Below are 144,179 nucleotides of genomic sequence, written 5' to 3'. Positions count from 1 at the left end.
GGTAAGAGGCACAGGATGATGGTGACAGTATCGGGCAGTTATGGTGACAATGTGGTGGAAGCTAGTGAGTGTATCACACAGGGCATCCACTTTGCTACAGAGACGCTTTGCCTCCTCTCGAATGGACGTCTTTAGAGATACCATGTTTGTTTCCTCGTGGAGGGTAACAACCTTCGTGAGGAGAGGGGCATGCAGGCTCCACTGAAGCAACCTATTCTACTGGCGCTGGAGGGTCTTCATCTGGTAGGCACTAACCGTGGCACACACACAGAGGAACCGTAGGTGAGGGAACCAACCAATACAATCGGTTTCTGAGTTCAGTTCCTTGCTGTTGAAGAGTGGGTACAACGCTTTTATCAACTTCAGTCTTTTTTGGGTGACGTATTCTGCATTTCAATTGAAGAGCAGTTTTTTATCCGTCCAGACATCTAGATATTTGGTATCCAGGGAGCATGGGACCTGGACGTCTGCAATAATGATATTGTGGCGGAGGATTGAACACCATTTAACGAAGTAGATTGCTGTCGTTTTGGTGGCGCTGACGGTAATCTTGTTTGAACGATACCAGGTGACTGTCGCTTCCACCTGCCTCTGGAGGCGAGCAGTGTGCTGGTCTGTGTTGTGGCCGGTCGTATAGAGCGCCGTATCATGGGCGTATTGCGCCAGGTGACAGTGTGGGATGACTGGTATATCATTAACATAAATGTTAAACAGGATGGGAAACAACACAGAGCCTTGAGGGGTACCCAGAGACATGTGAAGTAAGATCGAGCGTTTTCCCTGCTGAGTAACCAAGAAGGTTATGTTGTGGAGGAAATTATCCGTGATTTTGACATAGATATCTGGTATGGTCTGTGTCAGCATTCTGTACACAATATTGTCCTAAAAAATCTTTTAATACGCGTTTTGGAGGTCCAGAAAAACCGCTGGCGTTGACACACAGAGTTTAAGTTCTTGCTGATGTTCTAAAATTCTAAGTGGAGTTCGGCCGACAGGTGGGAGGTGAATCCGAACTGTTATGGACGGATTATCCCAGCTGCAGCCAAGGTGTGCGAAACGTGGTGGAGGATCAAAGATTCTATGACCTTTGCCAGGGTATTCTGAAGGCTAATGGGCCGATTGTTAGTAGGGACCACAGAATTCTTTGAGGCCAAGGGGACGGCAATCAGTTTGGCCTGTTGCCTCTGTACAGTGAAAGGCCAGTTACGAGACAGTAGATCTGGATGCTGATAAGTCCAGTGGCTTGTGCAGAAGCTGACAGATGCCATCCAAACCTGGAGCCGACTACCCACGCTTCCGCTGGAGGACACGCTGGACTTCTGCCAGTGACTAATGGTGAGTGGCAGTAAGAGTCGGTCTTCGTCTGATAGTGGTAACGGCCGCCAGAGTATCACGTTCATCCTGGAGTTCATTAAGTGTAAAGTCTTGGACAAACAATTGGTTCTGGGCCTCAAATTCATCAGCCAGTCTATCTGTTGTATGGATGGCTATCCATTGTGTAGGTGTGATGGTTGGTCCTCACTATGGAGTGCTGTAGTACTCAACAACACCTGGTTCTGATTTATGTTGGAGGAGAAAGGGGAACATCTTGTCATTCTATTCTTCTGTTTTCAAATGGCGAGGAAGTGACAGAATTTACTTTGGAGACGTCTCATGCGCTGCTTATCCCAAGGGTCATGAAACTGCTACCACCACGTGCAGTAGCAGTTATTCTGGATTTTTATTTTGCACAATAGGGGAGGGGGTTAATGTCCAAGGGACAATGGAAGCACAGGTCTTCACCGCCTTTAGGATTTCCATTGTTAGGTAATCATCAGTACTAACAAGATTGGCAGGCATTGTCAGGTCGGGGTTTTGCCTGGTCTTGTTGCTCAGGATCCTGTAAAATTTGACCCTATCCATGATGCTCAAGGTAAAACAGACGTTCAAGGACAGAGCGACATCAGTAAGGAGATGTGGCCATGGTCAAACGCCAGATCATGGAGTGTTTCCAATGAAAACTGTAACGCAATGTTCTTAAAAATGGCCACATCCAGAACCTCCAGTGAACTGGTATGTGGGAGGGAGGTGGAGGATAGCCCAACAATGCCAGAGGATACAAAATTGTTAAGGCTTTCGTGGCCACTTGTTGACAAAGTGCCTATTGGCTTCTGTCTCGGGTTCTTCGGCCGACGTTCATCTAATGATTTTTCTGACGTTTCGCCAGCACGAGTGGCTGGCATTGTCAAAGCTTCACCCTCCATTGCCGGTGGTGAACTGGAGGCGCGGCCGCAGACTATATGTACCTGGCGCGCCAACGTCCGAGGGCTTCTCCACGGTCATTTCCGGTGCGGTTCTCCTCTTGCTACCTGCGACGGTCCTTTGCTGCAGTACGGGAAGCCAGGATCCATTTACCTTAAGGCTTTCCTCTTTCTTGTTGAAACTGTTCGCGTGTTTTTGGATTTCTACCGCTTCTCTGAACAAGCGCGTGTGATAGTGCTTCTCTACAGCCAGAACTTTCGTGTCGGCGAATTTTATTACGTGGTCGGTCTCATTCAGTGCGTGCTCTGCCACGGCTGATCTCTCCACCTGCCCCAACCTGCAATGTCGCTTATGCTCTTTGATCCTGGTGTTAATTGATCGTCCAGTCATTCCGACATAAACTTTTCCGCATGTGCATGGTATACGGTATATTCCTGACATTGCAAGTGGGTCTCTTTTCTCCTTCGCCGATCTAAGACACTCTTTGATCTTCCTGGTCGCTTTGAAAATCGTCTTTACGCCGTGTTTGCGCAATATACGGCCGATTCTGTCCGTTACCCTGGGAATGTATGGCAGAAAGGCCGTACCCGACATTTCTTTTTCTGGTTCCTTACTTCGCCGAGTGTTTGGCTCTGTTACACTTCTAATGTAATTTGTGGAGTACCCATTGCTCCTCAGAACAGTTTCCAGGTGCTGCATTTCTCGTTTGAGGTGTTGAGGCTCACATATTCGTCCTGCTCTCGTTACGAGCGTACTAATCATGCCTCTTTTCTGGCTCGGGTGGTGGTTTGACAGTTTGTGCTGGTGTTCAGTTCAACACCATTAGCATTAAACATACAGACAACTATATTCCAAGAGGGCTGATGGTTGTGTGCTGTCCAATTCGCCATTGTAACAAAATCTGGCTAAGCCTGTCAACAAGGGCGATGACTTTTGTGAGCACATCCTCCGACTGACGGATCTCCCGAGTTGTTTGACGAATGGCAGACGTGATATGCAGCTACATGAACAGGGAGATGACTTGGAGGGTTTCTCTCTGTCATCCCAGAAAGAAGCATCTGTCTCCACCAGTGGCGTAGCGTGAGGGGAGACTTTGAGGCTTAGTCTCCCCTGTATTTGTAATTCTTAACAAAAGTGTAAACAACTTTCTACTAAAGACTCTAAATGTGCGAAAGACATCAGTTTTGTAGCCCACGCCGCACCCTGAGTGTTCGTATATTTGCCTGCTAGAGGCTGGACTGCTCCCAGTCTCTGCCTCCCTTCCCTTACCTGGCTGTGTGCGCCTGCGCGGTTTAGTGGCTTTCTCGGCTCCCCTCCACTTTCCACAAAGGCTGGTGCGCTGCACTTGCTAGCAGGTATCGAGACTAGTCTCTGCCGCTTCTATGCTGGCTTTTAAGAAGGATGTGAATAGTCGCGCGGTTGTGTTCATAGTCATTTTTGTGTGATTTTAGTGCATATTTTCGCTCTGTCGCCAACATGAGTGAGCCAGCAACTGAACACCTTATAGAATTTTTGTTAAAAACGCCTTTTTCTACATTAACGTAAGAAAGAAAGTGCGAATTGAAGGACAAACTTTTCAGACTACCTGGTGCGAAAATTGTACTTGGCTGACTGCGAATGCAGTTAATAACAGATTATATTGTTATATATATCTTCTGTTTGGTGGTGAAAATGAATGGTACAATGGGGGCATTTGTACAATAAAGAACTTTGACAGGAAAGCACAAAAGCATCAAATATCAAAACGTCACCTGCAGAAAAAGATTCATTTCAGTTATTGGGCAGAAGTGGAACTGAGCACGCCCTTTCTGAAGCCGCTCGTCTGACAGCAATAAAACACAACGAACAAGTTGTATCCACCAGGAGAGTATTCGCTCGTCTTATTCAGGCAATTGTATTTCTTTGTAAACAAGAACTAGCATTTCGCAGCCATCGAGAAGACGAATCCCACAGCAACAAAGGTAACTATCTGGACTTGTTGGATTTACTAGCTCAAGGAGAGCAGTTAATTCGAGACTATCTGTCATGCTCTTCAACCATTAAAGGAACTTCTCCAGGTATACAGAATGATGTAACAGAAATGATAACTCTGGCAGTTAATGAGAAAACAAAACCTGAAATTCAGAACTGTAATTTAATTTCGATTCCGGCTGATGAAACATTAGAAGTGTCATGCAAGACTCAAATGAGTATAACATTCAGCTAATGTATTGCAGACAAAATTTAAGAAAGATTCGTTGGATTTTACGATGTTTCTGAAGATAAAACCGCTGAAGGTTTGTCAAGCATTATTCATGCAGTATTGAAAGAATGGAATGTGGAAGGAAAAGTTGTTAGTCTAACATATGGTGGCCCTTCAGTAATGGTGGGCAGAGAAAGAGGATTACAACAATTGGTGAGGTAGTTCTGTCCCTATGAGTTGTTTATTCATTGTTACACACACCAACTGAATTTCGCACTGTTACATGCCTCCAAAATCATATGACAAGTACGCATGTTTGTAAGTGATCTTACTGCATTCCATTCGTTTTTCAGCAAATCATCAAAACGAACTGTATTACTAACTGAGAAAGGTTTAAAATGTCACATGGAAGCAACACTCGCTGGAACTTCCGTTCCAGAGCAGTTTCAACAATACTTAGTCATTTCTCAGAGCTATATCTCGTTTTTAATTATATAATTGATGATACAGACTCAGTGGGACCCAGAATCTTTGAGCTGTACTGTGGAAAAGAAACGACAGACGGACGATTCTACGTTTGTCTACATGCTTTGCTTCTACCGAGGGTGCTTTGTTTATGTTGATCATCTCTTTAATGTTCTTTAATCAAAATCTGTCAGTATAACTGCTTCCCACATCGAAATAAGAACTGTTTTGAGAAACTTACGACAATTAAGAACAGAAACATTCGTTGATGAATGCATTAAATGCAGCTTGTGTTTGAATGGAAACTTATTGTTCTGTGACAGTCAAAAGACATCTCTCAGGGCACTAACTTACGAGATACTGGATTTGCAAATTGTTCAGATGGAAGAAAGATTTTAAGACTTTTCCCAAATTCAGTTTGTTGAACTTTTGAACGAAAAGTGTTTCCCAAACTGTCAAAAAGAATTCCCAAAGTTGACACTGCTTCAGTTATTAGAACAGAACCCTTTTTTCAAACAAGAACAACTTGAAAATGAACTGTGTAACATATAAGCTGACGAAAAAGAACACTTATCTCAAAGAATCCTCTTAATGTACATTGTCAACAATGATTTAGACTCTGTTTATGAAGATACAGCGAATTTTCTGTGTTTGGTTTTGACCCTGCCCGCAACTACAGCAAACAGTGAATAAAACATGAGTGAAGAATTATTTAAGCAATTCAATGTCCAACACCTGGCTGTCGTGTTTGAGCACGTTAGTAGTAGAAACGACACTACTTGGAGAGCTATCCAGTGATCAGATCTTTGTATACCGAGCTATAGACTTATTCGTGGAAACAAAAGACATTGCACTTGTGTACAAGAATATATAAGTGCTTCTTCTCTTGGTGCTGGAGTACTACAAATTTGTCATCGTTTCTTGAGCAAGTTAGTTATTATTATTATTGTTGTTATTATTATTATTATTGGAGGTGGTAGTGGTAGTGGTCGTAGTAGTAGTAGTTGTTATTGTTTTATTTGATGTATTTTGTATTATTGTTTATTGTACTATTTTGTCTCCCTATAATTACTGTAGGGTCTCCCCAACCTTTACAACCACGCTACGCTACTGGTATCCACTATCACAGGTGGTCTGCTTGATCCTGAGGAGGGCAGGGATAGGTGTAGGGACTGGAGGAGAAGGTGCTGCAATGGAGGGTGTGGCACTTCAACAGGTGAGGCGTGAGGAGGCTGCAGACACTTTGTTTGGTGGGTATTGGTATTCATCACACCATACTGATGAGCAGGATAGTTGCACTGTCGAATGTAGTCATAGAGGACGGAGGTGAGGGGGCTCCTGTGTCACAGATGAATCAGCTGCCTGAACATCAGTGGTTTAATGGTCGTCGGATTTACACCTTAAGATGGGGAAATGGGTGCGGACCCACAATGACAGGGGTGGCTGATTCGTCCTTGGTTTCCTTCTTGGAGGGTGGGAAGACTTCATAGCCTTCTCATATATAGGGCAATACTTTCAAAAATCATGATGGTGAAGGTCATAAGTGTTGCCCTAACAGTGGGCACATGTGTGTTTCTCTGAAGTCGGGAGTTTCCAGTCCTGCGATTGATGTGAGCAAGCACAGTTCACATACTGAAAAGTCAGTGAGCAGTAGTTGCTGGTGTGTGACAAACGTTGACACTTATGAAAGATGGAGGGACCATTGCGGCCTTCATACAATTTGTGCATAGGGGCTACCTGATTTAGTAAACGCGTTCGACATCCTCTTTCCCAATGAGGGAGAATACGTTGGTGGACATAGGGATTATCTTTCAGGTTTCAGGGTCCCTCTTATCTTATAGGAATCCAATAATCTGAGATGGAGTATTTCATCCCTGACGTCTGTTTCTGTAACTTCGCAGGGAAGGTCTTTGATGACGAGTTTTGTCCTTCTGTCACCAGAAGCCTGATGAATGCAGTAGTCCATAGCCCTCGACTACACAAATTTGAGAACTTTGAGATAATCGTTCTTTGTACAAAGCAGATACTTGACGTAGTCTTTCTTATAAACTGCCTGCAGTTGATCTGCAATAAGGCATTGCAGTTCAGTGTTCAATTTAATATAGTTAATGAGATTGTAAGCCATGATAGGAGGCAGCTTCTTCTTCTTTGGTTTTCATGGCAGTGAATTATGTGAAGTGGGGTCTGGAGGGGGATCCATGTCCTGGTCTCTGGCACCAACAAATGCAGCTGCTCCAGGTGTGGAGGTATCTGAATCCGAATCACAGCCACTGCGATTGACGTGAGCAGAACACCATTTTGACTTTTGTCCAGTGGGGGGGGGGGGAGGGGGGGGGGGGGGGATCGTCAGGGTCTCAGTCCCGAGAAGGCCTGTTGCGCTGACGAGATAGTGTAGACGAAACAGAAGCTGAAGGGACATCCAGGTGGTGGTTAGTTGTATCAGTGTTGGGGGTCGGCATGGCTTGACCATCACTGGGGATGAGACCTATCACCAGGCGGCCATGGGAGTCGTCTGATGACGAAGGGGAAGATCGCTCCATCACATGAGGCTGTGGACAGGATTCACGTGAATCGGTATCACTGTCAGTGATTACCAGTGCTTGTGGCGGGAGGCACAGTGCACTAGGTCCTTAGCCCGTTCAGTGGTGTCAATATCGGCGCCTCCAACAGTTTGCTGGGATAGCCGTTGATCGGCTGGTGTCACATTGCCGTGCGAAGGCGGCAGAAGAGTCGCCTAGCCACGGATTCCTGTCCTCGGTCCTATTCATGCTTTGTATCGGCCCAACTAACATACCCAGGGCCCTGGCAGACATAATATAATAACTCCTGCTGCCTATAAATCCACTGTAGAACGTGACATAGACAGCAAACGACGATAAATGTCGCCTGACACTACTACTAAACGACGCCGAGCAGAACTCGTGACCATAACAGACGACGCACATGCACTTGCAACTAAATAATGTCAGGGATCCAACCTGACTTGCTTGAGGAGACTCTTAGTTCACGGCATCTGGATTATAGCAAAACTTGATTCGGAAACACATGCACATTGGCGGTCGTCACAGAAACATCCTCTTTCGAAGTCTGCGCCTTATGCAAATACTGTTCCATCTGTGGCATGCAGGCGAATGCGTAAAGGTGAAACTACACTTACGTCCTCCATCGGAATGCAGGCACGTATAGCTAAAAACAAATGTCACATGTCGCCAGACGCATCATCATGAATAATATGTTTTCTATCAAAAGAAATTAGAGAGATCGCTGGATCCCAATCCACGTCCAGTAGAAAGCCACCGTCACGATTTATAAGATTTTGTGCTAGGCGTATTTCGACAGGTTCTTTAATTACTGAATCCCAAAAAGATCTTGCTGGGGACAAGATTTATGTGGCAGAATAATCCATACAGTGTCCTGTGCTAATAAAATGCTTGCCATTCGAGGGCTGGATCCCCTCACTTCCAAGACGAGGAATAACGCTGCCTGGGCTACACTCAGGGTGTAATCGTCGCTTAGGAAGAGCCCCTGCCATTGCCGTCTGTCTGCCTACCTGCCGGCCGCTGTCGTCCTCTCGTCCGCATGCATGCCGTCGCTGCTGCCCGCCACCTGGTGTTCGCCACCGCCACCGCCGCCGCCACCGCTGGCTGGCCACCACCTGGCGCTCGCCACAGCCGCCCAGTGCTCTCCACCGCCGCCGCCGGCCTCTGTTTTAATTCCTTTCGCACTTCGGCGACTCCTGTCGCCAGTGGACACCTCCTCAAATCATGGACACCCCCCTTACCACCATCATTCACACCTATCCTTCCTCTGCCTCCACTGTAACCTCTTGGAGTGATTCCTCTGGGCTTAACCCATCTCATCCACCTCCCCTACTCACAGTCTCTTCCCTTTCTATCTTCTCCTCATCCCTGTATCCCTATCTTTATCTTTCCCCCTTCCCCCACATGCTCCACTAAAATTACTCCTGCTCCCCCACTCAGGTAACCACCCAATCTGCCACAGTCGCCACCACAGAAACCCCAGCTCCATACCCAGTGCTGCCGCCTCACAAGAGGGGCTTGCCTCCCACCACCTCCCCATCCACCCAGTCCCTCATCCATCCTCCCAGGCCACACCCACAAAAAAACCTCTCAAGCGCCCACGTGGTGATGTCACCTCCATGCCCTTCTCCAAAAAAACACGCCTACTCAACTTGCCTCTGATCTCGCCATGGATACCACCCCTCCTCCCACCTGTCAGGAAGGTCGCAGTTCGTAGTAATAGACGGCAAATCATCGAGTAAAACTGAAGTAATATCAGGTGTTCCCCAGGGAAGCGTCCTGGGACCTCTGTTGTTCCTCATCTATCTAAATGTGTAAGTAGGCTCTTTAGGTTTTTTTATTGGTAACGCCATGTAGCGCTCTGTATGAAAATCACTGGCTGTGCTGTGTGCAGTCTGTGGCTGGTTGGCATTGTTGTTGGAATATTCGCCATTGTAGTGTTGGGCAGTTGGCTGTTAACAGCGCGTAGCGTCTCGCAGTGGGAGGTGAGCCACCAGCAATGGTGGATGTGGGGAGAGAGATGGCGGAGTTTTGAGAGCGGATGATCTGGACGTTTGTCCATCAGAGACAGTAAATTTGTAAGACTGGATGCCATGAACTGCTATATATACATTACGACATTTGAACACTATTAAGGCAAATACACTGTTTGTTCTCTATCAAAATCTTTCATTTGCTAACTATGCCTATCAGTAGTTAGTACCGTCAGTAGTTTGAATCTTTTATTTAGCTGGCAGTAGTGGCGCTCTCTGTATTGCAGTAGTTCGAGTAACGAAGATTTTTGTGAGGTAAATGATACATGAAAGGTATAGGTTAATGTTAGTCAGGGCCATTCTTTTGTAGGGATTATTGAAAGTCAGATTGCGTTGCGCTAAAAAAATATTGTGTGTCAGTTTAGTGTTGATCAGAATAGGTAAAGAGCGAAATGTCTGAGTACGTTCAGTTCTGCTCAGCTGTTTGAAAATCAAATAATGTACGAGATTTACCAGCACAGTAATTCACTAATTTTTCTAAGGGGACGTTGCAAATGGCCTGGGTGACCATCTGAGCAGTTATCTTAGGTTGTTCGCATATGATGCTGTTATTTACCATCTAGAAAGGTCATCCGAAGACCAGTATCAGTTGCAAAGCGATTTAGAAAAGATTGCTGTATGGTGAGGCAGGTGGCTGTTGACGCTAAATAACGAAAAGTGTGAGGTGATCCACATGATTTCCAACAGAAATCCGTTGGAATTCGATTACTCGATACAAAGTACAATTCTCAAGGCTTTCAATTCAACTAAGTACCTGGGTGTTAAAATTACGAACACTACATACATAATATTGTGGGGAAGGCGAGCCAAAGGTTGCGTTTCATTGACAGAACACTTAGAAGATGCAACAAGTCCACTAAAAAGACAGCTTACACTACACTCTTTCGTCCTCTGTTAGAATATTGCTGCGCGGTGTGGGATCCTTACCAGATGGGATTGACGGAGGACATCGAAAGGGTGCAAAAAAGGGCAGTTTGATTTGTATTATCACGTAATAGGGGAGAGAGTGTGGCAGATATGATACACAAGATGGGGTGGAAGTCATTAAAGCAAAGACGTTTTTCGTCGCGGCGAGATCTATTTACAAAATTTCAGTCACCAACTCTCTCTTCCGAATGCGAAAATATTTTGTTGAGCCCAACCTACATAGGTAGGAATGATCGTCAAAATAAAATACGAGAAATCAGAGCTCGAACAGAAAGGTTTAGGTGTTCGTTTTTCCCGCGTGCTGTTCGGGAGTGGAATGGTAGAGAGATAGTATGATTGTGGTTCGATGAACCCTCTGCCAAGCACTTAAATGTGAATTGCAGAGTAATCGTGTAGATGTAGATGTAGATGTAGATGTACCCAGCCAAGTCCTTCTCTCCCTCTTTCCATGCTGATCTCCTGCAGTGCCATCCCTGCATCACCTTTGGCTCCCAGGTGTCTCTCACCACTTTCCTTGCATCCTCCTCTTCTTGTCAGTCCCAACCCCCTCATCGTATGCCACCCCTCACTGCGTTGATCACAAAACTCAGACCTGTGATCACAGAGGCGGAGGTGTTGGCGGAACTGCAGACTCACCATCGACCAGCCCATCCACTCCAACAATTCCCTCTGCCCCTCCTGCTATGGCATCAGATTCCTAAGCATCGTCCTGCAGAACATACACCCTTTCCAGTGCCCCACATTCTCCAGCAGCTTCCCCTTACTGATCACTCTGTTTTCCATTGAAATATCTACACCACCTACTCCCATAACCAGGACCACTTTACCCACCGAGACACCGTTGTTTAAGCACATTCCATCTTGCCCCATTTCCTTCCCCCCTTCCACCTCCTGGTGCATCAACAACATCATATCCTCTACCTGATTTGCTCCCTCCCTGCCAACAAATACCTCTTCATGCATACCCTATCCCAACACAAGATCGACTCCTTCATCCTTAATGAAACCTTCCTCCAAACTTAACATGTTGTCTGCACCACTCCCAGTCTCCTTCACCGCACCAACAATACCCTTCTCCTCACCCAAGGTGGGGTCACTATTGGCCAACTCAACTGTATCCCTGTCTGGCCCTGGCCGCAACCCCCACTCAATGACCTGACTGAACACCTTCTCCTCAACATCGTTTTTCGCTCCCGTAGCTCCACTCCCCTACGACATCATTTCACATGCTGACCTGAAAGGGTACAGTACCGCCCGACATTGAAAATAGGTACAACATACTTCATTATTCTTGTCAGAACACATTTTTTGTAAAAATAACTCAATTTCAATTAATACAGCGAAGCCGGATACCAGTGTGGGAAATAATGACAATTTATTTATTTAATTGATCACATGTGCACTGTGAATGTGAATATATGATCATCTTTGAGACAATCTTTTGGTCACCTTTGGTGGAACCAAAGAGATGAAATTTACCGGAGCTTTAAGTGCCTGAAATGTGGCTGACCAATACGGTAGCAAGGTGCTCCCCCACTTCGGCAGAGGTGCGAGAGGATCTGAAGAACGGCCATGATTCAGCAGTCTGCCGCTGGATCTAGTGTTGGTAAGACCTGTCTTAGGTGTGCTCCGTAAAGGCAAAAGAGTGGAGACATGGTATGCATGTGAAATACTTAAGAGTCGTTTGGAATAATAATTTCTCTATTTCAGGAACTTTTGTGGGGAGAATTAAATGTCAGGCAAAGGGGATCGTAGTAATCTTCGGAAGTGAACAACGGTCACAATGAAACCACGTGTAGCAATAAGTTGAAATACTTCTGAGTGCTTAAATTAAGCAGAACTACTAGCGTGTGTACTATAAGTTGGAAATATTTAAGAAATGGCGTGTGCCGCACTTGAAATTAGAGACGAGTACTTCCATGTGGTGAGTACTGTGTGAGTCTCAATCTGTGTATGAGACAAAGGATAAAGAGAAGTACTTGTCCATGGTATCAGTTGAGGACTCGCGTGTGTGATGAATATGTTCTTAATATTACTTTGCGTGTTATGTTTCCGTGTGACACTTGATTCAAACCATAATACTCTGAGAGAGAAGCAAGGTGAGTCAGCCGTCTATCCAGCAACGCCACTTGGCTTGCATTGCACAGGATGACACGCATATATCCTCCAGAGTTCATAGTAGGAAGGAAAAATTACGAAGTGTCGTGTGAAACTGGGATAAATACTAATTGAAGTGGGAAAGCTGGAAGTGATGTGATTATAACGTTGTGACTATTCGTTGTACTGTATGTTGCCAGTGTGATGTATTTCACGAAATTTAAGCATGTGTGGTTGGCGTGGGAGAGTAACAAGATAGTTTCAGAGGCAGTGGGCTATGCATGTTCCATTTTGTACCACTCGGTCTGGAGGAAATTTTCGTAATGATGGGTGTGAGAGTCGAAGTGTGAGATATAGAGAAAGATCCAACATCCTACCCAGAAAGTGCACTGTAGCGTTAAATAATTACGAGACCATAAGATAGAGAATCACCAATGTAAAGCCATGCCCACTGGGCGGAATTTCTCATGTGTTATTGTTGGAGGTTATGGAATTTCTGTGTTTAGGTTATAGAATTTATCAGAATAAATAAGATAGTGAAAAGAAAAAGATTGGTGGCCTTTTCCTTCGAATTGTATGTTGTCACGATACCCAGAAATTATAATGTGTGCACCATTCATATTCAGTGCGATAGCCACATATTGATCAAAGCCGTTAAATAAGAAAGAAAATGTGGTATTGCCAGTGCGTAGTGAACAGTCAGAGTTGTGTAAATTACTAATAGTCAGAAGTGCGTTTCTGTACCCGTTGCGAAATATTCAAACAGGAGAATAACTTGCAACTTAATTATGAGTACTAGAGTTCATGCTACTCGATAAATAGGGATGAGTCCACTCGCTTGGCAGACCACTCATCTTGCAGGCTGACTGCTTGATGCCACAATATGAGCAAGGCATGTGGGTGCCACTCATAATTCGACCCTGCCAGGATTTTGCTGTTAAGATTTTTTTTGATGGCATTTATTGTGATAGCGCTAAGAAGTAAAATATTTTGTTTGCAATATCTTTCTGGATTGGTGGGGATCTTTTATTTTTTTATGTAATTAATTGCTATATCTTCCAAGGCTGGATGATCGTTGTATATATATATTTTTTTTCTTTGCATAATGTCCGTAGTAGCTAGGTCGCAGGCGTAAAGTGTAGTCACCATGGAGGAGAGTGATTCTGGGGTGAACATAGCAGTGTAACAGGAAGTCGACCTTGGGTTAATGAGCGAGAATGGCAAACACTTGGAAGGGGCTGAATTGGTCAGCGGACCGCGGTTAGGTGATCCTTTACATGGTGGGCTTTGTCCATAAACGGGGGCTTTTCCCGACGACGCAGACGAGCTGGGACTAGGTCAGGTATGCAGTGAAAGTGTAGCTACCCTTAGCGAAGCTACTGCTTCTCAGGCGAACGAGGTGAGCGCGTCGAAAGTAGCAAATGACAATGTGCTACTGCAGTTTTTACAGAGGATGGATAGAAATAATAAGGAGAGAAATAGGGAGACTAAGGAAAGATTGGAAGCGAATAAGGAAAGACTGGAAGCGATGGATAAAGATAGTAAGGAAAGACTGGAGGCAATGGTTAAGGGAAATAAAGAGGCAATGAGGAAGCTACACTCAGTTATCGATGAGGGTCTGTCCGCAGTTAATAATTGGTTAGACAAGGGGGAAAAGAATCTGGGTGCGTTGAAGCGAGTATGTGACACCGTGAAAGAAAAATCCAATAATTTGGAGGTACGAATAATTGCAATAGAGAGTGATATTACAGAACGTAGGGACGTGTTGCTAGATGAGCGAATCAAAGAGATAGTGGAGGACTTACTTGCAGATAAACAAGGGGCATTAGACAGCGTGGAAGCTCAAGTCACCTGGCAGGAAGTGGCGCTAAATAAACACAGGGATGAAGTTGCGGAGGTAGTGGTCAGAATGAATACGATTGGCACAGATGTAGAAAAGATCAGTATAAGAGGCGAAACAGGCTCTGACAGTACACAGCGAGAGATTTATGCTGACCAGGAGGAGATACAATCACTATTACAGTTTAAAGAGGCACAATTAGAAATAAATAGGAAACATAGGGAAGAACTAGCACATTTGCAATTAGCGTGCAGTAGCGAAGGTGAAACACCACCAGGTAGATTGCAGAGGGAGAGTGAGATAAATTCAAAAAACGAAAATAGGCAGAAAGAGGAAGACGAACTCAGAGAGTTAGAAGAACGGTTGTGTCGGATAAAACAGGTGGCAAACCCAACTAGGTATAGTCCAAGGTCGGAAAACATAAATGCGGAAGAAGAATGTAGGAGGCACTTCGTGTCGGTACAAACACACACTTGTTTTCTGGATCCTGATAAATACCAACATCCATGCCTGTGGCTGTCTCAATTTCAAGATTCATTACCTTCATCGTGGGGACCGCTCCTCAAAATGAAGTTTGTGTGTAACCATTTAAGGGACGTGGCTAGAGCAAAAATTCAGGAATTTATTAAAGACTGTAGTAGCTACAAAATATTTTGTGACAAGTTTTTAAATGAATTCTGGTCGAAAAGTAAGCAGGACCAGGTCAGGCAAAGCATATTGATGATGCCAAATTGTAACGAAGATGGTATAAGAGATCCAGTGGCGTGCTATCAGGAAATTCTGAGACGAAATAGGTACTTGGATGTGCCATACGAAACTGGGGAGCTCATTAGGTTCTGTATAACGAAGTTGCCAGTAAGATTTCGCAGAGATATAGTGATAGCAGGCAGAGGCTTAGACGGTTCTGCGTCATTTCAGCACTTGTTACAAGAATTGGCTAGTGAGAGCAACATCGTGAATGGAGACACGACTCATAGGTCACACAGTGTCGAGGATAGGAACGGCAGAAACTATCAGAATGACAGGAGAGCATGGAATCCTGGCATTTCATTCTTGTCATATTGGATTGATGGATAGGAGAAACTAATCCAACATATCAGCCCTTAGCATCTTGCCTTAAAACACTTGCCGCTGACACTGAAAATTGTCTATGTAGCAAACGTACTCTACTGATATGTAGGAATGCAAATACCTTACTTCTGATCATCGAATAAAACACCAGTAATGGAATCTCTTAGGCTGGTCTCTTAGAGCAAAATTTGCAAATTTTTATTTGGAACACTAAAGTGAAAGGACTGTTTCCTCAAAAAAACCAGTTGCTAAAAATTGTATGTAATAATGCCAACGAGTCCAGTTTAATTAGTGCGATTTGACTATTGCAGGTACTTAACACGTAATGTGAAAAGTCAACATCGTGATCGAAGTTTTTAAATTAGATGCCATCTGATCTATAGTATGTCATTGTCGTGGTGACAGTTATAATGAAGTACTGTGTATGGTTGTTTAGAATCTGGTGTTAAGGAAAGAGGCCACTAGCACCAAAGTTTCTAACACTTGTGCTGTACCTTTCTCCCAGCTTGTATATTCTCTGCACACATTTAATTTTCATGTAAGCACAGATTCCTAACTAGCAAATTCTTTGCTGTGTATAGTGGACCAATCAGAGTGAGGCGGATTGTCCATGAAAATGCTGTACTGATTGAGACGATCAAGGGAAAACAATCTCGTGGGCTTCATCACATTTCTAACATCAAATTATGGAAAAGTTAAGGATAGATCGAAAGTAGGCAATTTATGGTAGATAGTCAGTGTATTTATTTGTGGTGTGTAACGTTGTGCAGGGTCAAATAGAACATAAGAATTTTCAGGCGGGATGTCAGGAAGTATGACGGAATAGACCAGTCGAATGAGTCATGAACAGGATTAATGGACTGAATGAGAAGGAAAATGTGGTGTCCGTTGAGTGAGAGTCGTAGAGTAGTGTGATCAATGCGCACACTCCTGTAAAGGGGATGCTACCGATCTATAACTGAAACATTATTGTGCTTTATTGTTTGATTTGGATGAACCTCGATGGCAGGTCAGGATCTGACATCATGTGGATGGTACATACATGTCCGAGAAATGTTGTTATATATAATAAAAAGGTAAGCACAGAGGTGCATTGTATGTTGTAGATTTAGAGTCAGTTTCTAAAATGTTTATTGTGTGAGGATGTTAAAGCAGCTTACTATTTAACATCATGTGGTAGGTAATTGTGGGCTGTGTAGATTATTTCTTATTTTTTTTTTTAGAACACTTTCAAGGGGTCTTAATTTCAGTCTAAAGGTTCATTGTATATTGTAGTTTTAGAATCAACAGTTTCTGATATTTTCACTGTGATAGGATGTTAGAGTAGTCTACTATTTGATATTGTAATTATGAGCTGTATAGATTGTTTCTTGCCGGCCGAAGTGGCCGCACGGTTCTGGCGCTGCAGTCTGGAACCGCGAGACCGCTACGGTCGCAGGTTCGAATCCTGCCTCGGGCATGGATGTGTGTGATGTCCTTAGGTTAGTTAGGTTTAACTAGTTCTAAGTTCTAGGGGACTAATGACCTCAGCAGTTGAGTCCCATAGTGCTCAGAGCCATTTGAACCATTTGATTGTTTCTTATTCCTTTTTTTTTGACACTTTCATGTTTTGTATGAGGGACAACAGGTACAATCAATAGCACAAGTGTGGGCTGTATATAGAAAAGGGATAAACGTTGATGTTGTATGTGTATAAAACTAGGGTGTATGATTTTATGTTTTTTAGAACAAAGATTCTTTTATTACCAATGTATCTAATAGATCATACATGTAATCGATGAGTATTTAAATACTGTAAGAATATCCTTTTGTCTGTAATGTTGCGAGATTCATGGAAGGGTCTGACTGATTGGGTGTCGTTGCGCTGAAGTGCTACGCAGAACGCGCCCATACCGCTAGCAGGAGGCCAAGCTGACATCGCCATGGGAGAGGTGACAAAGCCGCTGCGCTCCCCACTCCACTGTCAGTCGGGGTACACTCCACGCGCCCGCTACAACAGGACAACGGGCTGGGGCGACCCGCACCTACCACTGGCTGCCATTCGTAAGTAGCACCACCCTTACGGCTGGATGCCACAGTATGAGCAAGGCATGTGGGTGCCTCTCAACCACACCTTCTCCACCTATGTGATTGCTGCTGACCTCTTCCACAGCTGTTTCATCTACATATGGAGACTTCATCTGGTCTGCCATCACTTTCTGTGCATGTGTCGACAGCGCGACCAGGTCAAAATCGGTCTGGTTCCATAAGAAGTCTACTTCAAGACAGTTTTCGATGTTCGCCCGGCTGTCAGCAACATTACAACAAGAAGGTGCTTTTCGAAGCGCAATCGTTAATTTATCGCATAAGGATTTGGACAGTGTAACAGCAATCGCTGTAGCAGAAATCTACAGTTAACAGTATTTGAATGCTGGCCCCTATTTTGACTGGAACCGAGGTTGGAATCTTCCTCCACGTCGGTCAGGGGCCTGAATATGGCGTAGTAGATCACCTAAAATGGTAGCCAAATAAAATAAATTTGGAAATTAAACGGATGGATGGTGTTTGATTTGAAATCCTTTAGCGAACAGCCATATCTCGCAACCATCTCTGAAAAGATGGACATACAGAGATTTTATTTGCCATCGTCGAGCTGCCATCATCCTCCAGAAAGCACAGGTGTTCTTATAATGTTGGTGCACCTGGTTCGCGTTGTTTCTGATGGAAACAGTCTTGCAAAAAATCTAGAACATCTACGGTCGGTGTTCTAAGATAATGATTACTCTCCACATCAGATTAGTACAGGGCTAAGGAGGAAGGAACGTGACCACCCACAACATTAAGAAGATAAGGAGCTATTCAAGTTCAGTGCGTTCCTCCACTGCCTCAGCAACCTTTGGTCAGAACTAGGCGGGATTCTGAAAAAAAAAAAGACCCTTCAAGTTAATGTAATCTTCGGACCACCAACGAAGAGTAGTGCCCTTTTCGATCTTGATCTGCAGAGGCTGGCATATACAAAATTCCTTGCCAGTGTGACAGAGCTTAGATAGGTCATACATACATAGATTCGTTGAACAATAGTGCCACACTCACCTTGCGCTGCCCAGTAAGTCGGCCGTAGCTGAGCTTTGTGTTTCTTCCCATTTATTGTTATTTCATACCCCTGCTCCCACTGCGCTGGCAGTGGTACAATTCTCCACTCTTCAGCCAAGACACTGTATAAAATATCACAGGAGTAACGTTACATGTATAGAATATGGTGATAAAAGATTAAGTTTACACATGAGAAGGGGAAACAACTGGAGTCAAAACATACAAAAAAAGGATAGTTTGACGAGGCACGTTCATACAAAATCCACATATAATTAAAATGACACTCAGCGATTACTGGTGACACAAAGAGCACAATTAAAAACGGCATTCACAGAACGAAAGCCACATGGGACGATGACACTGAACACACACTGCACTTATGTGACATACATGGCGAATACCCAAACATGACAAAGTAACTGGATTAAAATTGGAGTGACCTGCCGAGGGAGGGGAAGTCAGAGAGGAAAGAGAGAGAGAGAGAGAGAGAAGGGGAGCCAGCGGAAGAAGGGGAGTAGGAAGGGGGGAGCCAGTAGCACACCAAAGGGCATGTGACATGAGGGATGAGGAATGCAGCAACCCCAGGAAGGAAAGCAAGGACTGGGAAAGGAGAAGTGAGAAGGACAGGGGGAGGGGTTAGGAGGGAGGAAACAGCAGAGAGGAATGGAAAGGAGAGGGAGCCCTAGGGAGAAGGGGAGGGGAAGCGGAGGCTCAGAGTTGAAAGGAATGGTAAATATCATCCAGTACTGGGAGATGCTGGAAGTTTCTTTGGCAGAGGAGGTGGAAGGGTGTGGAGATGGAGAGACTGTGGGAAACATCGGTAGAGCCACGGCAGCAGGTGGAGAGTAGAGAATAAAGGAGACACCAGGGCAGCAGTTGTTATAGGAGATACGGAGGTGTCCAAGGAAAACGAGGAGATGTGGGAAAGGGATGAGGTCATACAGGATCCTCTGGAGGATGGGAGACCAATACAGAAAGTGAGGCAGAGTATACAGTCTTCAAGGATTTGGTGGTTTTTATAAAAGATCCAGGCAGCACTGGTGTAACAAAGGATGCGATGGATCAAGGATTTGTAGGTGTGAAGGATGATGGAAGGATACAATCCCCATGTCTGTCTGGACAGGAGTTTCCGAAGGTGGAGTCTATTTTGGGCTTTGCGTTGGATTGTAAGGAGATGGGGAGTCCTGGTCAAGGGTGAGCCCAAGATATTCCAAGGTGAGAGTGGGTTGGATGGGACAGTTATAGATGATCAGCTATAAATCACAGAGCCAGAAGGAGTGGATGGTAGATCCTATCATGATTGTCTGGGTTTGGAAGGATTGATCCAAAGGAGCCACCAGTTGCACCAATAAGTCAACTGTCTAGATGGGTTTGGAGGGAGCGCTGGGACCGTTGAAGGGTAGGATAGAGGGCAAGGAAGGCACTGTCATCAGCATTTTAAAGAAGATGGACGGGTGGGGGTGGTTTGGGCAATTCCGCAGTATACATAAGATACAGCAGAAGACAAAGGATGGAGCCCTGGGGCACACTTGTGGTAGGGTAGAAGGTATGGGAATTGATATGATGGATGGTGACATAGGAGACGGTGGGAAAGGAAGGAGGCAATGAGACGAATGAAGTTGGCAGGAAAGGCGTGGGTCTGGAGCTTGTAAAGGAACCTGGAATGTCATTCACTGTCATAGTCATTCTGGAGGTCGAGAAAACATCGAGTATTGCGTTACCACAGGACACTCTATGGCTTATTCTACCACAAAAATCTTGACCCCGGCGAAGTATTTGTGGGATTCAGTAATTAAAAAATATCTTGAAATACATCTAGCACTAAATCTTGTAAATCGTGACAGCGGCTTTCAACTGAGTACTCTCTAATTTCTTCTGCGAGAAAACATTTTATTTGTAATCACCAGTCTGGCGACATCCGTCATTTGTTTTTAGCTACGAGAGCGCGCATTGCGACAGAGAGCGGACATGTAGTTTCACCTTCATGCATATGGCTGCGGGCCACAGATGGAACAGTATTTGCAGAGAGCGCGGATTTCGACTGCGGACACTCCTCTGACGGCCGCCAATGCGCATTTATTTCCGCGTATATTAGCCGATGCTGTGAACTAGCAGTCTCCAGTGGTGGAGACTCACCTGAAAATGGCTGGACGGGTGAGAGCCGAAATATTGTGGCAAGAAGTCAATGTGATCCGGCTGCAATATAAAGCCCTCATAGAATAACGAAAGGGATGTTTACGAATATATGAGGCGTGTGATAAAGGTAATGAGAGTAACAACACTGCGAGCTCTATGGCAATGGTGGGTTGGTCTACTTGTGTAGACTGGTATGTTTATCCCTTCCAGATGGTCAGTCTGATTTTCAGCTACGTATTGTCATTCTGTGGTATCTGAGGGCGTCACCAGTGAGTTCTTTTGTTGTGTGTTACGAAAATGTAACAGTGAAATTTAGAGCAACGTTATGCCACGAAGTTTTGTGTGAACCTGGAAAATCCGCGAGGCTGCTCTTTGAAAAGTTGTAACTGGCCTATGGGAAACATTTATTATCAAGAGCATAAGTTTTTCACTGACATGTGTGTGTTGTGGAAGGCCAAGAATATGTTGAAGATGAATTTCGCTCAGGTAGTCTTTCAACTTCAAAAACTTATGAAAGCATCGAACGTGTGCATGTTCATGTGAGGTCTTTCCTCCAGGACAAACAGTCAACGAAGCGCTTTACAAAGATGTCTTTGCGAGACTCAGGAAAATGTTGAATCGAGTGTGACCGGGCATTGCAGAAAGGTGGATGCTGCATAATGAAAACACCCCTTGCCACATCCGTCACGGAACTTTTGACATTAAAAGGCGTTACTGTTGTGCCACAACCCTCCTACTCGCATCATTTGAGGTCTGTTTTCTTTCGCCAAAACTAAAAAAATATCCTAGACACGCGTTATACTGGAAGCCTAAAGAACGTCCAAAAAATGTGAGGGAAGTGTTTAAGATCCTACTAGCAGAAGCCTTTCAGAGCTGCTACCAAGAGTGGAAAAAACGACTCCGCCAAATGGAACTACTTTGAAGGAGACAATATTTTTGTTTGAAAAAATGAGACTTTGGCAGGTCTAATTACTTTTCTCACACACCTCGTATAAAGCTGCAAGTTAGAAAATACTGCTTGGTTCCAGGATTTTCAATAGCTTTTTTTTGAACAATTGTTGGAAAACGGACGCCATCTTGTGAAATCAGGAGCTTTCAAGCCAGTCTTGCTGACACTAGGCACAACGTGTTTAGGAAGATTGGGAAAGGGCCAACGCAGCCATTCCATACAGGACAGAAGCTTCCTTCCCTCGGATACCGAAAGCCTGTACTGGCACGCAGAGTAGCCACAGCACGAGCAAACAGGCGTGGTCACGAAGTGACGTGTTACAACTGCGCCAGTGGATCGCCCTGTCGTCTAAACGTAGCTTGGACACGGGCCTGGTTCGACCAGCTACTAGGCTTCTGCTAGGCGCTACTACGCTGACACGCATCGCTCGCCGCGAGCTTATGAATACCGACGTCCCACTGTCGGAGGTTTCGATTGCGACGTTTAACATTAGAGGGGCCGGAATCCCATTAGCGGCGACCACCCATTGGAAAGCGGTAGCAGTGTCGTAAAGTGACAGGTGGGCGGTGTGCGGCGAGGCCGCGGTCGGCGGTCGGCGGTGGTCGGTGGTCGGCTAATTCGCCAGCCGCCCGGAACCAGTTTGTCGTCGCTCGGTGTTCCTGTCCGTGCCGCCGCGTCGTGTCCTGTTGTGTCGTGTCGTGCGTGTCCCGCCGTGAGGCGTAAGGCGCCGGAAACACGGCCGCTCCTCCGCCCCATCTCAGATTCGGGGCTCCTGGGCACAGCCTCACAAGCCATCGCGAGCAGAGCGGATGAATGTAAACTTAATAATCTGTTCCCCTACGGCGTGCTGATCCTATTCACGCGTGATGCCACGAAGTCGGGTTTCCGCATGCAATCAAAGTGACCCCACTCGGGCGCTTCTCGAGTGGCGCCACCGCAGTTGCATGTGGAAATACACATATTCTTGAGGCATCACTGAAGTTACGCCACTTTTAGCCACGCCACTAACTGTATGAAATTTACTTATGGTATTATTAGACGGAAGATGCAGTCCAGGATGTTCAGCCGCCCGGTGCAAGTTTTTTATTTGATGGCACTTCGGTGAGAGCGGGGAAAAACCTTCGACTAAAGGAATCGAGCCCGGAGCCCTATTAACGACGCTAACCACAAGAGCACGACAATCCACGCAATTAAGCACTACATTGCTTTAGATTTTGACGTCACTTTCCTTCGCTCAATACTGTTTAGTGTCATTCGACTGTCATCTTCTGGCTGAATTCCGAAGCACCGCCGTTATATTGGGGTTTAGTGTTATTCAAACACCTGTCATATGACTTTAAGAAAGAAAGTAGCAACGTTGCTAGTGGTAATATAATTTCAACTTGACTGTAGTTTTTAATAGCTCCACGTGAGTATTTATTCACCAACTACATGGCATCTGATCAGTCACTCCCCTTTTTTTTAAACAGTTATAATTTCTTTATTTATGAATCAGTGTTCTTAGATCTACTTTTGTTAGAAACAGCACTCCTTGGCGTTGTGTTTAACATATATTTTTTTCTTATGATTCAGTTGAAAAATAACAGCTGCGTTGACTGTGTTAGAACGGGCCAAAGCATCAGATCGTTATGAGGTCTGGGGATCTGTGGCGCGAGTAGAAGGGTGGTGGGGTGTTGAACTATGGTTCCATCCAACACTGGATGCAAAAACAGAAATTGACATTCGATGTTACTAACAACAGAGAGTCCCGCCAATGTAAGAAGATTAGCAAGACCATCAACTTCGAGGACTCCAGAAATTGTTGACAGAGTTCACAAAATGTTCACAAGGAGCTCTAATAAATCGCTGTGTAAAGGGTCTCCTTAAAGTGGTCTTTAACGTTACGCAGTTGCAACGAAAAAAAAAATCATTTTACGCCGTGGAAGCCACATTATGCGTAGCAATTTCCCGATGACTGTGACAACAGAATGGAATTTGGAGAAATTTTCTTGGATCGGAATGACGATTAGCCTGAAATTTTTGAAAACATTATGTGTACTGATAAGGCATTTTTTCACATTGACGGATTTGTAAGCAGATGAAACTGCCATTATTGGGCAGCCAAAATCCCATGCGAATGTGTTGAAGAAGCACAGAGTCGGCCAACGGTGACAGTTTGGTGTGGTGTCACGTCATCTGAACTTTCTGAGCAAAGTACGTTCCCAAATCCTACACGTATGCTTCCTTTTCAGGCTATGCGATCCTTGCCTCAATTCTAGCGTCATAACCAGTTTGTCCATTCGTATAATCTTAGTTGATGCCATATTGAAAGCGAGTTTACTACAATTTTGACAGCAGCAAGTGCAAACAGCATAATTCGTCGCCAATTACATACCTGACGTCATGCCATTCTCTCTTGGATCACTTTGGTCGCATGTGATAGCGGAGCTTACACTGGTAGAAAAAAGATGTCATGGAGGTTTCACGTTCATTCATTTTACAATATGGGTCATTTAGGCAGTTGAGCAGTCATTGCTTGGACCAAAATAATGTCTCGCCTACGTGATGATCACGGAAAGAATACTCACGAATATATTAAAAATAGTTCAAAATGTTTATTTTTTATTCATCCTTGTCCAATTTCTCGCTGGTAGCTAAAAGCATGAGGTCAAATTTACATTTATGTAATTCGCTATGACAATCAATTTCAGGTGCTTTCTCTGTACGCTGATTCAAAAATGGTTCAAAAGGCTCTTAGCACTGTGGGACTTACATCTGAGGTCATCAGCACCCTAGAACTTAGATTTACTTAAAACTAACTAACCTAAGCACATCACATACATCCATGCCCGAGACAGGATTCGAACCTGCGTCCGTAGCGGTCGCGCGTTTCCAGACTGAAGCGCCTAGAACCGTTAGGCCATAGCGGGTGGCTCTGTATGCTGACTATTAATCTCAGTTTACATTATCTATCACGAGATGTTGTCCTTATTTCCATTTGTTTCTACTGCTACCTCTCTAACGTTTCTGTGGGTGTTTATACACTACTCCGCATGTACTTACCTTACGACTTTTTTGGTCATTCTCACTTTCTTGTCACAGTAAAAGAGACAACCGTTTCCGTTATGCTCCATGCTTTGACAACTGCTGCTATTAGCGCTACTGCAGCTATGACTACAACTATTACTAAAACAATAGTTACCAGATTGGGTGACTACCTCTCGTCGTCCTTATTACGAGGAGACAGTTTCAGCTATCCTACTTATCATACATCGTCATCTGTTAAGCAACAGCCCCACAGAATTTTTATTTCAATTTAAGGGACGACTGGCGGTGCGCAACGTTGTGACGCATTGTCGGCTATTTAACCAACTACGTTTTAATGTGTAGTTGTCATCTGAATTTTCCGAAATTTTAACAGATACTGCACTGGCCATAGAATACGTCCCTCTCTCTACTCTCGTTAGTAATGTGCGAAGGGGACAGTTAACACCAGTTGTCTTAAAAATGAGAATCGTTGTAACGGCTCATTTTATCTTTCCGTCTCGTTTGTTTCTTATTCAACTAGTTTTCCAGGTTCGTTAGCCGTATTCGTTATAGTTTTACGCACCTAACAATACCGTTAGAAATTGGGTAACGGAGCTCTGAGCCCATTTTTGATATCAAATTTATATCAAATCATTTTATACAGTCGCTGCTCATCTTCCTTGACGTTGATTATCTTTTGAATTTGATGATTTAACTTTAACTATTTAAATCTGTATTTGTATCCGTCTAGCTGGACTTGTCCTTCCAGAATTTTGCCACTGTGAGTTATGATGTTGATTACTATTACTGTGTTGATTTTGACTGTTTCGGTTGCTAATTGTTGCTGTGTCACGTATTTTGCAGATTTGATCTATGTCCATGAATATATGCATGATTACCGTCTGAGTTAGAGGACTGTCTTGGAATATTTTGACTGTTATGGTAATTCTGATTCCACCATCTTCCATTACTGTAATTCGTGAGATGCCTGTTATTGTGTACATAATTAGATCTCCGGAAATTACTTCCATCACAATAATTCAGCTGCGACAACTGTGCATCATGCGGACGATGTCGGTTGTTGATTCAGCTCTCCATGGTACTCTATCCCGTGCAAGCCTCTTCATCTCAGAGTAACTACTGCAACCTACCTCCCTCTGAATCTGCTTACTGTATTCATCTCTTGGTCTCCCTCTATAATTTTTATCCCAAAACTTCCCTCCAGTACTAAACTGGTGATATCTTGATGCCTCAGAATGTGTCCTACGAACCGTCCCTTCTTTTAGTCTGGTAGTCCCATAAATTTCTCTTCTCCAAAATTCTATTCTCCTCGTTTGTTACGTGATTTACCATCTAATCTTCAGCATTCTTCTGTAGCACCACAGTTCAAAACCTTCTATTCTCTCCTTGTACAAACTGTTTATCGTCCATATTTCAGTTACATTCACGGCTACACACCATACAAATACATTCAGGAAGGACTTCTTGACACTTAAATTTATACACGGTGTTAACAAGTTTCTCTTATTCAGAAATGCTTTTGTTGCCACTGCCAGGCTACAAATTATACCCTCCGCAGTTCGACCATCATCCGTTATTTCGCTTCACAAATAGAAAAACTCATTTACTATTTTAAGTGTCTCATTTCCTAATGTAACCAGCATGACCTGATTTAAATCGACAACATTCCATTATCCTCGTTTCGTCCTTGTTGATGCTCATCTTGTATCCTCCTTTCAAGATACTGTCCATACCGTTCAACTGCTCTTCCAAGTCCTTTTCTGTCTCTGACAAAGTTACAATGTCATCGGTAAACCTCAAAGTTTTTATTTCTGATCCCTGGACTTTAATTCCTACTCCAAATTTCAAATTTTTCTTTTGTTTCCTTTACTGCTTGCTCAATATACAGATTGAATAAAATCGGGGAAAGGCTACGATCCTGTCTCACTCCCTTCTCAACCACTGCTTCCTTTTCGTGCCCCTCGACTGTTATAACTGCCATCTGGTTTCTGTACAAATCGTAAATAGCTTTCCGCCCCCTGTATTTTACCCAACCACACTTAGAATTTAAAAGAGAGCATTCCAGTTAACATTGTCGAAAGCTTCCTCTAAGACTGCAAAAATGATCTTCCCCGAGGTCGGCTTCTACACGTTTCTTTCATTCTTCTGCAACGGATTCGTGTTAGTATTTTTCAGCTGCGACTTATTAAACTGTCAGCACCTACTTTCTCCGGAATTGGAATTATTATATTCTTCTTGAGGTCTGAGGGTATTTCGCCTGTCTGATACATCTTGCTCACCAGATGGAAGAGTTTTATCAAGGCTGGCTCTCCTAAGGCGATCAGTAGCTCTAACGGAATGTTGTCTACCCCCGGCGTCTCGTTTCGACTTAAGACTTTCACTGCTTTGTCAAATTCTTCACGCACTATGACATTTCCCTCCTCATCTTCCTCTACGCCTTCTTCCATTTCCATAATATTGCCCCCAAGCACAGCTCCCTTGTATAGAACCTCCTTATACTCCCTCCACCTTTCTGCTTTCCCTTCTTCGTTTTGGAGTTTCCCATCTGAGCTCTTGATATTCGTACAGGTGGATCTCTTTCCTCCAAAGGTCTCTTTAATTTTCTTGGAGGCAGTAACTATGTTATCCCTAGTAATATATGCATCTACATTCTTACATTTGTCCTCCAGCCATCTTTTCTCAGCCATTTTGCACGTCCTATCGATATCATTTTTGAAACGTTTGTATTTCCTTTCGCCTGCTTCATTTATTACCATTCTCATATTTTCTCTTTTCATCGATTAACGTCAATAGCTTTTGTGTTACCCAAGGATTTGTACTTGTGTCCGCAGCTCGTGGCCGTGCGGTAGCGTTCTCGCTTCCCACGCCCGGGTTCCCGGGTTCGATTCGCGGCGGGGTCGGGGATTTTCTCTGCCTCGTGATGACTGGGTGTTGTGTGCTGTCCTTAGGTTAGTTAGGTTCAAGTAGTTCTAAGTTCTAGGGGACTGATGACCATAGATGTTAAGTCCCATAGTGCTCAGAGCCATTTGAACCATTCATTTCTACTTGCCTTAGTCTTTTTGCCTACTTGATCCTCTATTACGTTCCCTATTTTATCTCTCAGAGCTACCCATTCCTGTACTACTGTTTTACTTTCCCTTGTTCTGGTCAATCGTTCCCTAACGCTCCCTATGAAACCTTATACAATCTCTGGTTCTTTCAGTTTATGCACGTCTGATCTCGTTAAATTCTTCCCTTTTTGTAGTTTCATCAGTTTTAATCTGCAGTTTGTAACCAATGAATTGTGGTCAGAGTCCATATCTGCCCCTAGAAATGTCTTACAATTTAAAATCTGGCTCGTATATCTCTGTCTAACCATTATATGATCTATCTGAAACCTTCCGGTGTCTGTAGGTCTCTTCCACGTATACAATATTCTCTCATGATTCCGGTGTTAGCTATAATTAAATTATGCTCTGTGCAAAATTCTAATAGGCGGCTTCATCGTTAATTCCTTTCCGCCAATCCATATTCACCTATTACTCTGCCTTCGCTTCCTTTTCCTACTATCGATTTACAGTCTCCCATGACTATTAAATTTTCCGACCCTTAACTATCTGAATAATTTCTTTTATCTCATCACCCATTTCCTCAATCTTCTCCACATCTACGGAGCTAGTTGGTATATAAACCTGTACTATTGTGATGGATGTGGTGTTCGTGTTTATTTTGGCTACAATAGCGCGTACACTATGCTGTTCATAGTAGCTTACCGGCATTCTTATTTTTTACTCGTTATTAAACCTACTTCTGCATTACCCCTATTCAAGTGGTTCAAAAGGCTCTGAGCACAATGGGACTTAACATCTGAGGTCATCAGTCCCCTAGAACTTAGAACTAATTAAACCTAACTAACCTAAGGACATCACACACATCCGTGCCCGAGGCAGGATTCGAACCTGCAACCGTAGCGGACGCGCGGTTCCAGGCTGAAGCGCCTAGAACCGCTTGGCCACACCGGCAGGCTACCCCTATTCGATTTTAAATTTATAGCCCTGTATTCAGCTGACAAGAAGTCCTGTCCCTCCTGCCACCGAACTTCACTAATTCCCACTGTAGCAATCTTTAACCTACCCATTTCGCTTTTTGAATTTTCGAACCTACCTGCCCGACTAAAGAATCTGACATTCCACGCTCCGATTCGTAGAGCGCCAGGTTTGTTTCTTCTCTTAACGACATCCTGAGTAGTGCTTGCCCGAGATCCGAGTGTAAGACTATTTTACCTCCGGAATATTTTACCCAGGAGGACGTCATCATCATTTAACTATACAGTAGAGCCGCATGCCCTCAGAAAAAATTACTGCTGTAGTTTCCCCTTGCTTTCAGCCGTTAGCATTACAAGGCTGCTCACACTCTTCTGGAACCACACGTTTGTCTGGCCTCTCAACAGATGCCCCTCCGTTGTGGTTGTATCCATGGTAAAAGGCCTTTAAAAAACTGACGTGGGGGATTTACAAAATTCTCAGTGGTGGGACTGAGCACTATAGAGAATACGGCGTATCGTTCCGCAATGTTGCTACTCACATTTACCAGGATTGCTTCACTATCAGACACATATTCAATCGATGGTGTCAGGATGGTCATAATCAAGCACTGCGTGGATAGGTTCACTTCCTATGAACAAGTGTTCAGATAACAGAAAACATGCATTTCCGTACCCACGTTTAATGAGCTTGTTTTTCTTGTGTTGATGAATAATTTTTCTTCTCAAAGTAATTAGACTTTTTTTGGAATTCCTGATTTATGGTACTATTGATTTTGTCATGTTATAGCAAATTTCCATCTTTGTCAAAACACGAATATTTATGTACTTTGTAACATCTAGCAAAATGATTACACGGCAGAATTAAAAGAGTTTTGTGAAACTTTTTGCTAACGCGTCGTGTTTGCCTAGTTGCACTATATATCTGTTAGTTTGTCTTTACTCGTATACAACGTTAAATATTTCGTTATGTGAACTGAGAGATAGACACATTACCTACGTTGGATTTTACATTGAAAATGTTTTACGATTTCTACTATGGAATGAGTTGAAAGCAGTAAATGAATTTACACAATACCTGTTGTTCATAAAGGTAAGTCTATTTATTATTTGAACATAATATTGAGACTCAGTGCTTATCAGTCCATGTTGTCCATGCTCTACTGTTGCCAGATTTCCAGTGAAATAACTAAAAATGTCACAAGGTCTTGGTGCCATATTTCACCTGTCTGACCTCACAGGTCAAACACTCTGTGCATAAAACAGCGGGAAATTGAAAAACTGTGGGAGTAATTCAGAAAACTAAGTACAAATATAAATTCCAAGGTGATGGACTTGAGGATAATAGCCCAACCTGAAAGCCTGGCAAATTTTCTGACCTTTCCCCAGCCCAGCGATGCAGAATCGAAGATGGTGGACCTGGGGATTCTGGGCCACCCTGTATGACATCACAAGCTGCATAGACTAAATATTAAACCCAAGAAAGTCACTTGTCCTCCGGGATTTCCCCAGCTCTGTCACATCAGAACCCAAGATGGTGGACCTGGTGGACACCATGTCTCTTACACGAAGTATAGAATCTAGTGTGGCCACTTGCAAAAATCTATGGTGGTCACAGGGCTTTTTCTTGCTGTCATAGGCCACTTGTCGGATGCAACAACTCAGTTTAAAATGGTGGTAACCCTACTGTCCTAAGTTTTAAACAATTTTACCCATCCCTCTAACGTCAGAGTTTACTGAAAAAGTTTGCATGTTTAACAATTTCCCCCTTCCAGATCACAGCCCACGTGTGTTGTTGCCACACCACTGGGACAAGATAGGAAACATTGCGTCTTTATTCAGTCAAATATACTGGTGGTCTCTTCTACACTGTACCTCTGCCTGAGGATGGGACCAAATTTGGGGCCACCTCACCAGAGACACACCTGCACAGTCGTGGACGCCTCAGCCATCACTGCATAACTACAGACTACAGGGACCAAGTCTCAAGTTTATAATCCAAGAGCCCAAATGCCCTAAGTTAAACATATTGGGCAATTCCAATTCAAGACAGTGGAAATAACAGAGTTGCTCTCCTTCTCCCCATGTCACCCTTCGCCTCATATCTACCTCCTTCACAAACTTTGTAAACTGAAGAGCCCACTCCTCAACAATAAAAAATAGCAGGCAGTTCAAAATTATACTAAGTTTAAAATAACGTCATATGTGCAGTGACTCACACATATGTCCCAAAGCACCAAGTTACTTCATTTATCATGGAGAGACATTCAAAATCACAGATGCTCAATCACCATTTGTTAGGAACTTGTGCTTAGGTTGAAGTATTAAATTTCTAAAATGCACTAGAAAAAACAATTATGTGGTATGTTTGGTAGCAACTCAACCAGCAGTAACCTGTCTTGCCCATAGCTAAGCAACAATTCTGTCGAAAATACGTCAGTCTTACGTGAACTCACGATGTATCCACCAGACAAGACAGCAAAACATGTTTATATTAACTGACAAGGCGAAAAGTAACCATCAAAAACTTGGCAAATGCATGCAGTGAAATTTTACAAGAGTAATGGTCTGTGCCTGTGACATAGTTGTGTGCCAGATTTCAAGACCGAAAAATATCACTGGTGGTAGAAACAAGACGCCCTTTCTTCCTGCTGTATCGAAGCTGAGCACGGTAGCAACAAGCAGGTCAAAAGAATGCGTAGGAGAGCATGCCAGTCACATAGCAGTGGTAGACATCATGGGTCCACTCAAGTCCCAGCAGTTCAGCATGGCAGACCTCTGACTCAGGCGTTGCACCTTGTGGCTGCGTGGTACTCACTAGCAGCAGCAGCAGCAGCAGCAGTTTAGCGAAACTTGCAAACTCTGTTGGAGTTACGGTTAACATTCATTGATATAACAGATTGTTAATGTTAATGTTAAGGTAGTTTTTCGAAATAATGACGGAAAATGGCAAAAGTTACGGGCGAGATGGCAGTTCTTTCCCTCAACTTCCATGTAGCCATAACGTGAAAGAATGGTTCAAATGGCTCTGAGCACTATGGGACTTAACTTCTGAGGTCATCAGTCCCCCAGAACTTAGAACTATTTAAACCTAACTAACCTAAGGACATCACACACATCCATGCCCGAGGCAGGATTCGAACCTGCGACTGTAGCGGTCGCGCGGTTCCAGACTGTAGCGCCTAGCACCGCTCGGCCACCCCTGCCGGCCCATAACGTGAAGGGAACTTTACTGCCTCATTAGACATAGCCAAAGAAAAGTAGCACAGTTTCTGGTTGTTGGCGAAATATTTCCAATGAATAGTGGGTACAAATTCTATGACACTTGCTGTCTTTACTAGTGAGGCAATGACATCCAAAACCCGCAGGGTCTTTAAGGGCGGACATTATACCACAGTCACTCGACTTCAGAATCAGTTGAGGAATCTAATGGCGTGGCTCGTTAACTGATCAAAGAGCGTACCTTAAGTTTGTTAATACAGACAGACAAAACGTTACGACCACATGCTTAATACTGTGCTGATCCATCTTTTAGCACCCAAGTGCGACGTGGATTGGACTAGACCTTCATAAGTTGAAAGGGATTGGAATGTGTTATTTTTGAACCAGTAGGTCAATAATCGCCTTGCTTGAATGAAATATTTTCGGGTGAAAACGTTTATTGTAGAATCTGATTGATCCATACAACACGAGAAAGTTGCAGTTAAGTCACTGCAGATGACATTGGACACGTCGCATTTGGCCCAGCACATGGAATCCATCCAGTAATGCGTAGTATTTTCCAATAAGAACTGTACTTTGTGCTGTCAAAGACTGACTCCTCGATGCTTCCAACGATGAAATGTTGATATACCTTTGAAATCTCCAAAAATCTCAAGAATGGTAATGTTTTCTGGGACTGAGCATCAGGCCGTGTAAGCAATGACGCTCGATGCCTCCATAAGGAAGATGCACATGCTTAACTTCGTCATTCTGTCGTCAGTGGAAGTTGGCTGCCTTCATGCCACACTAAAACGTTTACACTCGTTGCCAATCTGTGTAATCACACAGTGTGCCGCAACACTAAGTGGCCATTGTAAATGTAGTGTTGATTCGTATGTGGTGTTGTGTGAAGTGATTGTTTATATTATTTACGAAAAGGAGCTAAGGAGATGGTCCTCCTAGCTACTCACCATCAACTTTCGTGTTACTTCTGTGACTCATTCATTAAATATTCGTTTTTTTTTGTAAGCTATTTAAGCTGGAGTGCTCTGGGACAAATAAGTGGGTCCTAACTCTGCAACTAACGTACCACAAGCCACTCCCAGTATCCTCCATTCAGGGGACAATTAAAATTGTGCAAGCTGTAGATATTCATGGATAGAGCTCACAAGAGTAGATCTGTGGGACTATGTCATTTAGGATAGTGGAAGCACAGATATGAGGATGTAGTTTCGAGGTGTAACGTGTCATTCATAGAACGAGATGTTCCAGATCCTTGATCTTTATCATAAATATATATCGAAGTGATGCTAAATATTATCTTTACATAAAGAAAAGTATTACCTTCTCAACAATCTTCAAATCGTGAGTTACAACCTTAATTTTTTATATGTGAAATTAGTGAATTTATTCATGACAGTTTTGTTGCCTTTGTCTGCTGCCACTTTCAGAAGCCAAAGTAATCATCAAATTAAGTAATTTTGTATGACTGCATTCTGAATTGTTCGTGAATCCATGTATGATCACAATAAAATAAAAACAGGGAATGGCTGAGAGAGTGTGAATGAGAACAGTGGCGTTTTTAGGTTTACAAAAATAATGACAAGTTTCTACTTATTTTATAGTTACAAACGAACTGATAAATCTTACAAGAACTTACTAACATCAATCAGGAAAGGAATGTTGCTTGACTGGCAAACCATTCATTGGGGACGAAAGTATAAAGTTCTCCCCTGGATTAATCCGTTTTACAACGCGACCAGACTTCGTTTACATGAATCCACTGCGAGGCCAAATTATAATCAAATGGAATCAAGTACGAAGTGGTACACCACGAACTACGGTTCACGGAGAACAGGGAGATGTGAATATCATTCAACAACCCTATTGCGGTGCAGCAGTACTTCACCTTTTCGCCTTGATTCAGGTGGCAGCAGGAAACGGCACGCTGTGGTCGAGGGGCAGAGCGCATATGCAGTTGTAATGTTCTGACGCATCCACGAAAACCTGCAAACTATGCGGATCGGCGTTCTTGATTATTTGAACACTGGAAATTTCCCTATCAGAGCCCTGAAATCCTGGCAGATTTCAGTGTGAGGTGCACCCATTCGCTAGTCTGGACAACCAATTTCTCTTACACACACGACGGCTTGTGCTGGAATTGTCAAACCTCAGACGGTTCACCCTCATGACACACTATATGTCTGAGATGACATGCAGTTCCACTGTTGCTACAGTTGGAAGCTGCCACTGACCCTTAGTCCACCATTAGTTCCATAGCACAAGTCTCACCCAATAGGGAAAGACCTGAAGTTCTCCACCAGCACAGCACTAGAAGACGAAGAAGACAAGAAGGCAAAGAATCACACTTACATTCCACCAGGCGTCATACAGCAGCCGAATTAACAGAAAAAAAAGACGCATCCACGTTGTAAAAACCAATCGAACTATCGTCCACTCATTGAATCTACCATCTTGATTGTTCTGCTGGTAGCCGATCCAGACAGAGCACCAGGATTGCCACGCTGGGGGTGAAAGCTTTCGCTTTGCATATCCTGAGGGGAGACAATCAACGACTCAAACTCTCTATTGTCCGAAGAAAGAAGATTTTAGACTAGCGAGGAGTCGTTCCAAAGGCAAGAATTTCCATGTTTTAGCAAAAGACGTCTACCTAGATGGGACCACAACCCCTTATTTCCGAAGAGATAATCTTTCCAGGCCGACCATTTCCAGTTTCTGAAAGAAGACTGTTAAGCTTCCCAGACAGTCGTGCATGTCATATGTCTCTCTGCAGGTACAATTCACAGCTCGCTGTTTCCCCGAACGACTCATCCATTCAAGTCGCTGGACACAATATTTGCAGTGCGCAATCTATCTTCTTCCCTGTGCTCTGTCGCCTCCAGTACAGCCCCTAAGGTACTAGTTCTTTACAGGATACATATGCACCTATAAGAACATTCTGCTTACAATTTCCTCATGAAAAAAGTCATAAGCCACAGATATAAAATGAAGTATTGGGAAACAAGGAGATCATGACCTGAAATATGAATATTAATCTGACCGATAGAGTAGTTAAAATGAGAGAGTATCTTGCCCCCTTTCAGTATGTTGCAAGAAGTGCGCTGCATTCCAGTTCTCTGGATATGTTATTCCACTTGACAGAAGTAAAAGTCTCTTTCAGCATCCTTGACACTGCATATCCCAGTCCACATGGACAGAGTCTGGTTCACGGTTCGAGGGTACTATGTAGCAGGACCTTAGCAGCATTGATATTGTACAGCGTCTGACAGAAAACGCAAGAGGATTGCAATATACAGTGAAATATGAAAACTGCAGATCGTCTGCTGGACTATTTCAAATGCCCATTCGTGTCACACCCAGTAGAAAAATAACGTGAGAAACATTCCAGTGTTCATTTATTTTGCTCAGTCGATTTCAGACACAGACTTTTTAGCGGTTTCATTCATTTTGTATCCAATCTAAAGCAATCACTGAATTGCTCCACATAGTCAAAGTTTGTAGCTTGGCAAAAGAAGTATGAAATTATTGTATCTACAAATGCTGCAAATAGTTCTACACAAGCCAGAGTAGGCCCTTACATTAACGAACATCGCGCCTTGCTCTGAAGAGTGACAAGTATCCCAGGTTTGTGATAATCACAGATTCATGCAATTCCCATAAACTGTGGGTGGAAAGATGATGTCCAATAATGTACTAGATGCATTCAGAGCAGATGAACTTCACTCTGAAGGCATCAATGTGACTCCTCCTCAAACCACTATCGTACTAGTTGAGCTTTATACCAGAGACAATTATAAGGTCAATTGTGTGTCAAGGTTTTGCTGGTCATTGTTGGGGATGGTCACGGAAGAGAGTGTTGGGAGAGAGAGAATGAAATGGTCATTCTTGCACAGCTGGGAAATTTCTGCAAGTCTGTTAGATTGTGGGATATTAAAATGCACTTTACTGTAGCAACACCTATATGTGACTTGCATTTTGTGATTCTATTGAGGAACTAATAGATGCAGTGGATTGATAATGTCAACTTACGCTATAACATCGTGGTAACTATATCACTCTTCACCGCATACATCAACATGTTACAGCAAAATTGTAAATAATCGCCCAAGTTACATTGAAATTGTAACAAAACACATTAAGCACGTAGTAGACATCTGGAATTCTGACAAAAAGCCAGCTATAATTCACCCAATACACAAAAAGGGTGATAGATCGGATCCAAACAACTATCGGAGGATTTCGCTGCTTGATGTCACATATAAGATCTTGTCTAGAATTATCTTTGCAAGAACTGAGAAACATCTCTACCAAGGACTTGGAAAATATCAAGGAGGATTTCCTCCTGGAAGAAGTTGTCCAGATCAAATTATCAGCCTCAAGTGAATCATGAAACATCAAAGAGTGAGAAACTTTTGTTGAGTTCAAGAACGCATATGACAGTATCCATCGTGAGGATTAATTAAAATCCTCGTGGAATTTGGATTGCACCTGAAACTCGTTAATCTTATTGGACTCACCATTAAGAATACTAAATCAAAAGTTAAATTCAGAAAGGAACAATGTGAATCATTTGAAATCCGGACTTTGACAGGGGGATGATCTCTCACCACTACTATTTAACTGTGCACTGGAGAAAGTCATGCGAGAGTGGAATGAGAAATGCCAACCAAACATCAAGATTGGCAGAAATATTAAACTCAATTGCATGGCCTTTGTAGTGATCTAGCGCTGCTCGCAAATAGCGTTGTAGAGGCTGAAGAACTCGAAAAGCTATCAGCAAAAGTTGCACACGGATATCGTTTGAAAAGACAGAAATGATGCCATCCTTCAAGGTTGAAACACCAGCCATTTCACTGAATGATAACAAATAAATAAAAATTGTAAATAAATTCAAGTATCTTGGGGAGGCTATAAGTTGTAATTCATACGAGAATATGTCAGTAGAAAGCAGAACAACTAAACTGAAACAAGCGCTGCGCATCACCTGGCCAAAACGCAAGAAATGTCTCTCGATAAATGTAATTATATCTGAAATGCTATTAAATCTGAAGCAATCTATGCTAGTGAAACCGTATTCAAGATGAACACCAAGTCAACCACAGACAAACTACAGAAGGCAGACAGAAGAATCCTTAGAACAATTATAAACAAAATATAACAAGTAGAGGCACAGTGGCGACTATTACGTAACGAAGTTGTATACCAAGAAACTGAGTCAATAATTGACACAATGTGGAAAAGGAGGGTTGCTTTTTTCTGCCACATTTCCAGACTACCAGAAACCTGGCTATTGAAACAAGTGTTCACCTAGTTATGGAAAAGTAAGACCAAGAACAACCGATTCAAAGAAGTTCAAGATGATTTAGACGAACTGAGCTTGACAATGCAACAAAACGAAGGCAGAGAAGAGAAGAAGATCCTGAAACACAGTGACACGAGATTTAAACTAAAGACATTTACACGCAAAAAATACACCATAACTGATGAAGAAAGGGCAGCCGGGTCGGAGGTCGGAAAGGATAAAGAAGTTATGGGAGCAGAAGAGGAAAGCCAAATCTACAACTAGTATTATGTATATGGATTGAATAAAGTGCTCCAACGTGGGAGTAAAATATGTAAATAAATAAAACAAAACATGTTGCTGTTTGTGACAAAGTGCCCTATGGTATAGCAAAACTGTAAAAACAGACCTATGCTACAGTTTAACAGTAGCTAAACACCCCATGTTAAAGAAAACTGTAACAAATGCCCCATTTTATTACAAAATTATAACAAAATTCTCTATGTGAAAGAAAGTACAGCAAAAAATGATCCAAGTATCCAAGTTACGGCAAACTGAAGCAAAATTCCCCTGTTATAATGAAACTGTAACAAATTACCACCTGTTACAGTAACATTGTAACAAAATTTCATATGTGTCATGACAATAGTAACGAATTACACCAAATTAGAGTGAAATTGTAACCAGTTGCTTTCATTACTCTACATTGTCTGTCGAAATTCCAATTGTTGTACAGCATTACATAGACAATCCTAAAAACTGACTATTATCAACAGGTACATGCATATACATGAAACATATAAGAGATAGATTTTCTGGTGCAAATTCTCGTAAATTCATCCCACAGGTTGCAACTGTTGCACATATTCTTTCGCCATCGCTATCAGTTGCCAGATTTCTCACGTCCTAAAGAGTTTTTACCTGAAGTCACAGCGGAAGGTCTGTTGTGCTAAGTATAGAATCCAAGATGTACAGTTATAAAAATTCATGATGGTGGCTAAGTATGCATACCAAGATGGCAATCTAAGATGGCAGATACAGCAAAGCCCTCGGATGTTACAACTCCAGGGTGTGAGTAGAAGATGGTAGGCCTTAACACAGTTTTCTGATTTGTTCCAAGCTTATAGAATCCAAGAACTCCATTTCTCATATCCAGGATGGTGGCATGGATGTCATATTTCTGATGGTATCAGGAAAGATTTCAGAATTTAAGATGATGATTCATTATAGCTGACCTGGGGATATGGTTCAGCCTGCAACATTGCCAATCCAAAATTACTGTTCCATGGCACTGTAGTCCAAAATTTATAGGCTTACTACCCATCATTCTCTGTACACCGTAGTGAAAAGAGAATGTCAAAACACTTTTCAGTCGTCTAAACTTCGGAGTTGGCAGGTGATCTTTGAAGCGATTACTGACTCAAAAATCTACCGATACGAGTATTTGAATGCTGGCCCCTATTTCGTTTGGACCAAAGTTGCGAATATTCCTACACGTCGGTAAGAGTGCCTGAAGACTGCATAACATGTCGACAAAACTGGTAGACAAATAAACTAACAACTTGGAACTTCAGATTGCCGAAATGTGTTTCATTTGGCATCCTGTACTGAACAGCTGAGGTTCTGCAACCACCTGTGAAAAGATGGATATACAGAAACCATAGTGAAAGGTTGAACATCATAAAGTGTCATCAGAGATTTGCGACCTTTATAAAGAAAGCACTGACTCATGTCGTAGATTGTAGGCATTAATCCATTCCTCTCTCTGAATGATTACTATTATTCATTCCTTATAAGTTTTTATGAATATCATTTATTTCTCCCTCAGTACGTAGCTCCATGTATACACGATGTTGCGCATCGTACATGCGAACAGCACCAGAAATCAAATAAGAATGCAGACAAACACCCAGACGCAGCTTCTGACACATAGGAGTGGAAATTATGTCACCATAGAGAACTATTTCCCCTTGCTTTCAGCCGTTCGCAATACCATCACAGGAAGGCCTTTTTGGTTAGTGTTATATGGCCAGATCAGTCGATCATCCAGACTGTTGCCCCTGCAACTTCTGAAAACGCTGCTGCCCCTCTTCAGGAACCATACGTTTGTCTGGCCTCTCAACAAATACCACAACCTGCTATCTGTATCGCTGAGACACGCAAGCCTCCCCACCAACGGCAAGGTCCATTGTTCACGGGAGGGTGGGGGGGGGGAGCAAGGTAATCATTCTCGAGGGCATGCAGCTTTACTGTGTGGTTTTAATGATAATGGCGTCCTCTTGGGTAAAATATTCCGGAGGTAAAATAGTCCCCCATTCGGATCTCCGGGCGGGGACTACTCAGGAGTACATCGTTATCAGGAGAAAGAAAACTGGCGTTCTACGATTCGGAGCGTGGAATGTCAGATCACCTTATCAGGCAGATATGTTAGAAAACTTAGAAAGGTAAATGGAAATGTTACAGTTAGATATAGTGGGAATTAGTGAAGTTCGGTGGCAGGAGAAACAAGACTTTTGGTCAGGCGAATACAGGGTTATAAATACAAAATCAATTAGTGGTAATGCTGGAGTAGGTTTAATAATGAATAAAAAAATAGGAGTGCGGGTAAGCTACTACCAACAGCATAGTGAACGAATTATTGTGGCCAAGATAGACACGAAGCCCACGCCTACTACAGTAGTACAAGTTTATATGCCAACTAGCTCTGCAGATGACGAAGAAATTCAAGAAAAATATGATGAAATAAAAGAAATTATTCAGATAGTGAAGGGAGACGAAAATTTAATAGTCATGGGCGACTGGAATTCGGTAGTAGGAAAAGGGAGAGAAGGAAACGTAGTAGGTGAATATGGATTGGGGGGGAAGAAATGAAAGAGGAAGCCGCCTGGTAGAATTTTGCACAGAGCACAACTTAATCATAGTAAACACTTGGTTCAAGAATCATAAGAGAAGGTTGTATATATGGAAGAACCCTGCAGATACTGACAGGTTTCAGATAGGTTATATAATGGTAAGACAGAGATTTTGGAACCAGGTTTTAAATTGTAAGACATTTCCAGGGGCAGATGTGAACTCTGCCCACAATCTATTGGTTATGAACTGCAGATTAAAACTGAAGAAACTGCAAAAAGGTGGGAATTTAAGGAGATGGGACCTGGATAAACTGACTAAACCAGAGGTCGTACAGAGTTTCACGGAGAGCATAAGGGAACAATTGACAGGAATGGGGGAAAGAAATACAGTAGAAGAAGAATGGGTAGCTTTGAGGGATGAAGTAGTGAAGGCAGCAGAGGATCAAGTAGGTAAAAAGACGAGGGCTACTAGAAGTTCTTGGGTAACAGAAGAAATATTGAACTTAATGGATGAAAGGAGAAAATATAAAAATGCAGTATATGAAGCAGGCAAAAAGGAATACAGCCGTCTCAAGAATGAGATTGACAGGAAGGGCAAAATGGCTAAGCAGGGATGGCCAGAGGACAAATGTGAGGATGTAGAGGCTTATCTCATCAGGGGTAAGATAGATACGGCCTACAGGAAAATTAAAGAGACCTTTAGAGAAAAGAGAACCACTTGCATGAACATCAAGAGCTCAGATGGAAATCCGGTTCTAAGCAAGGAAGAGAAAGCAGAAAGGTGGAAGGGGTATATACGGGGTCTACACAAGGGCGATGTACTTAAGGACAATATTATGGAAATGGTAGAGGATGTAGATGAAAAAGAAATTGGAGATATGATACAGCGTGAAGAGTTTGACAGAGCACTGAAAGACCTGAGTCGAAACAAGGCTCCGGGAGTAGACAACATTTCATTAGAACTACTGACAGCCTTGGGAGAGCCAGTTCTGACAAAACTCTACCATCTGGTGAACAAGATATATGAGACAGGCGAAATACCCTCAGACTTCAAGAAGAATATAATAATTCCAATCCCAAAGAAGGAAGGGGTTGACAGATGTGAAAATTACCGAACTATCAGTTTAATAAGTCACAGCTCTAAAATACTAACGCGGATTTTTTTACAGACGAATGGAAAAACTGGTAGAAGCCGCCCTCGGGGAAGATCAGTTTGGATTCCTTAGAAATGTTGGAACACGTGAGGCAATACTGACCTTACGACTTATCTTAGAAGAAAGATTAAGGAAAGGCAAACCTACGTTTCTAGCCTTTGTAGACTTAGACAAAGCTTTTGACTATGTTGACTGGAATACTCTCTTTCAAATTCTGAAGGTGGCAGGGGTAAAATACAGGGAGCGAAAGGCTATTTACAATTTGTACAGAAACCAGATGGCAGTTATAAGATTCGAGGGACATGGAAGGGAAGCAGTGGTTGGGAAGGGAGTGAGACAGGGTTGTATCCTCTCCCCGATGTTATTCAATATGTATATTCAGTAAGCAGTGAAGGAAACAAAAGAAAAATTCGGAGTAGGTATTAAAATCCAAGGAGAAGAAATACACTCCTGGAAATTGAAATAAGAACACCGTGAATTCATTGTCCCAGGAAGGGGAAACTTTATTGACACATTCCTGGGGTCAGATACATCACATGATCACACTGACAGAACCACAGGCACATAGACACAGGCAACAGAGCATGCACAATGTCGGCACTAGTACAGTGTGTCTCCACCTTTCGCAGATGCTGGATGTAGTCCTGTGGAACAGCTTGCCATGCCATTTCCACCTGGCGCCTCAGTTGGACCAGCGTTCGTGCTGTACGTGCAGACCGCGTGAGACGACGCTTCATCCAGTCCCAAACATGCTCACTGGGGGACAGATCCGGAGATCTTGCTGGCCAGGGTAGTTGACTTACACCTTCTAGAGCACGTTGGGTGGCACGGGATACATGCGGACGTGCATTCTCCTGATGGAACAGCAAGTTCCCTTGCCGGTCTAGGAATGGTAGACCGATGGGTTCGATGACGGTTTGGATGTACCGTGCACTATTCAGTGTCCCCTCGACGATCACCAGTGGTGTACGGCCAGTGTAGGAGATCACTCCCCACACCATGATGCCGGGTGTTGGCCCTGTGTGCCTCGGTCGTATGCAGTCCTGATTGTGGCGCTCACCTGCACGGCGCCAAACACGCATACGACCATCATTGGCACCAAGGCAGAAGCGACTCTCATCGCTGAAGACGACACGTCTCCATTCGTCCCTCCATTCACGCCTGTCGCGACACCACTGGAGGCGGGCTGCACGATGTTGGGGCGTGAGCGGAAGACGGCCTAACGGTGTGCGGGACCGTAGCCCAGCTTCATGGAGACGGTTGCGAATGGTCCTCGCCGATACCCCAGGAGCAACAGTGTCCCTAATTTGCTGGGAAGTGGCGGTGCGGTCCCCTACGGCACTGCGTAGGATCCTACGGTCTTGGCGTGCATCCATGCGTCGCTGCGGTCCGGTCCCAGATCGACGGGCACGTGCACCTTCCGCCGACCACTGGCGACAACATCGATGTACTGTGGAGACCTCACGCCCCACGTGTTGAGCAATTCCGCGGTACGTCCACCCGGCCTCCCGCATGCCCACTATATGCCCTCGCTCAAAGTCCGTCAACTGCACATACGGTTCACGTCCACGCTGTCGCGGCATGCTACCAGTGTTAAAGACTGCGATGGAGCTCCGTATGCCACGGCAAACTGGCTGACACTGACGGCGGCGGTGCACAAATGCTGCGCAGCTAGCGCCATTCGACGGCCAACACCGCGGTTCCTGGTGTGTCCGCTGTGCCGTTCGTGTGATCATTGCTTGTACAGCCCTCTCGCAGTGTCCGGAGCAAGTATGGTAGGTCTGACACACCGGTGTCAATGTGTTCTTTTTTCCATTTCGAGGAGTGTAGATGAAATCTGTTCATGGAATAGACAAAAATCTGTCTTCCAAGCTTTGAACAGTGCGGAGTCTGTACGATATCAAATTCTTGAAATCATTACGTAACAAGTAGTTGAGCGACAGAAGCGAACTATCATGCAATGGTAGTACCGCTGTAAAGTAGAAGAAAAGAATATAAAGAAAAATGTAAAATTAATATTTTTTGTTTATATATGTGTATATATATTTTTGCGTTCTGTTGAGAATTACGAAATTAAATAGCAGGAACTTCGAATATGTCTATGCAGTCTACATGATGGAGTTCTAAAGCGGAAACCTGCGTTCAAGCTATTGTCGGATCTGTGAGCGCTCCTAGCAGAAATTAAACATTTGTGACTGCAGTTAGGGCACTTGAACACTGGCACATGTATGAGTGAAAACGTGGACACTTTACTCACCTAGGTTTAGTAGCATGAGCAGATGGTTGTTTGTGGTTCGATGTCCAGAAGGGGGGTGTCCTCATGCAGGACAGAGACGCATTTCATACACACAGTCACGTGAACATAGTAGACACTACGCTGTTTCGCCGACTGACCGTTAACACTGGGCGCGCGTGGATCCGATGGCAATCCCAGTGACGCAAGATAATTTGAATTGTCGACACTAAATTTCGCACACGCAGTATCTGTAAGAAATATTCAAACTGCATGACCAAGATAACTAAGAAATAGCTTTAATAAGGACACTTCCTGTGTCTGCTAAGAGCGTTAGTGTTGCGTGACGCTAATTAAACGCAAATTGTGTTACAGAAGAATTGGAGTACTAGAAATATCGCCTATGACATCAAACAAAAAATCATCATAAATATAAAGAAATCAACCATAAAAAGATGTACCACAGTAACCATAATAAAGCACGTATCTTCCAACTCTATGAATACTTCACGTAAGACCTATATCTTTGCAATTAAGACTTCTATTTTTATAGCAACTGTTATGAATTGTACAAAGATGCTTTTAATCCAACTGCCCGATTGTTCCATAAAACCTGGATCATGCTTAAGATCTGGTATCTGCAAGAGTGACAATGTGGTTAGACTGACATGTCCCGTGTCTGTCCAGCCACGTAACTCATCGCCTGGTTCCTACCTCTCAACGTGATACGATCTGCCAGGCACTGACTTCTCCTGTCGTCTGTCCATAAATTCGATCTGTGTTCTTCAAAGAACGCGCTGAAAATGTGGTAAGAAAAACTGCAACGGTTTTTTTTAAGAGAACAATATGTAGTCACTGTGTGAAGAAAAATTGCATGCCTGTATCTCATTAATGAACACTAAACTCAGAGAAACAAATGTGGAAGTAAGGAGATGTATGAAATAGTAAAAGAAATTTATTACCTTAGATGTAACTTTCTTTTGCTTACGTCTATGAGACGAATCTATTCGGTATATTTGTATGTACGAACCTAACGTAATGTGCACTGAAAGATTTCAACTTAGAAGGGGAGAAAGTACATTATTTGTAACTGCAGTTGAACTCTGGCAGTGACAGTCAGTGAGGGACAGTGAACGTAACTGAGTGTCTGTAACAAATGACGATTTCTTGAATGGCATTATCAAGTTGCATAAAGAACTGTGCCAACGCCGCTCAAGGGCACTGTATATTAAAAAATATTTAGGCGTGTTTCTACATCTGAAAGATGGTGTCTGTTCCAATTTCACCCCAGTCGCATCAGAATGTCGCTACTATGAGGATGCAAATCAGGCTTGCTTTAAATGTACGCCGTAACGATCGTAAGCCTTAGGTTCCTTTGAAGCTGGACATAGTAAGTTGATGTTAGTCAAGAATGCCAATAAGAAGGCAAAGACGCCTTTATCAACACCTCAGCTGAGTTGAACGAGGTCGTGTAATACAGCTATGAGACTCTGGATATCCTTCTACGATATGACAGAAGGCTTTGACCACTGTCAACGACTGCTGGTAGCAGTGGTGACGACAATGTACGGTCGTAAGAAAACCGGACTGCAGACGGCCACCTGGCCCTACCGAGAGGAAAGACTATCGTGTTCGGCGTATGGCTGTGGTGCACCGTACTCATTCGACAGCAGCAATTTCAGCAACTGCTGGCACCATGGTGACACATCGAACTGTCACAGATTGGTTACTTCAAGGACAACTCCGAGCCAGACGCCCTGTAGCGTGTATTCCACTGATCCCAAACAACCACCATTTGCGACTTCAGTGGTGTAAAGCGAGAGCCCATTCGGAGGCAGGGTGGAAGTCTGTTGTGTTTTCTCATGAAAGCTGGTTTTTCTTCGATGCCAATGATGGCATAGTGTTTGTTAGAAGCAGATCCGTTGAGGGCCTGAAACCAACCTGTCTGCGTGCTAGACACACTGGAACTACAGCTGGAGTTATACTGCATCAATCTGGTGAGTATACCTGCTGTGCTGCCTTTCATGAACAGCATGGTGGACTACACATGGATGTTTGGGTCTGGCCGTGAGAAAAACAGCTGAGAAAATCGCAGAAACGATTGCTCATTCGCAGATTGCTACACCGTAACTCATATCTCACTGCAGCTGACTATCGATGCTTCCAGAGGTGAGGATGTGACTGTCGTTTCTTCCAGTAGGTGACTGTGCGATGTCGGTGCTTCCAGTCACTACTGATGTGACGGCCGACGCTCCCAGCTGGTAAAGTTGAGGTTCTGCACAGTGCTTCGAATCTAGCCAAGGTTCATCTGGTTAAATATTCCCATAGCCACATGGTAAGGCGACCGCTCGCGATAAGAGGTAAATCCTGGTTCGATTCCCGCTCCGGCACAGATTTTCACTGTCGTCATTCCGTTCTACAGCTGATGGTTGCCCTTATACGCGATTGTGAATTCATTTAAAACATTTCAGGAGGTGTTCCCCAACAGGATAACGCTCTCCCACAGACCGCTGTTGTAACCGAATATGCTCCACAGCGTATCGACATGTGGCCTTGAATCCTCGGTCACTAGCTCTGCCTCATATCGAGCACATCTGAGACATTATCATCGGACGACAGCTCCAGCGTCATCAACAAACAACATTAGCTGTCCCTGTATAGATCCACAAAGTGCAACGGCCATGGAACTACGTCCCATAGGCTGACGTCCGCCGCCTGGTTATTAGTACACCAGAATTTCAGATTTGCAGTGACTTACGTCGCGCTTACGTTAAGCTGTGAACTTACAATGTTAATCACTTAAATATGTTGCCTAGACAAACGTATTCACGAAATTTTATTACTTTATATTAATCATTTTTGATTGGTGTTGCGATTTGTTTCGCTCACAGCCTTATGAGAGCTTAGATAATATTATAAACATACACTCCTGGAAATTGAAATAAGAACACCGTGAATTCATTGTCCCAGGAAGGGGAAACTTTATTGACACATTCCTGGGGTCAGATACATCACATGATCACACTGACAGAACCACAGGCACATAGACACAGGCAACAGAGCATGCACAATGTCGGCACTAGTACAGTGTATATCCACCTTTCGCAGCAATGCAGGCTGCTATTCTCCCATGGAGACGATCGTAGAGATGCTCGATGTAGTCCTGAGGAATGGCTTGCCATGCCATTTCCACCTGGCGCCTCAGTTGGACCAGCGTTCGTGCTGGACGTGCAGACCGCGTGAGACGACGCTTCATCCAGTCCCAAACATGCTCAATGGGGGACAGATCCGGAGATCTTGCTGGCCAGGGTAGTTGACTTACACCTTCTAGAGCACGTTGGGTGGCACGGGATACATGCGGACGTGCATTGTCCTGTTGGAACAGCAAGTTCCCTTGCCGGTCTAGGAATGGTAGAACGATGGGTTCGACGACGGTTTGGATGTACCGTGCACTCTTCAGTGTCCCCTCGACGATCACTGGTGGTGTACGGCCAGTGTAGGAGATCACTCCCCACACCATGATGCCGGGTGTTGGCCCTGTGTGCCTCGGTCGTATGCAGTCCTGATTGTGGCGCTCACCTGCACGGCGCCAAACACGCATACGACCATCATTGGCACCAAGGCAGAAGCGACTCTCATCGCTGAAGACGACACGTCTCCATTCGTCCCTCCATTCACGCCTGTCGCGACACCACTGGAGGCGGGCTGCACGATGTTGGGGCGTGAGCGGAAGACGGCCTAACGGTGTGCGGGACCGTAGCCCAGCTTCATGGAGACGGTTACGAATGGTCCTCGCCGATACCCCAGGAGCAACAGTGTCCCTAATTTGCTGGGAAGTGGCGGTGCGGTCCCCTACGGCACTGCGTAGGATCCTACGGTCTTGGCGTGCATCCGTGCGTCGCTGCGGTCCGGTCCCAGGTCGACGGGCACGTGCACCTTCCGCCGACCACTGGCGACAACATCGATGTACTGTGGAGACCTCACGCCCCACGTGTTGAGCAATTCGGCGGTACGTCCACCCGGCCTCCCGCATGCCCACTATACGCCCTCGCTCAAAGTCCGTCAACTACACATACGGTTCACGTCCACGCTGTCGCGGCATGCTACCAGTGTTAAAGACTGCGATGGAGCTCCGTATGCCACGGCAAACTGGCTGACACTGAGGGGGCGGTGCACAAATGCTGCGCAGCTAGCGCCATTCGACGGCCAACACCGCGGTTCCTGGTGTGTCCGCTGTGCCGTGCGTGTGACCATTGCTTGTACAGCCCTCTCGCAGTGTCCGGAGCAAGTATGGTGGGTCTGACACACCGGTGTCAATGTGTTCTTTTTTCCATTTCCAGGAGTGTATGTGAAGCGAACATTGGTTTCCTGAATCACTCTCTTCTTCACGCATCACCTGCCACAATAGCTAGTATATGGTGGTTACGTTAAAGTTTTTGTAGTTCTTAGAGCAATAAAATAGTTTTGAGTGAGATAAAGATTTTTACTTGCTATTATCATGGTTCCCTGTCGTAACCCTGATTCTTAAATACTTTTGCAGCGTTTTGAGAAGGTTAGCAACGAGTTAATTTGGAAACTAATATGGTGATGACATTGATCGGTCGCTATTATAGCAGCCGTAAGTGCACATCGCATAGTCAGTATTAGAACCCGCATTTATTTTAAATTTATCACACGGAGTCCGATACCTTGTAAAGAATCATTACATTGCATAGTCCATAGAGGAATTGAAATACCGACTCATCCTGTTAGCCTCGAGTCACCGATCACTGATTACGTCGATTTCTTCTTTAGCTCACGTCATTAAGATAATTCCACTTTCCCTTCCTGATGTTAATCAAAAAATTACCCTGTAATCTTTTATTTGAAGTGAAAGAGGAATTAGATGATCCTTAGTGTCAGATACGGTCAGAGGTTCAGGAATATCTGATTGTGCTGCAACATTTCCTAAATCAAATTTAATCTTTTCGAATTCACTTGATGCCTCTGTTTCCGCTTGTGTATCGGTTTCCTGAATGAAGTTTAAAGTGCGGCTTCACATACTGAGCGTGAGCTTTCTGAAAACTAAGGATCAGGACACAAGCCTTCACAACAAAGTTTCGTGTATCATACTACTCTTTCAACCCTTTAGTCAACTCCCGATTCATAACAACAATTACTGTCACCTAAGTCTATTCCTTTGTGCTTTCTTTTAAATTCTTATTTTCTCCAGCAAAAGATGGTTTATAATCTACTTTATTCCTTGTTTCTGTCATACATTTAGCGTTGATGTTGCTCACTTTTCATTCAAAATATCGCCAAGAATATAGTTTAGTGCTCTTTTTCTTTCAATTTTACGTTGTGTAAGTCATTAATCATGTCGTTCAGCACATTTGTCTAGTATCTGATTTAGTACCTTAACATTCAGTAATAAAAATAGTTTGGAAATTTCATTCTTATATTCTGTGTCTTCCAATTTCCTTTTCCGAGATATTTAATTGGCTTTCCGATCGATCGAAACTTCTCTAAAGTAGACCAATATTGGAAAACTAAACGGTGCAGTCACCCATTTAAAGCTGTAATCCCTACGTTGCAAATCATCAACACAACTTTAAGCAGCTGCGGAACTAACGAGAAACACAGCTGAGAAAATCGCAGAAACGATCGCTCATTCGCAGACTGCTACACCGTAACTCATATGTCACTGCAGCTGACTATCGATGCTTCCAGAGGTGAGGATGTCACTGTCGTTTCTTCCAGTAGGTGACTGTGCGATGTCGGTGCTTCCAGTCACTACTGATGTGACGGCCGACGCTCCCAGCTGGTAAAGTTGAGGTTTTGCACAGTGCTTCGAATCTAGCCAAGGTTCATCTGGTGAAACATTCCCATTGTCTGTTCCTAAAGCATCCGCGGCTTCGCACGAAGGAAAACTACCCATCGAGGTCTGAATCTATGTGCTCTTGGCGATATCTAGTGACATACTTCCTGAAAAAAAGCACCACCAGAAAATTATCCGAATGGGACGAAAATCGGTAGATGGGATGTACATGTACAGGCAAACAAATCATCTTGAGGGTAATCGTGCCAAATTTTATCCAAGCACGAAGGCAAACAGTAAAACCGTCACCTTATTTAATTTATTTATTTAATTAAATTAGTTACCCTGTCACTTTGATATCAATGACGTGCCGCCTGGCAGGTGGAGGCGTGGCTGGGGTACCACAGAAATGATTCGGGAGTGGGGGCGGTAATCACGATTTTTTTCGCTGCAGTGACATCCTTTAACCAAATTTCAGTCTTTCATCTACACTGGGAGAGACGATCACCGTAATAAGATCAGATGTATTATCGAATGTATAAAGTGATACGCAATACAAAGTGTTATTTACAACTTCTCTGTGATGTTACCTTAAGAGACTTCATATTTGGCGAAGCATATCTTTACTTTAATTGAGTTCGAAAGCGAGGAGGCGTCTTGAAACAGAGGTAGATCTTAGCCCTCCATCACGAGCGAAAAAAGAGTTTAATATTCTAAACTTACGATGCAGGACGTAACAGATATAAAGCTGATTAGAACAGATTATTTAACCTGATGAGAGAATGCTAAGAGGAAATATAGCCTATTCCATACTGTAACAGGATTTCCACAACAGGTAAGGATACTTTAGCGATATGAAAACGCGAATATGCCCAAATTCCTTCTGTCTTCGAAAATAACTGGTACAGTAGGGGGAAATCTACAATTCACATAAGAAATGCGAGGAGTATGGCCAACAAAATCGCTATCCGGGATTAGGTAAAGTGGATTTTTTAAATTGTGCGGGGGGGGAGGGGGGGGGGGGGGAGAGGGGACTACGTCGGGGTGTAATTGGTTAGAACTACTATATACATCCAAGCTGCAGTTGTTTGTTTCACAGCGCACGAAGGATGGTGGCGTTTGTTTCGCAGTGCACAACGGCTCTCAGCACGAGTTATCACTAGGCTTCGGCGACCTGAAGTTGCGGATTACTTCTATCTGCCCCGGACGGTTAGATACCAAGAATGTGCCCACCTGTCTTGTCGTGCCCGTGGCAGTGGGGGCTGGTGAAGTGAACAATGTTCTAGGTGAGCGTCGACAGAAACGGTCGTGTGCTTCGACTGAGAGAAGCTTCAATATCATGGGTGTTTTCGCTGGACAGTTATTCCCTCCCATGTAAATTTATTGGTTGACTCATTGCTGACAATCGTTCTGACCTTTGAGCTTGGTACAGGCAGGCATGGTTGGCGCAGTTGTGGGTCTCTCTCCCAGCCGGTGCGGACGTGTCCACAGTGCAGTCAGTGGATGGCGCGTGCATCGCAGTGGCGGGATTGTATGATCGGTTGGGTCTTTTTTCATCCGATGTGTTTATTGGAAACGTTGTGGTGGAGGAGGGTGTCCTTGTTCCCGAATGTTGGTGAATGTAAACCCTCAGTTATATTTAGCGCAACGATCTATTTGTGGCAGAAATTTCATTACTTGGTTTGCTTTAAGTTTGTGTGTGATACTCAAACGTTGACTATAGGTTTTATTACAAAGAAGGATCCTTGTAAGGTGGAGGCGATTCTTTGGAGTAATCTATTTGACTCCTGTAAATTGTTAAGCAATTAATTCTATAGGGCAGTGCCAATGGATTATTTCACTCTATTTTTGATATCGACATTGCTTCAGCTCTCCCTTTGCCTCCAACATTAACAAACAGGGATACAGTATTCTGAGGACAGATGAAGTCCTCTGTTGATTCACACAGATGGACAGGGAGTGGCCTCTTGAGAGAGACAGATATGGGAAGTGAATCTGGAATCAACAGAATGCCTCCACTTGATGCTTTGTTTGGGGGCTGAGAGATCAAAGGAGGCTGATATCCAGGAGACCCCAAATGGTGGCTATTATACCTCACTTCAATCCATTCCTCAGTGATTACAGTTATTATGTCATGGCGAGCGTGGGTGGCAGGTGCTGTCATGAACTTTACACGTGGAGGAGCCCTGTCTCCCACCAACTGATTAAATAAAGAATATGTATCAGGATATTATTGAAATTGATTTGAATCTCCTGTCATAATATCCTTCCTCTCCAGCACAGACTGAGTTCTATTCCCACCAATTTCCAGGTGGGGGACGCTGAGGGATTTCTCAAAGATGGAAGGGTTAGTTAATTGATCGATTTAATTAATTAGTCAATTAATTTGATATCAAAAGTGTGCTAGTGTCGGTGAGTGGATTTCCAAGAGGGATGTAGAGGAGGAGGGGGAGAATAGGCAGAGGAAAAAGATGGCGGGTTTCTTGGAAAAATGGATTATCCCCAGGGGGCATAATCCACATAGCTGAATCAACCATATGAGGACAGTAGGTTTGCCCCTGAATGTATGCTCACCCCTGAATGTAAGCAACCTGCACTAACAACTGTGCTGATATTGGCTTTTCCCTAGTACTAACGATCAGCCACTTCAATCTGGTGAGGCTTCAGTCTACACCCTCTATTCAACGATCTCCAGAGCACAAAATAACATAACATTGTGGGGCTTCAGCCAATCAGACTCATTCACCACACACAGGCAGTTTCATTGGCCATTTTCTGTTGAGGCTTATAGCGATTCTGTAGGATACTGCATCTCAAGTCGACTTTTAGAAGTGCGAGTGGTACAAAAACCAGGCTGTCAAGAGAACTTACTCGTCCTTGAGATGGTCTCGTATGCTCAGACCAGTATCCATGTCGTAGAAATAGGTAAAGTTCTTGCCCATCAGCTCCAGGCTGAAGACAACCTCCTTCCCTCAGCAACCTTCGTTGTGGTAGGTGATATCCAAGGAAGAGAGCAACACATTTCTGACCAGGGAATGCAATGTTGCAGATCTTCACACTGCAAAAAAGCACACGTATATTCTATACTTTATTATGTTTTCAGCTTTTTTATGATGCATATGTGTCTGGCCTGATTAGGTTGTTGAAACTAAATAAACTAAACCAGATGTGAATAACATGCATTTTAAGTCCCTCTTGCTTGTAATAGCTGTTTTTAACACGATTTAGAATTATTTCAATATTGTCTTCTAATGTAACTAGACTATGTTGGCAGCGAGGCAAAGCTGTTAACGCCTGCAGAGTAATTTTGGTTTTTATCGTTCGAACACTCCCCCATCCCCCCCTCCCCCCCCCCCCCCCCCCCCGCACCCATGTAACCAGAGCGCAGAGTGCCTTCTTGTAGTGCGGTGCAAAAATGGTAAATCGTAACACAGATCAGGTAAGAAAGTTGTTTAAATGCATCTGAGAGATGTTTCTTTGGAAGTAACGTGTCGTTGATGAGTATCTTAGACATCCCTTGCATTTTTACGATATGCTTACCTGCCAGCATTCAGAAGACTCCCATTTCTACACTCAGGTTTTGAAGTATCCGCACTTTAAAATATGCTCGCCGCCAGTCGCGCCGCCGTGTTTCTGTCACCGCGACGTGAGGGCGCTGCCACGAACGTCACGGCGTAACGCTGCTGTGAACAATATGCGGGCGTCGCCTCTCCGGAGCTCCAGCCACGGGTCTACTTAAGTTCCAACAACGATGTACAGCACCCATTTTCTATGTTGGAGATTTCATGACATATACAGACTATCATAAGGGTAAGGTTTCGTCATTACGGAATTGTTATTGTATTGAACACTGACTGACTTGTAAATCTTTGTATCAGTATATATTTAAACATTCAAATCTGCTGATAGAAACTGACGCTGCAACTACAACAAACAAAGTTATGTGTTGCTTTCACTACTTGATATTAGATATGGCGTAAATTGATATTTGAGTTCTCTGTACACTAACCGCATCTGTTCCGCACTCCTGTATCTACTAAAGAACCACAAAAGATTCAAAGGAAGCTGCAACAAATACCATTGAAATACTTGGTGATTCAGAAAGATTCGTCCGATTTCACAAGTTTACGTATACACTCACCGAGAAAATAATTCGAAACACCAAAAAGCAGTTAATACAGGGTAACGAATTTTCGGAGATACACTTGTCTGGGCAACATATTTAAGCGATTAAAACCGTAAGATCACAGGTTAATGTAAGCGCGAGATAAGACATTGCAAATCTGGAACCCTGGTATATTAATAACAGGTGTATCCACTACATTATTGAATACAAGCTTGCAAACGAGCAAGTGTACAGGGGCTGTAGTTCAGGTTCTGGGATGGAGTTCCACGCCTGTTGCACCTGGACGGCCAATACATGGGTGGTTAATCGTGCTTGCGAATGTTACTGACGTCACACACGCGGACGGTTGGGGACTGACTTTGTGATCGGGTAGGACAAGGCAACACGACAACACTCTGTAGAGCATGTTGGGTAACAACAGCGGTATGTGCGGAAGGGTGTTATCCTGTTGCGAAAAAAACCCTTGGAATGCTGTGCATGAATGGCAGCATAAAAGGTCGAATCAGCAGACACACAGTTTTGCAGTCAGGGTGCATGGGATAACTGCGAGAGTGCTCCTGCTGTCGTACGAAATCGCACTGGAGTCATCACGGCAGGTGTGTCCAGTGTACCTAGTGCAGAGAGTGATCGGGTGCAGGCCCTCAATTGCCCCCCTTCTATCCAACACGCGGTCATCATTGCAACCGGGGAACAACCGGCTTTCGTCAGAAAATACAACAGATCTGGCTTGGAACTGCCCTTGAAGTAAACGATTTGTACAAATCCGCTGTGTCACTATGGTGCCAACTGCTGCCCAAATAGCTGCAGCAGTAGCAGTGCGACGCGTTAGAGCCTCAAGCCGAATACGATGGTCTTCCCTGTCAGTAGTGATACGTGGCCGTCCGGAGCCCGGTCTTTTTCAGACAGTAAATTCTCGTGACCATCGCTGCGAGCAGTGGCTACATTCCTACCAAGTCTTTTTCAGTATCGGCTAAGGAACATCCAGCTTCTCGTAGCCCTGTTACACGACCTTTTTTCGAACTTAATAAGGTGTTGGTAATGACGTCTCTGACCCCTTACAGGCGTTCTTGATTAACATTAACTCATCATGCACAATCTTAAAGGTAATTAAAGCTGTCGACCGTTATAGCGTATATTTAAATCCAAACATGATTTTCAGCCTCATACTTCCGCTACTAGTGCGACTATAATGCGATAGGAACGAAATTTGGATACACATTATCTTTCAGTTTTAGAACACGCCTACCAACTTTCGTTTATGTTGCACAACACCTACATGGTGTTCCGATTTCTCTCTCTGTCACTTATCTGCTACGTACGCCAGAAGACACGGTAACGCCCAGGCTCCAGAAAGGCGCAACATATCTGTCGTAAGATATCAATGAGTGCGCTCACAAAACACACCGCGTTATTTAACCGTCTTATGTCAAGCATGTAGTTCCCAAGTGAACATGCTTGCGAAGAGAGCATGCCTAATGCGCTTATAAGCAGATACGTTGCTCCTCTCAGGCAGAGTGTATCAAAACTTAATTCGATAGCATCAACAACATCGAGCCTCAAGACATCGTCAGAACTCTCTCTACAGTCACCGTTCAGGGAAACTAGGTGTAAATCTACATTTTCTTAGTTGTATTACTTAGTTTTCTCTAAATTCAGTAGTAGGCCAGTGTTCAAAGGTAGATAAGTGGAAATGAACTTTGAAGAAGACTGCCACACATCTTTTTCACACTAACGATACATAAACTATTGATTGACTAAGTGGTGAGGGCCTTATCGACCATACGCCTGCTCTACACGCCTCTTCCATTTCCTTCAGTTAAGTGCACTGTCTGCCCACTGAGTGTTCGTGTTCATCCTCGTTGTGTCCTCCCGGATGTCATCTCTCCACCTACTTCTGGGTCTTCCTCTTCCTCTCTTTCCATCTATTGTTCTTCCGAATGGTATTTATAGGTAGTCTTTTTCCTGTCATTCTTTCTACGAGGATAAATCAATTATTATCCGCAATGTAGTTATATTTTTGTTTATTTTGGTAGTAATGTCGTTTTATGTTGATGACACATGCTTCATTAGTTGTTATATCTTTGCAATTTTCAAGCTGCTAGGTTAGTTTCGTTATCGCTGCCGTGGTCTTAATAATGGCTGCTCCGCTGTCTATTCCCACGAAAGAAGAGCAACGTCCAGTGATTCGTTTTTTGTGGTGAGAAGGTGTATCAGGGGCCGAAATTCATGAATTCATCAAAGACTTCCGGTACAGTACGGGAACAGTGTTTTGCCACAATGAAGTGTCTTCGAATGGATTGAAAAATTCCGAAATAGTCGCATAAGCTTTACGCACGATGAAGGAGTCTGTCGATCGTTTACCGCCACAAATGAAGAAATCATTGAGCGTTCGCGTGAAATGATTCTCTTAGACAGACGATTAACTATTGACGAAGTAGTACATCGTCGGCAAATTAGTCACGGTTCTGCCTGCGAAATCACGCACAACAGACTTTGGTTTCACAAAGTTTGTGCAAGATGGGTCCCAAAACAACTCACACAGTTGCATAAACAAATGCGCTTGGACAGATGCAAAAAAACATTTGGATCGTTATGGTAACGAAGACAACAACTTCTTAGACAGGATCATTACTGGTGATGAAACATGGATCCATCATTACGAGCCAGAGAGTAAACGGCAGAGTATGGAATGGAAACATGCAAATTCGCCGTTCAAGAAAAAGTTCAAGAGCCAACCGCCCACAGGAAAACTGATGATTACGGTTTTTTGGGACGCACAAGGTCCAGTACTGGAACATTATGGGGAAAGGGGCACAGCGATAAACAGTGTACGTTGCAGTGAGATGCTGCCTGCCAGGCTAAAGCCGACAATTCGAAGCAAACGCCGAGGATTGCTGTCAAAAGGTGTTGTGTTGTTGCACGACAATGCCCGTCCGCATACTGCTGCCCACACTGCTGAAATGCCGTTGATTTGCCTCGGACGAAGCAGTGAAAGATGCGGTGTATCCCTGGTTCGTAGATCAACTGAGAAAATTCTTTTATGAGGGCATCAGGAAGCTTGTACAACGATGGACCAAGTGCGTTGAAACGCAAGGAGGCTATGTCGATAAACTATGTTTTTGTAAGTTTCCTATTTGATTACAACAAAATATTGTACCTACTTTGCGGATAATAATTGACTTACCCTCGTGTATGGCCTGCCCAGATCGAACTCTTCTTTAGCACATCTACGATGTTACGGTGTTTATACAGCTCTCTTAATTCTTCATTTTTTCTTACCCTACATTCCATGTTATCTTCATCATATACTGGACAAAAAAATTTTCTTGGTATTTTTCTTTCAAATATTAAGAGTTTTTTTTCTTTTTCTTGTGTCTAAATATTAATGCTCCACATCCGTATAATGCTACTGGTATAATGATAGACTGATAAAAGCGGGTTTTGTAGTTAGTACTAAGTGATCTTTTCTGTAAGATTTTGATAAAACTAAAGATTGTTTTGTTCGCTGTCGCTAGACAGGCATGTACTTCTGTAACCATTCCATTGTTGTGACTAAACAGGCTCCCTAAGTACTTGAAGCTGCCAACTGTCTTGAAAGTGAATCCATCCTTATATATAGCCAGATATTCTGTCTTTTCTTCATTAACATGCAATCCTGATTTCTCGGCAATTTTGTAATAATTTAGGATCATTTTGATTAATTCTGTTTTAGAACTACTTATTAATGCTGCATCATCTGCGTAGGCAAGTCTAGTAATATTTTTCTCCTGCATCTGGATCCCTTATGGATTAGGTTTACTAAAAATCCTCTATCGATCGTCTCTAAGATGAGGTTAAGTAAAATAGAGGAAATGGCGTCTCCTTGTCTCAGTCCAGTGATCACCTTAAAATTTGCTGTTTCTCCAACAGTTGTATTGATACGACATAACGTTTCATGTGTACAGATTTTAATTAATCTGATTAGCTTTGATGGTATTTCAGATTCCCTCACTACATTTAGAAGTGACTGTCGGTGTATGCTATCGTAGGCCTTTTTGAAATCTCCAAATAATATGTGTACATCTACATTGAATTCCCACGCCTTTTCAGTTACCTGTCTTAGAGTGAAAAGATGATCTAATGTGGATCTATTTCTGCGGAAACCGCAGTGGTAGTCACCAATTAATTCTTCAGTAATTGGGATCGATCTGTTTAATAGGCATGTCGATAGGATTTTATAAGTAACATACAGTAAAGCAATTCATCTATAGTTGTCGCACACAAGGGGATCATTCTTCTTAAATATGGGGCATATAACTGCGGTTTCCCAGTCTTCCAAATTGTTTCCATTAAATATTGTATTTCTACTTCCAGTTGTGGCCCTCCAATCTTTAATAACTCAGCGTATATCTGGTCTTCTCCACAAGCCTTGTTATTCTTTAATTTCTTTATGGCTTATTGCATTTCATTTACTAATGGGGTGGTAACTTGTACATCGATTGTATCAGGTTCTTCAAATTTAAAATAAGACTGTGGATCATTGCAGTTGAATAATTGTGAAAAGCATGTCCTCCACCTTCTTTGTAAGTCATTCTTGTTGGTCAGTATTTTCCTATGCTGATCCTTTATAAACTGTTCTCTTTTAGTAGATTTTTTAATATTTTGACACATCTGCATTGCTTTGCGGCGCTTGAAATCTCCTCTGCTTCTTTTATCATATTGTTGTAGTATTCCCTTTTCTCTTGTCTTAGGGTTCGTTGTGCTTCCTGGCAGATTTTATAATAGCTTTCTTTCAGTGTCATATTGTTCCTCTCTGTAATCCAGACTTTCTCGCATTTCTTCTCTCCAGAACTTTTCCTTGGCACTTTTTGTTAAAAGAAATTTAGTTAGGTCGTTCTCTTTTTCCTATAGCTTTGGAAGATAGTTCTTCAGGTGTCTCTAACTGCATTCGACATTTTGTTGTTCCCTGTTGGACAGAATAGTTTTTGTTAGGTTGTTTTCCATTTCTTTGGTAAAGTTTTCTTTTGTAGATTCTTCAGCCAGATTTCCTAAGTTATATCTAGTAATTTCCACTCTATTTCCACTTATTTTTCTTTTTAATTTTATTTTCATTTTTGATACCATTAAAGTGTGATCTGAAGGTTCTAATATCTTTAATAGTGTTTTGGAATCATTTTTGGATAGCCACATGGTCAATCTGATTCATACTTCTCTATCTGGTGATATTTATGTCTCTAAATCAACGTGTTTGTGTTGAAATTTTGCGCTACTTAGCGTGAGATCATTTGTTATTGCAAAGTTTATAGGGCGAACCCCATTATCCCAACTTTTCTCGTGTAAACTGAAATTGTCAATGGATGGTTTGTAAATTTCCTCCTTTCCTACTTTAGTATTAAAATCTCCTAGAACTACTTTTACATTATGTCTGCTTATTGAGTTGTACGTGTGGGCCAACTGACTGTAGAGTTCATCTTACATGTCATTATCCTTACCTTGTTTGAATGCATGTAGATTTAGAAATGTAATAACTAACCCCTGAGTCTGGACTGTAATGTGTGATTTTCGATTATTGACATATTTCAAGTCCTTTATTCAGACATTTATTGATTTATTAATGCAGGGACGTTGACCGTAATCTCCATACATTAAGTCTCATCTCCTATTTTCAATGAGCTAGTTCCTTGCCATCTTACTTCTTGGGGAGCTACCAGTTGTACCCTGTATTTCTGTAGTTCATTTAATAGTATTTTGGCACTTCCAGCCCGGTATAAACTTCGGATACTCCAAAACCAAACGAGAAATACTTGTAGCTTTGCCAACTTTCGTTTCAGTATATTCTGTTCTGTTTCTGAGGCTTGCATAGAGTATCCTGACCAGTCAGCATTTTTACATAAATGGGTTGGTAGCCCTCAGCGTAACCCCGACCTGTAGGTCCAAGAGTCCTGATTTTCGGGTGCTCTACCCGTAGGAGAGTTGCCTTCACCATGGCTTAGCGAGCCTCTTCCGCCCGCGCTAGTTTTGGTCCACCCCAGATAGTTTATTTCCCCGGTATCCTCCATATCTGGAGAGCTTTCTCCTGATCGCCACCTGGGGAGACGCACGAGGGGTCTAGCAAACCCCACATGGGTACTGTTGTGGCGTAACAAGACAGCTACGCCACACTGAAGTAGCCGAAAGGCACGCGTAATCTCACTTAGGCTAGATAGAGGTCTGAAAAGGGATACGTAATGAATGGTAGCAAGAAAAGTACGTAGCTGTTATTACTTAACTTTTAATCCTTGTTGTATACATCGTTCTTGATGAGACATTTCATACGATAACTATCAAACTATGTAAGGCTAATGGCGCCTTGCTAGGTCGTAGCCATTGACTTAGCTGAAGGCTATTCTAACTGTCTCTCGGCAAATGAGAGAAAGGCTTCGTCAGTGTAGTCGCTAGCAAAGTCGTCATACAACTGGGGCGAGTGCTATTCCGTATCTCGAGACCTGCCTTGTGGTGGCGCTCGGTCTGCGATCACACAGTGGCGACACGCGGGTCCGACATGTACTAAATGGACCGCGGCCGATTTAAGCTACCACCTAGCAAGTGTGGTGTCTGGCGGTGACACCACAGGTACTTAATGTATAAGTTCTTTTAATAAATTATTGTAAGTTGCTGCTAATTTGTGTTGCAATAATTTCTGTTGTAGCTTACTTTAACATATTTGGCTTTGTGATGAGGCTGTGTAGGTGTTGCGTACAAGCAACTCACCTCAACAAAAACTGCTTTTGGTAGTAGGCGGTGCTCTTCCTGTCACATTTACGTTCGATGCGATGAGTATTTGGTGAACAGATTAACATCGTATAGATGAATGAAAATAGAAACTTGTAGTAAGTTTTAACCGACCATCTGAAATGGAAACTTCATCCTGCTGATTCATGTGGTTTCTGGTAGCACTGCGGCAATGATTTACCATTCTACCGAAGGGTCCAAAAAATGTATCCACTATTTAAAAGTTCATAACTTGCAAACTAATTCATAGAATTTCTCGTATTTGGTGAAAGTAGCTTAAAGTCCAACTTAAAGATATCACTGTACGTGTTCGAAATGGTCACCATTAATATCCACACAGAAACGATGCCACCGAGCTGCAACGTGTTCAGTTAGATATTTGCAAATGAATGTACGATGGATTCTCGAAGTTCATCCTATGTGCGTGGCTTTTGTCGATAAACGACGTCCTTTAGTGTTCCCCACAGGTAAAAGTCCGGAGGAGTTAGGTCTGGGGAACGTGGTGTATACTCCACAGCACCTCTACGGCCTATCCATCTTCCTGGTAGATTTTCGTCGAGATACGCCCTAACACGATTTTGGTAGTGGGCTGGGGCACCATCTTGTTGAAAGTAAACTCTTCCGTCTTCATACAAGTCTCGGATGGTAGATAAAATGAATGTCTGAAGCCTCTGAAGGTACACCTCACCGGTAACTGTGCCGTCAAAGAAGAATGGCCCAATCAAGCCCCGGTAAGACAACCCACACCACACATTTACTCCTGGCAAATTCACGGCTTTGTCTACATGGACGTTCGCATTTTCGATGGCCCAGTAGATGCAGTTGTGGGAATTTACTGTACCATTGAGTTTTAACTGTGCCTCATCAGGCCACACAATCATCTCTGCAAACTCTTCAACGTTGCGCACCATGTTAGTAACCCACTCGCAGTACTTCATTCTACCATCTGGGTCGTCCTCGTTCATTGCGTGTAGCAATAGTGGGATGTAGCACTTCCACTTTGCTGTCTTCAAAATTCGCCGAACACTTGAGCTACTCACTCCAGTTTCACGGGCACACTATCTCACAGACTTCCGTGGTGAGCGAGTGGATTGTTGTAACACACTACGGGAGTTAGCTGGACTTGTTATTGTTGTTGTCCAGATCGTTGTTTGTGTACATCTTTAACTCAGCCTTCGGCTTCAAATTTGTCTCGAATGCGACGAATTGTTAAACGTGTCGGTGGCTCTGTTTGATACTTATTTCGCTATTGCCGTTGAACCTCATTAATGTATTCGTACTTAAAATACCACTTCAAAACTGACTTCCTTTCATCGAATGTAAACCTTGCGCCAGCCTTGTTTACTTGAGTAACTAGGTGCAACTAAGAACAAAGCACTGGCTATCTGGCGACTGTCATCTGACAAAACAAAACAACGCAATGCAACGCTTGTGTGGCGATTGCCGGAACTACAACTATTACACTACCAAAGATGAGACAACTCCCCAATTAGTTTGCCAGTTATGGACTTTTAAACAGTGGAAACATTTTTTTTGGACCGTTCTGTATTATTCACCCTACTCCATTGTTGGCTGATTGATACAGCAAACAATTTTTTGGGTTTACTAAAAATAAAACACAGTGGCAAGCTATTTTTATGTAAAAATAACACCTTGATTAGGCATCATCAGATTACGTAAAACTGAAATGAATTTCTCTGCGCCAACTACCCAAGCTGTACGTCAGCGACATGCACATAAAAACGATCGTCAGAGTAACTGAAAGGAACTTGTGTTCCGCTTGCTGCTGTAACAATTTTAAGTTTCCCACAGTTCCATTTAGTAACTGAGACAACTGAATTTTCAACGAGTCGGTTTTGTGTGTATGCCGGCGCAGTGAACTTCATTTGACAGTTTTACGTAATATGATTATGACTAATCACGGCGAAACGGGTTTATTTTTTAATAAAAATAAATAGCAACCGTGAATGCTTTATATTTAGTATAGTGCCATCATATTTTGGAGATCTGGTTTTTTCCGCTATTGCACTAAGAAGCCAAAAATATCATTTTTCTACTGGAACCTGCGTGTAAGAGCTTCTTATTAATGAGGTGCCCTCGGTCTTAAGCGACATACGGGTCTCACATTACAATTTTGGGCTCCAAAATAGTCTGAGCTCAAGGTGTATGATCCTTGTTTGTGGGTGTTCGTGAAATAGTCGATTTATGCGTTTACTTTTCCATTAATGTTGAATGAACTGCGATACCAATTAGCAGTATCCCTATACGTTCACGCAAAACTATGGGATAAGTTTGACTATTGTTTCAATGTTGGTCAAGCCTCTTGTCGCGAGTACATTGAACATATTGTGAAAGGTAAATGAAAACTTTGATACCAAAAGTAGCTACGAAAAGCACCCCAATATAATATTCACATGCGTACGAAAGACATACCCTTGTAAAACCAGATTACACTACGTGTAGTTTCCGTCTTCAGTTGTCTACTGTAACATACGAGGGGTCCTAATAGGTAATGCAACTTTTTTTCCAATATCTTGCATTGGCCACAGATCCTGTTTCTCAACAATGATCTCCGATCTATGCGACGGGTCTTACACCACATTAGTGGGAGGACCTGCATGGTCGTACGGTACCACTTTACTGGTCGACGTCGGACACAAGGTCTTGTTGCATCCCGATCATCCAGGTGCCGCTTCCGACGGAGCGTATCGTTCATTGGGGCAAACAGATACTCTTTTTGTTCTTCCGTTAGACGATGAGAAACCCCAGACTGTTTGACAAATGTGTCAACACTACAAACAGAGATGTTCAGTTGAGCAGCGAGATGTTCGGTTGTGATCCGTAGCTCACAACGAATGAGTGTGCCCGCACATTCCAACACTACAGCTGTCACAGTTGTGTGCCGACGGCCGGCAAGCGGGAAGTTTTGCTCGGCATTGTTGACATGATCACAGACGCCTCGCTCAAGCCGACCTCTGTGGCCGATCGGTTCTAGGCGCTACAGTATGGTACCGCGCGACAGCTACGGTCGCAGGTTCGAATCCTACCTCGGGCAGATTAGTTAGGTTTAAGTAGTTCTAAGTTCTAGGGGACTGATGACCTCAGATGTTAAGTCCCATAGTGCTCAGAGCCATTTGAACCATTCTTTTTTTCTTTTTTGCCTTGCTGAACGACTCACTGTGCTTTTCTTCACAACCAGATCTCCGTAGGCGTTCTGCACACGCCTAAGAATATCTGCAATGTTCCGGTTCTCTGACAAAAGAAACTCAATGACGGCTCTCTGTTTGGGACACACCTCCCTTACACACGCCATGTTGAAGGCTGCGTGTAGCATCGCCAGCATGCGGAACTCCATGAAACTGTAGGGGCGGAAGCAGAAATGTTTCACGATGTCCCACAAAAAATTCCGCATATTTCAACCGAAACTGGCTAAGAAAAAAATGTATTGCAGTATTTATTGCAACTCCCTCGTAGTTACCCGCTTGAAAATTGATAGTCGAAAACTTTGTTTCAAATTTTTCATCTGTTTATAAAATACTAGCGTATTGACAACATCGCTCGGAGTGACATATACACATTGTAATGAAACTGACTGCAGCTTGGTCAGGAGGTCTCTCGACTAATACACTCGTTACGTTCACTGATAACGTTCAGAAGGTTCCCACAGTGCCTCGGTGCACGCCCGGTCACGAAGCCGGCATCCTCATTACCGGGCGCGCTCTGCAGTGCGGACGGCGACCAGAACGACGTGCGGTGCACGTTCAGCCCCAGAGGGACGGCGACGCAGTCCGAGGGACGCCTCGCGAGGCGAAGGGGTCAGCGAGCACGGCAGCGCGGCGCGGCTATAAACGGCTTATTTATGAATAAACGCTGATGTATCGCTAATAGCGCGCGCTGACAAATGGCGCACCGTCTTGCGCCGGCTCAGCGTGCAGCGGGGGGTCCCCGCGGGACTTCCCCCCCCCCCTTCCTCACCCCTCTCCAGCCAGTCTTGTCGCAGTGCTGCCAGCCGCAGCATGAACGCGAGGCTCCTGATTTGTACGTTGAGCTCTGCCTCGCCTTTGAGCCATCACGGACGATACATTTGACCAATGCGCTGCGACACTGTCTCATGAGCGTATTTGGCTTGGATAAGTACTGTATTTATTTTATCCACGATGACTGAGCATCATGAATTTGGATTCTATTACTTGATTAAATAGGACAACCAGTCATTTTTCTTTTTACCCTGCCACTTTCTTTCCTCATGGTGCTTTCTCTCTTTTGTGTGTGGTCAGGTAAGTTAATACACTGTTGAAATTACAATGCATGTCACACTGTATATAATAGCGACAGCAATACGGAATGAACAACTGCAGAGCACCTAACATTTGATGCTGACAAAGCCCAGCCAAGCGAACTAAACATGTCAACATGCAAGCGAAATAACTAAGGCTCTAACTGGATGAAGGAAGTAGCCAAGAACGGTCTTCTGTTATGTATGGATAACAGTTACTCTCTTTAACGCATAGATCTTGTCCGTTTCTGTTGGCTGTAGGGTGGTCATTAACCCCTTGCCGTACTTTGACGAGTCCGATTCGTGGAAGCAAATGCGGGCCAAACGTAAGCATCACGAGTCACACTCGTTGGAACGAAAGTCGACCCAAATATTTTTGTGCGTCAGATATGGCCCTGCTCAAATAAGTACACTATCCAAAAAACAAGAAACGGTCAGAGAAAGAAACGTATGTTGATTACCCAGTAATTGTAGTAGAGGTAATGTTAAAAGATGTTGATTTGTCAGACAATGAATAGTACGAAATACCATCACTAGGTGAACTATGCAGACACAATACCACCTTCATTAGTAATCATATACAACCGCTCACTTGGCGAAAGGTCTGTTCCTAAAGACTGGAAAGTAGCACAGGTCACACCAATATTCAAGAAAGGAAATAGTAGTAGCCCATTGAATTACAGAGTCATATCACTGACCTCAATTTGAAGTAGGATTATGGAGCATATACTTTACTCGAACATTATGAATCACCTTTAAGAAAATGACTTCTTGATACATAAACAACACGGATTCGCAAAATATCGTTCTTGTGCAACACTGCTAGCTGTTTAATCCCATGAAGTAATGAGTGCCATCGACAAGGGATCTCAGATCGATTCCATATTCCTAGATTTCCAGAAGGCTTTTGGTACTGTCCCTCACAAGCGACTATTAATCAAATTGCGTACATATGGAGTATCGTCCCAGTTGTGTGACTGGATTCGTGATTTCCTCTCAGAGAGGTCACAGTTCGTAGTGATAGACGGAAAATCATCGAAAAGAACAGAAAGTAGTGTCATAGGCCCTCTGCTGTTCCTGATTTACATAAATGATCTAGGTGATAATCTGAGCAGCCCCCTTATCTACATCTACATCTACATCTCTATCCATACTCCGCAAGCCACCTGACGGTAACCGTTCTCCCTTCTATTCCAGTCTCGTATTTTTCGTGGAAAGAAAGATTGTCCTTATGCCTCCGTGTGGGCTCTAATCTCTCTGATTTTATCCTCATGGTCTCTTTGCGAGATATACGTAGGAGGGAGCAATATACTGTTTGACTCCTCGGTGAAGGTATGTTCTCGAAACTTTAACAAAATCCCGTACCGAGCTACTGAGCGTCTCTCCTGCAGAGTCTTCCACTGGAGTTTATCTATCATCTCCGTAACGCTTTCGCGATTACTAAATGATCCTGTAACGAAGCGCGCTGCGCTCCGTTGGATCTTCTCTATCTCTTCTATCAACCCTATCTGGTACAGATCCCACACTGGTGACCAATACTCAAGTAGTGGGAGAACAAGTGTACTGTAATCTACTTCCTTTGTTTTTGGATTGCATTTCCATACGATTCTTCCAATGAATCTCAGTCTGGAATCTGATTTACCGACGATCAACTTTATATGATCATTCCATTTTAAATCACTCCTATTGCGTACTCCCTGATAATTTATGGAATAAACTGCTTCCAGTTGCTCACCTGCTATATTGTAGCTAAATGATAAAGGATCTTTCTTTCTGTGTATTCGCAGCACATTACACTTGTCTACATTGAGATTCAATTGCCATTCCCTGCACCATGCGCCAATTCGTTGCAGATCCTCCTGCGTTTCAGTACAATTTTCCATTGTTACAACCTCTCGATATACCACAGCATCATCCGCAAAAAGCCTCAGTGAACTTCCGATGTTATCCACAAGGTCATTTATGTATATTGTGAATAGCAACGGTCCTACGCGACTCCCCTGCGGTACACCTGAAATCACTCTTACTTCAGAAGACTTCTCTCCAGTGAAAATGGCATGCTACGTTATGTTATCTAGGAACTCTTCAATCCAATCACACAATTGGTCTGATATTCCATATGCTCTTACTTTCTTCATTAAACGACTGTGGGGAACTGTATCGAACGCCTTGCGGAAGTCAAGAAACACGGCATCTACCTGGGAATCCGTGTCTATGGCCCTCTGAGTCTCGTGGACGAATAGCGCAAGCTGGGTTTCACACGATCGTCTTTTCCGAAACCCATGCTGATTTCTACAAAGTAGATTTCTAGTCTCCAGAAAAGTCGTTATACTCGAACATAATACGTGTTCCAAAATTCTACAACTGATCGACGTTAGAGATATAGGTCTAAAGTTCTGCAAATCTGTTCGACGTCCCTTCTTAAAAACGGGGATGACCTGTGTCCTTTTCCAATCCTTTGGAACGCTACGCTCTTCTAGGGACCTACGGTACACCGGTGCAAGAACGGGGGCAAGTTCCTTCGCGTACTCTGTGTACAATCGAACTGGTATCCCATCAGGTCCAGTGGTCTTTCCTCTTATGAGCGATTTTAATTGTCTCTCTATCCCTCTGTAGCCTATTTCGATGTCTACCATTTCGTCATCTGTGCGACAATCTAGAGAGTGCAGTCTTCCTCTGTGAAACAGCTTTGGAAAAAGGCATTTAGTTATTTCGGCCTTTAGTCTGTCATCCTCTGTTTCGGTACCATTCTGGTCACAGAGTGTCTGGACATTTTGTTTTGATCCACCTACCACTTTGACATAAGACCAAAATTTCTTAGGATTTTCTGCAAAGGCAGTACATAGAACTTTACTTTCGAATCCATTGAACACCTATCGCATAGCCCTCTTCACATTACATTTCGTTTCGCATGATTTTTGTTTGTCTGCAAGGCTTTGCCTATGTTTATGTTTGCTGTGAAGTTCCCTTTGCATCCGCAGCAGCTTTCTAACACGGTTGTTGTACCACGGTGACTATTTTCCATTCCTACGATCTTGTTTGGCACATACTCATCTAATGCAGATAACGCTGTAATTTACCGTCTAGTAAACTCATCAGACGATAAATTCCAATTACAAATTGATCTAGAGAGAATTTCTGTATAGTGCGAAAAGTGGAAATTGCCACTAAACAAAGAAGAGTGCGAGGTTATCCACATGGGTAGTAAAAGAAATCTGATAAATTTTGGGTATCCGAAAAATCACACAAATCGAAGGGCTGTCAATTCGACTAAATACCTAGGAATTACAATTACGAGCAACTTAAATTGGAAAGACCACATAGATAATATTGCGGGGAAGCCGAAACAAAGACTGCGCGTTGTTGGCAGAATACTTAGAATATGCGACAAACCCACTAAAGAGACCTCTGCTGGAATATTGCTGCGCGGTATGGGATCCTTACCAGGCAGGACTGACGGAGGACATCGAAAAAGTGCAAAGAAGGGTAACACGTTTCGTGTCATCGCGCAATAGGGGTGAGAGTGTCACTGATATGATACGAGAGTTGGGGTGGCGGTCACTGAAACAAAGGTGGTTTTCTTTGCGGCGAGATGTATTTACGAAATTTCAATCACCAACTTTCTCTTCCGTATGCAAAAATATTTTGTTAGCACCCACCTTCGTAGGGAGAAATTATCATCATAATAAAATAAGAGAAATCAGAGCTCGAACGGAAAGATTTAGGTGTTCCTTTTCCCACGCGCCATTCGAGAGTGGAATGGTAGAGACGTAGTATGAAAATGGTTCGATGAACCCTCTGCCAGGCACTCAAGTGTGAATTCCAGAGTAGCCATGTAGATGTAGAGGTAGACCTCTTGGACTCCAGGCACAATACTAGGCCCATTACTCAGCATTTCGGACGGAAAAAAAAGAAAAGAAAAAAAGAAAGAGAATGAAAGATGTGTACAGTTTACATAAAATGGCTCTGAGCGCTATGGGACTTAACTTCTGAGGTCATGAGTCCTCAAGAACTTAGAACTACTTAAACCTAACTAACCTAACGACATCACACTCATCCATGCCCGAGGCAGGAGTCGAACCTGCGACCGTAGCGGTCGCGCGGTTCCAGACTGTAGCTCCTGGAACCGCTCGGCCACCCCGGTCGGCAAAATTTGCATAAAACACGAAGTACGAAGGGGAACGACGTGAGAAAGCACGGAGTGTAAAGTAGCGTTACACCTATCACAATGCTTTCGAAACTGCCATGCCGCGCAGGGCTACTAATTTGCAGAGTTGTACGTGTTTTATTATTGGAAATTTGTTCACGTTGAGCGTTTCTCTTGTAATTACGCTTTTTGCTGACAATATCTACGTTTAGGCGTCGTGTTATTACGTTGCTTCTGAAGAAGTTACACCTGACGAAGCCCAGGAAGATTATATTCTACATTTAAATATTGTCTGATATAAGTTACGTGTCCCTCTGGCAGCAGATCTGGAAGCTGAAGAGATATGGAGAGACTGAATAAGAGTCTCTGACCGATCTTTCGAACAATCTGTCATCTTATGAAGTTGTGTCTCCAGAACAGAAGACAGGTCGTCAGTCGTGGGATATTCTTTGGCGGAGGCTGCTACGGTGTCAATCCGAACCTGTGATTGTGCGTGATGCCACTTGCCAGGTTAGTCTCTATATCTACAGAGGGCAAGATCTGTAGTACTGCAAAGATGGTAGGCGACACTTCTCATTAATGTACCCTGTTTCGTTATTATTCAAATATTCACACATTTACACTGTCTTTTACCACATTCGACATGGCTTTCTTAATTGTATGGTAACTTTTCCATCCAACTTCAGAAATGTGATTCACGTGTCTGGCTCTCTGGAACGCAGTAGACAAAGTGAGTAGTAAAATTCACAACTAAGTTACATCTGATATAGAGTACAACATGTCCGGCTCTGAAGAACACCCAAAACAGAGTGACTGTTACATATTCACATCTAAGTAACGAACGATACTGAGATAAGTGTCTGACCCTCCAGAACTCCACAAACAGAGATACGTGCCCGGCCCTCCAGAACACCCGGAAAACAGTGACTAGCGCAGCCAAAGTACTTGGTCTCCCATGTGGGCCAAAGTGACCGAAGGTGTCCGAAGCACTTCGGTTGCAATATCATTACTCTTATGTTTCTCAAAACTATTGAAATTTAATAAACAAAAGCGATGGACTAGTAGGGTAACCACGAGAGACTGCCATACTGAAAACAGGGTTAAGTACAATGAAAATTATATAAACAGTTAATAAGAGAAATTAGGCGTTTTGACGCCAGGCACCTGAACGTGCCGACCAATCAGAGGCAAGTTCAGCTCAATTGTCGGACTCTCCAATGGGACTGGTACATACGGTACCATCCGTCGCTTGTACCTCATTCCACTTTTGCGCCATATGCTACTTCACGTATGTTAAGCTGAATCATGGTGAGCCTCTAGCAAAATAAATAACTGGCGGCCACAGCCAAGAATATCACACCATGTGTAAAAATTTATATTTAAATTCTGAAATATTGTTCGATATATATATATATATATATATATATATATATATATATATATATATATATATATATATATATAAAAGGTACGAGAATATAGAATTAGTGGTAACGTCTACAAGAGCAGTATCACGTGAAAGAAACAAACGTGAAGCTACGTGACAGGTATCCCCGTGTCGACTTGTACTGCGATTGTCTCACGCGACACGCTAACCCGTTTCGCACACGTCGTCACCAGTCGCTTGAACGAGCATTTCGTGGAATTAAATGGTGCGACAAGGGGCTAACGCCCTAAACTAACAGTAGATGACAGGAGACATATAAGTTGCTTATGGTATGGCCAAGTCATAGTGGACTAAAGGAGACCCCAATAGTCGTGGCAGGAAGGATGCAAGGTAGACAAGTCTATAAGTGCCGCCTCGACACACTGACAAATGCACAGCAGAAAAATACGCGTAAAATAGGTGGTTCCAGTCAAAGTAGTCCTACCCCCAATCGTCCACTAAACGTCCACATGAACGATATGTAGTCGGCTTCTCCGTGTTCCTCTAGCGTAATTGCCGTCAACAGGCGTTCTTCAGCGACAAGGTCAATGATGACCTGTAGAAAGGGTACACTGGCAAAGGTAATAAGGGTCCATGTGTCCCCCAAACGCAATGTACAGTGGAATCTCGTATAGCTAGCATAATTCGTTAAAAAATCTTACTCGTAGTCCGAAACACTCGTTACATGAAACAATTTATCCCATATAAATTAATGTAAAATACGATAATACGTTCCACCCAGAAAAAATAGTATATGTTTTCTCATATTCATGCCATTTATTCAAAGAAAACTATGCATAAAGTATTATGCACTTAATTATGCACAATACATAACTAATTCTATTTTACTAGGAAGCTATCTGTAGTCATTTGTTACCTCCGACGCTTCAACACTTGACGGAAATGCGACACAGAACGATCGTGAAATAAATTTCTAGCACGCGTAGCCACTGCTTTATTGCGGTGTTATTTCAATTTATGATGCAACTGATTCTCATGCTTTCAGCATTTCTATTCTTGTGCCAGATATTGCTGCTTTGTTGTTACTGCGTCCTCCTCCTCCTCTGAAGAACTCTTCTTCACAACTTCCTACTGTGAAACACACTGTAAATCCATAAGCTCTTTAGCGGTCGTTTCTTTGCGGCGATCCTCCACAAGCTCATCGTTATCATTGTTAGCTACTTCTAGTTCCATGCTCTTGGCAAAAGACACAATCTCGTTGACTAAAGGCTCCACAATCACTGTCTTAAATGCCTCAGAGTCACATTCGACAACGCACTCCAGCTAAAGCTTCTTCCAAGCAGTAGTGAGAGATCTCTTGGTAACCCATTCCCACACCTTTTCGATCATCTTGATGCAGGCAACGATGTGGGAGTGGTATTTCCAAAACTGTATCAGAGTCCACTCAAAGCAATGCTCGAAGAGTGCTTTAGCATAGAGCTCCTTAAAGTTAGAAATATTATGCTCGTCCATAGGCTGAAGTAAGGAATGGTGCTGGGAGGCAGGAGGCAGAAATTCGATCTTGATTAACTTAAATTCTTCAAGGAGGTGGTCTCTCAGGCCTGGCGAACGGGTTGGAGGGTTGTCCATAACTAGCAAGACATGGAATAACAGTTTCATCTCAAGTAAATATTTTTTCACTGAATGACGAAACACTTGATTGATCCAACGTCACCCAAACATTGTTGCTCTACCTCCACATCCCATTTAAGCTGATCTTCTGAACTTTACACTTCGTGAAGGCTCGTGGAGTTGAATGGTAAACAAACAGCGGTGATTGGCACAGAATAGCAGTGAGAGACTGTCTTTCGTTGGCTTGGGACCTGCCACTGCATTTTGCTCTGCCGTTATTAAGGGACGCTTCGGTACCTTTTTCCAGAATAGATCCGCCTCGTCACATTTTAAAAACTGTTGTGGCAGAATTTACGAGCATCTTGAAGTTGCTGATGAATTTCTCCGTTACCTTTGTGTCAGAGCTGGCTGTCTCGGCGTGCCTCACTACAATGTGGATGTCCGCTCTTCTCTTGAACCTTTCGGACGACCCATGAGTTCCGTTAAACACTTCTTCGGCCGCTGATGAATCCGGCATCTTCTTAACGAGGCCGGCGAAAATCTCTCTCACCTTCTCACAAATGACGTTATCGTTAATAGTGGCGTCTTGCAACTGCTTTCATTCTTCTATATGAGGAGCAACCTTTCGACATCGTCCAGAGCACGAAACCGTTGGTTAGATATTTTTTGTCTCTCCCTTTCAAGCATCTTGTTCTTTTCCTTGAGAATACTGCAAACAGTTGATGTAGACCGATGGTATGGTTTATGCTAAATCACACCATGCTCGCGGTTTTCAATGATTTTACATTTCGTTTCTAAGGTCACGATCATTCTCTTATTGTTATATTCTTGCACCTTCATCTTCGGGAACATGTTTACGAAGGTTATTAAAATTGTGAGCGTGTGGGTGCTATTTTGTCATTCTGCGCAACGGATTAATCTGAGATGTACCCTATACCCTGTGGCTCCTGCAAGATGCAATTTCCACCCCCACACTACTACAGAAGTCAGACAGAAGCTCCTAACGTTCTAAAGAGAAATACCTGAAAAACTTTCAGCAATAAATATCTTCTGTAGTCGTCTGCTGTCAGGAAATGACACAAAAATGCACAAAATTTCTTACGTAACTAGTGGGATACTTGGGTACTGGAGTAGTGCTAGTTAGTGTAAGAAAAACATGAAACTAATGAAAATTATTATTTATTTTGCAAAAATTCTGAGAAATCATGATGACACTTTTGGTTATGAGCTGAACAAGTTATTTCCGGGTTCTTTTTGGAATGTGAAGTTACCTCTTAAGGATAGGATTCGCTAATGAAATTTCTATACAAAGTTTAAGATTGTTATTGACTTGGCAGAACGGCTGAGAGCCGCACCTACTCAACTTGAATAATTATCCTTTAGAATGTAGCACGCAATACTGTAAGCTGCGATGACTGCTGTCTGCGCTGCTCGCTGCTGACAAATAAGATAACTCTCGTTCTATCTGAATTGACCTTTGCCAATCAAACTCTCCCTATGCCTTGATGAAGTCAAGGAATCCTATTCGCACTTAGTCTAACTATTGGCGTGATTCACCTGCCAAATAACCAGTCCACCATGATGCCACTCAAAAATTCGCTCGCAGGCACTTAACTATAACTCTGTCCATTCACACCACACAATAAGTGTGGCGGCCAACACAGTGAACAACACTTAATCATAAGGACTCAATATAGAGTCGCGCTCCGATTCGCTCTCGACAGAGGTGCTCTCCCAGTGAAGTACTGTGGAGAGACTTGTTCCTCGCTCTTTGAGTACACGTACGAGCACATACGCCCTCATTACGTGTTCTCGCTCCAAGAGCGACAAAGGAATGGCCCCTCTCCACGCCAGATGTGAAGGGGTATATCATTTGGTCTCTTCCATTACTCCTTCAGCTCAAGGCATCAAGAATATCGTCTGCCAATCAGCATTGCTCTTCTAAAACAGGAGCATGATGTTTCGTTTAAGGCGACCAGTCCGGAAATCTGTAGCATCGGCGTTTGGCGTTTGCTGTCTCCCTGTGAAAACCTCTAAAACTGCATGCTACATTTGTAAAGAATGCATAGGCTGGATGCTCCCACACAATGTAGCGGAATTTACTTTTAAGCCGAACACGGGGTCGTTCTCCCTTTCACTCGGGCAAATGCTGTCTGCTCTACAGGCAGTCGCCGGCCGACACAGATGGGTTGACTCATCCTCTGAAGGGACCGGCCTCCTGGCGTGCGGTTTGCCTCTCCTGAACTAAAAGCTTTTGTGACCATCGTGTCTTGAATGTGTGTGTGTACGCCAGCCTCTAGTACTTCATTGGTGCACACTTGCGATTTGCTTGTTATTTGCATATCGTTTACATGAATTCATACAACATTGACTATATCTTATGGAGTTTGGGTTCGAATGAAGCGTCCTGATGAGCGGAATATGATTGTGAGGGCGGAATATGCAAGCAGTGAAGGTCGGGAGACCACGACGTCTTACATAACTCCCTACTTCTGACAAAATTTTTGTCTGGGGTTTGTCAATGCCGAGGAAACCATTTACAAAGCCAGGCAAAAATTGCTCTTTTAGATTTTCCAATAAACTTTTCTCAGCCATTCTTAACAATTATTTCTAATGATTTCTTTATAGCTATTGTTTCTATTTTTTAATTCTGCAGTTGATGTTTTGTTGTTAGGCAAATATAGACTTTACAAAGGTTGTTATTCTATGTCGTTGCCAGAACGTGTGTCTGTTTTTCTCTTTCATTTCCAAAAATTGTTTTTACAATATTAATTTTTCTAAGCTCGTTAGTGTACAGTGTATCTTGCTTTAGTGTGGTTATATCTTTTCTTTAGTTAAGCTTCGCATGAATGTTCGCAAAAGCTCTGTTGTATGACTTTGTTTTATTTATTTAGACATTATTTGTCTTTTTTATTGTGTCACTGTTTTCTTTTTCAGAGTAAAGAAGTGTTTTTTCTTTATTCTATCCTCTTTTAACCGATGATTATCCAAAACCTCTTTATATAAAAAACTAACTTGGCTTTTCAGGGATTTTTGAGATTATCTACTTATACTAATTAATTTTCTTTACATAATATTTTAAGGTCTCTATCATATTATGGGCTTTACATATATGATATAATAATTACTTTTACAAAAAAAGAAAAAAAATATTTTTACAAATATATCATTTCTTAACTCTACATTTGTAATTTATCATTCTTTTCGGTTTGTGCTGTGTCAGTTTCTGTGCTCGACGATCCCCACTAAAATACTGTAAGGCGTTGACTTATTTGTATGGGTGTCACAAATCATGAGAGAAGCACTCTAACATGCAATGCTGGGTCTTACTTGTTGACATTGTCATCATGGAGTGGTACTTTTAACCAATGATGATGACTTTGGTTTACTGCATAAACAGTGATGTCTTGGTACTTCTTTGCTGTCACACCTGGGATGGTATGGCAGTTTGATGATTGTAGTTGACTACCGACGACCGTCAACCAATATTGTGCTGTGACGTCTTGGTACTTCACACCTGGTTCGGTATGGCAATTTGATGATGTGGTAGGGAGAATACTGTTCATTTTGCTGAATCTATTTCTAGGTAATGTTGGTTGGTACTACTTAAGATTTCGTTTACGTTTGCTTGTATTTGTTTGTTGATTCAAGGTTTATTTTGGAGAGGTGGTAGTAGTAGTTGCAATACCTCAAAGTTCATGGAAAGACGTTTGTAGCAATTTGCTTTGTAGGATAGGAGAGAAAGGTATCTTGCTGTCTTCTGCCCTTCTTCATCTTGCATCTCCTGTTCTCCTCTTCTTTCTTGCATTCTTTGGTATTACTGGGGCTAGAAATATGTAAATTTTAGTGTAGGAGTGATATAGGATTTGTAGGATCTGACTGCCTTTCCAAATATTACTTGATGAGTTTGTAGATCTTAGTAATTTTTAGTACCTTCATTGTCGTCTCGTCGTATTATGATTCTCCCCACCCTCTTCCGTTGTGTAGCAGTGTCGTGACATATGAAACATCCATGCTGTGCGTTGTCCTCCTGAAGTCCAGCCTTTTTTGCAACCTGCATTTCCAGTGTGGCGTTGGTGTTCATATTGTTGTAATTGGCCTAAGTGCTTTCTCAACATGTCTGTACCCCCTCCGTCATTATCTCGAAGCATCTGGTGTTAAGGTAGCTGGTGATTGGTGATGGTGGCGATTTCCCTCTTTTCGTGTAGAGAAATTTTTTACAATGTTTTGTTTTATACAAACAACAAGAGATTTTGACTCTATACAATGCAATGTTTATAAAAATGAAAAAATTATTATTTGTTTCTCATACGATAATTTCATTAAAGCATAATCTATCATTTTTATAGCCTATCACTTCTTCATTCTTTTAATTGTTGTGTACCATTTATTGTTTGTGTGCATGTTATAGTGTACTTGATACTACAATAGATTGTTAGTGTGTATTGTGTCCCTTTTTCTTTTAATTAAGGTGTTATTTTGTTAATTCTTAATTTATTTTTTGATTTAGTGGTTAGTACACGATTTGCAATTGCCCCTCTGTCTCTTTCCCTTTCAGTTTTCTTTCACCTCGTCTTCTTTAAACATAAATTCAAGTTCACTTAAAACCTCTTTGAATTCTTCGGTATTTTCATTTTTTCCTACTTTCGCCTGTTGATAATTTACCGGTAATTTCATTCTACATAGACGTATCAGCTCTCCGTTACTGTATGGTTTGTCTAGGCATTGATTCTTTTTGTCCATTGTATCAAAGAATTTTATCACGCTTTTCACCTGAGTTTTCATATGGTGTCATCTGAAGTAGCGCGTCTCCTTAGACCTATATCTATCGAGAAATGCTGTTCTGAACTGTAGGTAAGACGTAAAGGTAGCCGCGATCTTTTGCATCACCTCTGCTACTGTCCCTGACATGTGTGCACAAATGAAGTCAACTTTGTGAGCTACACTCCAGTGGTTTGGTAAGCCTACTTGAAACTGTTCGATGAATGTGCGTGCATGCAAGCTACCACCTTCTTCCTTAAAATGTTGAAATTTTCTAACTGTAAGGACGTGGTATGTATCATATCTACTCATAAATCCGGTTTGTGGCTGATTCATGGACTCAAATAATCTGCCACTGCTTGTGTCGTCGTGTTTATTCTCTGGTAATCTACTGCCTGTCTGCCTATTCTCAGTTTCCTGACTCATATCCGCGTTATATCGTATCATTGGAGAACAAAGGTGTTGTTCGTGTGTTTATACTCTCGTCGTTCGCGGTATAGTACCTGTGCTGCTATTATGTTGTGTCATTGAATTTACTAGTTCAGTTGCCTGTCTTTTGAATGGTATCGGGTGAATGTATGTGTTCCGTTTTTCTAGATACTGCGCCTGGTCCTGTGGCATGTAATGTATTACCTTAATCAGGGTTTTCTGTTTCGATTTCTGTGCGTTACATCTAGCCTTGGTTCTGCTTTAACTTTCTTAGACGGCGCGTGTTTGTGTACTGAATTAATGCTTGACGTGTCAGTTGTTTCGCTACAGGTGTAATCGGTCTCGATCTTTTCTTAGATAGTTTGTATCAACTCTGTTCGAAGCTTTTCAAACTGATCTTTGTTTTTAAGTTCTATTTTATTGATCCGCTGATCATATTTTTTCAGTGCAACCTTTGCGACCTTGCTTTGAATTGCTTGTTCTTCCGAAATTTGTATTGCTGTTCGAGTGGCTCTTTTTGTAAAACGTTCCACCTTTTTGTCAACGTTTACGATGTCCAATTGGACTTTGTCCACGTCAGTGCGTAATTGCTGCTGACGCTGTGTTAGCACCTGAATTGTTTCTCTAGATTCTTTCGCGTCTTTGTTTATCTGAGTGATCTGATTACCAGTTCTGGCGATCCCTTCTTCCATCTGGATTTTAACCTGTTGGATTTGTGTCTTAATAGCCTGATTATTCTGTTTCAATTCCAGATACTGTTTTGTCATCAATGCATTCTGTTTCGTTATCTGTGTATTTATATGCTGATCCTGTTTCGTCATACTAGCGTTCATTTTTTGTAACATCTCCATCATCGCGTCCTATCCTGCAACACTACCTTCTGCTGAACTATATATTCTCGATCTATTGTTTTCTACTCGGTCAGTTACGTCGTTTACTGGGCTATGCTGTGGCGTTTCTAAGTTTGATAACTGCAAGAACTCGTGCTGTCTGTGTTGAGGACTAGTTGCGTTTGTCATTGAGCCATTACGTGGCGCAAACAACTCCGCATTCTGCCCTCTCTGTTGTGTATGTCTTGTGTTTGCAGGTACAGTTGTGTCTGTTACGGAACCTTTTCGTGGCGCTCGTAACTCCGCAAAAATTCTGTGTCTGCTGTTGGGGCATATTTAGAATGTGTACGATAGGTTCGACGTATTCTAAATATTCCCCCTCTTCCTCACTGTCTACTTCACTTTGAACGTTAGCTAACTGTCGGTTCATTGCCGGAATTGACACGTATTCTGTCCCTGAATATGCTGCAAACAAACGCGTTTCCTGTGCTCGTTTCGCTTCTAATCATTGCCATTTCCCACGTGGGCTGTCTGTTTCCGGCTCCGAATGTGCCCTACCTGGAATTTCGTATTCTGGGAATTCGATGTTCTCGTCCCTTCGATTCCCATCTGTCTGATCTGCCTCAACTTTATTCCAGTCTAACTGGGCCTGCTGATTCTGCAGCTCCCCGATTGTCCTAATCTCTGATTCACCGTCTGTCGTATTCTCAGGTTCACCTTCTGTCCTATTCTCAATAAGCTCGTTTACTTGCTGTCTATCAGGTTGATTCTTCCCCATCTTGTCTACTTTCAGTCTCTCACGTAATCTTTTGGCTTGTGCTCTCGTTAACATGGAAATTCTTTAAACACACCACAACCCTATCTACAAAACTGTACGACCACTTACCAGTTGGTTGAACCAACAACAACAACAACGTCGTGACTTCTCGGTTAATGTCCTGTCTGCTCTGCTACATTCTCCGATGTCCACCTGTGCTCTTGCAAAGGGAGAAAAATGATATTTCTTAATTCTAACTTATATGTTATATGATGCTGCGTCACACTGCGACTCTGCGTCAGTCTGCATCTGTGCCTATCACTTGAAAATCCTAGACCCTAACAACTACACAAAAATCGTAAAAAAATGCAAAACTTTCCAACATAATAACACACACCCTTTTCCCTAAAATTCTGCTTTCTTCATTACCTGTATCTATTCTGACCCTAATCTTCTGGAGTCGTCCGCTGTAAGGAAATGACACAAAAATTCACAAAATTTCTTATGTAACTAGTGGGATACTTGGGTACTGGAGTAGTGCTAGTTAGTGTAAGAAAAACATGAAACTAATGAAAATAATTATTTATTTTGCAAAAATTCTGAGAAATCACAATGGCACTTTTAGTAATGAACTGAACAAGTTATTTCCGGGTTCTTTGCGGAATGTGAAGTTACCTCTTGAGGATAGGATTCGCTAATGAAATTTCTATACAAAGTTTAAGATTGTTACTGACTTGACGGAATGGCTGAGACACGCGTATACTCAACTTCAATAATTACCCGTTAAAATGTTGCTAGGTATGGTTGAGGCTGTCACATGTGAAATGCAGTGAAGTGTACTGTTGTGGAAGAAATATGGGGCTCGCAAGAGCTGTACTGCACAATACCGTAAGCTGCAATGAATGCTGTCTGCGCCACTCGCTGCTGGCAAATAAGATAACTCTCATTCTATCTGGATTTACCTTTGCCAATCGAACTCTCCCTACATCTCGATGAAGTCAAGGACTCCTATTTGCCCCTAGTCTATTGGCGTGGTACACCAGTCAGATAACAAGACCACCGCCATGCCACTCAAAAATTCGCTCACAGGCGTTTAAGTATTGTCCGTTCACACCACACAATAAGTGTGGCGGCCAATACTCCGATTCGCTCTTGACAGAGGTGCTCTCCCAGTGAAGTACTGAGGGGAGACTTGTTCCTCGCTCTTTGAGTACACGTTTGAACGCACACGCTCTCATTAAGTGTTCTCACTCCAAGAGCGACAACGGAACGACCCCTCTCCACACCAGACGTGACGGGGTATATCTTTTGGTCTCTTCCATTACTGCTTCAGCTCAAGGCATCAGGAATATCGTCTGCCAACAGCGTTGCTCTTCTAAAACGGGAGACTGACGTTCTGTTTAAGGCGACCAGTCCAGAGGTCTGTACCATCGGCGTTTGGCGTTTTCTGTCTCCCTGTAAGAACCTCTGAAACTGCATGCTATGTTTGTAAAGAATGCATAGGCTGGGCGCTCCCACACAATGTAGCGGAATTTCCTTTTAAACAGAACATGGGGCCATTCTCTATTTCACTCGGTGAAACGCTGTCTGATGTACGGGCGGTCGCTGGCTGACGTACATAGGTTGACTTGTCCTCTGAAGAGACCAGCCTCCTAGCATGCGGTTTGCCTCTGCTGATCTAAAAGATTTTGTGACCATCGTGTCTTGAATGTGTGTGTGTACGCCAGCCACGAGTATTTCAATATCGGTGCACACTTGCGATTTACTTGTTATTTGCATATCGTTTACATGAATTCATACAATATTGACTTTATCTTATCGAGTTTGGGTTCGAATGATGCGTCTTGATGTGCCGAATATGATTGTGAGGGCGTAATATGTAAGCAATGAAGTTCAGGAGACCACGACTTCTTACACCAGAGCCGCTACTATTCGGTCGAATAGCTCCTCAATTGTAATCACGAGGCTGAGTTTACCCCGAAAAATGGGAACAGCGCATGGCGGACTGGATGATCACCCATCCAAGTGCCGGCCCTGCCCCACAGTGCTTAACTTTGGTGATCTCACTGGAACCAGTGTATCCACTGCTGCAAGGCTGTTGCCTCATTATATGCACATAATTGATGTTGTATTAAGTAGTCAGCCAGTGTATAGACATTATGGTTTGCATCTTTTTCAGAACATGTACATACACCAACTTCAACATAAAAGTACCACCAGAGACACAGATATGGAAATCATAACGGTAAACAATAAAACAACAACTGCTCAACTTACCAGAAAACTAACACATTCAGAAAATTATAAAAGAAAAGAAACAACTCATAAATGATCAAGAAAACTTGGCAAGTCACACACTCTTTACACTGATCGACTACTTAATGTAACATTAAATACACACGTATAATCACAGAATCCATTTACCACTACCGTCTGCTTTCCTATTCTGTCCTATAATCACCATCCAGGCTCATCCCCCGCCCCTCCTCCTAACCCCCCCCCCCCCCTCCCACATCTGTACTTTACATACAAGGCAGTTTCACTAATTTACACTAACTCACACATGTTGGCAACACTCACGAAGTGAACGAAAACAAACGAGCAGACATAATCACTGTACAGAGTGAGAAACAGTTTACCACAGTGAAGTGAGAATAATGTAGTGGACGAAATACAACACAATGGAAAAACTGCCAAATACATGTGTGAATCGAAGTCTTCCGACGTCAACCACTGCCAGCAAGGAGGGATGGAGTAGAATACGTAAGGAAATAACGCAAGCAATTTGCATGGCAACTTTACAAACAAAACGCTGTTTTTAACCCAAAATTATCCAAAATGTACAAACGTGCGTATCCAGTTTGTAGATTAACCATGAAAGGTGTTTTATAAATAGAAGCGCAACGCGTCTCGTGTAATTGCCTTTAATTTAATTGCGGTAACCCCAAGATGGATAACCAATAGTAACTAAATAAAATATAATTTTTGGAAGGCCTTTACTGAAATTTTCAGGGACATAGTCAATTTTCTGTCACCAGTCACCGAAAAATCTCATTGGATATTGTTATGAATTCATAGACGGCATCCAACGAAACTCTGAAATATCACAGTATGAGTAATTCGGGACTTAAAATGAGACAGAGCAGTGAGGTAGTGTTGAATTCTTTGGATTAAAAATTTATAATAAATAACCTCGAAAGAAATAAGAAGCATTTGGATTCTGTGATTACTATTGTTCCATAATAAGTATCATATTCTGGGGTAACTCATCACACCAAACAAAAGTTTTCTGGGTCTGAAAACGTATAATACGAATTAAGTGTGAAATGATTTCAAGGATGTCTTCCAGAACCCTGTTCGAAGAGTTGAATATGCTAATGGCGTTTCCCAGTGTATTTCCTCCTTATTAAATATGTTACGAATAACGTATCTTTCTTTCGAACAAATATCTCAGTCTATGTAACCAGGATTAAGAACAATCTTCATATGGACTTAGTATACAGACTAGTCCACGAAGTTGAGATTCAGTAAGGGAATTTGAAAGAAAGGGAGGCAGATAGTAAAACAAATGCCAACGAACAACAGGTGTGGAGAAAACACAGACAGGTTGAACTGAAACTAAAATATAGGCTAAAAACTACACAAATACAATTTAGGAAAGTCCACAAATCAACAAACTGCATACAAAGGCAATATGTACACATACCGATTTGTGAGCGAAAAAGGAACAGACAAGGATCCCAGAGTTATCCATATAAAGGTGTAAACACTACAAAGAAACAAGACGTATATACGTCATGTAAAAAAACCGAACACTATCCAAGAAAACTTAAACAACTCATTAGCCAAGAAAGACAAATTTCTATGAGCATGGGAATGTTAACTAAATTCTCAAAGCGGGAATGCAGTGTATGGAGGAGTAATTAGTATACATCCCAAGACATCTGAAGGAGCGTATTACGTATCACACTAATCATTATACATCTGAAACAATGCTGCTGTCATCCCACAAGTACAGAACACAGAATAGAATTTATCAGAAGAAATAACCAAAACAAATGTCTCATCCAATGTTTAACATCTTCATGTACAAAATGTCATAGAAGAGAGCAAACATTTGATAAATCAACAAATACACATGCACAACACTAACTACCACAATTGGCCAAAGGAAGTATGTATCGCATATACACGGAGAAATGTAGCCTTTGACCACAGATATCCAACAAACACCTTGTATAGTTGTCTATACTTAATGAGGCAACAACGTAATAAACTACTAGTTTCGTTGTATTTTTACCGTGTATTTGTCTTCCTGATGAGATTCTTCCTGATGAAACTTGGTAGTTGTGTAGGTAAAAGAACAGTTTCATGAGTGCAGCAGCAGAAACAAATGTGGGCTACACCAACAATAGTGCAAGTAATAAAGCATATCTACTGAAGAAGAAACGACCACGACCAGAACTGTCTGTAGCTTGCTTGAGAAATATCATAAGATATAAGTTAAAAGTCTTCCATTTCAGTAAATACGTATTCGTAATTCAGACCACTGAAAACATATAAGTCTTTCGAGACACTGAAAATGCCTCAATAATATAAAAGGAAACGTGCATGGGAGAACTTAAATTTATATTTATTCAGTTGCTCGTAGGCGTATACTAAAATATTAATATGATATTATTAGCAACCACAACTGGACAGTTTGCAATAGAATAGAAGTATTGTTCTTGTAAATGGTAATATGAAACATAACAAAAATGAGACTTTTGTATCAATGTATAATTTCTGTAGAAGCAGTTAAATGGTATTGTAGTTTTAATAAGTAATTGTCAATTGGCTGCGCGTAAGTAAGGATCGTGCTCGAGACACTGAACTCTACTGTGACAGCCGCGCGGGATTAGCCGAGCGGTCTCAGGCGCTGCAGTCATGGGCTGTGCGGCTGGTCCCGGCAGAGGTTCGAGTCCTCCCAGTGCATGGGTGTGTGTGTTTGTCCTTAGGATACCTTAGGTTAAGTAGTGTGTAAGCTTAGGGACTGATGACCTGAGCAGTTAAGTCCCATAAGATTTCACACACATTTTTTTCTACTGTAACATTTCGTACGCTCGTTGGGAAAGAGGCGATATGGTCATGGTCACTCACAATGTCGGGTCTGGCTGCGCAGATTGCAACGCCGTCACTGCAACTTCCGGTAAAGCACCGCTTCTCTAACGTTCATTTTTATTAGATCTGAAAAACAAACTTGGCCACTCGTTTCATTTATAAAGACTGAAAGTAATATATGAACAATCGATTAAAAAAGTACAATGAGTTGCCCCTTATAAATTAAAGTCATTTCAAAATTAAGAAGTGCTAGAAAATCGCACCTGCTTTCGATCTTACGTTGGAGATTATTAAACTTACTAGTAAAATTTACAGAACCGCAGGAGGTATTTTGGGCTCCATTGCACAGAGCTGCCATTCAGTTCAAGAAAGGACACCACTGCCGCTGTCAGTCACTGTTTCTGAACTATAAACCGCATATCAAAGTCGTAGTGTTTTATAACAGCTGTGAGTGTATGTCTGCAAGAATGAGTGATGAGTAATTGTACTGACACGAACACTTCAGTAGCTGATCCTTGTACAGTTATAGTTGTCAATTCAATTTCCGGTGTTTAAGTGGGAGTGATTTCGACAGCGTTGGTTTACAAAGTGGTGTGATGCTATTCATGGAGTTCCGATATGATTTCAGTGAGGGGCCTAAGTTTCTGCAATGTTGAACAATATTAAAGGACCACTGATTCGAAATCCCTTAATGGTCTGCCTTTTGGACGCATAGCTTTGAAATCGAGCTCAGAGGTGGCTTCAGCCTTCCTCTGTATTGGTAGAATAGTGTGGTGCCCAGTGACTTCCCGCTCCTGCTTGGCGGTGCTTCAGACGGCAGGGTGTCGACACATGTGAAAAGAAGGGCGCAGCTCTTGTGAGCTGTATGCTCGGTTAATGATGTCACAATGGCACCAAATTTCACCACAACTCTGCCCGATTCCACTGTGTGCCACACAATGGGAAGGTCGTCACACGCCCACTTACCCACATCTCAAACCTTTTTTTTGACGCCTCAGCGATGGAAGTGAGAACCGCGACACCCAGCGTTGAAATTGGGCGGTTTTCTCATAGGTGGCCGAAGAAAACATTTCTGGGCCATGTTTTATGAAAACTGGAAATTTGTGGTACGGTCTTATGAGACCAAACTGCTGAGGTCATCGGTGCCTAAGCTGACACAGTACTTAATCTAACTTAAAATAACATACGCCAAGGACGAAACACACATACCCATGCCCGATGGACGCTTCGAACCTCAGATGGGGGAAGCCGCGCGAGCCGTGGCAAGACCCCCTAGACCGCTCGGCTACACCGCGCGGCGCCATGTTTTATTAAGTGGTCAATAAAGATGTGTGGGTGACGCAATGGGTGCTGCCGAACGTGACGCACATGCAAATGTTGCACCCCCACCCCTACCCCCACACCCACCCTTCCCGTTCAAATGGCTCTGAGCACTATGGGAATTAACTTCTAAGGTCATCAGCCCTCAGAACTCAGAACTACTTAACCCTAACTAACCTAAGGACATCACACACATCCATGCCCGAGGCAGGATTCGAACCTGCGACCGTAGCGGTCGCGCGGTTCCAGACTGTAGCGCCTAGAACCGCTCGGCCACCCCGACCGGCACACACATCCCGTGATGACGCCTCAGGAGGGCTTAACAAGTATAAGCATCCTTTCCAACTTCGTGCCACGTCCAAATTTCAAGTCTTCTCGAATGGTTTTGAACGGCCCTTAATGGATTCATCTTGTACATCAGAGCAAAAATTACAGTCGCAATAACTCCAAAGGGGTCAGATCAGCTCCTATGCTGTTACAGCCCGACGATGTGTTTAGAGTAGGGCTGAGACGCCCAGCGGTTTGCAGCTGTGTGCAACATTGTCAAGAACGCTGTCCTCTTATCATTGCCGAATGTTGTTTTTGGTCGCGAAATGTGTGAGAATCAACACCCAAAGAGAAGGGGTGCTTTTATTTACGGCCTTTATTCCACCCCTGAGGCTTTTTCGTGTGGATTCTGAGTGGCGGTGTATCTGATATGTTTTCCTCGGCCACTCATAAGAACGCCTCGTGATTTCAACATTAGATGTCGAGGTTGTGACCTCCATCGCAGAGATGTCAAAAGAAATTGTGAGATGTGGATAAGAGGGGATGACGTAGGGCAGAATTGTGGTATAATCTGATGACAATGTGACACAATTGGTCTACCCTACAGCTCACATAAATTTCTGAGCTCCACCCTTTCTTTCGCATGTGTCGACACATTGCTGCGCGAAGTTTCGTCGAGCAAGCGGATGATGTCGCAAAACGCTATCCTTTTGCATCATTACAAATAAGGGTCGTGGGCACATCTGAGCCCAATTTCAAAACAATGCGTTGCAATGGGCCAATATTACGGGGTTTAGAAAAAGTGATCCTTTAATTATTTTGTACAGTGGTGGTAAGACCTTAAGGGATCAAACTGCTGACGCCATCGGTCCCTAAGCTTACACACTACTTAATCTAACTTAAACATACACACATATTCCCGAGGGAGGACTTGAACCTCCGACGGAGGGAGCCTCGTGGACCGTGACAAGACGCCCCAGACCTCGTGGCTACCCCGTGTGGCTTTTGTATAGTGTATATACAGAGATGAACGGAAACATTACGCTCAACATCGAGTCGGTCCACATTGGAACTTAGCACAGATGCGATCTTACGTGACATAGAGTTGACAGTCCCTTGGTAGGTTTCCCGAAATATGTGTGGATTTGCAGCCACATACACCGCAATTTCCGTAAATTTCGAGTCCGTGGTTTCTGGTTGCAGAGCTGACGACACGCAATTAGAAATGTGATATAACACAGTGAAAACAGCACGAAGTAAGTCACTAACAATTACTGCTCCCCAGAAAAGAATGGACAGTGCAGCTGCGGTGCTCCTCAGGAATTGGCCAACCAGCATTTCATCCCTACACCAAGAATTCAACAGCACCATACTGGTATCTCTTCACAATTACCGGAAAGTGAGTTCAACCGTTAAAGATATACCAGAAGGAAGAGTAAATGAAAAATAACAACAAGAGAAGGCGTGGATAAGATGGTGGACAGCAAAAATAAAGTCCACAGTAAATTGCCATAGGTTTCCTATGTAATTAACGATAGGTAACCAATATAGTGTAGACTGAAATTATTTGTTATGAGTAATTTGGATAAAAGAACAGAGAACATTAATTTCAAGGACCCTTAACGTACACATTAATGAACCAAGACATCAGGGTCACTGACCACCACCCACTGAGAAGCTGATCACGTCCTGGTGCCGTTTTGGGCACGATATGGGAAGAATATAAGCGAAATAGAGACGAATGGGCACGCACAACCAGCTGAATAGCGACGTCCAATTTAAATAGAAATCTCTGGAAAAGAGGTGTACATCAGCTTTGAAATAGTTACGCTAGAAGATGGTATCGTAACCAGAAATTTAGGTGTCATAAAATAAAAAGTTTTGAACCATAGACAACATGTGCGTTTTATTGTGATTTTCAAATTGCTCGTTCCTGAATACACAACAAACCATTAAACTGATCACTATATAAGTTCCCCGTAGCCCTCACATACGCCTTCTGTATCTAAATACCAGAATAGCTCAGCAGACATTATGTCTTAATATTTTAAGGAAGTGGTACAAGTACAGTCGGCTTACCTTCATGTGAGGTGACAATTCCCCAGTATCTGTCTCCTTGACTGTGTGAAGTGTTCCATCAGCGTAGGCTGGGAGGCTGGACGCGCTGCCTAGCAACAGCTCGCTGCTGTGAGTAGTGTTGACCCAGTACACATACTACTAGCCTAACAAATATACGGGGGGCCTTCAGTAAGTGAAGCAACACAATTTTGCTCTGAAAGCACGATAGTGTCATTCAGGATTGTTGTTGTTGTTGTTGTTATGGTCTTCAGCCCTGAGACTGGTTTGATGCAGCTCTCCATGCCATACAGTAAAGCTGCATGCCCTCGGGAAAAATTACGGCTGTAGTTTCCCCCTTGCTTTCAGCCGTCCGCAGTACCAGCACAGCAAGGCCGTTTTGGTTAGTGTTACAAGGCGAGATCAGTCAGTCATTCAGACTGTTGCCCCCTGCAACTATTGAAAAGGCTACTGCCCCTCTTTCGGAACCACACGTTTGTCTGGCCTCTCAACAGATACCCCTCCGTTATGGTTGCACCTGTATCGCTGAGGCACGCAGGCTTCCCCACCAACGGCAAGGTCCATGGTTCATGGGGAGGATTGCTATATACCAAATCATTCTCCATTCTTTCGGCTACAAAGCAACACTTTTCAATACAATCTCTGTTCAATGTGACAACATCACGCCACGATGCTCGGATGTTCTGTATGCACGCATAGTACCACTATACTGGTCGACATTGGAAGCAACGTCTTGCTGCATGAATAACCTCCGTATCATCCATGTACTGCTTCCCGCGGCGCGCATTGGGCCTTTCAGGTGGATGGTGTGAGATCTGGACTCTAGGGTCAATGACAGTTGATAGTTGCCCCATGATCCCATGATGAAGGGCATTAAACAGAATAGCCCCTTCAGAGTCTCGGAAGACCGTCGCCATGACTGAGGGTGAGCCTTTGAACGTTTTCTTCGGTGGAGAAGTGGTGTGGTGCCACTCCATGGATTGCCATATTGTTTCCGGTTTCATCACGAATGATGCTGTTCTGCAAAAATTCTCACGAGCAGCCACGTAAATGGTAATAAATTCAGCAAAGATGGTCCTTCATTACTTTTTATGGTCTTGAGTTGACAGCTAGGAACCCAGTGGGCACACAGCTTTGAGTACCCCCACTGGTGGACCAATGTATCAGCACTGCCAACAGAGATGTCCAGTTGTGCGGCAAGGTGTTTGATTGTGATCCATCGATCACTTCAAATGAGAGTGCCCCATGTTGCAACACTGCACGAATCACAGCTGTCTGCGACCAGCCGCCACGCAGGAGATCAGGCAGATTTGCGCGACCTCGTTTCGATTAAGAGAGACGCCGCGTCCAACGACTCACCATGATTTTTTTCATTATCAGGTCACCGTAGACATTCTGCAAGCCCCTATGAATCTGCGATGCTCTAGTTTTCTGCCAAAACAAAATCAATGACGGCTCTGTGCTTGGAACGCATCTCTGTTACAGACGCCATTTTGAAGGCTACATACAGCGCCGCTGTCTTTCGGAACTTCATGAAACTATAGGGACTGAATCGGAAATATTCAACAATGTCCTACACAAAATTCCGATTTTATTCAAATGAAAGTGGCTTAAAAATGTGTTGCATTAATTATTGAACGAGCCTCATACTTTTTTTTGGTGGGTTTTGGAGTATAAACATTATCAGATCAGTAGTGAATCTGACGGTTGAGAAAGAAATTTTGTGAGGACATACAGACAATACAGTGACTGATAAGCGAAGACGTTCCACAGAGAGATTTAATTTATTTACTTCTCAAGTAAAGACCTCCTGCCCGTTGTTCCATAGCAGATTATACGTTGTGTGATTTTACGTGTTATATCATACAAATTCAGTTTTATCACTAGCACTTTTTTTTGAGAATTTCACAAAAGAATAGTATATATATATATATATATATATATAAATAAATAAAGTAAATAGACGAATGGTGAATCATTGTAGTGACTGTACGTGCCGCAAATGAAGAAATCCCCTGAGACGAGACATTGTTATGGCCCACCACCTCGGAACGAGCGTCTCGCAGACGAGGAGGCTGGACATTTGTTCACGTGCTACTATCGTGAGTATCTTTGAAAAGTGGTTGAAGGACAATGTAACCAACAGTACGCGACAAGGTGTTGGACGTTCACCCCTCATCTCGTAATGTATGGGTCGGAGCCTTGCTCTCTCTGTAAAGCAGGATAGGCGGCGTTGTGTGGCGTAACTGGTGACAGCCTAAATTGCTGGTAGAGGTAAAAGTATTTTGGAGCTCACCGTTCAGCGCACTTTGTTGAACATGGCGTTCCAAAGCAGACGCCCCACGTGATCCGATATTGACCCAACGACTTTGTCAACCAAGAATAAAGTGGGCGCTGGAAAACGCAATTGCACCGTGGATCAACATACACGTGTGGTTACGTAGTATTAATTGCGTATGTTATTACACCAGCTCGAAGATCGTGCCCAGATATTGCGTCAGGCAGGTGAAAGGCTGTTCGGAACATGAACTGCCATTTACTAGGATAAGTATTATGGGCAATCAAATGGAAACAGAACAGTTTCTCCACATGAATTAAGACATTTATTCCAGAGACGAAAGGAGGGTCCAAGATGATTTAGATAAAATTTGTATTTGGTGTGATGAATGGTATGTGACGATCGTGGTAAGGATGGTAAACGGTAGGGTTCATTTTGTAGGGTGAATTTTGGGGAAGTGTGGTTCATCTTTAAAGGAGACCGCATGTAGAACGATAGTGCGACCTATTCTTGAGTGCTGCTAGGATGTCGGGGTTCCGTACCAGTTCGCACTGAAGGAAGACATCGAAGCAATTCAGAGGTGGGTGAGACCTGATAGTCAAGGAAAGGCAGGATTCGCTACGATTGTGGATGGGTCCATAATCAGTTACTGTTGGTTGCCTTCTACAATTACACACATTTATTTTTAAAACAGTAATTCCAGACTCAACAATAAATAAAAAATACCATACGTTATTAATGAAGGAATAAACAGATACAGATAATGTTTAAATAAACAAGCCACTGTGATCACAGCTGAAGGCCTTACACGCCAAGAATGGCAATAAATTAAGAATGTTCAAGAACTCGTTGCAATTACAACTTACAGGTACTGAAATATTAAAAAGTAAGTGGTCACAACCACAGCAGATGGTATCAGACTCCAGGAATGGCAGTAAATAAGGCTTTAAGGCTTACTGCTAAAATACAAATATCGAATAGCGGACAGGCAACGCTTGCGAAACCGAGTGGCGCCAGTCAACACGAGAAAAAGACAAATAACCGCAACCACGCCAACAAAAGGATATCGTCTGACCTCCAACAGAGGGCGGAAACCTACGAACAGCACCAACCTAAGCCGCAGAACAGCTCAGTGAGTTGCTATGCTTGTTACCACTAGGGTCGAACAACACGTAAGTGTTACGGGGATGCTTTGCGAACGCAAATAATACCAGGAGGGAAGGCGGATGTATTTTCGAGTTACTATTGAGAAAATTTAGAGAACTGGCTTTTGGAGCCGACTGCCGAACCATTCTACTGCCACCAACATCCTTTGCGCATATGGACGATGAAGATAAACTATGAGAAAGTAGGGGTCATACGGAGGCATACAGTCAATCGTTTTTGTGTCTCTATGTTTGCGAGAGGACCAGGAAAGAAATGACAAATAGTGGTACAGGGTATCCTCCACCACGCACCGTACGGTGGCTTGCGGAGTATCTATGTAGATGTAGACGTAGAGACGATCAATTCCTGTTTCGTAGAACGCGGTCGGGCGCTGACAGATCAACAACTGCACCCACTCCTACACTTCCTGGTCCGACTGAAACCGACGTCCGCGAATATCTTTCTTCAGGTTGCCACATATGTGAAATTTACGTGCTGAAAGGTCCTGGCTGCACGGAGGATGTTGCTGTGTTTCCCAACCAAATCACTGAAACATAAACTTCGTCAGATTGGCAGCGTGGGGACAGGCGTTATCTTGCAACAGGATGATTCCGTGCCGGCCGGAGTGGCCGAGCGGTTAAAGACGCTACAGTCTGGAACGGCACGACCGCTACGGTCGCAGGTTCGAATCCTGCCTCGGGCATGGATGTGTGTGATGTCCTTAGGTTAGTTAGGTTTAAGTAGTTCTAAGTTCTAGGGGACTTATGACCACAGCAGTTGAGTCCCATAGTGCTCAGAGCCATTTGAACCATTTTTTGATGATACCGTCCGACAGCATTCCCGGACGTTTTGACTTTATGGCGCATCGCAGTTTCAGCAGCGTCTTCATAACGCTGCGTATTCATTGTGGTACCAAGCTAGAGGAACTCGATGGACAGAGGAAGCATCCTGCTGCAAAATAACGCCAGCCCTCGCACTGTCACTGCCAATCGAACGCAGGCTTCGCTTCGGCTGTTTGGTTGGGAAACACTACTACATCCCCCGCACAGCCCGGATCTTTCACCGTGTGATTTTCACATCTTTGGCGACCCTAAGAAAGATATGCGTCGACGTCGGTTTCTGTCAGACGAAGAAGTACAAAAGCGGGTGAGGTAGTGGAGATGTCAGTGGCCGAGTGTGTTCTTCGAAACAGTAATTGTCCATCCCGTTTCCCAGTAGGATAAATGTCTTAACGCGTGCGCCGTTTGCTTTTGATTGAAACCTTTGATGGTCCCGTTGTGCTGTGTTCAGTTTTCATTTGACTGCTCCTTAAAGTGGTAACCGAAGGCACCATGACAGCCATGAACCACGTGTATATTATTGCAGGCAATGTACATCACTTTACGTTTGATACGTTAAACGTCGGCATTCAGCATCCACCAGCAGCTGACTATTTGCGTCACAAGGCCAGAATGATTGTGCATTGGCGTGGGTAGCATGATACTTCACGTCTTGCCTACAAAATTCGCCTGAATTGAACCCCACAGAACACATCAGAGACTCTTTAGGGTTTGAGCTTTCCGCTCTAAACCACCGATCCGTAGTTTTTCTGGAACTGCGTGATATGTCCGTAGACATTTGGCTTCCTTAAGGTAAAGGTTATGTCCACTGGTTGGAACAAACGCTCTCGCTGGTAATAACATTCAGTTACGCTGAGTGACCAAAATACGTATGAAGGTAAAGCGACAAGAGTCTCATCCCGGCTGGTGAGACAGTGCGGTGCATTTGTCCTGCCAGAAGTGCGTTCCTGGCGCTCCTTATTTAAGCCGACTGCGATGACTGATGGTAAGACCGTCGAACGTCCCGAATGGTTCTGCTGAAGAGAAGTCACGCTCATTCGTCAAATACTCATGGTCGTCCAGTGCGGCGGCTTATGCAAGTGTTGTGACTGCAATACTGAACATCCACCAGAGTCCCTGTTTACTTCGTGAACCCCAGTTCTTATGCAATATCCAATATACTTTGATCCATGCGTGTCAAAAGAGTCATCATCACAGGTTAAAATTCAGTTAATTCCCAACGTTCTGCCGTGCTCCCTACATTGCTGTTTCTAACAGACTGCGGAGACGTCGCTTCACACGCCACTAGTCGCAAACCTACGGTGTCATACACAGAACGTCTCCAAACGAATTATTACCCGACATGGGTTTTAGCTACTCAATTTTATGTGCGCACGCGACAGTCTTTCATGGAGTTCATGACTATAAACTTCATGACAACTCGACGAATTATAATCGTATTGTTTATTCTCTACTGTATTCATATCAGTGTTCAAGGTGAATTACGAGTGCCACAGGCCTCCCGTATCCATTGGCTGTACGAGCGGTTAATTGATCAGTCTTTCAGAAAGACTGTCGCATCATATTTCAGCAGATTTTACTTAGGGAACCCTACCGTTTACAATATTCTAATCCAACTGCAAGGTGCGTTAAGCAACTAGTGGGAATCGGATGGAAACAATTTAGTAGTACGAGGGGGATATTAATAGTTAGTTAGTTAATTAGCTATTTCCTGTTCCAAGGATCATTTGGACAACTGATCGTAATGATGAGGAGCCAATTATTTTACATTCACGTTGTACATTCGTTTATAAACATGTCTATCATTTGAGTATGGCTCTCTTTCCATTTTATTCTTTTAATTTTAAAAATACAAATCTGAATTAGTAATTCCTGTCCATCATCTTTTACACTTTACAATAAACAGTATTCTTCTACAGAATAGAAGGACACGTCAAGGAGATACTTCTTCGAGTTATTCTGAAACTTCTCTCTGTCAGAAATATTGCATCATTGTGTAAGTGGCAAAAAGGCTGGTTCAAATGGCTCTGAGCACGATGGGACTCAACTGCTGAGGTCATTAGTCCCCTATAACTTAGAACTAGTTAAACCTAACCAACCTAAGGACATCACAAACATCCCTGCCCAAGGCAGGATTCGAACCTGCGACCGTAGCGGTCTTGCGGTTCCAGACTGCAGCGCCTTAACCGCACGGCCACTTCGGCCGGCAGTGGCAAAAAGAATTGGCAACAGTAATTATGTACGAACTTTTGTCCAATTTGAAATAATGACTATCTTCTCTTCTGGTATTGTAGTTACGTACATTATTGCTCCTACTGAACTGCAGAGGATGTACCCATGTACACCTAAATTACAGTCGTATACTGAACGAAACGTAGAACATAAACTTATCGTAACATTGGAGTGCCTAAAATTCGATGATACAACCTTTAAATAACATCTACAATCGAAAAGGTAGAGTCGAATCACAATATCGTTACATCAGAGATGAAAAGGGCAGTAATAACGTTGTGGTCGCCTTCCTGAAATGGAAATACACATCGGACGTCCTGCTTCGTCTGGTGCTTAAGTACTGTGAGGTCGTCAAATTACTATATAACTTCGTTGTAGCAGCGCACGTAGAGATTTCACTGTGGGTGACCCAGTTGAGCATTAAAAAAGCTCTCTGAGATGATCTCCTAAGACGTGCAGCATCAATAATTGTGATATATGTATGTGTGTGCGCGTGTGGTTCGGGGTGGGGGGGGGGGGGGGAGGGAGCGGAGGGGTGGTAGCAGAGTCATAGAATGGTAATTTTATGAATATTTGCTGGAACAGTAGCGGTAATTGTTACGTGTGAGATACCAGCTTGCTCATCTAATCACTCCAAGTAAAATAAAATTACAAAAACCAATCCAAACATGTACTTCGGGCTACCTCCCCTACTATTCGTTAGGTATGACATATTACGGAATATGATCAGTGTGCACCCCCATTATATACGTTGCGGAGGTTTTCGATGCAGCAATACTGCTAAGCTTTTGGTACGAAACAATCACCTGGGATATAAATTGGAGTTCATTTTTATCAAAGTGCGATGGAGAAGTTTACGTGGTGAGAAAAGTCAGCTGATACTCAAGGCGATGATCATAAAGCTAACGGACTCGGCTGTTAATCCCATCGCCTGATCGGGCGATTGGAGCGGTAAACCGCAACATAACCTTGACCCAGACATTGTTCTTCTGAACTTTCTCTTGGGGCTTATTCATAGAAAGGTCGCTGCGATACCAGGCGTTTGCTTGATATCTCGTCTTCATGGTAACCTCTACCTTTACGTAAGGTTAGATACGATGAGAGTATCATAAAATACGAAGAGAAAAAACATCATTTCAGCGGCAAATGTGCTTTTATTTAGAGTACAGTGCATTTCGTGCACCGAAGGCCCACCTACAGGTACATGACTTGTTATTTTGACATTATTCTTATATGGCAGTTGGTACGTGTCATCTTAAATAATTACGCTTTGTCTAATGATGAACCGAATGTCAATAGAACAGAACAAGTTTCAAACAAAACTGCTTCAGATTGCAATTGCTCAGACTTGAAACATAATAATTTACACGTTTCATTGGACTTTTGTATACTAGTGCAACATAAAAAATTACAAGGTTCATTCAGTTTGCTGTAGGACACCGAGGAATATTCTGGCTTCCGCCCCTACACTGTCATGAAGTCAGAGAGATTGTAGCGCTATGTGTACTCTCCAACATTGCATCTCTGATGGAGGTGCGTTCCAGTAGAAAGATGCCATTGCGTTTTGTTTTGCCGAAAACCAGAGCATCGCAGATATTCACAGGCGCTTGCAGTAGATTTACGTAGATCTGGCAGCGAACAAAAACACGGTGTAAGTAGTCCTTCGCTTGATAGTTGGCCCCTGTCTTGAAACATCTCCCAGTACAGTTTTCACAGCATCTCGATGAAGATTACTTGCCTGTCAAATAAACATATGACCATTGGAACTGCGCTTCTTCGTATATGTTTAGTATCTCCTGTTAGTCGAATATGATACTGGTGCCACATACTTGATCATTGTTCTATGACGGGTCAAATGAGTCTGTCGTAAACAGTTGTCTTTGTAGACTGATTGAATATCTCCAGCATGTTACCAATGAACCGAAATCTGTCACCTGCGTTACTTGCGTGACCATAAGTGATTATCCCATTTCATATATCTACAATCTGTTTTGTTTTTTTTTTTTTTTTTTTTTTGTGGGGATATCTAAAGGATCGTGTTTATGTTATTGAGCCACATCCCCAGATCATCTAAAACGGCGCATAGAGGACGCATATTGTACCGTAACACCGGCGATGTTACATCTCATCCGCATTGCATCGTGCATTCAGGAACGTCCCATTTAAATCAACTTCCTACCGCCAGGACATCCATCAGCCACCACACAGCCTTGTATTATGTACAGCGTGTGGTATCTGCCCCTCAAACATTGAAGGGTTGTAGCTCCCAAACTAAAAGTGATAGGAATGTAATTTAAAATGATGTATATACAGCTGGTGTTACTGATTCCAGTGCATGATAGAAACAACTATTGTTCCACTTAAAAAATTGTATGTTTTTGCTGTAACTCTTTGGATAATAACACAATAAACTATGTTCATAGCTCCGCTGTCAGTGTGACGTTTCTTATGGAGACCTACCGCAATAAATACTTCCGTCGCCTATTACTTCGTAACTTACAGAGGGAAACTCATTTAGTGAAACACCCTGTATGTCGATGACTCTCCATCTAAGATAACATGTTGTGCCCACTTACCAATAAATTCTCAGTCTAGTCAAAAATTATATTTGGTGCCCCATATGGTCATACTTTTGAAGCACTCACTGGTTTGATACTGAACCAAATCCTTTTTGAAGTCATGAAATACGGCATCTACCTGATTACCTTAACTCCGTGGCTTTCGACGTATCTTGTCAGAAAAGCACGATCTATATTTCATAACGGATTCCAGCATTTAAACTATTGCATTCTACCTTCAGATTCAGCAGAATTACTGTTTACACAGTTGTTACATATTTGTCTATTCTAAACCTGGTCGTGGTCTAACGGCTCTAGGCGCTCAGTCCGGAACCGCGCGACTGCTACGGTCGCAGGTTCGAATCCTGCCTTGGGCATGGATGTGTGTGATGTCCTTAGGTTAGTTAGGTTTAAGTAGTTCTAAGTTCTAGGGGACTGATGACCTGAGATGTTAAGTCCCATAGTGCTCAGAGCCATTTGAACCATTTAAACCTGGTCCACAGCTACGATTATTGTTTTCTGTAGATTTCCTAGCTGACTCAGATGTTTTAAAAGGTTGTACTTGCTACATTTACGTTCTTTTCAATAAATGAGTTTGTAAAATTATTGAAAAATTTCAGGTTGTAGAAGTTAGTTTGGCCATCTAACCCGTTTTCGAATTTTTTCTCTTGTTATAAGTATTTCAATTTCTTGTAATATACCTAGCTTCTTCCGTTTAGCTTCTGTGTGAAACACACTACGACAGTCCTATATGACGCTCAGTATGTGTCCGTTGTGTTGTACGTAAGTAGGTATGTGAATTTTGCGTAGTCGTTGTACCTAACCAAGAGTACGAGAAGGACACACTCATGGCTTTATATCCAATCAACGTTTCTACATCTACATAGATACCCCGCAAGCCAATGCACGGTGCGTGGTGGAGGATACCCTGTACCACTCTCTGTCATTTCCTTTCCTGTTCCACTCGCAAATATAGCGAGGGGAAAACGACTGTTTGTATGCTTCCTTACAAGCCTTAATTTCTCGTATCTTATCTTCGTGGTCCTTACGTGAAATGCATGTTGGCAGCAGTAGAATGGTTCGCAGTCAGCTTCAAATGCCGGTTTCCTAAATTTTCTCAAAAGTGTTTCTCGAAAAGAACCTCGCTTTCCCTCCAGAGATTCCCATTTGAGTTCCTGAAGGATCTTGTAACACTTACGTGTTATTCGAAACTACTGGTAACAAATCTAGCAGCCCACCTCTGAACTGCTTCGATGTCTTCCTTCAATCCGACCTGGCTCAGATCCCAAACCCTTGTGCAATACTCAAGAGTACGTCGCAACAGTGTCCTTTATGCTGTCTCCTTTACAGGTGAAACCCTCTTTTCTAAGCCGGCCGGAGTAGTCTAGCGGTTCTAGGCGCTACAGTCTGGAACTGTGTGACCGCTACGGTCGCAGGTTCGAATACCGCCTCGGGCATGGATGTGCGTGATATCCTTAGGTTGGTTAGGTTTAAGTAGTTCTAAGTTCTAGGGGACTGATGACCTCAGAAGTTAAGTTCCATAGTGCTCAGAGCCATTTTTGAAACCTCTTTCCTAAAATTCTCCCAATATACCCAAGGTCGACCGTTATCCTTACTCACCACAGTTCTCACACGCTGATTGCTCCTCATATCGCTCTGCAAAGTTATGCCTAAACATTTAAACAACTTGTCTACGTCAAGCAGGACACTGGTAATACTCTAACCGAATATTACGGATTTGATTTTCCTAATCATCAGCATTAACTTACAATTTTCCAAATTTATGGCTTGCTGCCGTTCGTCAAACCTATTGGAGATTGTGTCTAACTCGTATCGTCCTACAGTCACTCAACTTCGACACCTTACCTAACAACACGACATCATCAGAAGATGACCGCAGACTATTGCAAACCTGGTCAGCATAATGATTTATGTATTTAGAGAACAACAGTTGTACTGGGACATTCCTGACGATACCCTTTCTTCTGACGAGCACTCGCCATCGAGGATAACATACTGGGTTATATTATTTAAGTCTTCTATCCACTCAAATGTCTGTGAACTTATTCCGTATGCTCGTACCTTCGTTAACAGCTTGCAGTGGGGAACCTTGTCAATGCTTTCTGGACATTTAGAAATATGGACTCTGCCTTCATCTATAGTTCTCAGTATGTCATGTGAGGAAAGGGCGAGGTGATTTTCACACGAGTTTCACTAGCGCTTTTCTCCAGTCGCTTGAAACTTTGCGCTGGGCAAAGGATTCATCGTAATTGCAAGCTAGGCAAGTACTCTTTGGAAAATCAAACTGGGAATCCATCCGGACTTGGTGATTTATTTGCTTTCAATTCGTTCAGTTCTTTCTCTACGCCAGAGATGCTTATTACTTTGTCGTCCATACGGGAGTCTGTTCGATGATCAAACGATGGCATGTTCGTACGAATCTCCTGTACGAACGATTTCTTGAACGTGAAATTTAAAATCCCTACTTTCGCTTTGCTATCTTCAACTGACACACCAGGCTGATCAACAAGGGATTGAATGGAAACCTTCGACCCGCTTAGCTATTTTACATACGGCCAGAATTTTCTCGGGTTCTCTGACAGAACTTTTGCTAATGTGTAACGGTGGTAGCTGTTGTACGCTTCGCGCATAGATATTTTCACAGACGCACGTATCTCTATCAACCTTCGCTTGCCGTCATTTATGCGTTTCCTTTTGAACCGAGAGCGCAACAGCCTCTGCTTCCTACGCCGAATTTCGTTACCAAACATGGTGGGTCATTTGCATCCTTTATCCGCTTAATGGGCACATAACTCTCAAGGCCACAATTTACAATATGCTTAAGCTTTGCCCACAATTCCATTACAAGCAGATTCCGGACTTTAATGCAGATTCGTAACCTATGCATTTTATATTGTATACATCATATACACTGTAAGACACAAAAAAGAGATAAAAAAGGGACCACGACGGAACTATCAGAATGTGACGGACTCTGACATGACGTACTCGTACGTGCACAGGCAAACAAATGATAACAATTTCACGAAAAAAGCTGCACAAACGGAGCTAGCAAAAAACGCATTGGTCCACCTCTGGCTCTTACGAAAGCAGTTGTTCGGCTTCGCAATGGTTCATATAGTTGCCGGATGTCCGCCTTAGGGCAATCGTGCCAAATTCTGTCCAACTGGCGTGTTGGATTGTCAAAATCCCAAACCGGTTGGAGGGCTCTGCCCATTGTGCTGCAAGCGTTGTCAGTTTCGGAGGGTTCACATGACGTTGCTAGCCAAAACTACATTTCGAAAGCACTAAGCTAAGATAAACAGTAGAATCTCTCGTCATGTGCGGACGGGCATTATCTTGCTAAAATGTACGCCCAAGGTGACTTCCTATGAAGGGCAACAAAAATTGGCGTAGAATATCGTCGACCCATTGCTGTCTTCTAAGGGTGCTGCGGATGTCAACCCAAGAAGTCATGCTATGAAAAGAAATGGCACCTCAGACCTATTGATCCTTAGCACGTATGGCAGGCACCAGTCTTCAGACACGTCTTCGCTGGCAACGCAGCTCATCTCGAAGCGAGGCTCATCACTGAAGACAATTACTCTCCAGTCAGTGAGATTCCAGTGCGATGACGTGTCTGGAGACGCGTTGGACAGTGGTGGGATACCAATCTAAGTGTCGCCGGCCACACGGCCCGACAACCAGACCAGGAGTGATGGACTGGGATGTCATTTTATTTCATAGCACGACCTCTTACAGCATAGTGGTAAGCTGACGATATTCCACGCTGTGCTTTGTTTCCCTCCATGGCAAACCATCCTAGGCTTGCATTTCAGCAAGATAATGTCCACCCACACACGGCGAGAGTTTCTACTACTTATCTTCCTGCTTTCCAAACGCTACCTTAGCCATCACGGTCACCAGATCTCTCCTCATTTAAGAACGTTTGGAGCATTATGCTCCAGTCAGCCCTGTAGTCTATTAACTTCCAATTGGACAGAATTTGGCTCATTGTCCCTCAGGACAACATCCAACAACTCCATGAGCCACTGTCAAGCCGAATAACTGCTAGCATAAGCGCCAGAGTCTGTCCAACGCGTTTTGACTTGGTCAGTTTGTGAAGGTCTTTCTGTTTAATAACTCATCAAATTTTCCTGAAATTGTAATCATTTGTTTGTCTGTACATGTGCATCACATCTACCGATTTCTGACATTCGGATAATCCGTTCGTGGTGCGTCGTTTTTGGACTGTTTGTTATATACTGCGGACAGAATTCAATATAGCAGCTTTTCGTCTAAAAGTGAAATAATTATTTAGGAATCTTAGTGGTGACACTGGTACCTTGTCGTTAGTTTAGATTCACTTTTCTTGTGATAGTCTCTAAAGGTTTTGTTAGGAAGCTGTATGTTATGCTTCTTAGCTGTATTTTACAGCAATGGTGAAACTTGCAGCTTGTAAACATAGGAGACTACAGACACTTTTCTTGAAAAAAAAAGAAGTAACACGTGTAATTGCAGATAAACGATTGAGTCACTGGAGACGCGCGAAGGCAGCAAAATTGTGCATGACGAGACTGGTTACAAGGACGCAGTGCTGCGGTATTTTCTAATTTACCTGCCATCATCATCATAACTATCATTAACCATGTGACATCTAACGCTGTAAAGCTCTCCTTCAGAAATAACCATGCACTACGGTCTTCAACGACGAGCATTCACCTTCTCTTTACGTGTTTTCTAATGTCATTTACCAGTCTTTCATCATATGTTAGCCTTGGTCTTTACTGCTGCCTTGGAGACAAGCAGCTGTGTATGCCGTGCATCTGTGTTTCATTTTCATTACTGTCAAGTTTGTTCTCTGAAGTATTTTTTTTATTTTCCTGTCTTTGCAGTTATTCTCAATATGTGTATTTACACTAATGGATAAGTAAGTTTAGATTTTTAAACTTTTTGACACTGAGGCGGTCCGCTATCGGTATCTGAAGATTCCGAGGCCGTGTCCCTAGGCAATGCTTACTTCGGCGTCCCGCTAGGCGGCAGCGGTGTCGAGCTATGAGGCTATAAAGCACCGTACGAAGAACAGATCATGGTCTTGCCACCTTTAAATTGTTTTAGAAAGGAAATGTGTGTTTATAGCTTTGCCTTTGATTGAAATGAGTAATCTGTCTTTTGCAGAGAGCGGATCTGGCGAGTCTGCTAATCATTCCACTCTAGGTGCTTTTGAAGTTGTATTTTGAGAAAGATTTTTAATTTTTTATCCCTAGTGTTTTGACCAGGTATTGATAAAAGCTTGTTCATACAAGCCGTAGTCAAAGGTTAAACTTTTATCCAATGAGAACCCTCTGATTTAAGATATGTTCTAGCACCGTTACTTGGTTGTCAAATTACATTACCGAAAATGATTTACTGTTTTTTATCAAGGCAATTTTGTGTAAGGTGTTCCTTTATTTTAGAGTGTAAGAGGTATTAACCACATATTCTGTATTTAGATATTTATTATAATGGCTTTTTGTCTCTTTCAGATCACTAAATAGTTTTATCCGCTCTATATGATAATTGATATCTTGATATCTGTCAGGGAAAGGAATATTCTTGGAATGCTGGACTCGGTGGTTTCTCTGTAAAAGCTGATGGAAAATGTTCTTTGTGGCCTTTAATGTTGTTAGTGAAGGTTTTAAGTTGACCCTTTTCTTGGAGTTACTTGGTAAAAAAAAAAGTATGAAAAGTTGTACTTATTTGTTTCTGAACATGTGTGCTTGGTACTTTCCACTACCAGACTGAGGGTATTTCTTGAGGTAAACTTGAGATAGTTGAAGCATTATAAGTCCTTGTCTTAGTGCGGTCGTTCAAAACATGTATTACCTATTGATTCTAAGCTCTCCGTTTCGGACATACAGGAAAAGTTTTGAAAACTGTTTAGTTTGTCAAAAACAACGCAGGCCATTTTTGTTCTACTACGTTTTTCCTTTCGCATCCATCCAGTCGTTTTCTTCAACTACCCTGAACACAAAATCTGGTCTATTGTTCCAAAGACATCATTATTTATAAGTATCACTCTTCAGCCTTTACTGATTGCATAGTATTTTTGTATATTATACTTGATTTTCAGACGTACTTTCAAATGTCTTGTATTAAGTTCTCCCATTCGTATTTCAAGTTTACCTGCCTGAGAGACCACCAGTGTAATGTCAGCAGGGAAAAAGAATGTGATTTATACATTTTTCATTAAGAAGTATTCCTTTTTATTTTGTCCAGTTTAGGGATATGAACATTTTCTCAAGGGTTGCCAAAATATTTTTGGTGAAATGGCAGCCCCTTGACACTACTACATATACAGGGAATGTCAGAATTAATGGCTAAAACTAACACCAGTGAACATAAACAACAATAGAGGCAAAAACGTTCCAGCTTGTCACATACTAGCGATGTGTGCCACTGATATTTCCCAACTTACTAAAAATGTATTTCAGGTGTGAGTTTTTCGGTTAAGTAACCATTTAATTGGAATCAAATTTGAATCATGGCGCATGGTTTGAGAATGTGATAGATGCATGATGGGGTGTCACCATATTTTATTGCAGCGAAAGACATCTAGCGTGCCATATGGTCTGTGCTGACTAAGACGATCGGGGCCTATACGTTGGAATAAAAGATTATCTGACATCGATTCTCTGGATTTTTCTGTCTGAGGTGATTTCGAAAATGGAGTACACTGCACTACCGTTGATAAGGGTGCAAAAATGAACAGGGATTTCTACAGTCCTGTAAATATTTACGAGAAGACATCAGTAGAAAAATTTTTCAAAGCCGGTCTACATACGCCAAACATGTAGAAATTTCAAAACGAGGTACTCTGAAAGCTTCAGAGCCCTAAGAAGTGATGGTACACGCTTCACTTTTACAGATTATCTTATACAAGAAAACCACCACCCAAATAACGTGGAGACTGATCTTAAGATCCTCAGAGAAAGCAACAGTCTCTATCAAAAACTCACAGTAGAGGAGAATTACCACTTACAAAAAGCAATAATACAAGTAAAGCGAGTCCTTAATGAAAATACATCACTGTGCAACAAAACACTGTTTGGAACACTCAGTAAACTATACAACGGCACCTCCCTACATAAAACATAACAATCAAACAGACTAAAGAAAAAAAAAATCTCTGTTTTCTCGGTCCCCTCCCCACCCCCGTTTCCAACTCTCTCTATCTCTCTCTCTCTTATTCCAATCACACACACATATACATGTTACATACATTCAGCTCTCCCCCTGTAGCCACCCTACATCAATTCGGACAAAACATCCAAAATTAGCGCCACAACAAACACAAGACCAACGATGAACAAGTGAGCAGCGGCAATAACATAACACCTCTCACTGAGAATGGAGGCAGAAGTGTTTTCTGATATCACGCTTCGCCACATTTTGTGTAAGTGCGTGTAAAGTGAACTAGTGAGCCAAAATTGTGTGAAAAACTGTGCGGAGACAGTGCACTGAATAGCCGTTGATCGAAACACCAAGCAGACACGCAACACGACGAAAAAAATGTTAAGTACAGAAACGCACATAACCTCTACCCGCCGAACAGTTCTTGATAAATGCACATTAATTTTCTTCATGGCTAGTTTGCAGGTGACATGCTGTCTAAAAACGACGAAAAAGAGCACGTACACGGGTGCATAATAATGCAGTTCATTTAGCGATATAATTTTTAGGTGAGCGTCTAAACAAAACGAAGCAAATTGCAGATATTGTAATTCTTAGGCCTACAACAGTTAAATTATTATAAATTTCATGTTGTACTTACAGAAATAAAAATTTGACCCACAGAAGATGACACATAGGTGTCCAAACATGTCTGGGTAAATTAAAAAAAATCTGTTTGCATAAGGTTGATTTTTAAAACATCCCAATGGTTAAACGAGATGAAATTCATCAACAGCGGTAAAAAAAAAAAAGTTGGCTCACAAGGAATTGAACGCAAACTCTTTAAGAATTTAAAGGCAACCTCACAAATGTTTAGCATCATGCTTCAGGAACCAGAGTTTTTTTCTTAGAAATATGCAGCTTACAGGTAGTCAAAATAATATTTAAAACATAACTCCAATACGATTTAGGAACTATATGTACATCATATGTACAATTATATATTCAGCCTTAAAAATGAAACCTTTTAAAAATATAGCTTTCCTTTTGTTTGGGTCCCTCACAATATTGCAAAAAACCTGCTGTTATTAAACATCCATAGAGTTCAATCACACGTATTGAATGACATCAAAATTTGGTTGGAAATCAGCACACATAATTTCATCGCAAGTAAAGTTTATCTGAAGCAGTTTAGTATTAGACACATCGGCCTACATGAATTTGAACAATCATTCACTGCGGCATATAACCTGATTGCTAACGGCCAGATACATAAAACAGTTGTAACACGGTAGCTAAGCAAGGGCAAAATTAAAAAAAAAAAAAAACCTGAAATTACAATACCCCATCGAAGCACTATCTTTCTAGGCACATGCTAATCACATTTACTTGCGTATCACTGCATGCCGCATATGTGAGAAATCACATGCAAAATTGCACACTCAACACCAGCGAGCCCCTTGTTCCAAAACGCGGGGTGTGCTCATTTCCGTGTAACAAATCTTAATCATCACAATTATTCTACAACAATCTCTTTAATACAGGTATGCTCCTTCGAAACCCTATTAATAAATGAGATTCTTGTGGAGTCATTCTGATGGTCAAGACTTGCTCCTTGGAAACATGTCAATACTGGCGCTTTTGAGTTATGACAGGTAGCTGAGGTTCCATTTTGACATTAGATTTCGGAACGGCGATATCACATCGATTATGGATAAAATCATAGTTTTACATTAAGATCTCCCATTTATTTACTAATGTAAAATACCCTCAGTTTTGACTGCTTCACAAAACTCTGACGGAAATTGGTAGCTGAAGTTTGAATCCTGAATTTCAATATTTTCTTTCAGAACAAGTGAATGACGAGATTTCGAAACGACTTTAGTCCAAGTTTTCACGGTGTTGAGTTACGAGTGCACAGGTATCCCGTGGTCTACTTTGCAACATATAACAACAAAATCAATTTAGTCCGCATCTTCTGTATGGTATTTCCAGTAACAGAATATTCTTGTTTACCGCCAAGACAATCTCAGTCCAAGATGAAATTGTTTTTCGTATCAAACAACTATAATTATCTATAGATTTCATCATAGCTGTAAGTTGGTTACATATCTATATCACGTTTGTTTCTTTGGCAGACGAGTGAAAGGTAAGCAGGAAACGACAATGGCACACAATAGCAGTAATTTATGTATTGGTGTGAATGAACATGAAAAAAATACAAGAGAGGGATTATAAGGAACTCGGAACACAAGCGAGCTGTAATAAAACGTGCAAAGGTTAAGACTTGAAACACATAAGTAGTGTAAGGAAATTCATTCCAATTATATGTTAGACGAACACGACCTGCAGTTAGGATTTAATTCTGTTTCACCATTATTATTATTTTAGACATCGTTTCATTGTATTATCACTGGAAATGACTTTAATAATTACGTCTTGTTTATAACGAATTTTCTTGTTTCATATAAGAAAAACATGTTTCAACTTGATTACTGCAGATGTGTTATTAGCAGCAGTTGATTGCGTGAATGAGTTTGCAGCTAAGAACGAAGAAGGTGTGTTCCTACAGGGACAGATTGGAAGTACAGCCATAAAAAGAGGAAGGGAAGGAAGATAACAGCCTGGTAACAGGTCCTCTATGTTCACTTATTATGTCTGAATGAACACTGGAAGAAGTAAAAAAGTTATGCACAGAGAGAGGAAATCGTCTTACTGTAACATCTGACTACATACGAAATGTATGCTTGTCTAAGATCCCAGTTCATCAACTGACAACTCAGTATCAGTCTGTATCTGTTATGATGGACAAGTTAAACGTCCAAATGCGATATAGTTTCCGCTTCCAATATTTCACTACATGTGCTTTATGCAGTATTAAAGAACTCTAGCTGTTTTGTGACAGCTGTCCGTGGAGGGATAAGAACAACACCCCAATCAAGTTTTTAATGGCTATAAGTGCTCAGAGGCGTTTTTTGGATACATTTTCCCTATCAGAAGACGGTCTCTTTTGCGCCTACATAGGGTATTTCTAGTACTGAAAATGACTCTGACGATTGCAGACAGACTCTACTCAACGAAGGACGTCTGTGAACACGTTGTTAGCTCTAAAACTAAAGTAAATTGTACCATTCTATCGTTGAAATTGTAGCTGTTCATGATTGCATCTGGGCGACTCATCCTTACAAAAGGAATGGCAGTACCACAGAGAACTTTTATAACGACTATCCTTCACTGTTTCATTCTTTACGGAAATCTGCTTTTCTGCAGACAGACAGGAGTAGCTATGAGAAAACCGTTCACTGCAGGAGCGATTCAATGTTCTTCCATTCTTCCGCCAAATTATCCACATATCGCAGACTTACTTACCACGCATGCTTACCCAATTAGTGTGTATCCAATCAATAGAAAAATTAAAGACTAATGCAAAATGATGAAGGACATTATCGAAAATGATGCATCCGAAGTATTTTATAGAAAAAACTGCAGCTTGGTAAAGTTCGTTAAGTCATTCCAATATTTAAATATTTCCTTAAGATTTATTTTCGTATGTGTCCTGAATATGGTTTTCAATAAACGGAGTGTATGTGTGTTTATATATGAGAATTTTACTATACATCAAACATGAAAAATACCTTAGGCCACCTTACTTAAAAAGAACTGAACATTACGAGGGGTACTACTTTGGTGACAGTTTTATGTAATTTACTTGCATATATCGTATAACAATTTAGTGCAGTATTCACTTCAATAAGATAAGCAGTTTTTTGTTGGTTTCGAACATTTAGTTGTAGGAACGTAAGTAATTTTGCAGTTTCATGATTTACATACAGACCTACTTGATAAAACGTCAAAAACAGTCGCTTGTCAGTTTCTATTCCTACATATCGTCTAGTAGCTCCGTTTGCTCAGTGAAATGAAGGATAGTTAGAAAGCTGAAGTATTATATATTAATTAAATTAATATGTTAATTGTTATAATATAAATACAGGATGGCCCAAGAGGAACAGTAAACTCTCGTTTGACCACTCTGCTAAAACATAGATGTGCTCGTACTATCTACTACATCTAATGGGATGTAAGTATTATATCACTGAGTGCAACAGGGACTTCGATCAGCGCAGGTGAGTATTGAAACAGTGGAGGAACACCGTCGGGGTGTAGAAAGTTTCGGCTGCCCAAAGCACCATGAATTGTGCAAACGACATCCATTTTCCGTGTTCCGGACGAAAGGATAATAACCAAGTGAATAAAATAATGACGAGCTGTGTGTTTTATAACCATTGTGAAACATAAGGGACAAATCTAAACCAGTTCGAACCTACGATTAGTGCAGTTCTGCAGCGAGCCTACACTGATCTGTCCGTCGTCATTCCAGAACATTCCTCATACTTCTTTATAGAGGATTGTGAAACCGGATTTAAAGCTTCGTCGCTAGAAGCTGAAAATGACTCAACACCTATGGCTGGGAGATAAACAGATGCAGTTTATGCACAATGTTACTGGACAAATTTGGCCGGGTTGACGGATTACTCACAACTCTTGCGAGGCCAAATAAGGCCAACTTCTGTCTAAACGAGTTTTTCAACAAACAAAACCTCCGGTATTATTCGGACATAAAACCGCAGCTCATTCATGAATAGGCACACGGTGGACCAAAGACCATTGTTCTGTGTGCTATTGGACAGTCCATTGGAAAGATTGGACCATATTTTTTGAAAACAATAACGGCCGGCCACAGAATGTCAATTCCGAGAGGTGTGCGGCCACGATTAAGAGTTTCTGCATTACACAGCTACAGAGAAATAACCGTGTAAACGCGGTATGGTTTCAGCAAGATCGGGCTACAGTCCTTCAGGCCGTAATTCAGTGACTGAACAGAGGTCTCACTTTCCACATCCAGCACTCTCACGATTCCGGACAGATCATGGCCGGTGACATCATTTTATCTTTCAGCCCTTGATTTTTTTCTGTGGATTCATCTCAAGAACAAAGCTCTTTCGTGGCGAATCCACACTACTAGCCACAATCCGGGAAGAGGCTTTTCCTGAAGAAATGATTGAGAATGTCTTCAGTAATGCATCGCCAATGATGGAAGTCGTTTTTTGTGAGGTACTTTTTAAGAAATAAACTTGTGTCTGACTGTAGCAATGGCAGTGTGTGTAGAACAGCTATATATAAGTTTTTGTTGTGGTCTTCAGTCCGAAGACTGGTTTGGTGCAGCTCACCATGCTATTCAGTCTTGTGCAAGCTCTTTACCTCCGAATAACTATTGTAACTTCTGAATCTGCTTATTGAATTCATCTCTCCGTCTCCCTTTACAATATTCTTACACCCCACATTTCTCTCCAATAATAAACTGGTGATCTCTTGATGTCTCAGAATGTCTCTTATCAACCGATCCCAACTTGTAGTCAAATTTCTTTTGACGCCATTTCTATTCAGTACGTCGTAGTTGGTTACATGATCTACCCATCTAATCTTCAGCGGTCATTCTAAAATTTCTATTCTGTTCTTGTGCATACTGTTCATCGTTCATGTGTCGCTTCCACAGATTACGCTCCATATAGACACATTGAGAATTGATAGCCTAGTACTTACGTCTATATTCGGTGTTAATGAATTTCTCTTTTCCAGAAACGCTTTTCTTGCCACTGCCAGTCTACATTTTATATCCTCTCAAATTCGGCCATCGTCAGAGATTTTTCTGCCCTCATAACAAAATTTATTTATGCTTCAAGTGTCTCATTTCCTAATCTAATTCCCTCAGCGTCACCTGATTTAACTCGACAGCATTCCATTATCCTTGTTTTGCTTCTGTGGATGTTCATTTTATATCCTCCTTTCAAGATACTGTCCATTCCGTTCAGTTGCTCTTCCAAGTCCTTTGCTGTCTCTGGCATAATTAAAGTATCATAGCAAAACTCGAAGTTTTTACAACTTCTCTTTGGATTTTAATTCCTACTCCAGATTTTTATATAGTTTCCTTTACCACTTGCTCAGTGTGCAGATTGAATAACATCGGCGATAGTCTATAACCCTGTCTCACACCCTCCTCAACCGGTGCTTTCCATTTGTGTCCCTCGACTCTTATAACGGCCGTCTGGTTTCTGTAAAAGTTGTAAATAGCCTTTCGCTCACTGTATTTTGCCCCTGCTACTTCAAAATTTCAAAGGAGTACTCTAGTCAATATTGTCAAGAACTTTCTGCAAGCCTACAAATAATACAAACGTAGGCTTGCCTTTCCTTAACTTATCTTCTAAATTATGACGTACAGTATTGCCTGGTGCGTTGCTACATTTCTCCGAAGATCAAACTGATCTTCTTCGAGGTCGGCTGCTACCAGTTTTTTTTTTTTTTTTTCCTACAAAGAATTCGTATTAAAAGTTTGCAACCATGACTTATTAAATTGATAATTCGACAGTATTGACACATGTCAGCACGTGCTTGCTATAAGTTTTATTTATGTAAATATACTTTAAACATCACAATAAACAAATGAAAATCTGCTACTTGCCGTGAGTCAGGCTATAGCAATTTGCGGCTACCGTTCACAGATCTGTCCACTACGCTATTCAAGAATATTCCATAGAGTATAGACGTAAAAGAATACTTTCAGTGCAGTACTTAAACAACGAGCCACAGGCTTATGAGCAACGTTGGGCAGCATCTTTGCGCGACGGAGAAGGAAGCGTTGGCTGTGGAACTCAGTCGAGTGAAGGTACTCCCACTTGGGAGCTGGCAGTCTGTCCTACACCAGCAACCAGCAGCAGTACACAGGCGGTCGTAACTGTCGCTGGCAAGGTCGGCGGATGTTCGTCGGCTGGACGTATGGGTGAGGGAGCCTGCCCTGTCCTAGCGTTCCCACGGCACCTCAGGTCTCCAGCGCACACATGACACCAATGGCTTCTGCTTGCCCTTGAAGCAAATCTACGGAGAAATTCACCAATCTGCGTCACAATTCACTGTGAAACCCCTAAAACCTCGTCTTCATAATGCATCTCGGTGTCTCGAACACCTTTATGCACGTCGCAGAAGGACCAATGAATATTACCGCCTATGTCTCTAGCTGAGCTGATCAACTTGAAAGAGGGTAAGGAGGAGGAGATTAGCGTTTAGCGTCCCGTCAACAACGAGGTCATCAGCGATGTAGCACAATCTGGAATTAGGGAAGGATGGGAAAGGAAATCTGCCGTGCCCTTTCAAAGGAAACCATCCTAGCATTTGCCTGATACGATTTCTGGACATTATGGAAAACCTATATCTGGATGGCCGGAGACGGGTTTCAACCGTCATCCTCCAGAATACGAGTCCAGTGTGGAAACAGGGTAACAAATAATTTGAATAATAATGCATGTGTGTGAAAACCTGTACTGTGTTAGTTTCCGACTGATGCATAAAATGATAAAACGTCGCATCTGTCAAAATGCGTCTGGTGTCTACTGGTTGAAAATGCCATTCTCGCACACTGGACAAAAAGTCTGTCTACCTCAGTAAACATCAAGCTAAACAGAGTAACAACACTTTCAGCTTTGATAATGACCTCACTCTGCGAGGAAAAAGATCCCATATTTATTGAGGTATGACGTACCAATCTGAAGCTAATCACTGATCATTAGATCTAGTAGATTTACCAAATTGCGAAGATGACGATTGCCATGTTCCATCAGCTGTTCCAAAGAGTCAAGACGTTTCCTATGGAATTTATATCGGGTGAGTCAGCGAGACAATCGAGGTATGATTGGCTTTGTCGGGGAATAAAGAGTCTAACGCCATCTCTTGGTGTTGTGTTAAGACTGTAGATTGTGCTGCTCTCTGCAGCGGATATACAGAGTGAGTCACCTAACGTTACCGCTCGATATATTTCGTAAGCCACATCAGATACTGACAAACCGATTCCACAGACCGAACGTGAGGAGAAGGGCTAGTGTAATTGTTTAATGCAAACCATACAAAAATGCACGGAAGTGTGTCTTTTAACACAAACCTACGTTTTTTTAAATGGAACCCCGTTTTCTTAGCACATCTGAACATATAAACAAATACGTAATCAGTGTCGTTTGTTGCATTGTAAAATGTTAATTACATCCGGAGATATTGTAACCTAAAGTTGGCGCTTGAGTACCACTCCTCCGCTGTTCGATCGTGTGTATTGGAGAGCAGTGCAACATACATCGCGTTTCTACGGGATGATTGGCCAACGTTGCTCGAAAATGTCCCAATGGAAACGCGTCGACGTATGTGGTATCAGCATGATGGTGCACCTGCACATTCCGCAATTAACACTAGGCTGACCCTTGACAGGATGTTCGACGGGCGTTTCATAGGACGTGGAGGACGTATAAATTGGCCAGCCCGTTCTCCTGATCTTACACCTCTGGACTTCTTTCTGTGGGGTACGTTAAAGGAGAATGTGTACCGTGATGTTCCTACAACCCCAGAGGATATGAAACAACGTATTGTGGCAGCCTGCGGCGACATTACACCAGATGTATTGCGGCGTGTACGACATTCATTACGCCAGAGATTGCAATTGTGTGCAGCAAATGATGGCCACCCATTGAACGTCCATTGGCCTGACATATCGGGACACACTCTATTCCACTCCGTAATTGAAAACGGAAACCACGTGTGTACGTGTACCTCACCCCTCATGGTAATGTACATGTGCGTCAGTGAAAAAGACCAATAAAAAGGTGTTAGCATGTGGACGTAATGTGCTGTTCCAGTCTTTTCTGTACCTAAGGTCCATCACCGTTCCCTTTGGATCCCTACGTAATTCGGTGCTCTCCGATGAACACGATCGAACAGCGGAGGAGTGGTACTCAAGCGTCAACTTTAGGTTACAATATCTCCGGATGTAATTAATATTTTACAATTCAACAAACGGCACTGATTACGTATTTGTTTATATGTTCAGATGTGCTAACAAAACTAACGGGGTTCCATTTAAAAAAACGTAGGTTTGTGTTAAAAAACATACTTCCGTGCATTTTTGTATGGTTTGTATTAACCAATTACACTAGACCCTCTCCTCACGTTCGGTCTGTGGAATCGATTCGTCAGTATTTGATGTGGTTTACGAAATATATCCAGCGGTAATGTTTGGTGACTCACCCTGTATAACTTCTTCACTGTAAATGGACGTTGTGAAAATAAATGTGTGGCATCAGAAGTTTTACTGGGTCGATTAATTGAGTTACCTAGCGCGTAGCAACACATTTTGTAGCCGAAACCCGACATACAGCTCTACTGTGCCTACCATGGAATCACTTGGAAATTCATACCACCACGCGCGGCTTGGTGAGGAGGTTGGTGGGAACGCATGATGGGCTCTGCCAAGCGCTGCTTGAGGAAAGTTCTTGGCCGCTCCCAGGTGCATGAAGAGAGTTTGAACACCACCTTGACCAGCATAGAAGCCGCACTAAACTCGTGGCCCATCACTCAAGGAGAGATCGATACTGCATTGACGCCGGGACACTTTCTAAATGGTGGGAAATTAGTAACAATTCCATGTGGGCCAAAGCCAGCAACTAGAAGGGACCTTGTCAAGGAGTTCCGATTCACACAAAATTTCAATGAGGACATTTGGCGTAGGTTACAAGACCGAATACCTCCTGCTGCTAAGACAATACCATGAAGTGAACGGATACCCTTCGCAAAGAAAACCGACAATTAGAGGGGTTTTTATGCGCCAAGAAAACAGCAAACCACAACACTTATGAAAGAGGGGTGTGGTGGAAGAAGTACGGCAAAACAGAGACAATAAAATACGGGGCATCGTTCTCCGCCAGCCAGATGGTATAAAGATCTGTCGACCGGTCCAGCTGGTCATCCCCCTCGAGATGGACCAGGGTGGGGAGTGTGTAGGGGAATGAATACTCTTACGCCATCTGTTGGTGTTGCGTTAAGACTTTAGATTGTGCTGCCCTCAGCAGTGGATGTATAACGTTTTCACTGTAAATGAACATTGTGAAAATTACTGTGTGGGAGCAGAAGTTTTACTGTGTCGATTTCTTGATTTCACTGGCGTATAGGAACAGGCTTCCCGAGTGTTCGTAAAACTAGGATTCTATGCGTGCACCCCTCTGAGTCTTTGAGTCTTCATCCTTGAAGATGGGAGTGTCCCCAGCATACTCATCATGAATATGTAGGAGAAAGGGCAAAACTTGATCACGGAGCATGTTGAAACCAATATCCTGAATTAGTGGGCACAGCTCATTGGAGGACAAACACGTCCGCAACAACAAAGAACCTTCACAGGTTTTAACTACGCTCAATACGCGCTACAAGCTCATTGCCTTGTGTAGTCTCAAAGTAACAAAACCGAAACTCTTCGGATCTCACTACACGTTTCTAGCCAGCTCCTGCACAATTTCTCTGTCGTTTCTCCCACTGAAGACGTGCCACTTTTCGTGTACCATTATGACTACATACAGGGCACTGAGCAATGTTCGATCAAAAAGTGGTTGGGATGGACCTACATTCGCAGACAGTAGCAATTCCTATCGGGTTTGAAACCGACTGCCATTCACAATGCGTGAAACAGTCTCTGGTCTCTGTCGGTTAGCAACATTTGTGTTACCATTGTTGTGAAGTCGGTTCATATTTCATCGAGTGGTGTGCCATCCATTGTAGATCTGTTGGATAGATTACCTTGATACTCTAACAAATGGACAACTGCATTCACGATGTGATCACTGGGTCTTCCAAACAAGGTTGCACCTTTCTCTGTCACGTCTCTACATCGACCCATGTTACTACCGTGAACCCACACAACCGAATGTCACACACACGCCACTTCAGTGCCGTGACTAGCGTCACAAGTGAAAGGCGATGTGATTGCCAGATAACAGTTTCACGTCGTCTCCTGTCCTCTAGTGCCTCGAATGTGCTCATTCAAGGATGTGAGTACTTACCGTATTGTAGGTGACAATATTTCGTATCTATTGGCTTCTGAAACGTTATGTCTTTTCATCTTGTGGAAAGCAAAAATTATTACATATTCGCTGCAGAAATTAAAGAAATTAATATAATCTATAACGGGTAGTCAAATGAAAACCGAACACCCCCGACAACGCGACTATGGAAAGGCTTCTTTCTTTATGACATTTATGAGACTGTGGAATGAGACGATCAATTCCTGTTCCGTATCACTTGGTTGGGAGCTGACGAATCTACAACCGCGACCACTCTTGCACTTCCTCTTCCGAATCAAACCGACGCCCACGCTTATCTTTCTACAGGTTGCCAAATCTGTAAAAATCACAAGGTGGGAGATCCGGGCTGTATGGACGACATTGCAGTGTTTCTCAAACAAATCGCCGAAGCGTAGCCTTCGTCCAGTTGGCAGTCTGCAGGTGGGCGTTACCGTGACCTTCTTCGACTGCAGGGGCCCTCAGCTTGTCGATTCCCTCCAGCGTGGAGCTACAATCAATGAGCAGCCATATGAAGACACTTTGGCACTTTGCAGAAAGTGCCAAAACTCAAAACGCCCTGGAATGTTATCGGACGCAAACATTCTGTGGCACCGCAACGCCCGCCCACACACTACCAATCAAACGAAGGCTACGCTTCAGCAATTTGGGTGGAAACACTGCAACGGCGTCCATACAGCCCGGATCTTTCGCCTTGTGATTTTCATATCATTGACAACCTGTAGAAAGACATGCGTGGGCGTTGACGTCAGCCGGACGATGAAGTACATGAGAGAGCGTTGTTGTATATCCGTCAGCTCCTAATCGCGTTCTAAGGAACAAGAATTGATCGTCTCGTCTCCAATCAATGAGTATGGTGGTTACTTTCGAATGGTACCATTCCATTGTTCCGTTGTTGCGGCCGTTCGGTTTTCATTTTACTGCCCCTCATACTTCATTCGAATTCTGAGTTTCATAATATTGGATGCTACACAAGTTCTACTACAGGCTACTAACAGTTGTACAGGGGCCTTAGCTGTCAACGTTTTTATTGGGAACCCATTTACGGAAACTATCTGTTCGGATGTAAAATAAGCATGAAGACTGGATCAACTTCAACTCCCTCGTTTCATGGCATGCACTCAATGGAGACAACGACCTCTGACCTTTTGCTCTACAGGAACCTATGGCAGGGCAACGTTTCGTGTAGCTCATCGTCGGATGGTCTTCTACGTGACGCGGAACATCATCTTGAAAGTAGAGTGACGCGAATCCGTGCAGCATCATACTCAGCTCTAACAGTCACCAACGTACCTTTTTCTCGCAGCCGTTCTTATACGAAAACGGTATGTCATGATGTAATTATAACAGAAACCGCCTCAGCATCCACCCCTGCCCTGGCGTACGGGACTACAAGCCCCACCGCCACACCTTCACCTGCCCATGCTAGGCAAAATTTTTCTGCCTGACTCATGTAGTACTATCACCGTCAGAGGGTGGTACGGGACTACAAGTCCCACCGCCACACCTCCAAAGCGAATTGCAGTGACGGAGTCACTGCCCTGTGGAAATTTACTGCCTCACGAACACAGTTAGACCGCAATAGACCGGTGACGCTGTATTGTAACATATCACCCCGGACTACAAGTCCATTAAAAAAAAAAAACAAAAAAAAAAAACAGAAAGCGCCGACAGCATCTTTTCCTCAATCTGCGTGTGTCCCGCGGGGCTAGAGACAACGTAAACGATCCAATGTTCATATCTAAACAGTACATTTAAGGACGCGACTTCCGTATCAGTACTGTATCCACCATGTCCCCTCTACAACTCCCAAAAGCCCGTAATAAGTATACCCTGTAGAGATGGGCAAACTGAAACACGTAACTGTTTCGAAACAAATGAAAGAGTACAATGTAATGTTTCGATACGCTGTTTCGAAACAGTCTGTGTTTTGTAATCTAATAAACCTACACATTTTATCATCTTGAATGTCTACTGTGTAAGCATATCTAAACAGTACATTTAAGGACGCGACTTCCGTATCAGTACTGTATCCACCATGTCCCCTCTACAACTCCCAAAAGCCCGTAATAAGTATACCCTGTAGAGATGGGCAAACTGAAACACGTAACTGTTTCGAAACAAATGAAAGAGTACAATGTAATGTTTCGATACGCTGTTTCGAAACAGTCTGTGTTTTGTAATCTAATAAACCTACACATTTTATCATCTTGAATGTCTACTGTGTAAGTATGTCCATATAAACACAAATGAGGTGCGAGAGCGCTACACTTGGGCGTCTTGGCAGTTTCGTATTTCCTGCAGCAAATGCGCTGCTTTCGTGTTGTGTGACTTTCATACTTTTCAATTGGCTGAAGACAGCCATAGCTGAAGACAGAACAACCACCACGAACGGAACCGGAGGTGGGAGCATACTGCAGAAACAACGGATATGCTACTGGGATTCCCACATTCCGTTAGTATGGGTAATATATCCATCCTGCTAATTTACATGCGCACATAGGGAATCATTGTGGATGATAGGCACAGTAACTATAGACTAACAAATAACGCCAAATAATTCGAATAAATAACAAAATATAACAGAAAAAAATTATGTCTTCAAGGTGTTTCGAACCGTTACTATAAATTCACCATGCTTCCCAGCCCTTCCCGTTCACCATTACACGATCAGTGATATGTCAAAAAGATTGCTTGCAATTATACCTACATCAAATTTATGTATATGTCTAATAACTGTCACTCTGCACCTTTTTTTATTCAAAATGTTGTAGGCTTACTTGCGTTTCTTAATATGATTACTGTAGATGAAAAGAGAAGCGTATGTTGTATAAAAAAAAGTGTAATTTAATTGAATGATTTTCACATATTTATTATTTTGAATGTGAATAGTACGCATTGTTTTACTGTTTGGTTAGTGTTTATAAAGCAGATGTTACGCCATTTCGTAATAGGACAGTCAGCTAGAAAAAAAGCTTTATTTTCTGATATCTTAAGCTTCATGTTATTGCTTGTCAAAATATTTCGACACTCTTGAAAGTGCTTCATGAAGTGTTATGTTGTGTTTCAGTACCTGTGCCGAACCTGAATCTCGTACGACACAGAGCGGAATGAAACATCACTGTTTCGATACAATTAGTCCGTTCCAAGCACAGGTGGACTAAAACAGCCTTATTTTGAAACAACGATACAGTTTCTGTGTCTGGCTCGAGATCGAATCTAGTGCGGTTATCCGAGGCAGGGGCGGAATGAAACACCACTGTTTCGAAACAGTGAACCACAGCCGTTCCGAAACACTGAAACAGTTCCACGTATCGATACACTGTATCGAAACATAGAAACAGTGGCCAAGTCTACCCTGTATACCTTTCAGTATTACATCTAGCATTAGCATTTTGTTTGTAAATATATCTATTGTTTGCAGTACACCAAACTTAATGCGTCCGTAGCCGAATGGTTAGGCAGTCTGCCCTTGGCAGAAGCGAGACGCGCGCGCCTTGCTTGTGCCTCGCCTTTTCTGCTGCCTGCCCATAGCGGCTAGTCTCTGAGTCCGATTTCATCGACCAACAAGGCGTTTTCTTACCGCCAAGCCACAATTAAACTAACGTTCCCTTTGGATCACGAAGTATCGAAGGTGTACTAAGTTGAACGTTTTGTACGGGATGAAATGCATCTCACACTGCAAGACGTTCTCGGAATACATTTCTCGATGCTCAGTACTAGTGCGTACATAAAGCCGAAGAATGAGGAGCTGTGTGCCGACGATGCGCGGCATCTCATTAACGCTATCAAGTTCCGATACTCTGACGGGTATATGGGGACTGTCATGGATGATCACTCTGGTTTTGGCCTTCGAACATTGCGGGTTTTCAAACTCTGGTTTCAGATACCGCACGTTTTGGTGGCCGTCTTTTAACCTTACAGCAACATCGCAGACACGTTACTGAAACGTGGAAGATGTTGAGAACATGCCATGTCATCAATGGTGCCTGTCAGATCAAAACTGAACTACGGAAAGACGTGGCTTCCTAGCTGGTTATTGCCAGCTGCAGGGCTGCCGTCTGTGTGATGGCCAGCCGCGCACCCGTTCAGGAAGGTTCAGGAAGGCCTCTGAATGTCTCCAACGCACACTGTTTTAGACGCCGATCGGAGACCTCGCTCTTCCTGCGGCACCCACTTCCATTTCACGCTTCTGCAGTGGTGCTGCCAACTGCACCCCTTCTGAATGAATCGGTACCGGCGTCGACTCCTCTCGACTATGCCACGGACGTTTTGCCTGCCTCTCCTACACTGCAGCAAGAGGCAATACAATTGAACAATGACCATCGGCAGGCGAAAGCTGTCTGTCCAAATCCTATGGTTGTTGATCATGGAGCTGTTCCGACCTCCGCTTTTCTGCCCTCTGGCCACACGTGGAACTATAGCAATCCGCCATCCGACATGGAACAGCATGTTAGGAACAAAAAGACACAGAAGAAACGGTTTAGACAACGCTGTACTCCTTATGATGGCTGCCTCCATCGGACGTGTACACAGAACGAAGACCCTGCTATTGATGGTGCGCTGTCCTCTGAGGCCCTGACACCTGATGACATGATGTCCTTCCCCACTCCATCTCCCGTCAGCGCCCATCTCTGGACACCGGCCTTCCCCGCCTATGTCTGAAATGGTTGTCTCCCTTTTTGCATCTGCTGCTGAGCACACCAGTGTTCCACTGAACTGTCCCAGCGAGACGTCCGTCTCCTCTTTGTGGATAACATAGATGCTGAGAATGGATACTCTGGAGGTGTACAGAGTGATGGAACTCCTTGGGCTCCCTCTCCGTCACAGTGATGTGCCTTTCCATGGTGACCTAACGGTGTGTTTCCCGTACCTCCCCCATGTTTGAATCATCAATCCTCCTGGTGATGGCAACTTTCCAGACTTACAGCATAACTACAGGAATTGTCGATACCATTCGCATACATCACAAACTGGCTTTACTCCATGACATGCTGTATACTGCATACGTTGACGTTGCTCTTCTTCAGGAGATGCATGTTGCAAATTTCTATACTCCCCAAGCCTCTCATGGTTTCCCTGCTGGTATTCGGGTGTCCATCATCTTACGTGACAGTATGCTCTGTGATGCAGTTGCCTATTTCCCTGATGCCAGAGGTATGGCTGCCACGTTTAGCAGCATCAGGATTGTCAGTGTCCATGTGCCATCTGGTTCAGGTAGCCGCTGTGAACGTTGCACCTCCTCCTCAGAGGCAGTCACGCCTCTTTTAATGAGTCTGCAGGATGCATTGATCAAGGGAGGCGATTTCAGTGGCACCCAGGCGCCCAAAGGCCACCTAACGCGTCACTCCCCGTGCGTGGTGCTAGGGACAACCCTCCAGCACCTCAACATTCTTCGGAGAATATTTATGGCGATCGTCCGGAGTCAACGCATTTCATCAGCCATTCTTCCAGCCACCTCAAACGTGCAATATTGTCAGTGGGTTGCAGGCTTCTGAAGTCTGGCCCATTGCATTCTTTGACCATCATACACATATATGCGCCATCAATCTCTGCAGCCAAAAGGTATGGCGCGGCATTGGACCATGGAAACTGTACACGGTCCACCTTACTTCACCCGACTGCTGACAGCTCATCGAGACCATGCGGATGGCCAGTTGTCGATGCTGTGATGCCTATCAGTCTGCCCTGTCTTGGTGGGTGCTCTATGCAAAGACTTCCCTCCACAAGGACCTGATTGGTTATGGAAGGGCGATTGCAGGCTGGTGACGACGAATTCAGGAATTCTACTCACCATTCTCTGGACATGTACTATTGCTCTGTATTCGCCAGAGCGCCAGGCGATGGTGAATTGTGGCGAGGCACAGCTCACATCCCTCTCCCGCCGCCATCTTCAAGGAGCTATGGTCATGGCATGCACACACGACAGGTTAGTTCAGGAGCGTCCATCTATGTATCAAGTCACAGCAAAAAGACGGCATCATTGGAGGACTTTGATTAATGTTCTTACGGTGATGGGTGGCATTTTGATACTGAATGGGATATAGGGTCTGCCCTCCATGCACATTATGTTATGCTGCATCGGAGCAATGGCAGCACCCTGCCAACATTACAAAGGTCTCCAGACTCTCCTTTGCCTCGATTTCCGTGGATGCGACGATGGATCTGCTTGATAACGTCACAGAAGTCGAAATCATGATGCTATCCAAGCGGGTTCTACGAACAGGTCGCCTGTCTCTGACGGCCTGTCACTGGAGTTTTATGGGATATTTCGTCCTCTTCTGGCGCCAATGTGGACGGGATTTTGTCAGAACCTTATGTCATCTTTTGTGCCGATTCCAGATGGTTTCCTCCATGGTTTCCTCATTCCCACCCATAAGTCTCAGGGTACCTCACGGATATGCGATTACCGCCACTTGACGTTACTCAACAGCGAAACAAAGATATTTACCCAGCTGCCGCTGCGCGGCTTAAACGGACGGCTTGGTACGTGGTTTCACCCGATCACACTTCGTTGGGAGGCCTCAATAACATGTGTACCGCCCTCTGTCGGTCTTGCTCACGCACGTCGTATGTCTGGACTCTTAGGCAGCTCTTGATTTCAGCCAGGCGTTCGATCGGGTCGATCTAGACTATTTGGGGGCGGGGGGGGGGGGGGGTTGCTCTGCAATATGGAATACATGATACTACCGTCGACGTCGTAATGCGTCTCCTTTTTGGAGCTATGTCTCGTGCACTCTACAATGGCCGTCTCACTCCTCTTATCTAGATGCGTTCGTCAGTGTGTCAAGGCTTCCAGCTCTCTGCACTGTTGGATGCTTTTATCATGGAACCGTTGCTCTGCGGTCTCCGTCTATGCCTCTCTGGAATGTCTCTCGGTGACTATGTGTTCAACTGTACTGCTTATGCAGATGATCTCGTCATCGTTCTTCGTAGCTGTGCTGAGGTCAGGGAGTCACTGGCATGGGTTACCACCTACGGTGAAGCTTCTGGTACTGTATTAACGTCCGAAAATCGAGGGCCAGATGCGGGGCTTCCTGCGGACAGTGCTACTCCTTTGAGTGTTGCTGATACTGCTTGATGCTTAGGACTCGATTTGCCAAGTGATCTGAGCGCATGATTTCCCTCAACTGCCGACACCTACTTTCCCAATTATGAGCTGGGTTCTTAGATTTCCGAGCGCTCCATCTTCTGCAACGGACACAGTGTGTAAATCTATATCTGGCGTCACGTATCCCCAACGTGACACAGACGCTTCCCGTTCCACCATCCATTGCCAGCCGCGTGCTAGCGACATTGGGTTCATTTGTTTGCCATAGCATGTTGTTCAAAATAAGGTACAAGAACCTTACCCTCCCCCTGTGCAGGGGCAGTTTAAGTCTGTATCACGTGCCTTTTCATTGACTTTCAAATGGCACTGTAGCGCCATTGTCCTATGTGCCTTACCAGCCAATTGCTAGAGGCCCTTGCAATACACTGTCTCAGCACCTATCCCGCTTTCGTTGGCCCCGCCGCCCTCCTTTTACTTTCAACACTTTTCCTCGACTTGAGCTACGTTCGTATTGCGGTAATCCCAGCGAACTTGACATACACGAAGGTGACCTAGGGCTTTCTTCAGCAACACAGGTCACGGAATGTGGTTGAGGGGAAGCATTCCCAAGTCGACTGGGGTGCCAGTTGGCGATCGGCGTGCGCTGCTTATCTTGACACTGACGTCCAGTCTGCATGGTACCTTAGTGTCAGTGGGAAGCAAGTATGCCAGACACGCCTTCATGGGACTTACCTCGCAGACACCCCCTTGCGTGTCACCTGTGACGACCATCGCCTGGTGTGCAGATCGGCAAGAGGTGTCTGGTTACTGGTGCAACGAATGTTATCCCTAATTACCTGTTCTGCTCCTCTTTCCGGTCATGGATATGTCCCGCAAGCAAATACAAACTCTGTGAAGTGGATTTGTGGACACGCAGCTCACTACTTGTTTGCTGATGGTGAGAAAAGTATCTCTGATTTTTGGCAGTTTCTTAACGAACACTGTTGTGCAATTGTCCGCAATCCAAAATACAGACAATTTTTCTCCAATTTCCTTTGCAGCATCTTCCTTAACCCATCCCAGACTTGACTTGTCGTTGTCATGCCGACTTGATCCTCTCCTCTTCCACACTTATAACCGATATTCTGGTCATCGGAATGTTCTACTCGGAAAAACTGTATGTCGATAGTCTCAGAGAATCTGTCGTCAAGCTGCGTCCTCCTTCTCGAGACGCCGGTGGTATTAATGTTAATTATTTAAAAAACCATAAAAAATAAAAAATTAATGTTCATTATACCTCTCCTCCATGTTCCCTACGCTTTCCTCGGTTTCTCGCGGGTGGGAACGGGACGTAATGGACAGGAATCGGGTTGCGAACCCAGTCAACTTTGTCCCCATCCTTCCCTTTGGATGTCAGGGAGGTGATAGGTCCTCAGATTATTTTTTTTTGAAGTACTGACGTTTGGAACGGGGTAAACCAACCTCGTGAGGCCAGATGATGAGCTGCTTGAATAAAGAAGCAACGGTGCGGCCAGGATTCATTACCGCAGTAACAGCCAGTGACGTGCTGATCACCACACGACCGCAGATAGCTCCTTGTGCTTCCTTGTAGATAGCACGCGGCCAGTCTGAACATGGCTAAGGCCCCATCCGTGATGTTCCTTTTTTTTCTAATGGTTAAGCAAAATGGGCAGCAGCTTTTCGTGTCATTTTGTGTCCTGTGAGGTGTAGATGGTCTACGATGGGATGACTTACTGTAATTTTTTAGCTGCAAGGCTGCCATGTATTCTGACTGTCCAGTTCAGAGCCTTCCACAAGTACATTGTATCGTATACATTTCAAATGTTTATTTGACACCGCAAACGATCGTCAAACCACAGCTTCCTAAACAACGAAATTTTTAAAACATTACGTAACTAGTTTCGACGCATTGAGTCGTGATTTTCAAATGTAATAATAATAGTTGACTTGCATGTTGCCCTCCATATGGATACAGTACTTGAAGCTTCACAAACGGACGACGACTCTGGACAATAGCCACTTCGCGTACCTCTGTGTACCACATAAGAGCTCTCGGAAGGACAAAACCCCTCCCATGGCACTGGTATAAGGTACCGCGTTTGTTGGTACTATTACTTCCTAACCCATTCCACATACTAATGGTATCTTAAGGACCTATATACTGACCCTAAGAAGTCGAACCCAAAATTTTATTCACAGTAAAGTAAACCCAAGCATCTACTTACCTTCCATCATGATGTTTGGGTCGTCGTCGACTGTGGCAGTTCTATTTACAGCGTGCCAAATAAAAAGAAAATAATAACGATTACTATGTTGTCTATTACTCACGATTACACAGTTATACACAGAATAAGGAATCAATACAATTTTATTACACTTGTAATGCAATGTGGCAATAAAAAATACAATCGTAGTAAGGAGTGGGAAAGGAAGAATTGGGGGTGGGGTGTTTAAGAAGTGATTCATACTTGAATTTTTTTGTGTTTGACTTAAGGTGCAAGAAATGTGCAACCAGTGCAGAACAGTGTCACAGTGACACTATGTACTGGCAGCACATTTGTTGCACCTTAGGTCAAACACAAAAAGAAATGAATACGAATCACTTGTTAAACTGTACTCCCCACCACCCATTCCGTTCTCACTCCCTATAATGATTGTACTTTTTATCGCCACATTGCATTACAGATGTAATAAAATTGAATTGATAGCTTGGTCTGTGCATAATTGTGTAATGGTGAGTAATATAATTGTAATGGTTAGCATAGGATTATCACTTTATACTGTATTTACAACAACGTTTAGGTTGGCATAGTGCTGCACTATGTAGGTATGTCTCTGTGGCACTCTCATGTGCTCACTACACATTTCTCGCAGTTTAGTCAAAAACAAAAATCAGTATGAATCACTTGTTTACTCCTCCTCCCACCCCTGAACCCCACCCATGCTAATACATGTGATGGTCGTACTTTTGTATCAACACAGTACATAACAGATGTAATTAATTTGTATTACGTTGAGCTTGGTTTCTAATTTTACTTCCCTGCTGTTGAGGGGTGGTTACAACACTTTTATAAGCTTCTGCCCTTTTTCGGTACATATTCTACTTGTCAATGGAAGAGCAGTTTATTATCCATCTGGACACCTAGATATTTAACATCTGGGGACCATGGGACCTGGACTCCTGCAATAGTGATGTTGTGGCCGTTGTGCGCCAATTGGTTAATTAGACTGCTATAGTTTTGGCGGTATTGACGGAAATGTTGTTTTAACAACATCAGGCGACTGTCACATCCACCTTCCTCTGGAGACGAGCACTGAAGTGGTCTGTGTTGCAGCCGGTCTTATAGAGCGTCATATCATCGGCGTATTGCGCCACGTGGCAATGTGGGATGACTGGCTTATCATTAACATAAATCTTAGATAGGATGGCAGACAAGACAGAGCCTTGAGGGGTACCCATCGACATGTGACATAACCTCAAGCGTTTTCCTTGCATATTAACCAAGAAGGTTCTATTCTGGAGGAAAAAATACATGTCTTGTATGGTCGTATGTGTCAGCTTTTTGTACGCAAGATGGTCCTGCCAAGTCTTGTTGTATACCTTTTGTAGGTCCAGGAAAACCGCTGGCATCTACACGATAGAGTTAAAGCTCTTGATAATATGTTCTTCGATCCTAAGAACTAGGAATTTGGCCGACAGATGTGAAGCAAAGAAAATTTGAACTATTTTGGACGGATTGTCCCAGCCGCCGCCAGAGGCTGGGAAAAGCAGTGGAGGATCAAAGAATCTAGGACCTTTGCCATGGTGTTCAGAAGGCTAATGGGCCTAATGTCTGTAGGGACTGTGCGTTCCTTTGAGCACTTGGGAATGGCGATCAGTCTGGCCTGCTTCCACTGTGGAATGAAAACGCCAGTTATACGACAGCAGTTCAGGATGCTGGTAAGACCACTGGATTGCATGGGAAATGAGGAAAGTGTTCGTTTAAGATGCCGTCCAAACCTGGAGCCGACTGCCCGCACTTCTGCCAGAGTATCTGCTGGACTTCTGCTGGGGATGTAAGGTGAGGGGCAGTAAGAGACTGCCTTTGTCTGAAAACGGAAACGGTCACCAGAATATCATGTCGACCCTGGACTTCATCAGGCATAAGGTCCTGGATGAGCAATTAGTTCTGGGCATCTAATGCATCAGTCAGAGTTCATACCACATTGAGGGCGTCATAAGTTAATCTATCTGCTGTGTGAAAGTGGATGGTTGGTCCCCACTGTGTACTGTAGGGCTTAGAAAATAGCCAATTCTGATTTTTGTTGAAGAGGAAAGTGGTCATGTTGTCCTACCATTCCTTTGCTTTCAATTGGCAAGCGGTCATAGAATTCACGTAGGAGACGCCTCATGAGACACTTATCCTGAGGGTCACGAAACTGCTTCCACCACCTGTGATACTGTTTCCTCTGGATTTTTAATTAGTGCAAGAGGGGATTCAAATCATGCAATGAAGCCCATGGGACAGTGGAAGGGCTTTCATTGCCTTCTGGACTTTTGTGATTAGGTAATAAACAGCAGTAACAGATTGGCAGGTGTTGTCAGGTCAATGTTTTTTTGGTGTTGTTGAGAATACTGCAAAATTTGTCCCAATCAGTGATAATCAAGGTAGAAAGGACATCTGAAGACAGAGAAACATCAGTAAGGCGCAGGTGTACACGGTCGTGGTCAGAAACCAGTTCGTAGAGTGTTTCCAATGAAAACTGTAGCACAACATTCTTGAAAATGGCCACAGGCAGAACATCTAGCTGGCAGCTGGAGAAAACTGGTATATGGGTAGGAGTGTGAGGGATATAGATCGACAGTTCTAGGGGATCTTCCAGTTCAAGCAAGAGTTATCCCTTGGGATTAGCGATGTGTGAATGCCAAACCAGATGCTTGGCTTTGAGATCTGACCAACAATGAGTTTGCCAAATGATATCAGCATACGGAGGTCCACTTCAGGAAGTGCTAAGTTAGGGCTCAAATACGCTGCAGCAAAAGTAATAGCACCAAGGCAGGTAGAAATAGTGACCACCGTAGCCTCTATATGTTCTAGTGGTTGGACACCCTTGTGATTGTGGACGAAAGTCTTATATACCAAAACTGCCACGCTCCCACTCGGTGAAACCACGTTCCAGAGACGAAAATCGTCTTTGGGTTTCAGGTGGTTTTCTGAGACAAGTAAAATGTCCACATGGTAGTCATAGAGGAAGGTTTTCAGTTCAGTCTCCATACGTTTAATGCCATTAGCACTAAATTACAAACAACTAAATCCTGAGGCGTCTGATGTTTGTGCAGTAGACGATTCGCCACTATAACAAAATCTGGCTGAGCATATCAACAATGACAATGATCTTTCTGAGCTCATCCTTTGACCGATGGATCTCTTGAGCTGTTTCACGAATGACAGCCCTGATGTCAATAGACAGATAACTTGGTGGGTCTCTTTCATGTCATCCCAGGAAGAAGCATCTGTCTCCACCACTGACGGTATAACCTGGGAAGGCTACTTGACTGTGTGGCGAGCAGAGGTGGGTGTGGTGACTGGTAAAGAAGGTGCCACAATAGGTGGCTGTGGTACTTCAATAGGTGCACATGAGGAGGCTGCAGGAGCAAAAGTGTTCATAGGGGACGGAGCTGGAGGAGGGTCTATGTTGCAGATGCATGAGTCGCCTGAGGGTCAGTGGTTTGATGGTCATCAGATTAATGCCTTAACATGGGAAAATGGTTGTAGTAATGTGATGGCAGGGATGGCTGATTCGTCCATGGTTTCCTTCTTGGAGGGTGGGAAGACTTCATAGCCTTCTGGTACATAGGGCAACCATTCCAGGAATCCAGATAGAGAGGATTGTGAATGGTGCCCAAGCTGAGGGTGCATGTGGATTTTCCTGAGGCCGGCAGTTTGCAGGCCTCTGACGCATGCAGGGCAGAACACTTGACACACCAGAAAGGCAGTGAGCTGTAATTGCTGGTGTGTTGCAAATGTTGACACCTATAGCAGATGGAGTGGCTGCTGCATCCTTCATATGATTCAATGGGCACCTTGGTGCACAGGAGATACTGGATTTGATAGATGCATTCAATGTCCTAATACAGGAGACAACATGGGTGGGCATTGGGGTTAAGACCCATGTCTCAGGGTCCCTCTTGTTCTGTTGATGGACCAATGAGTCCAGGAACTTGAGATGGAGTAATCCATCCCTGACATCAGTTTCTGTAACATCGCAGGAAAGGTGTTTCATGATGATTTTTGTTCTTCTGTTGCCAGAAGCCTCATGACTTCACAGAGTTGAGTACTTGGAGATAATCGTCCTTTGTGTCAAGCAGGTACTTGAGATGATCTTTCTGGTAAACTGAGAACGTATGGAGAGTTATGGGCAGGGCCCCCCATCCAACTCGGGATCTTTACGATCTAACCGGCCAGTTGGACAGAATTTGGCACGATGTCTCTCAGGAGGACATCTAACATCTCTATCAATCAATAGCAGGCCTAAAACTGCTCACAAAAGGGCCACAGGTGGACCAGTGCGCTACTGACTTACTCAATTTGTGAAGATCTTTCCCTTGAATAAATTATCCAATTTTTCTGAAATTTTAAACTTTTGTTTGTCTGTACATTTACATCTCACCTACCGATTTCGGATAATTCCTTCGGGGTGCGCCGCTTTTTTGTCTTAAATTGTGTAACCCGTAGTTGGGAAACCGCTCTGTGATGAACGTACAGTATTCATAATATCAGTTGCATTGGAGTACACTTAGCATATTGCAAATACGGATATACTAAAAGTTATTTTGTTTACATCGCATCTACAACTACATCCCTTTTAACCACTGTGAACTGTATGGAACATGGTACTGCACATTGTGTCATTCATTACGACTTGTTCCTATCACATTCGCGTATGAAGCGCGAGGAGATTTAATGTTGAAATTCGCTGTACGTGCTGTAATTTGCCTAAATGTCTTTACGGTCCCTGTGGTAGCAAAATGTAGAGCGCTGTTCTTTCTGGCTAGATTCCTCACTTAATGCTGATCCTTCAAACTTAAAGTAGGCTATGGTTGACCTGTTTGGTATGGATCCCACGTACTTGAACAACAGTATACAACAGGGAAGTATTATAGAATGGAGTATTTTGTATGCAATCTCTTTTATATACAGCTTGCATTCTCATGAATGAATCCTACCAATGAACCAAACATTCCCACCAACTTTATCTGCTACTGAGCCCAAGCGATCAATTCATTTCATATCCCAACAAGTGTCCGCCCAGACAGCTGAGTGGTCGGCGTAACGGATTTCCGTCCGACGGGCCAGGTTCGATTCCCGGCTGAGTCGGGGATTTTCTCCGCTCAGGGACTGGGTGTTGTGCTGTCTTCATCATCATTTCATCCCCATCCGGGGCGCAGGTCGCCCAATGTGGCATCGAATGTAATAAGACCTGCACCAAGGCGGCCGGACCTGGCCCGCAAGCGCCTCCCGGCCAATGACGCCAAACGCTCATCTCATTTTATATCCCAAGTTGTTACAGCCCGGTAATGCTATCAGCTGATTGATTCCATTGCCACTCATTGATATTGCAGTCGTAGGATACATTTTGCTTTCTTTTGTGAAGTGCACCATTTTATATTTCTGAGTGTTTAAAGTCTACTTCTAATCTTTGCACGAAATTAACGAATTGTTCAGATTTCGTGCAGATGTTTTTCATATTATACTGCACTACAGACAACTGCATCATATGCCAAAGGGCTTAATATTGTCCACTAAGTCCTTAACATACAGCGTGACTAGCAAGGGTCCTAACACACTTCCTTGGGGCACGCCACAAATTCCTTGCAAGTTTGTTGTTGAACCTCTTTCCATGGTAATTTTGGGTCCTCCCTACCACAGTTTTCAACCATGTCACAAATGTCATTTGGAATACCGCATGACCGTAAGCTTGTTTTCATAGTGTGGTTTCCCTTTGTAATCATACTGCTGTTTCTTTACTATTTACAATTTAATTTTTATAAAAATCTACTGTTGAAATTTGTAGCAGGTGGTAGTGAAGTTATAGCTTCACCTAAAGTTAGGAATGCTTCTCGAAACGTGGATTCCCGCTAGAAAGTTTTGGTTTTCGTGAAAGACCTTGATACCAAGATCTTCGATGAAGGTTCAGGTGTTAAAACACGTTCGCTGCTTCTGGAAACGGCCAGCTGCAATCAGCTGTATGCATGAGGGGAGAAAGCGGCTTTCTAAGGCTGCAGCCATTCTCAGGATTTGTTAGTCTGTCGTGCGGCGCGATAGACCGGACTGTGCCGACGCTTCTGTAGGACTCACCTCGGTGAGGGGTCATCTCCACAGTAATTAGAAGACTCCTCCCCGCGCTGCGCACTTTCACTCGGGCTGTTAGGCGGCGAATATTAATTCCGATATCGGCACATCTCCCACCAGGAGCAGAGGCCGGCCGCGTCAGTGTGCCGGTGGCCTCAGGTCTTTATGGAACTTGCAGGAATGTACACACAGAGGAGCGGCACCCACTTTCCAGAACATTTACCATTTTCGGCGGTGTGCAGCACTCACAACATTTCTTTTGAGGTTTCCAAACATTACGCACCAGTCAATGAAATCTTTCAATCATTACCGAGCGAGGTGGCGCAGTGGTTAGCACACTGGACTCGCATTCGGGAGGACAACGGTTCAATCCCGCATCCGGCCATCCTGATTTAGGTTTTCAGTGATTTCCCTAAACCGCTCCGCCGGCCGCGGTGACCGAGCGGTTCTAGGCGCTTCAGTCCGGAACGGCGCTGCAGTTACGGTAGCAGGTTCGAATCCTGCCTCGGGCATGGATGTGTGTGATGTCATTAGGTTAGTTAGATTTAAGTAGTTCTAAGTTCTAGGGGACTGATGACCTCAGATGTTAAGTCCCGTAGTGCTCAGAGCCACTTGAACCATTTGAGCCTAAATCGCTCCAGGCAAATGCCGGAATGGTTCCTTTGAAAGGGCCCGACCAACTCCCTTCCTTGTCCTTCCCTAATCTGATGAGACCGATGACCTCACTGTCTGGTCTCCTTCCCTAAAACAACCCAACCCAACCTTTCAATCATTGGTTGTTTGTGAGGCTCCAATGCACTCGAACATATGGATATACATTCACATATTCAAACTCTACTTTAACGAAAGTCCAGACAGATATAGGCTATATCATTTATATATATATGTAAAATATAAACATATATGTAATTTTTAAAGGGCAAACAGCCTCAATACTGCAAAGTGCTCCTGGTGGTGCCATTTTGAAGTGTTTCTCGACAGTGTGAGCTAATATGTTGAGTTAGTGGCATTTTGCAGACACAATCAGGTGCTTCTCGGAACGGTCAAGAGTCTGGTTTGCATCGACTCTTGGATTCTAATTTTTCTTTTATATGGATTTAAACCATTGGCTCTTAAGTACAGGGGTGTTCCTGAAACACAATTGTGTCTTGAGCTGGTACATGGCAACTGAGTGTTTCTGCTGTACGGTTAGTTTCTGTTCGTGCTATTTTAAAAAATAACGACAGATGTTAGAATATTTTCCTTAAACAGTTGAATGTTAGGAAGTTACATGAGCTGTACTGCGTCTCCTAACACGCATGTTATCCCATTATCGTTAGCACGCATTTTATACTTCTACGCATATAGTAAATCAGCGTCAATCCTATTTTTTGTGCTGCAGGCAAACCAAGCCATTTGAATGCCACTCTACTTCCCCGACGTCTTATTACTCGCTCCACGAGAAACACATCCGGTTCTGAGGTTTCCGACACCTCTTCGGTGTAGAAGCAACCTGCAATTTCTTCATATTTAGAATCCTTCGAGATATAAGTTCTGAAATTCTTTCTTTACACTTTGCAAATTGTAAATATCTCTGTTCACCAGTTGAGATAGTACACCGTATCTATGAGTCCATTATCACGAACATCGATTGGTCTCATGTTTATCATGCTATGTTTGGATCGCTTATACTGAGCAATTAGTTCTGTTCAGACATCTGTCCATAGAAAATTAAAACGCATCCACATTTGATCTTTTCAGACGTTCCACGACAGTCACCTGCAGGTGTGTGAATGCGGAGTAGTGATGTATTCTATGCTGCTGCATAACGCTCTCGAAACACCTATCGTAAAACTGTGCACCATGATCGGTTTGCAGGTTGTCTGGGCATCGATTCGTTCCTGTCTGCAACAAACATTCAAACACATCCATAACTTTCCTGCCCGTTTTTGTTTTAACAGGTAATGCCCAGGCAAATTTGGAGTATGTATCAATAACCATCAAAATATATATGAACCAATTATTCTCATGTGAATATTCCTTCATATCCACAAGATCAGCCTGCCATAAGTCATCCAAACCTTTAATCATAATATGCCTACGAGGATATGTTTTGCGTACTGGTTTCTGCAGTTCTCGGACTACTGTCTCCATACTTATTCGATGGTACCTCTCTCTCTCAGCACAAATATTATTGAAACAACCTCATTCGAGTGAGCTTTATTACCTGCAGCAGCTGCTGCCATGAACAGCCATAGTCGATCTATTAGCTCCTTGGAGTCGTCATAATATATATACTGCGGGATTCTATTGTTCATTGCTTCATGCTCAATGTCAATACCATCACCGCCGCTGCTGCTATTGTTGTCATTGTTTTCACCATCAGGTATTGGTTTTATAATGATTTTATATGTCTTGTTGTAGTGGCTTTTTTGATCTTATGTGCATCAGTCAAATGCAATATTTCACCGTACATTTCCCTGTCTTTAACCGGATAATTTATGGTTTTTTTCGTTTGCCTTAGGGAAATAAGATTCCTTTAGTCAGGTGTTCTCTTAAACTGCCTATCACCAAACTGTATTGTCTCATCAGTTACATATACAAGCTGTGTTCTCAGCATGCACGGTCATCCCCGGTTGATGCCGAATGATTTATCGGCGATGGGCGTGACAGATAATGCATTCGTCAATGGCAACACCATCGTCATTGTGTGGCTTTGCTTTTGCTGAGAGCTGCCTGATAGTTTCAGTAACGGCCTTAAAGGTCTATCTTAACGTTTGCGGTCCATCCTTACGCCGTAACCTTACCAACCGTAATTTCTCTCAAGAGTCTGAATAACTTCCTGCCTCATCGACATCTCGATGTATACTAATTAGACTTCGCTGCAGTATGAGTCTTTATATATCCTCTCTTCTTCCTCTTATTACATGGCTGCTCCCACGTTTTAACAACAAGGGCCTCAACCTTTTCAGTAAAGTCAGTTACTTTCTTACCGATTTGATTAACTAACTCATTTAATGCGTTGATCATTCTCAGAAGAGGCTGGTAATAAACTATGTATCCGGACACCTGGCTGAAAATCGCTTCCAATTTCGTTGCGCCGTCCATCCTTAATGCTGGAATTCAACATGTTGTTGGCCTACCCTCAGTCTTGATGACAGCTCGCAAACATACTCCCTAGGTACTGGAACGTTTCTTGGGGAATGGAAACTCCTTCTTCACGGAGTGCTGCACTAAGGAGAGGTATCGTTGGAGAGTCCTGGCACGAGATCGGCGCTCAATAGCATTCAGGTCAGGACTCTGTGCAGGCTAGTCCATTACAGGGATATTACTGTCGTGTAACCACTCCGCCACAGACCGTGCATTATGAACAAGTGCTCGATTGTGTTGAAAGATGCAGTTGCATTTCCCGAATTTTTCAACAGTAGGAAGCAAGAAGGTGTTTAAAACATCAATGTACACATGTGCTGTGGTAGTGCCACGCAAAACAACAAGGGGTGCAAGCCCCCTCCATAAACAACAAGACCCCATCATAACAACAGCTCCTCCGAATTTTACTGTTGGTACTACACACGTTCACCGGGTATTCGCCATACCCACACCACAGCATCGGATCGCACATTGTGTACCGTGATTCGTCACTCCATACAAGGTTTTTCCACTGTTCACTCGTCCAATGTTTACGCTCCTTACACTGAGCAAGACGTCGTTTGGCATTTACCGGCGTGATGTGTGCCTTATGAGCAGCTGCTCGACCATGAAATCTAGTTTTCTGACCTGTCACCTAACTGTCATACTACTTGCAGTGAATCCTGATACAGTTTGGAATTTCTGTGTGATGGTCTGGGTAGATGTCTTCTTATTACAAATTCGACCGTCTTCAACTGTCGGCGGTCTCTGTCAGTCAACAGACTGTACGCTTTTGTGCTGTACGTGTGACCTCACGTTTCCACTTCCCTATCACCTCGGAAACAATCGGCCTACGGACGTTTAGGAGTGTGGAAATCTCTCGTACAGACGTATGACACAAGTGACACCCAATCACCTGACCACTTTCGAAGTTCTTAAGTTCCGCTGAGCGCCGCATTCTGCTCTGTCTAATTACTGAGGTCGCTGATATAGGGTACCTGGCAGTAACTGGCAGCACAATGCACCTAATATGAAAAACCTATATTTCTGCTGGTGTCCGGATACTTTTGATCACGTAGTGTACATATCTCGCTCCCTGCGCATACATCGATCTTTATGCACAATAGCCTGAATTTCCGCATCCATGCACACGCGTATGTTCTGTCTGTTAACTGCCATTCTTTCTGCTCGAGAGCCAGACATGCGCTCGAATTTGTCCATGATTCTGTGTCTACTGATGTACTCACTTGTCTTACCGGGCTGTATATACAGAAACTCTTGGAAGTTTCGCCTGTGCCTACCATCATTCAGTTTTCATTTTTTCTCAACAACGGGAAACCCATGCTGTGATTGATTCCAGAAATTGGAGCACATGTTTACAAATCATTGAACGCCATATCATGTCCTACGTGTCCATGGTAAATGTACTTTGAATTCAGATTGTCTTGTTTGAAGGCTATAATATGGTTTACGTTATCTCTAACCAACATTTTCGGGATTCTTTAATAAGTTTGGCTTAGATAAAATACGTCATCACCAATCTGACGACCGAAACGGGAATATTACTGAATTTTGTCTCGGTTTTCCACAGTTAAATCGTCAAATACGAAAGCAGTGTCAAGCTTTACTTTTTCAGGTGGGGGATACCACCGCTTTCACGTAATACCGTGTATGAAACGTGTTTTACACCTCGTAATATCTCCTGTAGTAGCTGATACTTGTGCAGACACAGTGTTTCTGAAAATGCAGAAACATGTTCAAATTGGACTCCATCTACGTGTGTTAGCAGCATCATGAAAGCATCAGTCTTGCCACAAGTGGGTGGACGTACAATAATTGCTCATATATTGACCGGAAGGAGTATTTCGTTCTTCTTCTTCTTCTTCTCCTTCTTCAGGTCTTCTTTAGCATCTTCACTTGACCAGCCATCTACAACAAAGCCCTTGTGACGACAATGTTTGATCCACCCTGAAATGAAATCGACTACGGCAGGTACCGACAAGTAGTGGGTGCTTATAGAAAGACACACTTCTAAGTATGGGAATAATATGTGTCGCCACTATAGCTCCATCGCTTAATCAACTAAGCTAGATTGGCTACAAGGAGGATTCAGTTATATAAACATCTAATGTCGGTGTTGAAAGGCGCAGGGGAGAGGCGTAAAGTTTTTGTCGTGCAGACACCAAGGGACACGAGTGGGCATTCGGCTCTTAAAGCCCATATTGATGGTGTTTCGTTCAATGGTCCGCATGCCGACAATTGTTTATGGCCTAGAACTGAAATCTGCAGCGATTTGCGGAAAGGTTGCACTTCTGTCACGTTGAACAATTGTCTTCAATCACCGTTAGTCCCATTCTTGCAGAATCTTTTCCCGACCGCAGCTATGTCGGAGATTTGATGTTTTGCCGCATTTCTGACATTCACGGTACACTCGCGAAATGGTCATACAGGAAAATCCCTGTTTCATCTCTACCTTAGAGAAACTGTGTCCTATCGCTCGTGTGCCGACTATAACACCTCGTTCAAACTCACATAAATCTTGATAACCTGCCATTGTAGCAGCATTAACCAATCCAACAACTGCGCCAGATACCTGTTGTTTTATATTGGTGTTGCCAACCTCAGCGCTGTATTCTGCCTGTTTACATATCTCTGTATTTGAATACGCATGCCTGTACCTGTTTGTTTGGCGCTTCAATATCATCAGTCTCATCGGATTAGGGAAGGACGGTGAATGAAGTCGGCTGTGCCCTTTCGAGACTTTTGCCTGGAGCGATTTAGGGAAATCACGCGGGATTGAACCGTTGTCCTCCAGATTGCAAGTCCAGTGTGCTAACCATTGCGCCACCTCCCTCGGTCTTCGTCATTCAGTCTGACAATGACTGGTGAGGAAGTGTCTGAGGCAGTTGCCTGCTGCTGCAGGATTATAGGAGCAGAATTGAAAAAAAAAATCATATAAATAAGTGTAATGTTTTGACCATAATGAGAGATATGAAATAAAACACAAACACAGTATGAGGTTATATATTCACAAATTTATTTAAATATCGCACATCGGATGTACTATTGCAAAAAGATGATTAGACTCTTTCTGTACCTTCGTTACACCTGTACAATATTTCTCAAAAAAAACTTTTGAATATGCAATAAATTCTGCCTGTGTCTCCTTCAAACGAATCGGCACCTCACATGAACATTTCACACACACTTTTATCCTGTTTCTCTTTTGGCTCCGTGTTCATGCACACATTACATGTAGAGTCTATACTTGGCTACCACTGACTGAGTCTCTCCAACGGAAGGTGTAGTGCAGTATCCACATTGTATCAGTTCATTGGGGGAGGGGGAGGGAGGGTGGCTATGAGTTGGATAATACTCATGGTCATCTGCTGGTTGATGTAGCACTCTGCACGACATATTTCATCCCAGTCGAACAGGCACTGTAGCACCCTTCGATTCATTTTCAGTTTCTATCCTCACTTGCAAGCCCCAGTCATGATGTGCTTCTATACCCACATTTACTTGTTTCGTTCCACTATGAGTTATATTGTATGTAAAACAGAAAAACATGGGCACATTTGATACCTACTTATCCATAGCATATGCACTCTGTCCCCACACTAGCTCACGGATGTTCCACTGGGATGGGTTGCATGTCAGTGACCAGTACTGTTCTCCATCTTGTCGTTTAGGACGACCAGCAGCTCTCGAGGCCCTGGGAACAGACCGCACGTCCTCATCACACAAATTGCCTTGTGGGACAAACAATAACAGCTTATTCTCCTGCTCCACATGAGGACAATGTCCGCTACGTGAACCCACATGATCGCTACTGGTTCGGACATGCTGGATGTTGTTGTTGCTGCAGATCCAGAGATGGGTGCATGTCTTGACAAGACAGCAGCTGAGGTTGCTCCGGATTCAGTATTTGGCAGAGGTTGACATAGCTGTGTTCACTCCTGCATGCCTCAGCATGTCAAAGGCTATTCCTGAACAAGGTGGAGGAAATATCACATGTAGACCAATACACGAAAATAACCAATAATAATGGTAGCTACAGACAAAGATGTGATATTGGCTGCTTACTTTTCCTCTTCTTCCTGTTTTGCAGAATCCTGAGTGCTGGTGCTGATGCTTCATGGTTCTTCTGCTGCTGCTGGCTGATTGACTGAGACTGAGACCACAGAAGAGTTCCAATAATGTCACCAGATACTGCCATCCCACTGACCAAATCCTATCACATGACCAGATTCAGCATTCCTGTTCATTCTTGCCATTTTTTCTGATCTGCCACCTTGGATTAAGTCATGGGAGGTGTTAGGGATGGGGAGGGCCAACAGCATCCTCTGGTGGTGGTGTAGTGAACTAGGCCAATTGGTCTCTGAACCTCAAGATCAACATCTATGGTTCATTATGGAATAGTGAGAAGTTGATGTGGATTGTTAGACAATTTAAAAAGAAATGCAGGCTGCTCCAGCACAAGCATCCATCTGCATGAGTTCTGAAATTCATCTTTACCCCATCTGCTGCATTGCTATTATTTGTCAAGAAGTATTCACCCCACACTCATCCATTAACTTTTCTTTCCACTCATTGTATAGGAAGCAATGGATACCATCCTCAGCTGCATCTTTACGTGTAGTACACTTATTAAATTCATCTCTGCTCATCACCAGCATTCCTCAATTGTACACATGGATGCTTGCTCCAAAATTTATGAATGTCTTCCCTCTTGCGCTTCGAAATACTGAATGGACTATTATCGAAACATGTACACTTTCAGCACACGATCAGCATGAGTTTCAAAGTGTAACTTAGTCCCACCCTGCTGCATTTTTATTATTTGATGAAGAGTATTCATCTTCTTCATACATTCACCAAATATCATCATCTTCCAAGCATTGTGGAAGAGATTATGGACACACTCCTCAGCTGCATGATTACAGCGAATATACCCATTAAAGTCCTCCTTTGCAGCACAGACATCTCATTTATTGAACACAAAGTACTCAGTAAACAAATACATTCATCCATTCTAGAAGCTCAGTACAGACTGAGCGAATTTCCCCCCATATTTCCCTGGGACCGCCATCTTGGATTATCTCATAGAAGGCAAGGTGGAGAACCAACAGTGCCCTCTGATGGTGGTGTTGTGAACTAGACGAGTTCGTCTCTGGACCTCAAGGTGAACTCACTGGATTGGAGTTACCGTCTACTGCTTGATCAGTGAATACTCAGATTGTTTAAATAAACAATATACTGCACTGCATACAAAATAAAGACTTACAGCCATCCTATCCAACATTCCAGCACAGACTGAATCGTTTTTCCACCAAACTCCAGATGGGGAGGGGAGAGGAGGGGATGGAGGGAGGGAGCGGACCATGGTAATGTTAGGGGGAGCCGTTGATGAGTTAGGTTAGTGGTAGTAGCCCAATTGATCCGTTTTCCCGCCAAAATTTGAATTTGCCGCCATTACGTCGGTGACAATTCAGAGTGGGCAGTTACAACTTTGCCATACTACCAACGCCAGAGTCACTTGCAGTACTATATTAATTTATAGATGCATTTAGAATAGTCATCCTTGAGTGCCATTATAGTTATGATGTGCTGGAGTTAAGAGCAGTTTTGTTGACACTTTAATTCTAATGAATCTGCATTTGGCTTGATCACACACTCAACCACCCCTTTTCAGCTATCATGATAACTAAAGCACAAAGATAAATACACGTGGAAACAAAGTGAAGTGACCCTGTAAATGACAGTTACTAAGAGTTGCACACATATGATAATTTATTTAAAGTATGAATTAATTAGTTTCCTTATTGGTCATTAATCAATATGGGAGGAAATGGTAGCTATTAATTGACTACTGAGTGACAAACAGTTCAAGTATTGCAATGTGATTTATTGTGTTAAGGACATGGAAAAATATACTATACATTACAATAAATCTTCATATTAAGGGCACAACGATTGGATATTGAACAAGAACTTGGTCACGTACTTGAAAGTGCTCCCCCTGTTAAATAATAAGAATGATCTGATCAACCTCTTTGAGTCCCTATGTTAAATACTACATCCCGACTACCTAACAGAGTCACGGTCTATAGTGAGAACACTAACTAGCAAAAAATTAAAAAAATGGATAGTATTGTCGACACCAAGAACGTGTGCTGCTGAGAGCTCCAGTGCAAAAGCTCTTACAAAATATCTGCAATGCCGGAGCCGCTAAAATAGTTTACCAAAGTTTGAAGTCGACAAACAGCAAACCGGTGGTGCAGTCACGGAGATTTGCGCCGCTGACTCTTCTAATATGCTGAGTCCGCAAGGAAAAAACCCGACACAAATTACTTGGAAACTGGAAATTTGTGGTAAGGTCTTATGGGATCAAACTGCTGAGGTCAGCGGTCCCTCAGCTTACACACTACTTAATCTAGCTTACGATGAGGACAACACACACACCCATATTTGAGGGAGGACTCGAACCTCAGATGTGGGGGAGGGAGCCATGCGAACCGTGACAAGGCGCCTCAGAGCAGTTGGCCACCCCACACGACACAAACAAATTATTTATTTTAGGTGAGAGATACAGTGCATTGCTATCTCGTGATAAAGTGTCTGCAAGAGGAAACACAGAGAATGGATGACACAGAAACTTGCACACAGGTGGTTCTGGACTAGATCCAGTACGTCCCCTTTAACACCCACTGCGCTCACACTTTGCAAGTTGAGGCATCTGTGACTCCCACCAGTGTGGAAAATTCCCAATCCATGACAGCCAAATGAATATGCATCTTTCATAATATTAAAGGTGTAGTGGAAAATTCCAATAACTGGTGGGCGACATATAACCATTCAGTGGGGTCTTAAGACATAATAAAAATTATGATGAAGATGGCAAAAAAGAGAGGGGACAGGCCAGAAAAGAGATACAACAGGCATGTCACCTCTCAAATTGTTTCAGGTAAAAATTAAAACTATCTTTATGTGGGAATGTTAAAAATTAGCTTGGAAGTTATTTAAACTACAGCAAACAGAACAAAAGAATCAGTTGTTTTCTCTGTAAATGTATGTACTGATATTTATTTTTATTTAATTATGAAAATACTAGTTTTTTTTATTTTCTAATTTTCTAGATTGACACAAATGCTAAGAAGTTTCCTATTTTTAAAAATTCAGATGTAAGTCTTTTGAATGGGAGAGTTGATGGGTAATGAAACACACCATAATGTTAATGTATGTGGTTGGCAGAGTATTGCTAACATTCCATCTCCATATTCGTCTGGAAGACAACAGTCGAAAACATTTGTAGGAAAAGTCGACACCAGATTAAGCACAACGACTTACAATGGAAGGTGGTATTGGCCAATCAACAGCTCACAGACCTGTTCAACTCCATGCATGATGGAGCTCTGATGGAATCGTAACACACAAAGGAAAACCCGACAGGTCATCCATGCACCAGCACTGTGATATGCTGACATGACAATACATCAAGCTGTAGGTTACCAAAAAAACCACTTGCCTGTTGACATGGAGATTGTTTAAATCAACAAAATAAAGCACCCATAAAATAATGTATATGGATGTCAAATCAATTCCAGCCTACAAGACACAAACACTTAAAAGGTTTACATGTTTGTTTTCAACACGGGGAGGGGGGGGGTGGGGGGGGGGGAGGTTAGAATCTATAGCAGTTCATCTCTACATGCGGAAATCATAGGAAAAAACTAGGGCTGGTGGATTATTGCTTACTTTTGACGTAATGACTTTAATAACTACTTATTACTTGAAATGTTCTCGGTACTGACTGAGACATGTAACAAATAATTTGCAGATAGTTTCCTAAGACTGCCTGCATGATGAATTACCTGGCTGTTTCTGATAGCACAGACTGGTATAATCTCAGGTGTGTGGATACTGTTGGCGAGCTGGCATGCCAAAGAAACAGAGTAACTGTTATCTAGATGGGGCTGGTGCACATTCTGCTGCAGTGAGTGGAATACTTGGCAATTACTGGGAGCAATACAGGGCTGGGGTTTCTCCACATTTCAGGTATGCATGGGGTTTTTTCTGACAGTTGCTGGCAGCCAATCTGTGTGTGTTGTTGAGTAGTTGATGCTTGTTGGTTGTAGATATACGTGTGGTGGTACTTCTCCGGGATAGACCCTACATACAAGGGAAGTACAGAGGCGTTGGCTGATTCTGATAGATGGAAGCCGCTCTGGGAACAGCAATAGATCATGGGTGCAGGAGTATTTTACTGGGGTGAGTGTGTGGCACTAGCAGTGGCACGATGGCTTTAGGTCCAGAAGAGAAATATGTGACGTAGTTCTTTGCAGTCTCGGTTCGTCTTTGTGGATAAAGTGTACCATCAAAAATGTATCAAACATTTTTAAACAGCAACAGGTGATCATTTATATGATTTTTATGCCACTATTTTTAACACTATGGCGTCGCCCATTAATAACACAGGGATATGTTATTCGTAGCAACAGTCTGTTTGTTGAACAGTGGTAATAGCTCAGTCTAGTCCTTATACTGTGTATTTGTGGAAAAATCAGCTAAAATTGTAAACAGCAACGGGAGATCCATATCTTCCGTCAAATGACGTATTATTGAAATTGTTAAACTTTGAAGTGTCCAGTAGTTACGTATGTGTTTTGAGAGATAGTGCTTACAGAAAACGCCACGATGTCATTATTTGTAATATTTCCTCAATAGAGTACATCAATTTCAACACGTACACTATGAGGTAACACACTAAGAATGTAGGGGTGGCGTGGATTTCGTATGTAACAATAGTTTATTTTTTTAACTACCGTTTTGTGGTATTTAAAATTTCATGAAGAGTGTACTCGCTATTAACAATGCAGTGCAGAAATTGTTTGAGGAAGAGTATCAATGTACTTCTTTAATTATTATGCTGTGATGGTTGTGAAACATGTGTTTACATATACACTGAGGAAAAGAATAATGGCAACCACAAGAGCGAGTTGTGCGACGTAAACGAATGTTACTAGGTGTGTTTCTGCATCTGATTGATGACGTCCATTCAGATTTCTCGCCAGTCACATAAGAGTGGTGCTAGTAGCACCGATGCGAGGTGCCGATCAGCTTTGTTTTGAATACACGCTGTAACGGTCGTGAGCGTCAGCTACCGTTGAGATAGGACATAATGAGTTGCTGTTTGTCGAGAATGCCTTTAAAGTGCCAAGGACTCCATTATTAACATCTCAACGACTTTGAACGAGGTGTTGTAGTAGGGATACAGAAGCTGAATGTTCATTCTGCGATACTGCGGAAAAACTTGGCAGGAATGAAGCGACTGTCCACGACTGCGGTCACTGGTGGTCATAAGAATATACAGTCGACAGAAGACCGGGCTCTGGATGGCCATCTGGCATGACCAAGAGGGAAGACCATAGAATACAGCGTGTGGCTTTGATGCATGGCGCTGCTTCTGCAGCATCAATTTGAGCAGCAGATGTCATCACAGTGACTTGACGAACTGTTACAAATCAGTTCTTCAAGGACAGCTCCGGACCAGATTCCTGTAGCGTACATTCCGCTGAACCCAAACCAGCGCCATACACGGCTTGAGTGATGCCAAGCGTGAGCTCATTGGACGGCAAGGTGGAAGCCTTTTCGGTTTTTTGATGAAAGACCACTCTGCCGCGGTGCCAGTGATAGCCGCTTGCTGGTAAGAAGGTGGCCAGATGAAGGCCTACAACCACCTTGTCTGCGTGCTAAACACATTAGATCTACACCTGGAGCAATGATCTGGAGGGCGATTTCGTATAACAGCAGAACACTCTCTTACGACAGCAAGAGCACTCTCATGCGCCCTGACTGCAAATTTGTACGTCTATCTGGTAATTCGACCTGTTGTGCTGGCACAAATACTGTGGTGTGCGTACTGTAAGACCTTCAGTACACCCACCATCAGATTATTTGACTTGTCGCTCTAACGAAGTAGGCGAGTGTCAGCAATATGTCTCGTGGTCTTATCGTGGTGTGTTTATCTTCTGCCGTTAGGTCAAACGATAGAAATGCCACTTGCACGCTTAGAGTAGCAGATTGACGGTGACCAACTTTAAACAGAACTTGATTAATTTTCACACACATTTATTAAAATAATAACAACCATAAAAATTACTTAACTTGGTTCTAGATGCTATTTACAATTGACAGTCTGAAGTTCCTTTGGTATTGGTACGTTAATCTTATTCTCACATATATCTCTGATACTTGTCGAAAGTGTCTATGCATTTATCTTCATGGCTATTTACAGGAATATGGTAATCTTACTAGGCGCAGACTGAAACTTGACTATAGACTGGTACAGACAAATGTAGAACTCGTACAGACTGGTACAGACTAATGCAGACTGGTACAGACTGGTGCAAACAAATGCAGACTGGTACAGAGTCGTGCAGACAAATGCCGACTTCTAATCGGAGGTCTGTACACTCGTTATGATACCTCGCGCGTTCATGGATCACTGCGCAAGCGTGATCCGCGCGAAGGAAAGGCTCTACGTTAGCAGCAATCTCATTGGCTCCGTTACATATTAATACGCGGATCGGCGGAAGCAGAATTTGGTCCGTCTCTCGTAGAGCGGAGACGGACGAGCGCTGCGCCTGCGCTGTTGTGCTTAGCGGGGCGCGCTCTGGTGGGAAAGTTGTGTACGCGCTGACTGCGCAGAACTATGTACACAACAAATACATACATTCATACTAATACCTGTTCCAGTGATGATGAATTCCGACATTTCGTAATGACGTGCGACATGTCACTCTAACATAAGTTTTCTTTACACAAAATAATAATTTTTAATTTTTTTAAATTTTGTATTTACTCTCTTACAGTTAGTACTTCATACAAAAAATAAATCTGTTGAGTAGAAGGAGTTGTCATTCAGAAATTACTTTAATTTGTATTTAAATATTGATTGGCTATCCGTCAGATTTTTAATGCTATTTGGCAAATGACCAAAGTTTTTGTGGGAGCATAATTCACCTCTTTCTGTGCCAAAGTCAGATTTAACCCAAAACAATGTAGATAATCCTTTCTTCTAGTGTTGTAGCTATGGCACCCAAGACTGAACCCTGTAGGACATCATTTTTGATACCTCCCCAGTTAGAGGACTCTGCTGATTTTTGCAGACTATTTGTACTGTTAATTTCAATCTTCTGCATTCATCCATGTAAATATTAATTAAACCATTTGTGCACTGTTCCACTCATACCACAATTCTTATGCTTATCTAGAAGAATGTCATGACACTGGCAGTCAAAGCTGACTGGGGTGGCAAGTCATAATGTAAGTATTTCTGGATTTTTTAATAACTTTTCTTAGTACAGTGCATTAGTTTTTGTAATTTTTCACTGTTTCTGGATCATAACTCCTCCTAGCTATTACATACATTTCTCATTCCTGTTTACAAGATTTGTTATCCCTTTAATGATCCATGGCTTTCTAGATGATTTCTTACAATTATATTTCACAGTTTTCTTTGGGAAACAGTTTTCATATGTACCCGCAAAGGCGTCGTGAAATAGC

The sequence above is a fragment of the Schistocerca americana genome, chromosome 8, assembly GCF_021461395.2.
Source record: "Schistocerca americana isolate TAMUIC-IGC-003095 chromosome 8, iqSchAmer2.1, whole genome shotgun sequence".
In the NCBI taxonomy this organism is placed as follows: domain Eukaryota; kingdom Metazoa; phylum Arthropoda; class Insecta; order Orthoptera; family Acrididae; genus Schistocerca; species Schistocerca americana.
This window is presented reverse-complemented; position numbering follows the sequence as displayed.